General features: G+C 40.4%; 1 non-coding gene across 1 annotated transcript; it reads right to left on the bottom strand.

Moving 5' to 3' along the window:
• Positions 1-83360: 83360 nt before the first annotated feature.
• On the bottom strand, positions 83361-83514 carry LOC142172206 (5.8S ribosomal RNA). The gene has a single exon (XR_012701582.1). It is a non-coding gene; the product is annotated as a 5.8S ribosomal RNA (ribosomal RNA).
• Positions 83515-144179: the final 60665 nt, after the last annotated feature.

Raw genomic sequence — 144179 nt, 5'->3', positions numbered from 1 at the left:
CCATGGTATGGTTAAGTATCGAGTTTTGGCAATGGATTATGGAAAAGGGGACTTGGAATACTCTATGTTGTCTACAGTCTGTGGTGCAGCATCGGAGGAACGGGAGAAAATAACTTCGGATTCATGGAAGAATTTTCAAAATAGGTGTACCAGTTGAAGATGCGAATATACGCATAAGGAGGGTATGAGATGGTTCGTGGGTTTTGGAGACAACGTGGTCTCATGATATAAGGTCACTCAGGATGAGTGCGGATTAGGTTCACGATGTTTTGAATGGAGCTATCATTATTTCTAGGGCAAGTCCCGAGTAAATTAGAAGAAGTGGCTCGGTTGGTAATGGTTGAATCAGCACGGTTATGGCAATGGCCGGTTTCTCCAGCATGAAGTTATACATGTAGTTTGTGGTTGTACACTTGGGCTTGAGTGCCACCACAACTTGGTTGATTTGGGAGGTATTCGACTCGTATGGCTTTGTTAAGTAAAGGGATTTCCGGAAAAGTTATGGCAGTTTAGATTACGACAAGAGGTTGTATTTTCTAAGGTTTGGGAATTAGGTTGCATGTTGCATTGGTTCTTCAGAAATGATCTAAGTAAAAGGTTTCTATATGATGAAGTGTTTATCCTATTAGTGGATCAGGGGTTATTATGAAATTCTGGTACTCTCGCATATTGGCATGTTAGGTGCAGTGAGCAACATGGGAAATTGGAAGCTGAGGATTAAGGTTGCGGTTCGGTATTGACAAGAATGTCACGAGCTCGGATAAGCAGGGAAGAATTCAAGTGTGGATAAGTTAGAATAATACCTGGAGTGCTAAATAAGTGTGGATATTTGCTCCGCATGTCCTCCTCGGCCTCCCAAGTCGCTTCTTCGACTGGTTGGCCTATCCACTGGACCTTTACTGTAGAAATCATCTTGGACCTCAACTAGCGAACTTGTTTATCAACGATAGTAAATGGCTCTTTTTCATAACCCAAACTCTGATCTAGCTGAATTGTGCTGAAGTCCAACACATGTGATAGGTCAGCATGATATTTACGGAGCATAGATACATGAAAAACCGGATGAACTCCCGATAGACTGGGAGGCAATGCAAGCTCATAAGCAACCTCCCTAACTCGTCTCAACACCTCAAATGGGCCTATAAACCTTTGGCTCAACTTGCCCTTCTTCCCGAATCTCATAATTCCCTTCATCGGCGAAACCTTCAAGAGAACTTTTTCACCTACCATAAATGATAAATCACGCGCTTTCTGATCCGTGTAACTCTTCTGTCTTGACTGTGCTGTACGAAGTCGCCCCTAAATCAACTTTACCTTTTCCAAGACATTATTTACCAAATCAGTACCATATAACTTAGCCTCACCGGGCTCAAACCATCCGATAGGTGAACGACATCGACGACCATATAAAGCCTCAAATGGAGCCATCTCGATGTTGGATTGGTAACTGTTATTATAAGCAAACTCATCCAAAGACAGGAAACGTTCCCACTGACCTCCAAAGTCAATCACACATGCCCTGAGCATATCATCCAAAATCTGAACTGTCCGCTCTGACTGCCCATCGGTCTGCGGATGAGAGGCTGTGCTGAGCTCTACCCGGGTCCCTAATTCACTCTGTACTGCTCTCTAGAAATGTGAAGTAAACTGAGGGCCTCTATCTTATATGATGGAAATTGGCACACCGTGCAACCGAACTATCTCATGAATATAAATCTGGGCCAACCTCTCTGAAGTATACGTAGTCACAACAGGAATAAAATGTGCCGACTTGGTCAACCTGTCAACAATCACCCAAACTGCATCAAACTTCCTCAAGGTCCGTGGCAACCCAACTTCAAAGTCCATAGTGATGCGTTCCCATTTCCATTCCGGTATAGTCATCTGCTGAAGTAGGCCACCTGGCCTCTGGTGCTCATATTTAACTTGCTGGCAGTTTAGACACCTAGCTACATACTCAACTATGTCCTATATCATTCATCGCCACCAATAATTCTGCCTCAAGTCATGATACATCTTCGTAGAACCTGGATGAATAGAGTACCGAGAATTGTGTGCCTCCTCCAGGATCTTTTTCCTCAGTTCATCCACATTAGGAACACACAGACGATGCTGGAGTCGCAAAACACCATCCGCACCTATAGTAACTTTCTTGGCACCACCTCGTAGTACCGTTTCTCGAAGAACCATTAAGTGTGGGTCATTATACTGGCGAACCTATTGGAACCGTCAAATCCCGATTCCGGGGTCGTTTTTTCAAAATATTGATCGAAGTCAAACTTGTCCATTTAAAGCTATCTTAAGGAACCAAGTGTTCCGATTTCAACCCAAACGCTTCCAAATCCCGAACCAATCATCCCCGCAAGTCATAAATTAATAAAATCATATTCGGGGAGTTTTATTTTAGGTAACGGGTTTCTAAAAGTTAAAATGACCGGTTGGGTCATTTCAGATCTCAAATGATCAACGGCCCATAATAATTCCCACACCTTCCTTACATCCCATTACCCTAACCCTAACCCTAACCCCATTTCCCCCTTTCTGCCGCTTTTGAACCCCTCAATCTCACCCCCCCCTTTTTTTTTTCTCTGAAGAACCCTAATCGCAGCCCTTCACCAATCCCTCTCCTAATCCTGATAACAATGGGATTCACCCGTTATTTACTTACCATACTTATGTTCCTTCGTTATTGGTTGCTTCTTTACGGTTTTACATAGTACTTGCTCTATTTTGGCAAGTACAAATATTCGAATCAAGGGAATCAGTGTTAATCGTAAGGATCCAGATGATATTTCATCTATATACATTTATAGCAAGGCTATATGGATCCAATTCACCAAGATCCTCGGCCAATCTTTGATTTCTGTCAACTAGGGTTTGCTGGGTTTTCTCCTAATCCGATTCAAAATCGTTTCAGCATGTTACTCTTTCCTTATTTTTGTGATTCGATTGATGTTTTCCTTTTCTGATTTTAGTTAACTGAACACTATATAAACCCCTCCCCTATTCCCTTCGAGGAACCGGAAAAAAAAAAGTTTTCACTTCTATTGCACTCAATATACTTGCCTCACTCGTTCATCTTCTCTGAAAACACTTGGCTCTTTGGCCGGCTGAAAGCCAAGGCCATAATATTATCAACCTTCTCTGGTGCAAGCACTGCTATTGTAATGACCCAAACTAACCCTCCGTGCAAGCACTGCTATTCTCCGGTGCAAGCACTGCTATTATCAACCTTTAACTCTAGCAATGTTCATTATTTTTCCTTCTGTATATCTCTATGTGTTCTAGGTATTAAGGACATATAAAATTCTATGAGCATGATTTAGTTCCTTTGTTAGTTGTGAATCCTTGATACTGCACTGCTATTGTCATGACCCAAATTAACCCTCCGTAAGGTGTCGTGATGGCACCTAGTCTTTACGACTAGGTAAGCCTAATATTACGAAAAATGTAAAGAAAACACAATATTTTAAAGATAAACAACATATTGTGAATAACCAAAAGTAGTACCACTCGGCATATACAAAATAATTTCCCAAGACCCGGAATATCACTAAGTCACAAGCCGCTATAATCTATGTAGCTCTATACAAAAGTCTTAAGATAATAAAGAAAGTCTCTAGACGAGGGAGTAGAAGGGGACTCCGAGGATCTGCGGACACAAGCAGAAGTACCTTGAAGTATCCTAGAATCAACAGCACACACTAACCCCAAGGCTGATAGCTCGTACCTGGATCTACACACGAAAACATGTGCAGGAAAGGGCATGAGTACACCACAATGGTACCCAGTAAGTGCCAAGCCTAACCTCGGTCGAGTAGTGACGAGGTCGGGTCAAGGCCCTACCGGAGTAAATATAATAAATTAAACAGTAAAATATATAAGTAAAGTTTACGGTATCACAGTTAAAGAAATTCTCGAAAATTTAACAGTTAAGGGAGCCCTCGGCACGGAACAAGGTAAACACAATGTGGAATCTCCCGGGATACCGTCCCGTAGTTTCGAATGAATATGCACTACAGGGGGATCTCCCGGAATACGTCCGTAGTCCCAATGTAAATATGCATTGCTGGGGGATCTCCCGGAATACGTCTGTAGTCCCAAAATAAATATGCAAGATAGGGGAATCTCCCGGAATACGTCCATAGTCCCAATTTAAATATGCAAGACAGGGGGATCTCCCGGAATATGTCTGTAGTCCCAATTTAAATATGCAACGCAAGATGAAATGGCAGGTATGGCATCGAGTTATACAGTTTACACTGAACACAGATAAGGAAAGTAGGGACTTAACTAAGCATGGCGCACAGAATGTCAAATAGGCAGTTAAAACATGTAAGCATGCTTCTCTAATCTAAGCTAAACAATTAAATGTATTAGTGCAATTTAATAAGGGAAAACAGTTTATGATTTAGAAAGGAAAAACAAGATTTTTGCAATTATAGCCCGTGTACGTATTCGTCACCTCACGTACACAACGCTCACACATCAATTAATATCAAACATCCTACGGGGAAAGTCTCCAACACAAGGTTAGGCAAGCCTCTTACCTCGAACCGCTCAAATCAACTCGATACCACGCTCTTGCCATGAGTATCCAACTCCGAATGGCCCGAATCTATTCAGATTAATTGCATAATGTAAATATAACTACAAGTAACTAATTTAACTAATTAATTCGAAGTTAAAACGTGAAATTAGGAAAAACGCCCAAAAGGTCTCCCCGAGCCCACGTCTCGGAATCGAGTAAAAATTACAAATTATGAACACCCATTCACTCACGAGTTCACTCGAACAAAAATCATCTAAATCTGACGTCAAATTCCCATTCAAATCTCAGATTTTCAATTGGGGAACCTTTTCCCCCCATTTCCAAACTTCTACCCTCAAATTCCTTAATTAGATGAGGAAAACAATAATAGATTAATGTATTATGATCAAAATAGAGTTAGAATTAGTTACCCAATAGTTCTCATTTTAGAATTAGTTACCCAATAGTTCTCATTCAAAATCCCTTGAGAAATCGTCTCTCACCGAGCTCTAAATCGAATTTTGTGTTATGAAATTTCAAACCCTTGAAATCCCCTTTTCTGCACAGTGATCCATGCACCTGCGGTCGTTTGTCGCACCTGCGGTCCAAACGGCGCATATGCGCATTTCATTAAAGCAGCCAGGCTCCGCACCTGCGCCCACGCTTCGCACCTGCAGGCTCGCAGGTGCGGTCAAACTTGCGCATTTGCACTCCATCACCAGCCCCACCAGTTCCACTTCTGCGCACTCCCTCCGCACCTACGGCTCTCGCACATACGACCTCCCTTCCGCAAGTGCGAAACACTAGAACCAGCAAGGCACCAGATTTTCCTAAGTCCAATTTCATTCCGTTAAGCATCCGAAACATACCCGAGGCCCCAAGACCTCAACCAAACCTACCAACCAATCACATAACACCATACAAACTTAGTCAAGCCTTCAAACCACATCGAACAACACCAAAATCATGAATTAAGCACGGATTCAAGCCTAAGAATTTAGAATTTTCCAAATTCTACAAACGACATCGAACCACATCAAATCTAGTCCGAATGACCTCAAATTTTAGACACAGGTAAAAAATGACACTACTAACCTACAACCACTTTTGGAGTTCCATTCCGAGCTCGATATCAAAATTTCCACTATCGGCCGAAATCGCTGAAAAACTAACTTCCGCCAATTCAAGCCTAAATCTACTATAGACCTCCAAAACACATTTCGAAGGAACTCCTAAGCTCAAAATCACTCAACGGAGCTAACGGAGTTGACGGAATTCCATTCTGGATCCGTCTTCATACAGTTCCGACTACGGTCTAATTTTTAAGGCTTAAACTTACAATTAGGGACTAAGTGTCCCAAAACTCCCTGAATTCCATAACCAATCACTCTGGAAACTCCCAAAAGCAGAAGAAAATGTGGGGAAAGCAAATATTAGGGGATCTAGGCTCTAATTCTCAAAACGATCGGCCGGTTCATTACATCCTCCCCCTCTTAAAACAATCATTCGTCCTCGAACGATTATAAAGACATACCTGAAACATTGAAAAGAATAGGGTACTGGCTGCGCATATCCTGCTCGGTCTCCTAAGTCGCCCCTTCGATCAGCTGACCCCTCCATTGGACCTTTACTGAAGCAATATTCTTTGACCTGAGCTTTCTGACCTGCCTGTCCAAAATGGCTACTGGCTCCTCAACATAAGATAGATCCTTGTCCAACTGGACTGAGCTGAAATCCACTACATGAGTCGGATCATCGTGATACTTCTAGAGCTTAGACACGTGGAATACCGGGTGAACTCCTGCTAGGTTGGGAGGCAAGGCAAGCTCATAAGCAACCTCCCCAACTTGCCGCAATATCTCAAAAGGACCAATGTACCTCGGGCTCAGCTTGCCCTTCTTCCCGAATCTCATGACGCCCTTCATAGGCAATACCTGAAGCAAGACCCGTTCACCAACCATAAATGCCAAATCACGAACCTTCCGGTCCGCATAACTCTTCTGCTTGGACTGGGTTGTGCGAAGTCTCTCCTGAATCACCTTCACCTTATCAAGGGCATCCTGGACCAAATTTGTACCCAACAATCGGGCCTCGCCCGGCTCAAACTAGCCCACTGGGGACCGACATCGCCTACCATACAAAGCCTCATACGTTGCCATCTGAATGCTGGACTGGTAACTATTGTTGTAAGAAAACTCTGCAAGTGGCAAGTATTGGTCCCATGACCCTCCGAACTCCATCACATAGGCACGGAGCATATCCTCAAGAATCTGAATTGTGTGCTCGGACTGCCCATCCATCTGAGGGTGAAAGGCTGTGCTCAGCTCCACCCTAGTGCCCAACTTCTATTGTACGGCTCTCCAAAACCGTGATGTGAACTGTGTACCTCTGTCTGAAATGATGGATACTGGAATACCATGAAGGCGGACAATCTCTCTGATATAAATCTCAGCCAACCTCTCAGAAGAATAAATGGTCAACACTGGAATAAAATGAGCTGACTTGGTCAGCCGATCCACGATCACCCAAATAGCATCGAACTTTCTCAAAGTCCATGGAAGTCCAACTACAAAGTCCATGGTGATCCGCTCCCACTTCCACTCTGGGATCTCTAACCTCTGAAGTAATCCACCGGCCTCTGGTGCTCATATTTGACTTGCTGACAGTTGAAACACTTGGCCACAAACCCAACTATATCCTTCTTCATCTTCCTCCACCAGTAGTGTTGTCTCAAATCTTGGTACATCTTCGTGGCACCGGGATGAATGGAGTACCGCGAGCTGTGGGCCTCCTCGAGAATCAACTCCCGAAGCCCATCTACATTGGGCACACAGATCCGGCCTTGCATCCTTATCACACCGTCATCACCAATAGTCACATCTCTGGCATCACCTCGTCGAACCCTATCCTAAAGAACTAGAAGATGAGGATCATCATACTGGCGCTCCCTATTACAATCATAAATAGAAGACCGAGCAACCACACAAGCTAATAACCGTCTAGGCTCTGAAATATCCAATCTCACAAACTGGCTGGCTAAGGCCTGAACATCCAAGGCAAAGGGCCTCTCAGCTGCCGGAAGATATGTCAAACTCCCCAAACTCTCTGCCCGGCGACTCAAGGCGTCGACCACTATATTGGCCTTCCCCAGGTGGTACAATATAGTGATATCATAGTCTTTAAGTAGCTCCAACCACATCCGCTGACGCAAATTAAGGTCCTTCTGTCTGAACAAGTGCTGCAAACTCCGGTGATCAGTGTAGATCTCACAAGGAACACCGTACAAATAATGATGCCAGATCTTCAGGGCGTGAACAATAGCTTCTAACTCGAGATCATGGACCGGATAATTCTTCTCATGCACCTTCAACTGTCTAGATGCGTAGGCAATCACCCTACCGTCCTGCATCAATACCGCTCCAAGGCCAATCCTCGAGGCATCACAATAGACAGTGTAAGACCCCAAACCTGTAGGCAATACTAATACTGGGGTTGTAGTAAAAGCTGTCTTGAGCTTCTGAAAGCTCTCCTCACACTTTTCGGTCCACCTGAACGGAGCACCCTTCTGGGTCAGCCTAGTCATAGGTGCTGCAATAGATGAAAATCCCTCCATAAAGCGATAGTAATACCCCGCCAAACCAAGGAAACTGCGGATCTCTGTAGCTGATGACGGTCTAGGCCAACTCTGTACTACCCCCACCTTCTTCGGATCTACATTGATCCCATCACAAGACACTATGTGGCCCAAGAATGCCACTGAATCAAGCCTGAATTCACACTTAGAAAATTTTGCATACAACCTCTTCTCCCTCAAAGTCTGAAGCACGGTCCTCAGGTGCTGCTCATGATCTTCCCTAGACCGGGAATATATCAGGATGTCATCAATAAACTCAATGACGAAGGAATCAATATAAGGCCGTAACACACTGTGCATCAAATGCATAAAGGCTGTCGGGGCATTGGTCAGCCCAAATGACATGACATGAAACTCATAGTGACCATATCAGGTCCTGAAAGTAGTCTTCAGGATATCCATCTCCCGAATCTTCAACTGATGATATCCAGAACGTAAGTCAATCTTGGAAAACACCTTGGCACCCTGTAACTGATCAAATAAATCATCGATGCGAGGCAAAGGATAAATGTTCTTCACAGTAACCTTGTTCAACTGCCGATAATCAATACATATACGCATAGAACCATCCTTCTTCTTCACAAATAAGACCGAAGCACCCCAAGGTAAAACACTGGGCCTGATGAAACCCTTATCTAGCAACTCCTACAACTGCTCCTTCAACTCAGGAGGAGCCATACGGTAAGGAGGAATAGATATGGGTTGAGTGCCCGGCAACAAATCAATGCCGAAATCAATATCTCTATCGGGCGGCATACCCGGAAGTTTAGCTGGAAACACATCAGGGAAGTCCCTCACTACTGGGACTGACTCAACTGTAGGGGTATCAATACTGACATCTCTCACATAGGCCAAATATGCATCACACCCCCATCTCAACCATTCGCTGAGCCTTAAGAAATGAAATGACCCTGCAGGGAGTACACTCTAAGGTACCTCTCCACTCTAATCTCGGCAAGCCTAGCATAGCCAGTGTCACGATCTTAGCATGATAATCAACAATAGCATAATGGGGTGACAACCAGTCCATGCCCAAAATAACATCAAAATCTACTATACTGAGTAATAACAAATCGGCTCTGGTCTCAAAACCATTAAGAGCAATCAAACACGATCGATATATGCGGTCCACAACAAAAAGATCTCCCACGGGAGTAGATACATAAACAGGGGAACTCAAAGAATCTCGAGATATCCCCAAATGTGGAGAAAAATAAGAAGACATATATGAATACGTAGAGCCTGGGTCAAATAATACCGATGCATCCCTATGACAGACAGAGACGATACCTGTGATGACTGAATCTGAAGAAACGGCCTCTGAACGAGCTGGAAGGGCATAGTACCTGGCCTGGCCTCCCCCTCCAGGGCGACCTCGACCTCCCCGACCTCCACCTCGAGCTGGCTGAGGAGGTGGGGTGGCAATTAGGGCTGGAAGAATGGCCGGAGGACCCGGTGGAGCACGTGAAGGCTGATAAGTCTGTGAAGGTGCACCCCTCCTGGCTCTGGGTCAATCTCTAACCATGTGAATAGTGTCAGCACACTCAAAACAACCCCTCGGAGGACACGACGGCTGAGACTGACTCGGACCTGGCCTGTTGGACTGGCCGGTAATAGCACCTCGAGTAGGAGGCATACTAGATACTGGCAGTGCATAATAGGGCTCCTGAGGTCTAGGAGGAGCTGTAGCTGAATGAACAGGGCGACTCACAAAACCCCTACCATAGCGTGCTGCCGGTGCACGAGCTCCTGAGTAATGACCAGTCTCTCAAGATCTCTTGGCCTCCCTCTCCTCTCTGTCCCGAGCAAACATGCCCTCTACCCTCCTGGCAATACTCACTGCCTACTGATAAGTGATATCCATCTCCAACTCTCTGGCCATACTGGTCTGAATACTGGGGTGGAGTCCCTCGATGAAGCGACGAACCCTCTCTATGACTGTGGCGACCAAAGCCGGTGCATGTCGAGCTAACTCATTGAAATGGACTGCATACTCCGACACAGTCATAGCACCCTGGCGCAGCTGCTCAAACTCTACGCGCCAAGAATCCCTGAGGCTTTGAGGAACATACTCACGCAAGAACATCTCTGAAAACTGAGTCCAAGTGAGTGAGGCTGCCTCGTCCGGACTACTCAGCTCATAGGCATGCCACCACTGATATACTGCTCCCCTCAGCTAGAAAGCGGTGAAAGAAACCCCACTCATCTCCACAATGCCTATAGTGCGGAGAATACGATGATACTCCTCAAGAAATCCTAGAGCATCATCTGAAGCTAGTCCGCTGAAAGTAGGTGGGTGGTACTTCTTATACCTCTCAAGTTTGAGCTGCTCTACCTCAGAAGCAGCTACCCTAGTCTCATGCTGAACCGGAGCCACTGGGGGCATCGGAATATACTCTGGGGCATGATCAACTTGGACCGTCTGCTCAGGAGTGCGGGTTGCAGGAATCTGTGCCCCTCCCCCGGCCTGAGATGTAGCGGGAGCTATCGAAAATAGTCCAGCCTGAGCCAGAGTGCTGAACATGATCATGAACTGAACTAAAGTATCATGGAGGGCTAGAGTAGCAATAGGGATCTCCGGTGCTGGCCCTCCAGCTAGACCAGCTGGGGGCTCCTCTGACGCAGCTCTCGCAGGTGCTCGGGCTGCACCACATGGTCGTCCTCTACCCCGATCCCCGCCTCTGGCGGCTCTGGCAAGGGGCTCGGGTGCCTGATCGTCGGTCCTCCAGGTATGGCTCCTCACCATCTGTGAGAAAGAATAGAATAGAGTTTTAGAATTTTGATGTCAATAACTAGCATGACAAGGAAATCAAAGGAATATGATTGTTCTTAACAGTTACATAGCCTCCCAAAGATAAGTACGGACGTCTCCGCGCCGATCCGCGAGACTCTAATAAATCGGCTAGTGACTCGCGACTCCTATGAACGTAGGGCTCTGATACCAACTTGTCACGACCCAAATTAACCCTCCGTAAGGTATCGTGACGGCACCTAGTCTTTAGGACTAGATAAACCTAATATTACGAAAAATATAAATAAAACACAACATTTTAAAGATAAATAGCATATTGTGAATAACCAAAAGTAGTACCACTCAGCATATACAAAATAATTTCCCAAGACCCGGAATATTACTAAGTCATAAGCTGCAATAATCTATGTAGCTCTATATAAAATTCTGAAGATAATAAAGAAAGTCTCTAGGCGAGGGAGTAGAAGGGGACTCCGAGGATCTGCGGACGCAAGCAGAAGTACCTTGAAGTCTCCTAGAATCAGCAGCACGCACTAACCCTGAGGCTGATAGCTCGTACCTGGATCTGCACACAAAAACATGTGCAAAAAAAAGGCATGAGTACACCACAATGGTACCTAGTAAGTGTCAAGCCTAACCTCGGTCGAGTAGTGACGAGGTCAGGTCAAGGCCCTACCGGAGTAAATATAATAAAATTAAACAGTAAAAGATATAAGTAAAGTTTACGGTATCACAGTTAAAGAAATTCTCAAAAATTTAACAGTTAAGGGAGCCCTCAGCACAGAACAATGTAAACACAATGTGGAATCTCCCGGGATACCGTCCCGTAGTTCCGAACGAATATGCAGTACAGGGGGATCTCCCGGAATACGTCTGTAGTCCCAAAGTAAATATGTAGTGCTGGGGGATCTCCTGGAATATGTCCGTAGTCCCAAAATAAATATGCAAGACAAGGGGATCTCCCGGAATACGTCTGTAGTCCCAATTTAAATATGCAACGCAAGATAAAATGACAGGTATGGCATCGAGTTATAAAGTTTACACCGAACACAAATAAGGAAAGTAGGGACTTAACTAAGCATGGCACACAGAATGTTAAAAAGGCAGTTAAAACACGTAAGCATGCTTCTCTAATCTAAGCTAAACAATTAAACATATTAATGCAATTTAATAAGCGAAAACTAATTTATGATTTAGAAAGGAAAAACAATATTTTTGCAATTATAGCCCGTGTACGTACTCGTCACCTCACGTACACGGCGCCCACACATCAATTAATATCAAACATCCTAAGGGGAAAGTCCCTAACACAAGGTTAGGCAAGCCACTTACCTTGAACCGCTCAAATCAACTCGATACCACGCTCTTGCCACGAGTATCCAACTCTGAATGGCCCGAATCTATTCAAATTAATTGCATAATGTAAATATAACTACAAGTAACTAATTTAACTAATTAATTCGAAGCTAAAATGTGAAATTAGGAAAAACGCCCAAAAAGTCTGCCCGGGACCACGTCTTGGAATCGGGTAAAAATTACAAATTATGAACACCCATTCACTCACGAGTTCACTCGAACAAAAATCATCTAAATCCGACGTCAAATTCTCATTCAAATCTCAGATTTTTAATTGGGGAACCTTTTCCCCCATTTCCAAACTTCTACCCTCAAATTCCTTAATTAGACGAGGAAAACAACAATAGATTAATGTATTATGATCAAAATAGAGTTAGAATTAGTTACCCAATAGTTCTCCTTCAAAATCCCTCAAGAAATCGTCTCCCACCCAGCTCTAAATCGAATTTTGTGTTATGAAATTTCAAACCCTCGAAATCCCCATTTCTGCCCAGCGATCCTCGCACCTGCGACCATTTCTCGCACCTACAGATACCGCACCTACGGTCCAAACGGTGCATCTGCGCATTTCATTAAAGTAGCCAGGCTCCGCACCTGCGCCCATGCTTTGCACCTGCAAGCTTGCAGGTGCGGTCAAACTTGCGCACCTGCGCTCCATCACCAGCCCCACCAGTTCCGCATTTGCGCACTCCTTCCGCACCTGCGGCCTCCCTTCCGCAGGTGCGAAACACCAGAACCAACAAGGCACCAGATTTTACTAAGGCCAATTTCATTCCGTTAAGCATCCGAAACATACCCGAGGCCCCCAGGACCTCAACCAAACCTACCAACCAATCCTATAACACCATACAAACTTAGTCGAGCCTTCAAACCACATCGAACAACACCAAAATCATGAATTAAGCACAGATTCAAGCCTAAGAATTTAGAATTTTCCAAATTCTACAAATGACACTGAACCACATCAAATCTAGTCCAAATGACCTCAAATTTTACACACAGGTCACAAATGACACTATGAACCTACAGCCACTTTCGGAATTCCTTTCCGAGCTCGATATAAAAATTTTCACTATCAGCAGAAATCGCCGAAAAACTAACTTCTGCCAATTCAAGCCGAAATATATTACAGACCTCCAAAACACATTCTGGATGCGGTCCTAAGCTCAAAACCACTCAACGGAGCTAACGGAGTCAACAGAATTCCATTCCGAATACGTTTTCATACAGTTCCGACTACAGTCCAATTTCTAAGGCTTAAACTCACAACTAGGGACTAAGTGTCCCAAAACACCCCGAATTCCATAACCAATCACTCCGGCAAATCCCAAAAGCAGAAACAAATGTGGGGAAAGTAGATATTAGGGGATCGGGGCTTTAATTCTCAAAATGACCGCCCGGGTCATTACAACTATGATACCCCCCTGTCATTCTGTATTCTTTGATAGTTGAATGCATTTTAGTACATGTGATAGATTCCAGTTTGTTCTTAGTTTGCGTTAGGATAATATGTGTTCTTCACTATATCCTGCACTTCTATGTTGAATTTCCTTGTTCTCTTTTGGAATCCGTTTTGTACCTCTTATTTTTCTTGCATCTGAACATGTTTTAGTTTTGAGATTCAATGCATGTCTATCTTATGTGTTCTTTTAAATCTGACTGTCATGACTATCTGTTGTTAGTTATAGAATCCCCTTCATGCCTTGCTTTGGATACTACTAAAACTCTATGAAAACCTCCCTCTACTTTGAATGAATCATTTAGTGTTGAGTCTTGTGTTTAATCGACTATTCTTTGTATACTAGAAAAACTATATGGGTTTCATGTTGTAATACTGCTTCCTTGCTATTTGTAATCCTGCTCTTAAGCACCACCTAACATTTTAGATAAACATCCTATTTTCCCTCGTATGTATGTTAATGAGTAGCTAATCTACCCCTTTTTATGCCATAAGTTTCTGTACTATGATCTATTCCCCATCATGTTAAGTTTTTCATGATATTGGTCAAGCTGTACCATGAGTATGTTGATATGCTATCTGGGACTTTATTAGAACTGTCATGCTAGAACTTTCATTGTACTAGACTAACATTTGAAAACCTTTAAGTTAATGCTCTATTCTGAATTTGTGTGGCATTGTGCACCCTTATATGTTAATCTTATAATCTCAGAAAACCTGATTCCCTTAACTCTCAATATGTTTTCCTGTCAATATGTTATCTCTTGCTAAGTGTTTGAACCTGTATTACCAACCTGTCCTCTAAGTCTTGCTGATTCTCTTAACTGGCATGTTCTATGTTTAATCAACTCTGCTATGTCTGCTTCTAAAGTACAAGTGCACCTCTTCAATTTCTATCACTTAATCATTGTTCTCTCACTCTCATCTATTATCTATATTATTCCGAATCTATCACTCTTGGCCGGCTGAAAGCCAAGGCTACCTAAACTCTCTCTATTGACCTCCCTAGTATGAGCACTGCTCGGGGTCCATTTGAGACTTCTGTGAACTCTGACACACTAGGATTTGGGGTCCTTTGGCCACCCTCTTTGCTGGTGGAACTTAAGCTGTCTCTGACACTTAGCTTGCCTCTCTTACTGTGTTTGTTGAATCTGTAAACGGCTTAATTGAGTTTTATGTGATTCGATAATTTATTTGGGTCATGTGGTCAATTTGTGACCGTTTGGACTGGCATGAGTTCCTTTGTGACTTTGGGTTGTGCCGATGGACATAGTCTCCTGTTTGAGAGATGTTTGGACTTGGGCATGCTATTTGTGGAAATTGAGCTTGTTGAAGGCCCAGGCAACGCTGGGTTATCTTTATTTTTAGGCCTGCTCTTGGGCATGTAGCCTTATTCACGTGTAATATTTATATTTATATTCTTTGGGCTTGTAATAATTTGTAATAATAAACAATTGGGGTGTTAGTGAAATTGGGGAAACGGGTATATTCTAATGTTTGCATAAAAGGATACCTCTCTCACCCGTTCATCTTTTCTGAAACACTTGGCTCTTTGGCCGGCTGAAAGGCAAGGTCATAATATTATGTACACTAGTAGAAACCATGCCTATAGGGAATCACACACTCAACCTGTTTTACTACGCCTACTACTTTGCATTATTAGACAACATATCTATAGGAAATCAATGTCAACAACTATTCGATAAATTTGGGTAACTGCGGCATATTCATTAGATACCATGGCTATAGGATTATTATTAACTTATGTCCTACTGATCTTCATCTAGATATCATGTCTATAGGATCTTAATTGATTAATTAGCTATTGTTATTGCTATTTCTATCATATTGATCGCCTAGAAAACATGCCTATAGGGACAAAGTATTATAGAATCGGTTTCAATTACCAACTCTTAGAAATCCTACCTATAGGATGTTGTTATTCGCCTAGAAAGTATGCCAATAAAATCAAACGCGGGTAATTATTTCAAGCTTTCAAACAGCTTTATTGCCCCATTTAGAGATTATTCCTATAGGATTTGTAACACCTATAATCTGTAAATTCATTGTTCCAACATAATCAGCACTGCCTTTGCGCTTAAAATCAAAGTCATATAGAAACCATGTCTATAGGGCTTAATGACTCTAATTTGCCTCAATTCTGGGATTATCTACTGCCTAATGTAAAATCTGTATGTGTGCGTTTGTTGCTTACATGTGGAGGCCAACTTGAGCCATTTATTGTCTTTATGTGCAGTCCTATTTGTTTTGATTGTCGCCTGGTTTTATCATTTTTAGCAGCCTAAGTAAGTCTAGAACCACCCAAATAGAGGTCCAAAGCCTCCTGGACTATAGGCATGGGACGGGTAGTGCACGCATAGGACATGACTTAGAACTGAATAATATGAGAAATTCTTATCTAAAAGGAGTTGCAAAGTATTATTTATGTTGCACTGGGTGATCCTTTAGGCTAAAAAACTTAGGACCCCCTTTCCTTTATTCACTTAGTCATCTAATATAGACCGTTATAGTTGTATCCTTGTAGTCCTTATGATTTGTACCAATTCTCATTGTATTATAATGAAACTCTTTTACCTTTTATTATCTTTGTTTATTTGATCATCTCGCCTAATTATAATTCACATAGTCTTAAGTTTGACCTGGATCCACAGTTGTTGTCACAACCCCAAATTCCCTCCGTAGAATGTCGTGATGGCACCTAGTCTCTAAGACTAGGTAAGCCTATCAATGCGGAATAACAATAGAAATCTGTAATAAATAAATCTACAAATTCACATAATTACAACTCCCAAAACCCGGTAGAAATAAGTCACAAGCTTCTAAGGATTTATCCTCAATATCTCTATATATCAGAGTCTAAAGAAAATAAGGAAGCAACATAATAAGGGTAGAAGGGGACTACAGTGTCTGCGGACGTTGGCAGATATACATCGAAGTCTCCTCGTACGACTAATTCAGTGATGCCTGGTCTGATAAGATGTACCTGGATCTGCACAAAAAGATGTACAGAAGCGTAGTATGAGTACACCACAGCGATACCCAGTAAGTGCCAAGCCTAACCTCGGTAGAGTAGTGACGAGGTCAGGTCAGGCCCTACTGGAATAAAAAAATACAGGGAGAAAAGTTTAATAATATAATAACAATAATGAAAGAAATTTACAACTTTAAGGAAAACACCAAAAATAACCAAAGACAATGCAGCCATAAAGAAATATCAATAAGGGCACTCCCGAGGTACCGCTTCGTAGTCCCAAATCATAAATAAATTCACAATATCTTATTTCTTTATATCACCGCGGGAGACTTCACATTAAATTTTAAAGAAAATATTTTTTCCGAAATAGCATACCGCGTTTTAGCCATCCTTATCACACCGCATGACTTCTAGTAGTTCCCCTACTAGCCACGCGTATCAAGCCACCCTTATCTCATCGCATGCATTTCAACACCCAGACCTTATACCACCGCATGCATTTCAACACCCAGACCTTATACCACCGCATGCGTATCAATATCAAAATATATCACAATATGCACCTCAAGTGCCCAAATATTTTAACTTGCCAAAATAAATCAACAACAATATTTTTCCACAATAAAGAGCTCACGGCTCATGCCAAAATAAATCAACAACAATATTTTCCGTAATAAAGAGCTCACAGCTCCATCACAATGAGTACGAAAATCTCACAAAATATTCAGCAAAAATAATATTTCACAAATTTAACACCTTGTCTAAATATCAAAATTTTAAATGTAAAATACTTCATTTTTAATAATATTTAAATTAAGAAATCCATCCTTCAAGTAATGCACTAAACAAAAGAAACAGAGTTTCAACTAAACAGGTAAAACACTTAACAGGAACAGGTCAGGCAAATTTAAAATACAAAAATATGTTAATGATGATGAATATAACAGAATAAAATAATTTAATTAATATGCAACAGTGCACTACACAATTTAAAGATATAATCTTCCACATTTAGACCGTGTACATACTCGTCACCTCGTGTACACAACTTTCAACACATCAACATTTTCATATCAATACCAATCCTAAGGGGAATTTCCCCTACACAAGGTTAGACAAGTCACTTACCTCAAACCGCGATCAATCAGTCAAGTAATATGCCTTTTCCTCGATTATTCGACTTCGACCGGCTCGAATCTAGTCATAATTAATTTGGTTAAATCAAAACAAATTATAGGAATAAATTCCATATGAAAATACAAATTTTCTAACAAAATCCAAAATTTAACCCAAAAATCGCTTGTGGGGCCCACGTATCGAAATTCGACGAAACTCACATGAACTTTTCTGTCCAGGTTCGCATTTGCGGATAAATACTTCGCATTTGCGAATGAACAGTACCTCCCATGAACAATGTTCACAATTGCGAGTGAACAGTGTTTTCGCAATTGCGATAGATGATTCGCAATCGCGAATGAATAGTATTTTCGCAATTTTGATAAATGGTTCGCAATTGCGAATGAACAGTACCTCACCAGAAACCAACAAACTCAAACTTCTCCGAAATGATCTGAAACCATCCTGAAACTCATTCGGAACCTCCCAGACACAAACCATATATGAATTTCAATCATAAAATATACTACGGACCTGCTCACGCACTCAAAACACTGAAAAGAGGTCGTCTTGACCCGATATTGACCATGGTCAAACTCCCAAATTTCTTAACTTTACTAGTCTCTCAACCAATGATCCAAAAATATAACCAAGCCCCTCGGGACCCGTCAAATCATACCAACAAGTCCTAAAACATCATACGATCTTAGTTGAAACCTCAAATCACACAAAAAAAAATGCTAAAACCACGAATCATACCCCAATTCAAGCTTAAGGAACTTAAGAATTTTCAACTTCTACATTCGATGCCGCAACCTATCAAATCAAGTCCGATTGACCTCAAATTTTATACACAAGTCATAAATGACATAACGGAGCTATGAAAATTTTTAAAATTGGATTTTGACCCTGATATCAAAATGTCAACCCCCAGTCAAACTTCCCAAAAATTCAACATTTGTCATTTCAAACCTAATTCCACTATGGACTTCTAAATAATTTTTCCGGGCTCGCTCCTAAGTCTAAAATCACCCTACGGAGCTATTAGAATCATCAAAATTCTATTCTGGGGTCGTTTACCCATAAGTCGACATCCGGTCACTATTTTAACTTAAACTTTAAACCTTGGAACTAAGTGTCCCAATTCATTCCAAAACCTCACCGGACCCGAACTAACCACCCCTGCAAGTCACATAAAAATTATAAAGCATAAATTGAGAAGTAAATGAGGGAACGAGATTGTAATACTCAAAACGACCGGTCAGGTCGTTACATTCTCCCCCTCTTAAAAAAACGATCATCCTCGAACGGGTTTATAATTATACCTAGAGTGGTGAAAACATGAGGATAGCAGTTGCGTTTATCATGCACGGCCTCCCAAGTCGCCTCCTCGACCGGATAACCCCTCCACTGTACGTTTACTGAGGTGATGCTCTTCGATCTCAACTTTCTAACCTGTCTGACCAAAATAGCCATTGGTTCCTCGACATAAGATAGATCCTTGTCCAACTGGACTGAGCTGAAGTCTAACACATGAGATGGATCGCCGTGATACTTTCGGAGAATGGAAACATGGAACACTAGATGGATGCAGTAAGATTAGGTGGTAGTGCGATTCTATATGCCACCTCTCCAATTCTTTCAAGAATCTCAAAAGGCCCAATATACCTAGGGCCCAACTTTCCCTTCTTCCCGAACCTCATAACACCCTTCATGGGCGAAACCAGGAGCAAGACCCGCTCACCAACCATGAATACAATATCACGAACCTTCCAATTCGCATAACTCTTTTGTCTAGATTGGGCTGTACGAAGTCGATCCTGAATCAATTTAACCTTTCCAAAGCATCTTGAACCAAGTCCGTACCCAATAGCCTAGCTTCACCCGCTCGAACCAACCCACTGGAGACCGGCACCACCTACCATATAAGGCCTCATACGGTGCCATCTGAATGCTCGACTGATAACTGTTGTTGTAAGCAAACTCTGCAAATGGCAAGAAATGATCCCAAGCACCACCAAAATCCACTACACATACACGAAGCATATCCTCCAATATCTGAATTGTGCGCTCGGACTGTCCATCCGTTTGAGGGTGAAATGTTATACTCAACTCTACCCGAGTACCCAACTCTCGCTGTACGGCTCTCCAGAACCGTGAAGTAAATTGTGTACCCCAGTCAGATATGATAGATACTGATACGACATGAAGCCTAACAATCTTTCGAATGTAAACCTGAGCCAGCTGCTCCGAAGAGTAAGTAGTAACCACAGGAATGAAATGAGCTGACTTGGTCAATCTATCCACAATCACCCAAACTGCATCGAACTTCCTCTGAGTTCGTAGGAGACCAACAACGAAATCCATAGTGATTCGCTCCTATTTCCACTCTAGAATCTCTAACTTCTGAAGCAATCCACCCGGTCGCTGATGCTCATATTTCACCTGCTGACAATTTAGGCACCAAGCTACATATTCCACTATGTCTTTCTTTATCTGCCTCCATCAATAGTGTTGTCTCAAGTCCTCATACATCTTCACGGCACCTGGATGAATGGAGTACCATGAACTGTGAGCCTCCTGGAGAATCAACTCATGCAAACCATCTACATTAGACACACATAGCATGCCCTGCATCCGTAATACACCATCATCTCCAATAGTGACCTCTTTGGCATCACCGTGTTGAACTGTGTCCTTAAGGAAAAGCAGATGTGGGTCATCATACTGACGTTCCCTGATACGTTCATACAGAGAAGACTGAGAAACCGCACAAGCCAAAACTCAGCTCGGCTCGAAAATATCCAATCTAACAAACTGGTTGGCCAAGGCCTGAACATCCAAGGCTAAAGGCCTCTCTACTACTGGTAAGTATGCTAAGCTGCCCAAACTCTCCGCCTTACAACTCAAGGCATTGGCCACCACATTGGCCTTTCCGAGATGATAGAGAATGGTGATATCATAATCCTTAAGCAACTCCAACCACCTCCGCTGCCTCAAATTAAGATCCTTCTGTTTAAACAGATGTTGTAGACTCCGGTGATCGGTATAAACCTCACAATAGACACCGTATAAATAATGTTGCCATATCTTCAAGGCATGAACAATAGCTGCTAACTCAAGGTCGTGGACCAGATAATTCTTCTCATGTACCTTTAACTGTCTGGACGCATAGGCAATCACCCTACCATCTTGCATCAACACTGCGCCGAGACCAATGCGTGACGCATCACAATACACAGTATAAGACCCTAAACCTGTAGGCAATACCAATACTGGGGTTGTACTCAAAGCTGTATTGAGCTTTTGAAAGCTCTCCTCACATTCCTCGGTCCACCTGAATGGAGAACCCTTCTGGGCCAATTTGGTCATAGGTGCAGCAATAGAAGAGAAACCCTTTACAAATTGGCGATAGTACCCTGTCAAACCAAGAAAACTCTGGATCTCCGTAGCTGAGGACAGTCTAGACCAACTCTGCACTGCTTCAATCTTCTTCGCGTCTACTTTGATCCCCCCGCACGAAACTATATGACCCAAAAATCCCACTAAATCAAGCTAGAATTCACACTTTGAAAATTTTGCATATAACTTCTTTTCTCTCAAAGTCTGAAGCACAGTCCTCAGGTGTTGTTCATGATCCTCCCAACTCCGAGAATACACCAGAATGTCGTCAATAAATACAATGACGAAGGAGTTAAGATAGGGCTAAAATACATTGTTCATTAGATGCATAAATGTTGCTGGGGCTTTGGTCAGCCCAAATGACATTACAAGAAACTCATAATGACCATAACGAGTCCTGAAAGCAGTCTTCAGGATATCTGGCTCCCGAATCTTCAACTGATGATAGCCTGGGCACAAGTAAATCTTATAGAAAACTCTAGCACCTTTAAGCTGATAAAATAGGTCATCAATATGTGGCAATGGATACCTGTTCTTCACTGTAAATTTGTTCAATTGGCGGTAATCAATGCACATCCGCATAGAACTATCCTTCTTCTTCACAAGTAAGACAGGAGCACCCCAAGGCGATACATTGGGCCAAATGAAACCCTTATCAAGCAACTCTTGTAACTGGTCTTTTAATTCCTTCAACTCTGCTAAGGCCATATGATATGGTGGAATAGAAATGGGCTGAGTGCCCGGTAAAAAATCAATGCCAAAGTCAATATCCTTGTCGGGTGGCATACCCGGAAGATCTGCTGGAAATACGTCAGGAAAATCCCTTACTATAAGAACTGACTCCACGGTAGGAGTATCAACACTAACATGCCTCACATAGGCTAGATACGTATCATACCCATTTTCAACCATTTGTTGAGCCTTAAGAAATGAAACAACCCTGGGAGGAACCTAATCCAAGGTACCTCTCCACTCTAGCCACGACAGACCTGGCATAACCAACTTCACTGTCTTGGCGTAACAATCAAGAATAGCGTGATAGGGCGACAACCAGTCCATGCCCAAAATAATATCGAAATCCACCATACTGAGCAATAATAAATCAGCTCTGGTCTCAAAACCACTGATAATAATTAAACACGACCGATACACGCAGTCCACAATAATAGATTCACCCACGGGTGTAGATACATAAATAGGAGAACTCAAAGAATTGCGGGATACGACCAAATACGGGGTAAAATAAGATGACTCATAAGAATAAGTGGAGCCTGGATCAAATAAGACTGATGCATCTCTATGATAGACCAGAATAATACCTGTGATAACAGAATCAGATGCAACGGCCTCTGTCCTAGCAGGAAGGGCATAATATCTGGCCCGGCCTCCCCCTCTAGGGCGACCTCTACTTGTCTGACCTCCACCTCTAGCTGGTTGTGCAGGTGGAGTGGAAACTGGTGTAGTAATCATGGCCTGAGAAACCTGAGGGCCTTGTGGAATAGGTGGGGCCTGAGAAATCTGTGGAGGTGCACCCCTCCTAAATCTGGGGGAATCCCTCATTATATGACGAGTGTCACCACACTCAAAACAAGCCCTCAGAGTACGTAGCTATTGGGACTGGCTCGGGCCTAATTGACTAGACTGCCCGCTGAAAGCACCCCGTACAGGAGGTACAGTAGACACTGGAAGGCGTAATATGGAACCTGAGGTCTGGGAGTAGCCGGAATACCACTGGAAGCTGGAAGTGCTGAATGAATAGGACGGCTCACATAGCCTCTACCATGACGGGCTACAGCTGGGGCACGAGAATTATTAGAAGTGCCAGAATCTCGGGGTCTCTTAGCTTCTCTCTCTTCCCTCTCCCGGATCCCCATATGTTCCAATCTCCTAGCAATTGACATCACCTGTTGGTACGTGATGTCCATCTCTAGCTCTCAGGCCATACTGAATCTGATACTAGGGTGGAGACCCTCAATAAACCGGCGAACCCACTCTCGAACAGTAGTAACTAAGGCTGGTGCATGCCTATCCAAATCACTCAATCGAACCGCATACTCTGACACGGTCATAGAACCCTGGCACAACTGCTCAAACTCTGTGCGCCATGCATCTCTAAGACTCTGAGGAACATATTCCCTCAAGAACATATCAGAAAATTGAGTCCAAGTAACTGAAGCTGCCTCAGCCGGACTATCCAACTCATATGCCCGCCACCACTGGTAGGCCGCTCCTCTAAGCTGGAATGCCATGAAAGAAACCCCACTGGAATCCACAATGCCCATGGTACAGAGGATACGGTAACATTCCTCAAGAAAACCCTGAGCATCCTCTGAAGCTAGACCGCTGAATGTGGGAGGGTGGTACTTCCTGTACCTCTCGAGCCTGAGTTGTTCCCCCTCTGAAACAGATGTCCTAACCTCAGGCCGAACTGGGACAACTGGATGCACTAGTATAACCTCTGGGGCATGATCAACCTGGGCCCATGGATCTGGGGTACGGGCGGTGAGAGTCTGTGCTCCTCCCCCGGCCTGAGATGTGGCAGGAGCAAGTGGAATAAACCTTGCCTGAGCTAGAGTACCAAACATGCTAAAAAACTGGGCAAGAGTCTCCTGAAGTGCAGGGGTAGTAACAGGCATCTCAGGTGCATGTTCTCCAACTTGAGCTACTGGTGGCTCTGCTGCAGCAGCTCGTGCAGGTGCTCTGGCTGCACCATGTGGTCTTCCTCGGCCTCTGCCCCGGCCCCGGCCTCTTGCGGCTCCAACAGGGGGTGCGGGTGTCTGATCATCGGATCCAGTTGTGCGTGTCCTCACCATCTGTGAGAGAATAGAAAGAGAATGGTTTAGAACTTTGAAGTCAACAAATGCGCACGATAAGGAATCAAAGAAGTGAACATTTACCTAACAGTTACATAGCCTCCCGAAGATAAGTACAGACCTCTCCGTACCGATCCGCGAGACTCTACTAAACCTGCTTGTGACTCATAACACCTATGAACCTAGAGCTCTGATACCAACTTATTACGACCCCAAATTACCTCTATAGGATGTTGTGATGGCACCTAGTCTCTAAGACGACACCTAGTCTCTAAGACTAGGTAAGCCTATCAATGCGGAATAACAATAAAAATCTGAAATAAATAAATCTGCAAATTCACATAATTACAACTCCCAAAACCCGGTAGAAATAAGTCACAAGCTTCTAAGGATTTATCCTCAATATATCTACATATCAGAGTCTAAATAAAATAAGGTAGCAGCAAATAAGGATAGAAGGGGACTACGGAGTCTGCGGACGCTGGCAGATATACCTCGAAGTCTCCTCATACGACTAATTCCCTGATGCCTGGTCTAATAAGATGTACCTGGATTTGCACAAAAAGATGTGCGGAAGCGTAGTATGAGTACACCATAGCGGTACCCAGTAAGTGCCAAGCCTAATCTCGGTAGAGTAGTGACGAGGTCATGTCAGGCCCTACTGGAATAATAAAAGACAGTGAGAAAAGTTTAATAATATAATAACAATAATGACAATGGGGATAAATCAAGTAAGTAGTATGTCACAATTTAGCTACACAGAATAAGGCAATTAACACCTCACTGAAGGAAAACAGAAATTTAGAAATGTAAGGAAAATACCAAAAATAACCAAAGACAATGCAACCATAAAGAAATATCAACAAGGGCACTCCCGAGGTACCGCCTCGTAGTCCCAAATCATAAATAAATTCAAAATATCTCATTTCCTTATATCACCGCGGGAGCCTTCACATTAAATTTTAAAGAAAATATTTTTCCCGAAATAGCATCCCGCGTTTTAGCCATCCTTATCACACCGCATGACTTCTAGTAGTTCCCCTAGTAGCCACGCATATCAAGCCACCATTATCTCATCGCATGCACTTCAACACCCAGACCTTATACCACCGCATGCGTATCAATAGTACAATATATCACAATATGCACCTCAAGTGCCCAAATATTTTAACTTGCCAAAATAAATCAACAATAATATTTTTTCACAATAAAGAGCTCACGGCTCATGCCAAATTAAATCAACAACAATATTTTCCATAATAAAGAGCTCACGACTCCATCACAATGAGTATGAAAATCTCACAAAATATTCAGCAAAAATAATATTTTACAAATTTAACACCTTGTCTAAATATCAAAATTTTAAATGTAAAATACTTCAGTTTTAATAATATTTAAATTAAGAAATCCATGTCACTTAGCCCCTTGACCTCTTCTCTCAAAAAAGACGGCTACTTAAGTCCTTCTCAGAAAGTCAAAGTAAAGCATCCTTCAAGTAATGCACTAAACAAAAGAAACAGAGTTTCAACTAAACAGGTAAAACACTTAGCAGGAACAGGTCAGGCAAATTTAAAATACAAAAATATATTAATGATGATGAATATAACAGAATAAAATAATTTAATTAACATGCAACAGTGCTCTACACAATTTAAAGACATAATCTTCCTCATTTAGCCCGTGTACACACTCGTGATCTCGTGTACACGACTTTCAACACATCAACATTTTCATATCAATACCAATCCTAAGGGGAATTTTCCCCACACAAGGTTAGACAAGTCACTTACCTCAAACCGCGCTCAATCAGTAAAGTAGTATGCCTTTTCCTCAATTTTTCGACTTCGACCGGCTCCAATCTAGTCATAATTAATTCTATTCAATCAATATAAATTATATGAATAAATTCCATATGAAAATATAATTTTTCTAACAAAATCCAAAATTTAACCCAAAAATCGCTCGTGAGTCCTACATCTCAGAATCCGACGAAACTCACAAAATCTAACAACCCATTCAACCACGAGTCTAACCATACCAAAATTACTAATTTCCGACAATAATTCGGCCCTCAAATCCTCAATTTTGTCCAAGAGGTTTTTCTAAATCTTCCAACTTAATTCACTAATTAAATATTTAAAATAATCATGGATTCGGGTAATTTGACCAATATTGAGTTAAGAACACTTACCCCGTTGTTTTTCTTGAAAATCTCCCGAAAATAACCTCTTCCCGAGCTCCAATTTGGTAAAAATGGAAACTCATTTCCAAATCTTAAACATTCTACCCAGATTCGCTTTTGCGAATGAATAGTACCTCCCATGAACAGTGTTCGCAATTGCGATAAATTGTTCACAATTGCGATAAATGGTTCGCAATTGCGAATGAACAGTGTTTTCGCAATTTCGATAAATGGTTCGCAATTGCGAATGAACAGTACCTCACCAGAAATCAGCAAACTCAAACTTCTCCGAAATGATCTGAAACCACCCTAAAACTCATCCAGAACCTCCCGGACACAAACCATTTATGAATTTCAATCATAAAACATGCTACGGACCTGCTCGTGCACTCAAAACACTAAAAAGAGGTCGTCTTGACCCAATATTGACCATGGTCAAACTCCCAAATTTCTTAAATTTACTAGTCTCTCAACCAATGATCCAAAAATACAACCAAGCCCCTCGGGACCCTTCAAATCATACCAACAAATCCTAAAATATCATACGAACTTAGTTGAAACCTCAAATAACACAAAACAACACTAAAACATGAATCATACCCCAATTCAAGCTTAAGAAACTTAAGAATTTCTAACTTCTACATTCGATGCCGAAACCTATCAAATCAAGTCCGATTGACCTCAAATTTTGTACACAAGTCATAAATGACATAACGGAGCTATAAAAATTTTTAGAACTGTATTCTGACCCCGATATTAAAAAGTCAAACTATCCAAAAATTTAACTTTCGCCATTTCAAGCCTAATTCCACTATGGACTTCTAAAATATTTTTCCGTGCACGCTCCTAAGTCCAAAATCACCCTACTGAGCTATTGGAATCATCAAAATTCTATTCAGGGGTCATTTACCCATAAGTCTACATCCGGTCACTATTTCAACTTAAACTTTAAACCTTGGAACTAAGTGTCCTAATTCATTCCAAAACCTCACCGGACCCGAACTAACCACCCCGGCGAGTCACATAACAATTATAAAGCATAAATTCAGCAGTAAATGGGGGAACGGCGTTATAATACTCAAAACGACCGGTCGGATCGTTACAGTTGTGGACCTCGAAGAGTGCCTAACACATTCTCTTTGAGGTAATTTGTGCCCTTACCCGATCTTTGGTGGCGTTGACTAGTCAAACAGAGTTATTTGCATAATAGGTGCTCTAATGCACCTTAAAAATTGTTAGGTGGAGATTCTTCTTCTTTTAACACTCTATCTCCCATCCAAAAGAGTTGTCACACATCGAAGCTCGCTTTCGCGAGAAAAAGGGGCGCAACAGCATGGCGACTCTGCTGGGGATTTATGCTTAGGTTCTTACCATAATGAACTTGGCTTATGTGGATTATTTTCTCTGTTACATGCTATGACATGCACATTCCTTCCCTTCTCCACCTTTATTTGTTTAAATTTGTTATTACATGTACATCCTTTTCCCTATTCGCCTTTTATTCGTTTAAATTTGTTATGACATGCACATCCCTTCCCCGTTCACCTTTATTTGCTATGACTACTCTTCATTGCTCTTCATTTTGCCTAAGACTGCCATATCATGCCTCTCCCATCCCTATTCCCTTACTTGCTTTATTACATTCTCGCATATACTCCACGAACTAACTTCTTCCTTTTGTCTTTCTTTTCTATGTTTTTCATGTTTTACCTTACTACTGTATTTAGTGCTTTTACATATTTATCGTGAAAATAATTGACAACGTGTTATTATCTCTGCATAAACTCATGATCCATATCATACTCCACCCGTGCCAATTATCAACATAGCGACGCTTGATGAGTGTCTGCGCTCTTCCAAAATTACCTTTTTTAAATCGCAAAGGCTTATTTGCGGTAGACTAGTCAATCAGCGGTGCAATCGACGGTCCCGTGCCTTTCCCTCTCAAGTTGTCTACTTGGAAATACCAGTCTAGGCCATTCTAGAAACATTACTCCAATATCAAATGTACATGCATCATGTTAAATCTAGTACGGGTTAGAACGCTGTTAACGTAATAGCCTGCTAAGATAATACTTGTCCAAAGTCCAACGGGATTTTTACAATCCCAATGGACACTACCATGTTATATGCATTACTTGGAGAAAATGTGCCAATATATTGATCATTATTGTGTAAGTGGTCGTATCTGGAGGGGGAAAGGGCTAACTTTATTTGTTTGCAGAAAATGAGACACGAAGTCCCCAGGTTCGGTATGGTCCAAAACATCCCACCTCTGCTACTTGACTGGTGGAAAGACCTTGCGCCTTGCGATAAGAATCATGTGAGAAGAGTACTTGGTGACTTGCCATCTTTGCTTAATATCCAACCAAATGGAGCTTTGATTGAGGCTGCTACCATGTTCTTGGATGAGAAAAGAGCGGTCTTCCGATTTGGTGACATAGAAATGACTCCTCTCTTAGAAGAAATAGGAGGTTTTGCTAAGCTGCCATGGGATAGCCTGGGGTTACTAGTACCAGAGAATTGCACCCATCGCGATTTTCTAAAGATGTTGGGCTTTAAGAAAAATGAAGAATTGCTTCGCTTAAAGAAATCCTACATCCCTTTTGGGTTTCTTTAAGAGCATTATAGGCATAGTAAGTCGTACCGTCTTCATCATGAGGAACTTTCCATTACTTCCCTAGGTTGGACGCATCGCCGAGTCTATGTATTCATCATCTGCTTCTTAGGTTTGTTGATATTTCCAATGAAAGGGGGAAGGATTCACACTCGTTTAGCTATGGTTGCAAGAACTTTAATGGAAGGCATCGAGGGGGAAACCTACACCATCATCCCTATGATCCTAGCTGAACTGTACTGCGCTCTAGATCGGTGCAAGTAGGGGTTCGGACATTTTGAAGGTTGTAATCTGTTATTGCAAGTCTGGTTATTGGAACACTTTTAGATGGGAGAATATCGTCAAGAGCTTCTGCGACATCCATTGAATGACTACATAGCCTACCACCATCCAAAGAAAATGACATTCATCCCAGATAGGTTCGCACAGCCCGAAAGTGCTGTAAGTTGGGTACGTTTCTTCAGCAATCTGACAGATGAGAAGGTACATTGGATGTTTGAATGGTTTTCTAGCAGTGAGTTCATCATCAGGTCGAGGGATACTACTCATTTGGTATTAATATGGTTGCGAGGCATTTATCCCTATGTTCCTATAAGGGTAATGAGACAAGCAGGAAGAAAACAGGTCATACCTCGGGTTTCCAACATGGTCCAGTACAAGGCAGATTTCAAAGGGGACATGATTCCTTTCAAGTTTGAGGCGCAACATATATGGAACCAGAAGGTCATTGTGGAAAGAGAGACTATCGATCTAGACAGGTACCATGCCGGTCATGTGTATTTCTATCCATCATGGTTGGTAGATGATATAGCGGGAGACGTCAAGCTAGAGGTCAATTTGGAAAATAGGATCATTGATGACGCTGTTGAGGCACAGGTCAAGTATAGAAGGCTTCGCAAAAGGGTTTTTGAGTCTAAAGCTAGACATCTGGAACAGCATAAAGTGGACATGGAGGCAATTAATGAATGGAAGTAAATCTCCACTAAGTCCACCAAGAGATTGGAATATCTAGAACAAGGACTGATGGAGCTTGAGGGAAAGATGAGAAAGAGGCTTGCGGATTGTCAGAACACAGATGGCAGTGAAGGAGGGCATCTAGCAAAGCTTATTTATTATTGGATATGCACCACTTGGGGAACTTGATTGATGGACTCAAAAGAGCCAAGCACGGAGAAGGTCCTTCAGGGACCAAGTAAACTAGCAAATAATGTCCTTTATTATTTTCTAGCCTAGTTTTAGATTTCAATTGTAATAAGGCTAAATGACATTAGTAACTTTATTATTATTGTCGATTTAGTGAAGGTTTGGCTCATTTTCACATTAATGAAATGACGCAATTATTGGCATCAATTTTCTCCAAGTCTATGTGTCGCTTAGGCCTACCTCGGGCACAACGAGGTCCCCAAATTAGGACGTGAATTATTACATGATTTTGCAAAATATGTTTAATATTTCAAGCATTCTTTCAATACCCCTTACTAACTTGGGTACCTTTTGCTTTTTTTTTTCTTTCTTTTGATTATTCCCACTCCCTAAGGTTGGTTCGTGCATACTGGCATCGTCAGCATATCACACTAGATCCAGAGGTCCTCCACCTCCTCCTCCACCAAGAGATACTAAAGGCAAAAGCAAAGGGAAAGGGAAAATGGATGATTTGAGTGGTATCAGGAAAGACAACGCCACCCTGGCAGAAAATGTCGAAACTTCGGATGGCCGAAGTACTCCGGCACAGAATGAACTAGTCTTACGTCTGGAATAGAAAATCCTGGAGCTACAAGGAGAACTTAAGCAGGTCCGAAACTTGGCAAACCTTTCTCTCACCCTCAATGTCCCTGATATTAACCAGCAAAATCCAACTACCCAAAACCAAGCATCACCACAAAACACACAAAACCAAAATCCACCGACAAATCCTCCTGCACCACACAAGTACCCCACGCCTCCTCAAAACCTTAATCCTCAACCAGCACTTACTCCTCAACAACAACACCATAATCCAACTCCATACCCACAAACTATCACTTATCACACTCTCCAGAATACACCGCAACCCACTCCTGATCCCCAAAACTCAACCAATGACCACCCTTATGCCTAGATTCCTGGAGTTCATCAAAGTAACCCCATATACGTGGAAACCAAACCCCACACCCCGCAACAAACCCTATACATACCTGAATCAACCAAGAAAGACTTGCTCATTAAGAACATGGTGGAAGAACTCAAGAAGCTCACTGGCAGAGTTCAGAGTGTCGAAGGTGGTAAAGGAATTGAAGGTTTAAACTATGAGGACCTGTGCATTCAGCCAGATGTGGAACTGTCGGAGGGTTACAAACCTCCCAAGTTCAAAATGTTCGATGAAACTGGTGATCCAAAAGTGCATCTGAGGATATATTGTGACAAACTTGTAGGAGTGGACAAAGATGAACGAATTCGTATGAAACTGTTCATGCGAAGCCTCATCGGAGATGCGTTGTCTTGGTATATTAGTCAGAACCCAAAGAAGTGGGTTAATTGGGTAAGCATGGCATCAAATTTCATGGGCAGATTTAGGTTTAACACAGAGAATGCCCCAGATGTTTTCTATATTCAAAACCTCAAGAAGAAACCAGCAGAAACCTTTCACGAAAATGCTACTTGGGGGAGATCTGAAGCCGCGAAAGTAAGGCCCGCACTTGAAAAAGAACAAATGAATAAGTTCTTTGTCAGAGCTCAAGACCCGCAGTACTATGAAAGGCTTATGGTTATTGAAAATCACAAATTCTCCGACATCATCAAGCTGGGAGAAAGAATAGAAAAAGGGATTAATAATGGGATGGTGATGAATTTCGAGGCACTGCAGGCCACGAATAAAGCATTGCAATCGGGAGGTATTTTGAATAAGAAAGAAGTGGGAGCCGTAATGGTGACCCAGGGTCCTAAGTCTCCTCTCACATACCAAACACCTCCACCTACATACCAAACGCCTCCACCCATATACCAGCCTTCACCCCCCATATACCGACAACCTGCTACCACCTACCATGCCTATAACACTCAACCCGCATACTACCACTAGCCATCACCCGCCTGCCAAAACTACCAAAAACCACGATCAAACTTTGACCGTAGACCACCTAGACAATACACTCCAATCGCTGAGACCATAGACTAATTATATGAGAGACTGAAGGTTGCTGGTTATGTCACTCACATCCCTGCCGTTGCTATGGAGAATTCCTCTCACTGGATTAACCCGAACAAGACATATGCTATCATTCAGGCATGAAGGGTCATACAATTGATGAGTGTTGCACACTGAAAGATAGATTCAGACACTGATCGACAACAAGGTCATATAGGCAAAGGAAATTGAACCAAATGTTCGTAACAATCCTCTCCCAGATCACAGAGGTGAGGGAGTGAATGTGATAGAGACCGACGAGGAATGGGATCCGGAGGGGTCAATCGGACTCATTCGGGAGAGGGATGATCCTAAAACGTCTCCGGTCACCCTCACACCCATTGTGGTATAAACCCAAGCACCGTTTGAAGTCGAGGTAACTACACCTGTTCGAGGACGAACGTTTATTTAAGAGGTGGAGAATGTAATGACCCAACCGGTCCTTTTAACTTTTAAAAACTCGTTCCCTAAAGTAAAACTCCCCGAATATCCTTTTATTAATTTATGACTTGCGGGGATGGTTGGTTCGGGATTTGGAAGCGTTTGGGTTGAAATCAGAACACTTGGTTCCTTAAGTTAGCTTTAAATGGACAAGTTTGTCTTCGATCAACATTTTGAGAAAATGACCCCGGAATCGGGATTTGATGGTTCCAATAGGTTCGTATGATGATTTTGGTCTTGGGCGTATGTCCGAATCGGATTTTGGATAAACCGGGAGCGTTTTGACGCTTAAATAGTAAAAATCAACTATTTGAAGGTTTAAAATTCTTTAAATTTGGTATGGGGGAGGTTTTTGAGTAATTGAGGTCCGTTTGGAATTCCGAGGGAATAGTTGTGTATAGTGATTTAAGACTTGCACGGAAATTTTGTGTCATTCTGAGTAGTTTAAGTATATTTCGGCGCATTGGAAGTAAATTGAAGCACTTGAAGTTCTTAAGTTTGATTCAATTTTGTTTTGGGTATGATTATTAGATTTGATGTTGTTTTACACGTTCCGTGAGTTCGAGTGAGTCCGTTTTATAATTTCAAACCTGTTGGTATGTTCGGGCAGGGATCCGGGGGCCCCGAGTGTTAACCAGACGAGGCTCGGATCAATTTTGGAATTTTGAAGAAGAGCTGAAGCTTCCAGCTTCTGGTATGATCGCACCTGCGCATGGTCAGCCGCAGGTGCGAGCTCACAGTTGCGAGCCACCAGCCGCAAGTGCGATGGGGAGGATCTGCCCGGCCATCGCAGATGCGAAGAATTGGGCGCAGAAGCGGACGTGCAGGTGCGGTCCTTTGGGCGCAGGTGCGGAGCCAGTCCAAGAGGAAAATCTGTCTGGGAAGAACCTTAAAATGGACGAAGCTCAGTCCATTTTTGTTCATTTTTCCTCCATGTTTGCGCGATTTCAGAGCTCTTTGTGAGGAGTTTTCAACTAACAACTTTGAGGTAAGTTAATTCTACACCCTTGAGTTAAATACATAGATTATGGGTAGATTAGAACTAGTAAATCTTAGAAATCAAGGGTTTAGGTGAAAAACCTAGATTTTTATAAAAGTGAGATTTTAACCACGAAAATGGTTATGGAATTGGATTTAAATTATATATTTGAGTTCTTAAGATTATGGGTAACATTTTCATCCGAAAATTTTCGGAATCCGGGCACGTGGGCCCGGGTTGAATTTTAGGAATTTTATCATTTTGGATAGGGTAATTTATTTAATAGATGAATTTCGAATTGTTGAACATATATTAATTATTTTATATAACTTTAGGATAGTTTCGAATTTTTCGGCTTTGAATCGAGAATTTTACGTGACGCGATAATTGGAAAGTGGACTTTGAGACGAGGTAAGTCTCTTGTCTAATCTTGTGAGGGGGAAATTACCCCATAGGGATTAAATTGAATATTTTTGCTAATTGGGGGGCTATGTACGCACGAGGTGACGAGAGCCCGTAAGTAGCTACTATAAATGCTAAAGTCCGGGTAGTTTAGGACTCAAAGCATGAAATACTTGTATAAATTGTATTCTTTGATTAATTAATATTAATTGATATATATGAATATATATTGTGAATTGTTAGATAAAGATATTAAAGGATGGAAATCTCATATGCTTGATTTTCTGTTTAAATCAATTAATTGTTAAAAAAAATTATCCTTCCTCCCGAATTTATCTCATAATAAATATACTCTCCTTCCGGAGGTACATAAGAAAATGTCCTCCTTTCTTGTGGAGCGGGCCGAACGCCTCAGCAGGATAGATGCATCTATGGATCGCGTCGCACGTCCCTCGGCAGTGTACACGACACTCTGGATCGGGCCATACGTCCTTGGCAGAAATCGTACTTAATAATAATAATAATTACACGATACTTTATAAGCTTATTTCAGCTTGCGAAGCTAATTGATAAATGGGAAAATCCTTGGAATTTAATGAATTATTATTCTTGCTTGTTAAAGAATTAATTGTTATTCCTGTAAATAATAATTAATTGATAAATTGGAAATTATTTGAATTGAAGGAATTTGATTATTTCCGCTGATTAAATAAATTATTTTAAATTCTGTAAATCATGCTGATTTAAATATCCTAGTTGTATTTTAAATTATTATTATTGACCCATAGTGAGTGTCAAAGTCGGCCATCTCGTCTCTACCACTTCGAGATTACGCTTGATACTTACTAGGTACACGTTGTTTACGTACTCATACTACACTTGCTATACTTTTTGTGCAGGAACTGAGGCAAGTACTAGTGGGGGGCCTATCCTCTTACACCCACGTTATCTAGGGGCATAGTGGTAAGCTGTTTATCTGATCCGTTCTGCAGCTACTAGTGTCTCTCTTTGTATTTTTCATTCAGTCTATTTTATTTCAGACAATATTTGAGGTTTTGTATAATCTACTAGATGCTCATACACTTGTGACACCAGGTCTTGGCACACAAAATGGTAGAATTTGGGTTTTATTATTTTCTTGGTTTTAAATTTTGTCAATATATGCTTAATTTATTAACTTGGTTTGCCTAGCTGTAGTGTTGGGCGCCATCACGACCTATAGGTGAAATTGGGCCGTGATAACATGGTATCAAAGCACTAGGTTCATGTAGGTCTCACAAGTTATGAGCAGGTCTCATAGAGTCTTGCGGATCGGTATGGAGACATCTGTACTTATCTTCGAGAGGCTATAGGGTGTTAGGAAATTTCCTTTCTTCATATTCCATCGTGCAATTGATGTAGTTTTAAATATCCTTCTCTTATTCTCTCACAGATGGTGAGAACGCGCTCAAATGAAGTTCCAGACCAGGGAAGAGCTACTCCCTCAGTTGCTAGAGGCTGAGGCCGAGGCCGAGGGAGGGCTCCAGCTCGTGGTAGAGGGCAAGGACGTCCCAGGACTGTTCCAGTTATACCGCCAGTGGGTCCAGCAGAGAATCCCATTGTTGAGAAACAGGATGAGGTTCCTGTGGCAGAGCCAGCTCCGGTGGATTTAACATCTGCACCGGGATTTCAGGATGTCATGGGTCGTATGCTGCAATTCATGGACAATATGACTCAGGCCGGTTTATTTTCGGCAGACCCAGCCACATTTCAGGTGGGCGTGGGAGCACAGACCCCTACCGCGCAGGTTCATGGACAGGCAACCTGCAGTATATCAGACCCAGGGTGCACTACCCGTGGGTGGAGCCCAACCAGTGGCAGCAGCTATACCTGAGCCCAGGCCAGCTGTAGCCGCCGATCCGCAGAAATTATTGGACAGATGGAATAGACTACATCCTCTTGTCTTTGGGGGTGAGCGACCTGAGGATCCACAAGACTTCATTGATTGGTGCAAGGATAGATTGTACAACATGAGGATATTAAAGTCTTAGGGAATAGACTTTGCTACTTTTCAGCTAGAGGGCAGAGCCCGTAGATGGTGGCAGTCTTATGTTCTTGGCAGACCAATAGATTCTCCTCCCATGAATTGGGACAGGTTCACTCGTATCTTTCTGGACAGGTATATTCCACCCTCCCAGAGGGAAGAGTTGCGGTTTCAGTTTGAGCAGCTCCAGCAGGGTCAGATGTCAGTGACTGATTATGAAGCGAGGTTTTCTGAATTATCTCGCCATGTACTTATGATACTCCCTACTGAGGCGGAGAGAGTACAGAGGTTTGTAGCCAGTTTATATACTGGTATTCAGGCCACTATGGATCGAGAGTTTGAGATGGGTACTTCTTATGAGCGAGTTGAAGAGATAGCCCGAAGGATTTAGGGTGTGCGTCAGTGGAGCCGAGAGCAAATTATGAGAGATAAGCGATTCAGGTACTCTGGAGAGTTCATAGGAGCTCCGTCTGGGGGAAGAGGTTAGTTCGTGAGGGCCAGACACTTAGTCAGTAGCCTATCGCACCGAAGAGTTGTTACGAGTGCGGGGATCCAAGTCACATGCAAAAGTTTTGCCCCAGGCTTCGGGGTAGACCAGTACAGTAGGGTCAGCAGCCTATGCTTACCGGACCAGTTGCTCCACCAGTAGTTCGACCACCAAGAGGTGGAGGACAGGTGGGTAGGGGCCGTCCTAGAGGTGGAGATCAGTCAGGCGGAGGCCAGCCAGTTGGCGCTCCAGCTCGATTCTATGCTTTTCCGGCTAGACCATATGCAGAGGCCTCAGATGCTGTGATTACATGTATTATTTTTGTTTGCGGCAAAGATGCCTCAGTATTATTTGATCCCGGATCCACGTATTCATATGTGTCATCTCTATTTGCTCCATTCCTGGGTGCTTCTCGTGAGTCCTTGAGTACTCCTGTTTATGTATCCATTCTTGTAGGCGATTCTGTTATTATGAATCGGATCTACCGGTCTTGTATTATTACATTCTGTGGTTACAAAACTAGAGCATATCTCTTATTGCTCGAGATGATCGATTTTGAAATTATTATGGGTATGGACTGGTTATCTCCATATCATGTTGTTCTAGATTGTCATGCCAAAATTGTTACCTTGGCTATTCCATTTTTGCCTAGGCTGGAGTGGAAAGGTTCGTCGGCTAGTTCATTTAATCGGGTTATTTCTTTTATAAAGGCTCAACACATGGTTGAGAAGGGTTGTTTGGCTTATCTAGCCTATGTTCGGGATACTACTGCAGAGACTCCGGCTATTGATTCAGTGCCATTAGTTCGGGAGTTCTCCGATGTATTTCCTTCAGATCTTCCAGGTATGCCACCTGATCGGGATATTGATTTCTATATTGACTTGTCTCTAGATACTCAGCCTATATCTATCCCACCATATCGTATGGCTCCGAAAGAATTGAAAGAAAATCTTGAAGAGTTATTAGCCAAAGGGTTCGTTAGACCGAGTGTATCGGCTTGGGGTACACCGGTATTATTTGTGAAAAATAAGGATGGAACAATGTGGATGTGTATTGATTATTGCCAATTGAACAAAGTCACTATTAAGAATAAGTACCCGTTGCCGCGTATTGATGATCTATTTGACCAGTTGCAGGGTGCTAGGGTGTTCTCTAAGATCGACTTGAGGTCGGGGTATCATCAGTTGAAGATTCGAGATTCGGATGTTCCAAAAACTGCTTTCCGTACTAGATATGGTCATTATGAGTTTCTGGTAATGTCTTTCGGTTTAACTAATGCCCCGACAGCGTTTATGGATCTGATGAACAGGGTATTCAGGCCGTATATTGATTTGTTTGTTATTGTCTTCATTGATGACATTTTGATCTACTCCCGCAGTAAGGAGGAGCACGAGCAACATATGAGAGTAGTGCTTCAGACATTGCAGGAACAAAAGCTATATGCTAAGTTCTCCAAATATGAGTTTTGGCAAGAGTCTATAGCATTTTTTGGGCATATTGTATCGGGTGATGGTATTAAGGTTGATCCCAAAAAGATTGAGGCAGTTCAGAATTGGCATCGTCCTACTTCGGCGACTGAGATCAGGAGTTTTCTATGTTTACCAGGTTATTATCGTCGATTCGTGGAAGGTTTTTCATCTATTGCAGCACCTTTGACCAAATTAACCTAGAAGGGTGTTCCGTTCCGATGGTCCGATGATTGTGAGTCAAGCTTTCAGAAGCTCAAGACAGCATTGACTACATCATCGGTGTTAGTGTTACCTTCCGGTTCAGGAATATATGCAATGTATTGCGACACTTTACGCATTGGTTTGGGTTGTGTATTAATGCAGGAAGGGCGAGTTATTGCATATGCTTCACGTCAGTTGAAGCCCCACGAGAAGAATTATCCAATACATGATTTGGAGTTAGCTGCGATTGTTCACTCTCTAAAGATTTGGAGGCATTATCTTTATGGGGTGTCCTGTGAAGTTTAAACTGATCATCACAGTTTGCAGCATTTGTTCAAGCAGAGGGACCTAAATTTGAGACAACACAGATGGCTGGAATTACTAAAAGATTATGATATTACTATCCTATATCATCGAGGTAAAGCAAATATAGTTACCGATGCCTTGAGTAGAAAGGCGGAGAGTATGGGTAGTTTGGCTTTCATTTCAGCAGAAGAGAGGCCATTACTTTTGGATATCCAGTCCTTGGCCAACAGATTTGTGCGGCTAGATATTTCAGAACCCAGTCGAGTTCTTGAATGTGTCGTAGCTCAGTCTTTACTATTTGAGAAGATCAAGGCTCGCAAGTATGATGACCCATACTTAATGGTTCTTCGAGAAACGGTACTACGAGGTGGTGCCAAGGAAGTTACTATTGGTGCGGATGGTGTTTTGCGACTCCAGGATCGTCTGTGTGTTCCTAATGTAGATGAACTGAGGAAAAAGATCCTGGAGGAGGCACACAGTTCTCGGTACTCTATTCATCCAGGTTCTACGAAGATGTATCGTGACTTGAGGCAGCATTATTGGTGGCGACGAATGAAAAAGGACATAGTTGAGTATGTAGCTAGGTGTCTAAACTGCCAGCATGTTAAATATGAGCACCAGAGGCCAGGTGGCCTACTTCAGCAGATGACTATACCAAAATGGAAATGGGAACACATCACTATGGACTTTGTAGTTGGGTTGCCGCGGACCTTGAGGAAGTTTGATGCAGTTTGGGTGATTGTTGACAGGTTGACCAAGTCGGCACATTTTATTCCTGTTGTGACTACGTATACTTCAGAGAGGTTGGCCCAGATTTATATTCAGGAGATAGTTCGGTTGCATGGTGTGCCAATTTCCATCATATCAGATAGAGGCCCTCAGTTTACTTCACATTTCTGGAGAGTAGTACAGAGTGAATTAGGGACCCGGGTAGAGCTCAGCACAGCCTTTCATCCGCAGACCGATGGACAGTTAGAGCGCATAGTTCAGATTTTGGAGGATATGCTCAGGCCATGTGTGATTGACTTTGGAGGTAGGTGGGATCATTTCCTTCCTTTGGCCGAGTTTGCTTATAATAACAGTTACCAATCCATCATCAAGATGGCTCCATTTGAGACTTTATATGGTCGTCGATGCCGTTCACCTATAGGATGGTTTCAGCCCGGTGAGGCTAAGTTATATGGTATGATTTGGTAAAGGATGCCTTGGAAAAGGAAAAGTTGATTCAGGGGCGACTTCGTACAGCACAGTCAAGACAGAAGAGTTACGTGGATCAGAAAGCGCGTGATTTATCATTTATGGTAGGTGAAAAAGTTCTCTTGAAGGTTTCGCCGATGAAGGAAATTATGAGATTCGGGAAGAAGGGCAAGTTGAGCCCAAGGTTTATAGGCCCTTTTGAGGCGTTGAGACGAGTTGGGAGGTTGCTTATGAGCTTGCATTGCCTCCCAGTCTATCGGGAGTTCATCCGGTTTTTCATGTATCTATGCTCCAGAAGTATCATGCTGACCTATCACATGTGTTGGACTTCAGCACAGTTCAGCTAGATCAGAGTTTGGGTCATGAAAAAGAGCCATTTGCCATCGTTGATAAACAAGTTCGCTAGTTGAGGTCCAAGATGATTTTTGTAGTAAAGGTCCAGTGGAGGGGCCAACCAGTCGAGGAAGCGACTTGGGAGGCTGAGGAGGACATGCAGAGCAAATATCCACACTTATTTAGCACTCCATGTATTATTCTAAACCCGTTTGAGGACGAACGTTTGTTTAAGAGTTGGAGAATGTAATGACCCAATCGGTCATTTTAACTTTTAGAAACCCGTTCCTTAAAATAAAACTCCCCGAATATGCTTTTATTAATTTATGACTTGCGGGGATGGTTGGTTCGGGATTTGAAAGCGTTTGGGTTGAAATCAAAACACTTGGTTCCTTAAGTTAGCTTTAAATGGACAAGTTTGACTTCGGTCAATATTTTGAGAAAACAACCCCAGAATCGAGATTTGATGGTTCCAATAGGTTCGTATGATGATTTTGGACTTGGGCGTATGTCCGAATCGGGTTTTGGATAACCCGGGAGCATTTTGACGCTTAAATAGTAAAAATCAACTATTTGAAGGTTTAAAATTCTTTAAATTTGGTTTGGGGGAGTTTTTTGAGTAATTGAGGTCCGTTTGGAATTCCGAGACTGGGAATAGTTCCGTACAGTGATTTAAGACTTGCACGCAAAATTTCGTGTCATTCCGAGTAGTTTAAGTATATTTCGGCGCATTGGAAGTAAATTGAAGAACTTGAAGTTCTTAAATTTGATTCAATTTTGTTTGGGGTATGATTATTAGATTTGATGTTGTTTTACACGTTCCGTGAGTTTGAGTGAGTCCATTTTATGATTTCAAACCTGTTGGTATGTTCGGGTGGGGATCGGGGGGCCCCGAGTGTTAACCAGACGAGGCTCAGATCAATTTTAGAATTTTGAAGAAGAGCTAAAGCTTTCAGCTTCTGGTATGATCGCACCTGCGCATGGTCAGCCGCAGGTGCGAAGGGGAGGATCTGCCTGGCCATCACAGATGCGAAGAATTGGGCGCAGAAGCGGACGCGCAGGTGCGGTCCTTTGGGCGCAGGTGCGGAGCCAGTCCAAGAGGAAAAATCTCGCACCTGCGAGGCTTTTCCGCAGGTGCAAAAGCCGCAGGTGCGAACACCTTCCGCAGGTGCGAAAAATCTGTCTGGGAAGAACCTTAAAATGGACGAAGCTCAGTCCATTTTTGTTCCTTTTTCCTCCATGTTTGCGCGATTTCAGAGCTCTTTGTGAGGAGTTTTCAACTAACAACTTTGAGGTAAGTTAATTCTACACCCTTGAGTTAAATACATAGATTATGGGTAGATTAGAACTAGTAAATCTTAGAAATCAAGGGTTTAGGTGAAAAATTTAGATTTTTATAAAAGTGAGATTTTAACCACGAAAATAGTTATGGAATTGGATTGAAATTATATATTTGAGTTCTTGAGATTATGGATAACGTTTTCATCCGAAAATTTTCGGAATCCGGGCACGTGGGCCGGAGGTGAATTTTAGGAATTTTACCATTTTGGATAGGGTAATTTATTTAATAGATGAATTTCGAATTGTTGAACATATATTAATTATTTTATATAACTTTTGGATAGTTTCGGATTTTTCGGCATTGAATCGAGAATTTTACGCGATGCGATAATCGGAAAGTGGACTTTGAGACGAGGTAAGTCTCTTGTCTAATCTTGTGAGGGGGAAATTACCCCATAGGGATTAAATTGAATATTTTTGCTAATTGCGGGGGCTACGTACGCACGAGGTGACGAGAGTCCGTGCGTAACTACTATAAATGCTAAAGTTCGGGTAGTTTAGGACTCAAAGAATGAAATACTTGTATAAATTGTATTCTTTGATTAATTAATATTAATTGATATATATAAATATATATTGTGAATTGTTAGATAAAGATATTAAAGGATGAAAATCTCATATGTTTGATTTTCTGTTTAAATCAATTAATTGCTAAAAAGAAATTATTTTTCTCCCGAATTTATCTCATAATAAATATACTCTCCTTCCGGAGGTACATAAAAAAATGTCCTCCTTTCTTGTGGAGCGAGTTGAATGCCTCGGCAGGATAGATGCATCTATGGATCGCGCCGCACGTCCCTCGGCAGTGTACACGATACTCTAGATCGAGCCGTACGTCCTCGATAGAATTCGTGCTTAATAATAATAATAATAATTACACGATACTTTAAAAGCTTATTTCAGCTTGCGAAGCTAATTGATAAATTGGAAAATCCTTGAAATTTAATGAATAATTATTCTTGCTTGTTAAAGAATTAATTGTTATTCCTGTAAATGATATTTAATTGATAAATTAGAAATTATTTGAATTGAAGGAATTTGATTATTTTCGCTGATTAAATAAATTATTTTAAATTCTGTAAATTATGCTGATTTAAATATCCTAGTTATATTTTAAATTATTATTATTGACCTATAGTGAGTGTCAAAGTCGGCCATCTCGTCTCTACCACTTCGAGATTAGGCTTGATACTTACTGGGTACACGTTATTTACGTACTCATACTACACTTGCTGCACTTTTTGTGCAGGAACTGAGGCAAGTACTAGTGGGGGACCTATCGTCTTACACCCACGTTTTCCAGGGGCATAGTGGTGAGCTGTTTCTCTGATCCGTTATGCAGCTACTAGTGTCTCTCTTTATATTTTTCATTCTGTCTATTTTATTTCAGACAGTATTTGAGGTTTTGTATAATCTACTAGATGCTCATATACTTGTGACACCAGGTCTTGGCGCATAAAATGGTAGAATTTGGTTTTTATTATTTTCTTGGTTTTAAGTTTTGTCAATATATGCTTAATTTATTAACTTGGCTTGCCTAACTGTAGTTTTGGGCGCCATCACGACCTATAGGTAAAATTGTGTCGTGACAAGATCAACGACCAGGATTGAAATGGGAGTGGGGCGGGTTCAAAACGGGTCACGACCAGATTTTTTAAAAGGGTTGTTTGGTTTGGGCTGCTGAATGGTGTAATGGAGATGGGCCAGCTACTTTGGGCCTGGTTTTGGTCCGAAATTAACCTAAAATTGGGCTAGGAGTTAAATATACGAAATTGTTTTAAAAAAGAATTAATAAATAATAAAATATTACTTATGCAATAAAATGACTGAAAATAATAACTTAACATTTATAAAACATAAAAAAATGCGATTGTAGCATGAATAATATAATAATTGTAATTATGCATAGCATATAAGCTATTATTGTAAAATTGCATAAATAACTAAAATATAGATATAATTATATGAAATAATATAAAATATTTTAAAACATGTATGTGAATGTAAAATAACAAATTTGGATGATTACGCTGTTGCAAATAATTTAAGAGAATAATTAGTAAATATTTAAGTAATTTAAATGCAAGAAAAATTAATTTTTTAAAGCTTTAAAATAAAAATAAATTATAAAAAATGCTTGTATAAATCTTGTAAATTAAGTAATGATGAAAAAATGATATTTTGAAAGTATATATACTTATTAACCCACAAACCCGGGCACCACAATATTATTTTTTATTTTTATTCAATAATTACTCTTTCTCATTAACTATTATTATTAATTTTATAAACATATTTGCAACCACCCCTCCTTTTTTTTTTTTATTTTATATTTTATAATTTTTTTATCTTAAATTAAATACAAGGTTATCACTTACATCAAGAGGCTTCTACCGTCGAAGCTCATTACCAGTTTACGAGTGAACGCACCAACATGCTGAGCTTATAAAGTGGAGAATCTCACATCTCTCGTCCGATGTGGTACAAAGATGCCCCCGCGGTAATTCTCTCCCAACATACTACTATTTTTATGTTTCCCTCTTTTTCTTCTTTTTTTTTTTGAAAAGGGATGCATTAATTATGGATTTCATAATCAAATGAAAAATTCTTTTTTAGAAGTAAAAGCAAGTGAATTAAATTATAATTATATTACTTTTAATTTAAAAATATTCTTAGTTATTTTATTTAAAATTTTTATTTATATTCTTGGTATACCACATTCATTTTCTTTTTTATATAAAAAATATATTAATTAACAATAATTGTTATACATGATAATTGGTAAGTAGTGTTTCGTTAATCCTAACGTATACAAGATTAATTTATTTTAATAATATAAGAAGTTAATCAAGATAGATGATGTTAAAAAGTAGAATTATACAAACTTATATCATTTTGTACATACTATATTTAATTTTATCGTTTTAAATACACGTGAAAAATTGACATACATACATAAAAAGTTAATAAATGTTAGTTACTTTTTTTAAAAAATGTAACATATTTTTTTATGCTTTGAAATTAAACTTAAATTGTGTACTTATGCACAATTTAGTATAAAAAATTAATAAAAGTTACATAAAGTTTTATAAATATAACATAAATTTTTAAGCTTAGAAATTAAACTTAAATTGTGCACTTATGCACAATTCAGTATACTTTCTGATGATATTAGCTGCAAATACTAAATGTAGTCGTATCTTTAGTTTTGTTATATACTTTTATATCAATCATATTAAAATTTTAATTATTTATGATAATTATTTTGTTATTGAATTTGTTCAAAAAAATAATGAGTCACTATATTATGCTTAATGACTTGTAATGTTCAATATGAAATATGTACATTATTAGTATTATATAAAGTTGTCATTTTAACTATATCTACCTACACAATCGACAAATATATAATAGATAAGATAAATACTGAAGGATGTGTTTTACATATCAAGTTTTTGTAGCTTTCAGAAAATATAATTTTAAAATTAACAAATTATATATATTTTTAAAATATCAAATTATATATTTTTAAGTATTTAAATAAATTCAAACTACTCTCAAATGTTATATATCCAATTAAATCAACAATAATAAAATTTCTATCTAAATCTCGCGAACAAAAATCCCCAATCAAAATATCAGATAAATTTTAAGGTAAGAAAATCCCCAACTATATCACCAAGAACAAGTTTATAGCAAAAAATACATTAATAAAATGCCCATGTAATTTCCCAAATAAGCAAAACCCCAAGAAAATCCCCAGAAAATTATCCCTAGCTGAATCTGCAGCAACAACATTTTCAGTAGTTCCCCAGCTAAGAATCCCCAGGTAAATTCCCCAGCAAAAATCTCTAGCTAAATCTTCAGCAACAAGATCCCCATATAATTCCCCAAATAAGCAAATTAAATCCCCAGGTAAATCTCCAAGAAAATATTCCCAAGTAAATTCGCATATAGCTCTACTAGGGTATTTTTCTATGGATTATCATAGGAAACGTTTTCCATTTTCTTCATTTGTTTACCTATGGATATGTACTTGCCGATTAATTTTCCCAGGTAATTTCCCAGAAAATATTTTGGTTACCTACAGATTTTTCTGGGAAAATATTTTTCGCATGTAAAATATTTTAAATTTAGGAATTTTAATTTTTTCCACAAAATTCGCAGGTATTATCTGTGAATAAAATCCCCAGATAAAATTCCCATGTAATTAGTATTTTTCTTGTAGTGGCGGAAATATATGTAACGACCCGACCGGTCATTTTGAGTATTATAACCCCATTCCCCCATTTACTGCTCAAGTTATGCTTTACAGTTATTTTATGACTTACCGGGTTAGTTGGTTTGGGTTCGAAAGAATTTCGGAATGAAATGAGACACTTAGTCTCATAATTAAAAACTTAAGTTGGAAAAGTTGATCGGGTGTTGACTTATGTGTAAACGATCTCGAATTTGAATTCTGATAATTCCAATAGCTCCGTATGGTGATTTTGGACTTAGGAGCGTGTCCGGAAAATTATTTTGAGGTCCGTAGTGAAATTAGACTTGAAATGACGAAAGTCGAATTTTTGAAAAGTTTGACCGGGGGTTGACTTTTTGATATCGGGGTCAGAATCCGATTATAAAAATTGGAATAGGTCTGTTATGTCATTTATGACTTGTGTTTGAGGTCAATCGGACTTGATTTGCTAAGTTTCGACATCGAATGTAGGATATTTTGACGTCGTTTCTTCAAGGATAAGTAGTATCACATTAAGTAAATGGGCACCAAATTCAGTTTTGATTGAAGCATTAGATCCGTATTGAAATTTCGGATCCATAGCAAAAAGAATCGTCGAATTCGGACATCGTATGAAAGAGTTATGCCCATTTCTGTGTCGGAAAAGATTTTCCATTGCAGCCAGCGCCCAGGGTAGCGTGGGGCGCTAGCCCTGGCGCTGGAAATTGTTGGGGTTCTGGAAACTGCGCCACAGGCAGCGCCCCACGCTACCTATGGCGCTCGAAAACATCAGAGGCTCTATAAACGGGGGTTTTGGCCATTTTTGACATAAACATAGTTGGGGAGCTCGGTTTGGGCGATTTTCAGAGGCAAACTTCACAAATTGGGCTGGGATAAGTGATCTTAACTTGATTTAGTCCGTTATTCATGAATCTAACATTATTTCTATCACTTATTTCATGATTTGGGGGATTAGAATAGAAATTTTCCAAAAAATTGATTTGAGGGTTTGAAGGCCGAATCAGAGTCGGAATTTAGTAAATTTCGTATGGTTGAACTCATGGTTGAATGGACATTCATATTTTATAACTTTTGTCGGGTTTCGAGACGCGGGGCCCACTATAAATATTTTAGTTAATTTCGGATTTTATTGTGAAATTTAGCATTTTCATATGGAATTATTTCCTACACCCCGTGTTGATTGTATCGAATTATTTTGACTAAAGATTCAAGGCGTTCGGAGGCCAAATCGCGAGGAAAAGGCTTATTGGAATAAAGAATTGCTCGGTTTTAGATAAGTAACAGTTCTAAATTTGGTCATGAGGGTATGAAACCCCGGATTTTGTGATATGTGATTGGTTTTGAGGTGACGCACATGCTAGGTGATGGGCGTGTGGGCGTGCACCGTAGGAATTGTGACTTGGTCAATTCCATGGAACTGTGTAGTTGAATAATCTGTTGATATCCGTACATTTTTCACGTATTAGAGAAATAAAACTATAAATTATGTTTAAACCATGTGTTGACACTGTAGGGACTCACAAAGGTTGTGTACATGTTGAATTATCTCCTAAATTGCTATTTTGTACTCAGTCACAGTTTTACTTGCACATTACATCTCAGTCTTTATTGTTCATTATTGATGCATCATATCATTGCTGTTTGGGCTGCTTATCATGACATTGTGAGCCCGAGAGACTGGAGAGATTGATGACTGATGTCACGACCCAATTTCACCTATAGGTCGTGATGGCGCCCAACATTATAGTTAGGCAAGCAAACTAATAAGTCATACGTACATTGTTTAAACTTTTATTCCAAAAAAATAATAAAATACCAACTTCTACCAATGTGTGTGTGCCAAGACCCGGTGTCACAAGTGCATGAGCATCTAGTAGATTATACAAAACTCCAAATACTGTCTGAAATGAAATAGACAGAATATAAATATAAGAAGAGACACTGGTAGCTGCAGAACGGCTCAGAAAGGCAGCTCACCACTATGCCTCGGGATGACGTGGGTATGTGATGATAGGTCCTCCACTAGTACCTGTCTCAGATCCTGCACAAAAAGTGCAGCAAGTGTAGTATGAGTACGTAAACAACGTGTACCCAGTAAGTATCAAGCCTAATCTCGAAGTGGTAGAGACAAGATGGCCGACTTTAACACTCACTATGGGTCAATAATAATAACTGAAATATATCTAGAATATTTAAATCACCATGATTTACAGAATTTATAATAATTTGTTTAATCAACAGAGATAATCAAATTCCTTCAAATGTAATAATTCTCAATATATTAATTAAATTCCTTCAACTCAGAAAAATTCCAATTTATCAATTTAAATCTCATTTACAGGAGTAACAATTAATTCAATAAACAAGCAAGAATAATAATTTATTAAATTTCAAGGATTTTCCAATTTATTAATTAGCTTCTCAAGCTGAAATAAATTATTAAGGTATCGTGTAATTATTATTATTAAGGACGATTTCTGCCGAGGACGTATGGCCCGATCCAGAGTGTCGTGTACACTGTCGAGGGACGTGCGGCGCGATCCATAGATGCATCTATCCTGCCGAGGCGTTCGGCTCGCTCCACAAGAAAGGAGGATATTTTCTTATGTGCCTTCGAAAGGACAGTATGTTTATTATAAGATAAATTTGGGAGGAGAACAATTTCTTTTGACAAGTAATTGATTTAAATAGAAATCAAGCCTATGAGATTTTCATCCTTTAATATCTTTAAATAGAAATCAAGCCTATGAGATTTTCATCCTTTAATATCTTTATCAAACAATTCACAATATATATCCATATGTATCAATTAATATTAATTAATCAAAGAATACAATTTACACAAGTAATACATGCTTTGAGTCCTAAACTACCCGGACTTTAGCATTAATAGTAGCTACACACGGACTCTCGTCACCTCGTGCGTACATAGCCCCCACAATTAGCAACAATTATTTAATCTTAATCACCTATGAGGTAATTTTCCCCTCACAAGATTAGACAAGAGACTTACCTCGTCTTGCTCCAATTTAATCCACTATAAGGCCTTTTCCACGATTATCCAACTCCGTTTGGCTCGAATCTAGCCAAAATAATTCGATACAATCACTAAATATTATAGGAATCAATTCTATAAGAAAATACTACATTTTAAAGAAAAGATCCGAAATTAATTAAAAATTCGCCCGCGGGGCCCACATCTCGGAATCCGGCAAAAGTTATGAAATCCAACAACGCATTCAATTACGAGTCCAACCATGCCAGTTTCACTCAAATCTGACTCCGAATCGATACCGAAATCTCAAAATTTCGTTTCTATGAGATTTCTAAACTTTTTCCAAATTTCAATCTCAAAACACTAATTAAATTGTGAAAACAATGATATATTCGTGTATATTGATCAAATCCGAGTTAGAATCACTTACCCCAAATGTCTTTCCTTGAAAATCTGTCAAAAATGTCAAAAATGGCAAATGGGTTGAATGCCAATGTTTTGTTTTATAACTTACAGATCTACCCAGTTCGATCTTGGGAGCTTGATCTGTCCAGTCCGATCTTGGGAGATCAATCTCGGGAGCTCGTTCTTGGGAGCTCGATCTCGGAAACTCGATCTCGGGAGCTCGATCTCGGGAGCTCGATCTCGGGAGCTCGTTCTCGGGAGCTCGATCTCGGGAGCTCGATCTCGGGAGCTCGGTCTGTCCAGTTCGATCTTGGGAGCTTGATCTTGAGAGCTCGATCTCGGGAGCTCGTTCTTGGGAGCTCGATCTCGGGAGCTCGTTCTTGGGAGCTCGATCTAGGGAGCTCGATTTTGACAGGCAGCCCGATTTTGACAGCATTTCCAGCAGAAAAATTGCAGCAGCTTTTGCAGCAGCTAATTCCTACTTTTGATCCGTTAACCATCCGAAACTCACCCGAGGCCCTCGGGACCTCAGCCCAAAACACCAACAAGTCCTAAAACATCATACAAACTTATTTGAAACCTAAAATCACATCAAACAATGCTAAAATCACGAATCATGCTCCTATTCAAGCTTAATGAAACTTAGAATTTTCAACTTCTACATTCGATGTCGGAACCCATCAAATCAACTCCGATTGACCTCAAATTTTACACACAAGTCATAAATTACATAATGGAGCTATGAAAATTTTCGGAACTGGATTCTGATTCCGGTATCAAAAAGTCAACTCCCCGGTCAAACTTTCAAACTTTAAATTCCTATTTTAGCCATTTCAAGCCTAATTTCACTGCGGACTTCCAAATAAAATTTCGATCATGCTCCTAAGTCCAAAATCACCATACGGAGCTGTTGGAATCATCAAAATTTTATTCCGGGGTCGTTTTCTCAAAATGTTGACCGAAGTCAAACTTAGCACTTTAAGGCCAACTTAAGGAACCAAGTGTTCCGGTTTCACCTCAAACACTTCCAAATCCCGAACCAACCATCCCCGCAAGTCATAAATCATTACAAGCACCTACGGAAAGTTTTATTTTAGGGAACGGGGTTCTAAAAGTTAAAATGACCGGTTGGGTCATTACATTCTCCACCTCTTAAACAAACGTTCATCCTCGAACGGGTTTAGAATTATACCTGAAGTGCTGAATAAGTCTGGATATCTGCTCCGCATGTTTTCCTCGGTCTCCCAATTCGCTTCCTCGACTGGTTGGCCCCTCCACTGGACTTTTACTGCAGAAATCCTCTTGGATCTCAACTGGCGAACCTGTTTATCAACAATGGCAATTGGCTCCTCTTCATAACCCAAGCTATTATCTAGCTGAACTGTGCTGAAGTCTAACACATGTGATAGGTCGGCATGATACTTCCGGAGCATAGATACGTGAAAAATTGGATGAACTCCCGATAGGCTGGGAGGTAAGGCATGCTCATAAGCAACCTCCCCAACTCGTTTCAATACCTCAAATGGGCCTATAAACCTTGGGCTCAACTTGCCCTTCTTCCCGAATCTCATAATTCCCTTAATCGGTGAAACCTTCAAGAGAACTTTGTCACCTACCATAAATGATATATCACGCACTTTCTGATCCGCGTAACTCTTTTGTTTGGACTGTGCTGTACGAAGTCGCTCCTGAATCAACTTTACCTTTTCCAAGGCATCCCTTACCAAGTCAGTACCATATAACTTAGTCTCACCTGGCTCAAACCATCCGATAGGTGAACGACATTGCCGACCATATAAAGCCTCAAATGGAGCCATCTCGATGCTGGATTGGTAACTGTTATTATAAGCAAACTCGGCCAAAGGCAGGAAATGATCCCACTGACCTCTAAAGTCAATCACACATGCTCTGAGCATATCCTCCAAAATCTGAATTGTCCTCTCTGACTGCCATCGGTCTGCGGATGAAAGGTTGTGCTGAGCTCTACACGGGTCCCTAACTCACTCTGTACTGCTCTCCAGAAATGTGAAGTAAACTGAGGGCCTCTATCTGATATGATGGAAATTGGCACACCGTGCAACCAAACTATCTCTTGAATATAAATCTGGGCCAACCTCTCTGAAGTATACGTAGTCACAACAGGAATAAAATGTGCCGACTTAGTCAACTTGTCAACAATCACCCAAACTGCATCAAACTTCCTCAAGGTCCGCGGCAACCCAACTTCAAAATCCATAGTAATTCGTTCCCATTTCCACTCTGGTATGGTCATCTGTTGGAGTAGGCCACCTGGCCTCTAGTGCTCATATTTAACTTGCTGGCAATTTAGACACCGAGCTACATACTCAACTATGTCCTTTTTCATTCGTCGCCACCAATAATGTTGCCTCAAGTAACGATACATCTTAGTAGCACCTGGATGAATAGAATATCGAGAACTGTGTGCCTCTTCCAGGATCTTTTTCCTCAGCCCATCCACATTAGGAACACATAGACGATCCTGGAGTTGCAGAACACCATCCGCTCTAATAGTAACTTCCTTGGTATCACCTCGTAGTACCGTTTCACGAAGAACCACCAGGTGTGGGTCATCATACTGGCGAGCCTTGATCTGCTCCAATAGTGAAGATTGGGCCACAACACATGCAAGAACTCGGCTGGGCTCTGAAATGTCTAGCCTCACAAGTCTGTTAGCCAAGGACTGAATATCTGAGGCTAATGGCCTTTCCTCTGCTGAAATGAAAGCCAAACTACCCATACTCTCCGCCTTTCTGCTCAAGGCATCTGCAACCACATTTGCTTTGCCCGGATGATACAAGATAGTAATATCATAATCTTTTAGTAACTCCAGCCATTTGCGCTGTCTCAAATTTAGGTCCCTCTGCTTGAACAAATGCTGCAAACTGCGATGATCAGTGTAAACTTCACAAGACACCCCATAAAGATAATGCCTCCAAATCTTAAGAGCGTGAACTATCGCAGTTAACTCCAAATCATGTACCGGATAATTCTTTTCGTGGGGCTTCAGCTGACATGAAGCATATGCAATAACTTGCCCTTCATGCATCAATACACAACCCAAGCCAACGCGCGAAGCGTCGCAATACACTATATACATCCCCGAACCGGAAGGCAACACTAACACTGGTGCTGTAGTCAATGATGTCTTGAGCTTCTGAAAGCTCAGTTAACAATCATCGGACCATCGGAATGGGGCACCCTTCTGGGTTAATTTGGTCAAAGGTGCTCCAATAGATGAAAAACCTTTCACGAACCGACGATAATAACCTGCCAAACCCAAAAAAAACTCCTGATCTCAGTCGCCGAAGTGGGACGATGCCAATTCTGAACTGCCTCAATCTTTTTGGGATCAACTTTAATACCTTCGCCCGATACAATATGTCCCAAAAATGCTATAGACTTAAGCCAGAACTCACATTTAGAGAACTTAGCATGTAGCTTTTGTTCCTGCAATGTCTGAAGCACTAATCTCATATGCTGCTAATGTTCCTCCTTACTGCGCGAATAGATTAATATGTCATCAATGAAGACAATGACAAACAAATCAATATATGGCATGAATACGCTGTTCATCAGATCCATAAACGCTGCCGGGGCATTAGTTAAACCAAAAGACATTACCACAAACTCATAATGACCATATCTAGTACGGAAAGCAGTCTTCGGAACATCCGAATCCCGAATCTTCAACTGATGGTACCCCGACCTCAAGTCGATCTTAGAGAATACCCTAGCACCCTGCAACTGGTCAAACAGATCATCAATACGCGACAACGGGTACTTGTTCTTAATAGTGACTTTGTTCAATTGGCGATAATCAATACACATCCGCATTGTTCCATCCTTCTTTTTCACAAATAATACTGGTGCACCCCAAGGCGATACACTCGGTCTGACAAACCCTTTGGCTAGTAACTCTTCAAGCTGTTCTTTCAATTCTTTCAATTCTTTCGGAGCCATGCGATACGGTGGGATAGATATAGGCTGGGTATCTGAAGCCAAGTCAATACAGAAATCAATATCACGATCAGGTGGCATACCTGGAAGATCTGACGGGAATACATCGGGGAAATCCCAAACTACAGGCACTGAATCAATAGCCGGAGTCTCTACGGTAGTATCCTGAACATAGGCTAGATAAGCCAAACAACCCTTCTCAACCATGTGTTGAGCCTTTATAAAAGAAATAACTCGATTAAATGAACTAATATGCGAACCTTTCCACTCCAGCTTAGGCAATGCTGGAATAGCCAAGGTAATAGTCTTGGCATGACAATCTAGAATAGCATGATATGGAGATAACCAGTCCATGCCCAGAATAATTTCAAAATCGGTCATCTCAAGCAATAGGAGATCTGCTCTAGTTTCATAACCACCGAATGTAATAATACAGGACCGGTAGATCTGGTTCACAATAACAGAATTTCCCACAGGAGTGGACACATATACAGGAGTACTCAAGGACTCACGAAAAACACCCAGGAATGGAGCAAATAGAGATGACACATATGAATACGTAGATCCTGGATCAAATAATACTAAGGCATCTTTGCCACAAACAGAAATAATACCTATAATCACAGCATCTGAGGCCTCTGCATCTGGTCTAGCCGGAAAAGCATAGAACCGAGCTGGAGCGCCAAATGTCTGGCCTCCGCCTGGCTGACCTCCACCTCTATGACGGCCCCTATCCACCTGTCCTCCACCTCTGGGTGGTCGGACTACTGGTGGAGCAACTGGTCCAGTAAGCATAGGCTGCTGACCGTGCTGTACTGGTCTACCCCGAAGCCTGGGGCAAAACCTCCGCATGTGACTGGGATCCCCGCACTCGTAACAACTCTTCGGTGCGATGGGCTGCTGACTAAGTGTCTGGCCCTGGGGACCTGAATACCCACTGGGAGGACCCTGAATAGCTGGTGGGCGGTAAGAACTCTCTGGGATAGCACTAAGATAAGGTCGCACTGGAGTACCTCGAGGAGGTGGTCGTGCTGGATATAGGGGTCTGCTGGATTGTCCTCTCACGAACTGACCTCTGCCCCCGGATGGAGCACCTCTGAACTCTCCAGAGTACCTGAACCGCTTATCTCTCATAATCTGCTCTCGGCTCCGCTGACGTACACCCTCAATCCTCCGGGCTATCTCCACAACTCGCTCATAAGAAGTACCCATCTCAACCTCTCGAGCCATAGTGGCCTGAATACCAGTATGTAAACCGGCTACAAACCTTCGCACTCTCTCCGCCTCAGTAGGGAGTATCATTAGTGCATGGCGAGATAATTCAGAAAACCTCGCCTCATAATCGGTCGCTGACATCTGACCCTGCTGGAGCTGCTCAAACATAAACTGCAACTCTTCCCTCTGGGAGGGTGGAATATACCTGTCCAAGAAGATATGGGTGAACCTGTCCCAAGTCATGGGAGGAGAATCTGCTGGTCTGCCAAGAGCACAAGACTGCCACCATCTACGGGCTCTACCCTCTAGCTGAAAAGTAGCGAAATCAACCCCATGGGATTCCAATATCCTCATGTTGTACAGTCTATCCTTGCAACAATCAATGAAATCCTGTGGATCCTCATGTCGCTCACCCCCAAAGACAGGAGGATGTAGTCTAGTCCATCTGTCCAATAGTTTCTAAGGATCCGCGGCTACAGCTGGCCTGGGCTCAGGTGTAGCTGTTGCCACTGGCTGGACTCCACCCATGGGTAGTGCACCCTGGGTCTGATATACAGCAGCTGCTTGTCCATGAGCCTGCGCAGTAGGGGTCTGTGTTCCCCCCCCTCCGCCTGAGATGTGGCTGGGTCTGTCGGAAATAAACCGGCCTGAGTCATATTATCCATGAATTGCAGCATACGACCCATGACATCCTGAAATCCCGGTGCAGATATGAAATCCACCGAATCTGGCTCTGCCACAGGCACCTCACCCTGCTCCTCAATAATGGGATTCTCTGCTGGATCCACTGGCGGCATAACTGGAATAGTCCTGGGACGTCCTCACCCTCTACCACGGGCTGGAGCCCTCCCTCGGCCTCTAGCAACTAGGGGAGTAGCTCTCCCCCGGTCTGGAATCTCATTAGAGCGTGTTCTCACCATCTGTGAGAGAATAAGAGAAGGATATTTAGTACTACATCAATTGCACGATAGAATATGAAGAAAGGTAGTTTCCTAACACCATATAGCCTCTCGAAGATAAGTACAGACATCTCCGTACCGATCCGCAAGACTCTATTAGGTCTGCTCATAACTTGTGAGACCTACGTGAACCTAGTGCTCTGATACCATGTTGTCACGACCCAATTTCACCTATAGGTCGTGATGGCGCCCAACACTATAGTTAGGCAAGCCAACTAATAAGTCATACGTACATTGGTTAAACTTTTATTCCAAGAAAATAATAAAATACCAACTCCTACCAATGTGTGTGTGCCAAGACCTGGTGTCACAAGTGCATGGGCATCTAGCAGATTATACAAAACTCCAAATACTGTCTGAAATGAAATAGACAGAATATAAATATAAGAAGAGACACTGGTAGCTGCAAAACGGCTCAGAAAGGCAGCTCACCACTATACCTCGGGATGACGTGGGTATGTGATGATAGGTCCTCCACTAGCACCTGTCTCAGATCCTGCACAAAAAGTGCAGCAAGTGTAGTATGAGTACGTAAACAACGTGTACCCAGTAAGTATCAAGCCTAATCTCGAAGTGGTAGAGACAAGATGGACGACTTTGACACTCACTATGGGTCAATAATAATAACTGAAATATATCTAGAATATTTAAATCACCATGATTTACAGAATTTACAATAATTTGTTTAATCAGCAGAGATAATCAAATTCCTTCAAATGTAACAATTCTCAATATATTAATTAAATTCCTTCAACTCAGAAAAATTCCAATTTATCATTTTAAATCTCATTTACAGGAGTAACAATTAATTCCATAAACAAGCAAGAATAATAATTCATTAAATTCTAAAGATTTTCCAATTTATTAATTAGCTTCTCAAACTGAAATAAATTATTAAGGTATCGTGTAATTATTATTATTAAGCACGATTTCTGCCGAGGACGTATGGCCCGATCCAGAGTGTCGTGTACACTGTCGAGGGACGTGCGGCGCGATCCATAGATGCATCTATCCTGCCGAGGCGTTCGGCCCGCTCCACAAGAAAGGAGGACATTTTCTTATGTGCCTCCGGAAGGACAGTATGTTTATTATAAGATAAATTTGGGAGGAGAACAATTTCTTTTGACAAGTAATTGATTTAAATAGAAATCAAGCCTATGAGATTTTCATCCTTTAATATCTTTATCAAACAATTCACAATATATTCATATATATATATATATATCAATATATATATATATATATATATATATCAATTAATATTAATTAATCAAAGAATACAATTTACACAAGTAATACATGCTTTGAGTCCTAAACTACCCGGACTTTAGCATTAATAGTAGCTACGCACGGACTCTCGTCACCTCGTGCGTACGTAGCCCCCACAATTAGCAACAATTATTTAATCTTAATTACCTATGAGGTAATTTCCCCCTCACAAGATTAGACAAGAGACTTACCTCGTCTTGCTCCAATTTAATCCACTATAAGGCCTTTTCCACGATTATCCAACTCCGTCTGGCTCGAATCTAGCCAAAATAATTCGATACAATCACTAAATATTATAGGAATCAATTCTATAAGAAAATACTACATTTTAAAGAAAAGATCCGAAATTAATTAAAAATTCGCCCGCGGGGCCCATATCTCGGAATCCGGCAAAAGTTATGAAATCCGATAACCCATTCAATTACGAGTCCAACCATACCAGTTTAACTCAAATCCGACTCCGAATCGATACCGAAATCTCAAATTTTCGTTTCTATGAGATTTCTAAACTTTTTCCAAATTTCAATCTCAAAACACTAATTAAATTGTGAAAACAATGATATATTCGTGTATATTGATCAAATCCGAGTTAGAATCACTTACCCCAAATGTCTTTCCTTGAAAATCTGTCAAAAGTCGCCTCTGTTCAAGATCAAGTTTGTCAAAAATGGCAAATGGGTTGAATGCCTCTGTTTTGTTTTATAACTTACAGATCTGCCCAGTTCGATCTTGGGAGCTCGATCTGTCCAGTTCGATCTTGGGAGCTCGATCTCGGAAGCTCGTTCTTTGGAGCTCGATCTCGAGAGCTCGATCTCGGGAACTCGATCTTGGGTGCTCGATCTCGGGAGCTCGTTCTCGGGAGCTCGATCTCGGGAGCTCGATCTCGGGAGCTCGTTCTTGGAAGCTCGATCTCGGGAGCTCGATCTGTCCAGTTCGATCTTGGGAGCTCGATCTCGGGAGCTCGTTCTTGGGAGCTCGATCTTGGGAGCTCGATCTAGAGAGCTCGATTTTTACAGGCAGCCCGATTTTGACAGCATTTCCAGCAGAAAAATTGCAGCAGCTTTTGCAGCAGCTAAGTCCTACTTTTGATCCGTTAACCATCCGAAACTCACCCGAGGCCCTCGGGACCTCAGCCCAAAACACCAACAAGTCCTAAAACATCATGCAAACTTATTTGAAACCTCAAATCACATCAAACAACGCTAAAATCACGAATCATGCTCCTATTCAAGCTTAATGAAACTTAGAATTTTCAACTTCTACATTCGATGTCGGAACCCATCAAATCAACTCCGATTGTCCTCAAATTTTACACACAAGTCATAAATTATATAATGGAGCTATGAAAATTTTCGGAACTGGATTCCGACTCCGGTATCAAAAAGTCAACTCCCCGGTCAAACTTTCAAACTTTAAATTCCTATTTTAGCCATTTCAAGCCTAATTTCACTACGGACTTCCAAATAAAATTCCGATCATGCTCCTAAGTCCAAAATCACCATACGGAGCTGTTGGAATCATCAAAATTCTATTCCGGGTTCATTTTTTTAAAATGTTGACCGAAGTCAAACTTAGCACTTTAAGGCCAACTTAAGGAACCAAGTGTTCCGGTTTCACCTCAAACACTTCCAAATCCCGAACCAACCATCCCCACAAGTCATAAATCATTACAAGCACCTATGGAAAGTTTTATTTTCGGGAACGAGGTTCTAAAAGTTAAAATGACCGGTTGGGTCATTACAACTGAGTGAGGCCGAGAGCCTGATTATGAAGATGATAATGGGATCTGGCTGCACGCCGCAACAGGCCATATTGGATTTATATATATTACTTCCTCCATTCCAATTTATGTGAACCTGTTTGACTGGGCACGGAGTTTAAGAAAAAATAAAGACTTTTGGAATTTGTGGTTCTAAACAATTCAGAAAGGGCCCCAGAGTATTTGTGTGGTTATAAAAGCTTTTCATTAAGGGTAGAATTGTAAGTTTAAGCAAAATTGTTTCGAAATTTAGAAAGGGGTCATTCTTTTTGGAACAGACCAAAAAGAAAATAGGTTCACATAAACTGGAACGGAGGTAGTATTATTTCTGGGATCGGGCTGCACGCCGTAACATGGTTGACTGATTTATGCCATGATTGGCTTGTTATAGCGCTTGGGTTGAAGGAGACCCTCCGGAGTCTGTACACACCGCCAGTGTAGGTACCTACTGAGTGCGAGTGCTGAGTGCTGAGTGTTGAGTGATTGAGAGGAATGAGTGACTGTGAGGAAAGAGTGATTGTGAGGTTGGAGTGAATGAGAGGACTGAGTAACTGTTGCTCTGAGAGGATGCATTGATTTCATTATTGTTGTACTTCAGTTGTCATATATCATTGTTTTAGAAATTTCTGAAAGACATTATCTTCTGTTTCAGTCGAATTTGATATGAAATTACTGTTTGAGTTTTAGATGATGAACTTGAAAGCATGCCTACCTTCTTATGTTAGAAATTGTTGTAATTGGACTTAGCTGTGAAGCTCGTCACTATCTTCAGCTCTTTATTTAGTATTGTTAGTTACTGAGTTGGTTGTACTCATACTACACCCTGTACATCGTGTACATATCCAGGTACCTCTGGACACGGCGATTGCTAGTTTTTCGGAGCTTTATCTGTCGGAGACTATCGAGGTAGCTGCTCGACTTCCACAGACCTTGACTATCTTTCCTTTCAGTTTTTGTACTGTTCTACATTCTCAGACAGTGTTTTTATTAGTCAGACTTTGTTATCATTTAGATGCTCATGTACTCAGTGACACCGGGTTTTGGGAGTGTATTTATATCTAGTATTTGTGGGATTTTTTCTTTAATTTAATTATTATGTTTTCAGTATTTAAAAAAAATATGGGTTATTGATGTTGTCGGCTTGCCTAGTACCGAGATAGGCGCCATCACGACATGTGTGATTTTGGGTCGTGACAAGTTTGTATCAGAGCCTAGGTTACATAGGTCTTACGAATCATGAACATGTTTAATAGAGTCTTGCGGATCCGTACAGAGACGTCTGTGCTTATCTTCGAGAGGCTACCGAACCCTTAGGAAAATTTCACTTTCTTGTATTCTGTCATGCGAATTTGTTGATTCCAGAAACTAAATTTCTGTTATTCTATTATCTCACAGATGGTGAGAATACGTACTACCGGATCAGATGATCAGCCACCAGTGCCACCAGTTAGGGCCGCGAGAGGTCGAGGCCGTGGTAGAGGCCGGGCCGAGGTAGAGGTATAGCTCGTACAGCAGTTGGAGCAGCACCTGTAGCACCACCAGTTGCTCCAGCTCAGGAGCAGATTCCAGATATAGTTGAGCCGATGGGACCCGGTCAGGCACCATCTGTGCCATTGAGATTCCATGCCTATAGGAGGCTTTGGCTCAAATATTGACAGTTTTCACTGGCCTTGCTCAAGTGGTTTCGGCTCAGGCCGCACCAGCCACTTCTCTGGCCGGGGGAGGTACTCATACCCCTGTTACCCATGCTCTAGAGCAGGTAGTGCAGGGACTCCAGATATCGGGGGTACTATCTAGCCCAGTTGGTTGCAGCTACTCACGCTCCTGTAGTCCCCGTTATGGCAAATGATGAGCATAGGAGACTTGAGAGTTTTGAGAGTCTTCGACCTCCATCATTTAGCAGTGCTGAGTCAGAGTATGCTCAAGGTTTTCTGGATAAGTGCCAACAGATGCTTCGGACAACGGGTATTTTGGAGACCAGTGGGGTCTCGTTCACTACTTTTTAGTTTTCTGGAGCTTCCTTCAGATGGTGGGAAGCTTATGAGAGGTGCAGTACCACTTACATGACAAGAGTTCTCTGTTCTCTTTTTGGAGAAGTTCGTGTTGCAGTTTTGTAGGGAGGAGCTGCGCAGACAGTTTGAGCAGCTTCGGCAGGATGGCATGTCTGTGACCCAGTACGAGATGAGTTTTTCTGAGTTGTCTCATCATGCAGTTTGGTTGGTTCCCACTGATAGGGAAAGGATTAGGAGATTCATTGATGTCCTCACATATCAGCTACAGTTACTTATGACTCGGGAGAGGGTATCTGGTGCTACTTTTGATGAGGTAGTTGACATTGCTCTGCAGATAGAGATGGTCCGTAGCCAAGAGTGTGGAGAGAGGGAGGCCAAGAGGCCTCGTGGACTAGTGGTTTCAGCGGTGTTCCTTCAGGGGGTCAATTTTACCACAACAGGGGTCGTCCTTACAGGAACGCTCAGATGGGTCATCCAGTTCACCGTGGTGCGTCATCCGTCCATGGTTCATATAGTTCTCATCAGGGCGAGTAATCTCTTAGTGCCTTTCCAACCCAGAGTTCATCCCGTGCCCCTTCAGTTTAGGGTTTATTTGCACCGGGTGCTTCTAGCAATTATTCTGGTTCTCGGGGCCCGATTCAGTCCGCACCACCACCAGTACCGGGGAGCTGCTTTGAGTGCGGGGAATTTGGGCATATGTGGAGACAATGTCCTCATCGCTCGGGAGGTCTAGTGTAGTAGAGGAGTCAAACTACGACTTCAGCACCAGTTACTTTGCCACTCGCCTAGCCAACCCGGGGTAGGGCTCAGTTAGCTAGGGGTCGCCCAAGAGGGGGAGGCCGATCAGGTGGCGGTCAGGCCCGATTCTATGCTTTTCCTGTCAGGCCAGATGCTGTTGCTTCAGATGCAGTGATCACAAGTATTGTCTCAGTGTGCCACAGGGAAGCTTTTATATTATTTGACCCTGGTTCTACTTATTCGTATCATCGTACTTTACTCATTATATAGATATGCCCCGTGAGTCCTTAGTTTCACCTATTCGTGTATCTACACTGGTGGGCGATACTTTTACTGTAGACCGTGTGTATCGGTCATGTGTGGTAACTATTGGGGGACTGGAGACTAGAGTTGATCTCTTATTACTTAGTATGGTTGGTTTCGATGTAATCCTGGGTATGGATTGGTTGTCCCCATGTCATGCTATTCTGGACTGTCACGCAAAAATCGTGATGTTGGCAATGCTGGGGTTTCCAAAGGTCGAATGGAGAGGGTCTTTAGATTATGTTCCCAGTAGGGTAATTTCTTATTTGAAGGCCCGGTGTATGGTGGGGAAGGGGTATTTGTCATATTTGGCCTTTGTGAGGGATGTTGATGCAGATACTCCTACAATTGATTCAGTACCGGTAGTGCGAGACTTTTCAGATGTATTTCCTGCAAACCTGCCAGGTATGCCACCCGACAAGGATATTGATTTCGATATTGACTTGGTGTCGGGCACACAGCCCATTTCTATTCCTCCGTATCGTATGACACCAGCTGAATTGAAAGAATTGAAAGAGAAACTCTAGGAACTCCTTGATAAGGGGTTTATTAGGCCTAGTGTGTCACCATGGGGTGCTCCAGATTTGTTTGTGAAAAAGAAAGATGGTACTATGCGGATGTGCATTGATTACAGACAACTGAACAAAGTTACAATCAAGAACAAATATCCCTTGCCGCGTATTGATGATTTATTTGACCAACTTCAGGGAGCGAGGGTATTCTCCAAAATTGATTTGAGATCGGGGTATCACCAGTTGAAAATTCGGGATTCGCATATTCTAAAGACGATATTCAGGACTCGTTTTGGTCACTATGAATTTGTTATGATGTCATTTGGGCTAACCAATGCCCCAACAATATTTATGCACTTGATGAATAGCGTATTCCAGCCGCATCTTGACTCATTTGTCGTGGTATTTATTGATGATATCCTGGTGTAGTCACGTAGCCAGGAGGAACATGCACAATATTTGAGTATTGTACTACAGAGGCTGAGGGAAGAGAAACTTTATGCCAAATTCTCTAAGTGTGAGTTCTGGCTTAGTTCGGTGGCATTCTTGGGACACATAGTGTCCAGTGAAGTAATTAAGGTAGATCTGAAAAAGATAGAGGCAGTTCAGAGTTGGCCCAGGCCATCTTCAGCTATTGAGATTCGAAGTTTTCTCGGGTTGACCGGTTATTATCATCACTTTATGGAGGGTTTCTTGTCTATTGCATCGCCTGTGACTAAATTGACCCAGAATGGTGCTCCGTTGAGATGGTCAGAAGAATATGAAGAGAGCTTTCAGAAGCTCAAGATAGCTTTGACTACAGCCCTAGTATTGGTATTGCCTACAGGTTCAAGGTCTTATACGGTGTATTGTGATGCGTCACGTATTGGTCTCGGCACAGTGCTAATGCAAGACGGTAGGGTGATTGCCTATGCATACATACAATTAAAGGTACATGAGAAGAATTATTCAGTCTACGACCCTGAGTTAGCAGCTATTGTTCATGCCTTGAAGATTTGGCGGCATTATTTGTACAGTGTCCATTGTGAGGTTTATACCGATCACTGGAGTCTACAACATCTGTTTAAACATAAGGATCTTAATTTACGGCAGCGAAGGTGGTTGGAGTTGCTTAAGGATTATGATATCACCATTCTCTGTCATCCCAGAAAGGCCAATGTGGTGGCCGATGCCTTGAGTCGTAAGGCAGAGAGTTTGGGTAGCTTAGCATACTTACTGGTAGCAGAGAGGCCTTTAGCCTTGGATGTTCAGGCCTTGGCCAACCCGTTTGTTAGATTGGATATTTTTGAGCAGAATCGAGTTTTGGCTTGTGTGGTTTCTCAGTCTTCTCTTTATGATCGTATCAGAGAACGTCAGTATGATGACCCCCATCTGCTTGTCCTTAAAGACACGGTTCAGCACAGTGATGCCAAGGAAGTCACTATTAGGGATGACGGTGTATTACGGATGCATGGCAGGCTATGTGTCCCTAATGTAGATGGTTTGCGTGAGGTTATTCTCCAAGAAGCTCACAGTTCGCGGTACTCCATTCATCTAGGTGCCGCGAAGATGTATCAGGATTTGAAGTATCACTATTGGTGGAGGCGAATGAAGAAAGATATAGTTGGGTTTGTAGCTTGGTGTTTAAATTGTCAACAGGTAAAGTACGAGCATCAGAGACCGTGAGGATTGCTTCAGAGACTTGAAATTCCGGAGTGGAAATGGGAGCGTATTACCATGGATTTCGTAGTTGGGCTTCGACGGACATTGAGGAAGTTTGATGCTGTTTGGGTGATTGTAGATCGGTTGACCAAGTCCGCGCATTTTATTCCAGTTGGTACTAATTATTCTTCGGAGCGGTTGGCTGAGATTTATATTGGCAGAATTGTTCGCCTACACTGTGTGCCAGTGTCCATCATTTCATATCGGGGCACACAATTTACATCATAGTTTTGGAGAGCAGTGCAACAAGAATTGGGCACACAGGTTCAGTTGAGCACAACATTTCGCCCTCAGACGGACGGATAGTCCGAGCGCACTATTCAGATATTGGAGGATATGCTACGCGCCTGTGGCATTGATTTTGGGGGTTCTTGGGATCAGTTTCTGCCACTCACAGAGTTTGCTTATAATAACATCTACCAATCGAGCATTTAGATGGCTCCATATGAGGCTTTATATAGGAGACGGTGTCGGTCTCTGGTGGGTTGGTTTGAGCCGGGTGAGGCTAGGTTATTGGGTACTGACTTGGTTCAGGATGCCTTGGAGAAGGTCAAAGTGATTCAGGAACGGCTTCGCATGGTGCAGTCTAGACAGAAGAGTTATGCCAACAGGAAAGTCTGTGATGTTGCTTACATGGTTGGGGAGAAGGTTTTGCACAAGATTTCACCCATGAAGGGTGTGTTGAGGTTCGGGAAGAAGGGCAAGTTGAGCCCTCGGTTTATTGGGCCTTTTGAGATACTTAAGAAAATTGGAGACGTGGCTTATGAACTTGCTTTTCCACCTAGTCTATCAGGTGTTCATCCAGTGTTCCATGTATCCATGCTCCGAAAGTATGTCAGGGATCCGTCTCATATTCTAGATTTCAGTACAGTGCAGCTGGACAGTAATTTGATTTATGATGTGGAGCCGATGGCTATTTTAGACCGGCAAGTTCGAAAGCTGAGGTTAAAGAATATAGCATCAATGAAGGTACAGTGGAGAGGACTGCTAGTCGGAGAAGCTACTTGGGAGATAGAGCAGGAGATGCGGAGCAAATATCCACACCTATTTGAGACTCTAGATATGATTCTAAACCCGTTCGAGTACAAACGTTTGTTTAAGAGGGGGATAATGTAACGACCCGGCCGGTCATTTTGAGTACTATAACCATGTTCACCCATTTACTGCTCAAGTTATGCTTTACATTTGTTTTATGACTTACCGTGTTAGTTGGTTCGGGTCCGGAAGGATTTCGGAGTGAAATGAGACACTTAGTCTCATAATTGAAAACATAAGTTGGAAAAGTTGACCGGATGTTGACTTATGTATAAACGACCTTAGATTTGAATTCTGATGATTCCAATAGCTCCGTATGGTGATTTGGGACTTAGGAGCGTGTCCGAAAAATGATTTGGAGGTCTGTAGTGGAATTAGGCTTGAAATGGCGAAAGTAAATTTTTTGGAAAGTTTGACCAGGGGTTGACTTTTTGATATCGGGGTCGGAATCTGATTATGGAAATTGGAATAGGTCCGTTATGCCATTTATGACTTGTGTGCAAAATTTGCGGTCAACCGGACTTGATTTGCTAGGTTCAAATGTAGGATGTTTCGATGTCGTTTCTTCAAGCATAAGTGGTATCACATTAAGTAAATGGGCTCCAAATTCAGTTTTGATTGAAGCATTAGATCCGTATTGAAATTTCGGAGCCATAGAAAAATGAATCGTCGAATTCGGACATCGTATGAGAGAGTTATGCCCATTCCAATGTCGGGAAAGATTTCCCGTCACCGCCAGCACCCAGGGTAGCTTGGGGCGCTAGCCCTGGCACTGGGAATTGTTGGGGTTCTGGAAATTGCGCCACAGGAAGCGCCCCACACTGCCTGTGGCGCTCGAAAACATCAGAGGCTCTATAAACGGGGTTTTTGGCCATTTTTGACATAAACATAGTTGGGGAGCTCGGTTTGGGCGATTTTTAGAGGCAAACTTCACAAATTGGACTGGGGTAAGTGATCTTAACTTGATTTGGTCCGTTATTCATGAATCTAACATTATTTCCAGCGCTTATTTCATGATTTGGGGGATTAGAATAGAAATTTTCCAAAAAATTAATTTGAGGGTTTGAAGGCCGAATCAGAGTCGGAATTTAGTAAATTTCGTATGGTTGAACTCATGGTTGAATGGGCGTTCATATTTTGTAACTTTGTCGGGTTTCGAGGCATGGGCCCCACTATAAATTTTTGAGTTAATTTCGGATTTTATTGTGAAATTTAGCATTTTCATATGGAATTGATTCCTATACCTCGTGTTGATTGTATCGAATTATTTTGACTAAGAATCGAGGCTCGAAGGCCGAATCGCGAGGAAAAGGCTTATTGGAATAAAGAATTGCTCGGATTGAGGTAAATAACAGTTTTAAATTTGGTCCTGAGGGTATGGAACCCCGAATTTTGTGATATGTGATTGGTTTTGAGGTGACGCACATGCTAGGTGATGGGCGTGTGGACGTGCATCGTAGGAATTGTGACTTGGTCAATTTCATGGAAATGTGTAGTTGAATAATCTGTTGATATCGATACATTTTCCACGTATTAGAGAAATCGAACTATAAATTTTGTTTGTAACATGTGTTGCCACTATAGGGACCCACAAAGGTCGTGTACATGTTGAATTATCTGCTAAATTGCTATTTTGTACTCAGTCATAGTTTTACTTGCACATTACATCTCAGTCTCTATTGTTCATTATTGATGCATCATATCATTTCTGTTTGGGCTGCTTATCATGACATATTGAGCTCGAGAGACTGGAGAGATTGATGACTGAGTGAGGCCGAGGGCCTTATTGTGAGGATGATTATGGGATCGGGCTGCATGCCGCAGCATGCCATATTGGCTTTATATATATATATATATATATATATATATATATATATATATATATATATATATATATATATATATATATTAATTATTTATGGGATCGGGCTGCACGCCGCAGCATGGTTGACTGATTTATGCCATGATTGGCTTGTTATAGTGCTTGGGCTGAAGGAGCCCCTCCGGAGTCTGTACACACCCCCAGTGAGCGCAGGTACCTACTAAGTGCGAGTGCCGAGTGCTGAGTGATTGAGAGGAATGAGTGACTGTGAGAAAAGAGTGATTGTGAGGTTGGAGTGAATGGGAGGACTGAGTGACTGTTGCTCTGAGGGGATGCATTAATTTCATTATTGTTGTACTTCAGCTGTCATATATCACTGTTTTGGAAATTTCTAAAAGACATTATCTTCTGTTTCAGTCGAATTTGATATGAAATTACTGTTTGAGTTTTAGATGATGAACTTGAAAGCATGCCTACCTTCTTATGTTGGAAATTACAGGAATTTGACTTAGCTGTGAAGCTCGTCACTATCTTCAGCTCTTTATTTAGTTGTTACACCCTATATTTTCGTACATAAAAATGCATCGTAAGCAAACTAATGTAGGACCAAAAATGAGATAATATTTAAAAGTATATAAATTAATTTAATCATGTTACCTCTGAGATTACAAATATTGAAGATCATGAACAACAAGTACAAAGAGGGTTGGAGCGAGCCCAGCATGGTCGAGATACATAGCCTAGTATGGCCGAGCGCCTATGAGCGAGCCTACTATGGCGGAGCAGTTATATATACCGAGCCTTATAAGGCCGTACAATTATTTTACTTACTATATTGAAGGAGTTGAGTCAGTATCAGCAGGTAAGTATATCTCCAGATCATCTTTGACTCCCAGTTACTTCCAGTTATTATATTATCAGTTCAGTTTCGATTTTCAGTTATGTTATTGCCTTACATACTCGGTACATTATTTCGTACTGACGTCCCTTTTCCGGGGATGCTGCATTTCATGCATGCAGGTTCAGATAGACAGACGAGTAGATCTCCTCAGTAGGTGTTTCCCGAGTTCAGCCTGATCGGTAAGCTCCACGTCTTTCGGAGTTGCCAGGTCTAGAGTATTGTGTACATCTTATGGATATTTGTATATATGTTATGGGTAGGTCGGGGCCCTGTTCCGATCATAGTACATCTATCAGTAGAGGCTTGTAGACATATCCTGTTGGTTAGTGCAGTATGTTGGGTTTGTAGGCCTGGTATGTATAATTTAGTGGTTTGTCAGCTGTAGTAGCTATGACGGCCTTTTCAGCCTAGCTTTATATTGATGTTTAGTTAGCGCTAGTTTCCATTCAGTTTTATATTTTGCTTCGCAAATTGTCTTGCAAGGTGGCCCCATGGCCAAAGTATGACATTATGTGATCAGAGTCCCTTAGTCGCAATTTGGTACGCCAGGTTAGGTGAGGCACCGGGTGCTTGTCTCGCTCCTAGGTTCGGGGCGTGACATTAGTATTGTTACTTGCTGAGTTGGTTGTACTCATACTACACCCTGTACCTCGTGTGCAGATCCAGTACCTCCGAACACGGCGATTGCTAGTTTTTCGGAGCTTTATCTGTTGGAGACTATCGAGGTAGCTGCTAGACGTCCGCAGACCTTGACTCTCTTAACTTTCAGTTTTTGTACTGTTCTATATTCTCAGACAGTGTTTTTATTAGTCAGACTTTGTTATCATTTAGATGCTCGTGTACTCAGTGACACCGGGCTTTGGGAGTGTCTTTATATCCAGTATTTGTGGGATTTTCTCATAAATTTAATTAATATGTTTTTAGTATTTAAAAAAAAAGTGGGTTATTGATGTTGTCGGTTTGCCTAGTATCGAGATAGGCGCCATCACGACACGCGTGATTTTGGGTCGTGACTGTTTTACCATCTAGTAACCCTTTGGTTAAAGATTAATAATCCAAGACCAACAAGGTTTATATAAATAAAAATAAAAAGATTTATAATCTTAAACCAACTAGGTTTATTATAAAAAAAAAGGTTTATAATCCTAGACCAACAAGGAGGTCAAAACAGTTAGGTGGGTAAAAGCCTTGTTCGAGGGTCAGTCGTAATTTTTAGTTCTAATTAAAAAGTGCTGTAGAAGACGTTTAGGATTTACGAAGGGGCAACTCATAAAAAAGGAAGGTTAACACCACTTTTGGAGGATGACTGTTTATTAAAGACACTTTGGGTGGCAATAGGGCAAAATGCTGCGGGAAAAAAGATGGGGAACATAAGATAATTTGGTAAATTTGCACTTTTATCTATATTCTCTCTGTCTATCTATCTATATCTATATCTATATTATTATAAAAGTATGAATAAAATGTTGGATTACAAAAATAGCCTTTTAATATTAAGCATAATAACTCACAATAAAAAGATATAATCGAAATTCTAGACATTAGCCTTGTAATCCTATTAATTTTAGGATATAATACTGCACGTTAGGAATTCTAATAGTATAAATATTTTCGGACATTAGATATATAATCAAATAATACTAATACTTATGTTGTCTAGATATTATTCGCCAAAGAAGCATTTGCAATCACTGTAATTATCGTAATAATTAGGTTTCACAAACATATACTTTCTTACTGCTTTTTTCAAGTTTGGGAAGTTTATTCCCGCCCTTGGCCAAGGTCATATTTTTTTCACAAACAATTCAGCAAACACAAAAGAATCAGATAGTACCGAATCATAATAAGGATTATTCTAATTCAACGTTCAGCGTGGCTCCGAACGTTTTCCTTACTTATTCTCTATTGTGTTTCTTTTTCCTTTTTTTGCTTGATAAAATATATTTTGCATCAAGCATTTGAATTTTCTTATACTTTTTTCTTTCTTAGTTTATCTTTTACTTTTATTGCCATGGCATGATTAATCTCTATGATGCGTTATTCATAAGTTATGGTTGGTTTCAAATCAACTGGTCTTATCTTGTAGGTTTTGGAAATTGAAAAGCAAGTTGCAGGCGTGGATCCGTTTTAAGAAAAAGACTCAATAGAAAATTGGTTAAAATTGAAATTATTCTTAAAAATGAGATATCTATATCTATATCTATCTATCTATATCTATATCTATCTATATTCTATATTATTATAAAAGTACGAATATTTTATACTAAATGTTGAACGACTAAAATATCCCCAAAATATTGACCGACTTTTTGCCCTTTCAAAGTTAAATAATTCATTCACACAACTGACTTGATATTGGGTAAATTTGGTAATATTAGGACTTTTGATATCAGCTAAAATTTGATTTCTATGAATATTCTTCCGTTTTTATAGGAATCTAAATTTGAAATGGATCGAATTACGTGGTCATAGTATCTGACCAGCAGGGTACCCCCAGTAGATGGGGCCCAGTCTGAGGCTCAAGGTTAGACCCCTATTCAGCCATTACCGGCTCCTCCACCAACTACGGAGATTCCTAGGGAAACCGCACATCCAGTTTCCCCTCCACTTCCATCAGATCAGGACTTGAGGAGTGCGGTGCATTTGTTGACACAGTTGGTAGCTACCCAGCAACAGGCTAGGGCATCAGCTAGTGCATGAACTTCTGAGGGGTCTGGGAGTTCAAGGGTCTGAGAGTTTATTGCTTTGAGTCCCCCAGAGTTCACGGGGACAGATCAGAGGGAGGACCCACAGGATTTCATAGATCAGCTTCACAGGATCTTTCGTTTTATGGATGCCACGGAGAAAAAGGCAGTTGAGCTAGCAGCTTTTCGACTCCGAGATATAGCCATCCTTTGGTACGAGGGATGGGAGAAGTCCAGGGGACGTGATGCACCTCCAGCTATTTGGGAGAATTTTTCAGATGCCTTCCTTGACCAGTACTTACCACGGGAGATCCGACAGGCTCGAGTCGATCAGTTTCTAGCCCTTAAGCAGGGTAATATGAGTGTTCGAGAGTATAGTCTCCGTTTTGACTCATTGGCCAGATATGCACCATCCATAGTTGCTACTATGCGGGACAGGATTCACAGGTTTATAGCAGGGTTAGCCCCAGAGTTAACCGAGGTATGTGCCACCGCTGCATTACAGGATAGTATGGATATCTCCCGGATTCAGGCATTCGCCCAGAATATAGAAAGGGGTAGGCGTCGGCAGCAGGGTACAGAGAGGGCTGAGCAAGGGCAACGTAAGAGGATGAGATTTCCCAGGTCTCAGGAGAAATATCAGGGTAGTTATAGGACCCAGTACTTCGGACGGCCACCTAGGCCTCCGCCACCTCAGTTACAGGGTTACAGGTATGACCGCTATACTCAGTCAGGACCAGGTGAGAGCTCATGGGCGTTGGGTTTGCAGCGACAGCGAGGATCTACGCAGACATGGTCATTTCCTCCACGGTGTGACATCTGTGGTAGAGGACACTTGGGCCAATGCCGAGTAGGTCCTGATGCTTGTTATACATGTGGGCGTCCAGGGCATATGATGCGGGATTGCCCAAATAGAGATTCGGGGGGAATGGCACAACCAGCGAGTTCAGCAACAGGATCATCTATGTCCGTGCATCCTTCAGGGCGCTAGTCTCAGTCTTCGGCTGGTAGAGGTCGGGGCAGAGGTAGAGGTTCCGGTTCAAGTGTTAATCAGAACTGTATCTATGCTTTAGCGGGTCAACAGGACCAGGAGTCTTCACCAGACGTTGTGACAGGTATATTAACCATTTGCTCTCACGATGCTTATGCTTTGATAGACCCAGGATCTACTTTATCGTATATTACCCCATTTGTCGCGAGGAAGTTTGGTATAGTGCCTGAAATACTAAGTGATCCTTTTGCGGTATCTACACCGGTCAGAGAATCGATTATTGCTAGACGGGTTTACCGAGGTTGTACGGTAACAATTTGTAGTCGTCAGACCTCAGCTGACCTAGTTGAGCTAGAGATGATGGATTTTGATGCTATCATGGGCATGGACTGGTTGGCAGCTTGCTATGCCACAGTTGATTGCCGAGCAAAGGCAGCCAGATTTCATTTTCCGGGTGAGCCAGTCCTTGAATGGGTAGGTAATACACCAACACCCAGAGGTAGGTTTATTTCCTATCTGAAGGCGAGGAAAATGATCGCAAAAGGGTGCATTTATCATATTGTGCGAGTTAGAGATGCAGATGCTGAGATACCTACACTTCAGTCTATTCCCGTAGTCAAAGAGTATGCAGATGTGTTTCCAGATGAGCTTCCAGGTATTCCTCCAGAGCGAGAGATTGATTTTAGCATCGATTTGCTTCCAGGAACTCAACCAATATCCGTCCCTCCGTATAGAATGGCACCTGGCGAATTGAAGGAGTTGAAGGAGCAGTTAAAAGATTTGTTGGAGAAAGGTTACATCAGGCCCAGTACCTCACCTTGGGGTGCACCAGTACTATTTGTGCGGAAGAAAGATGGCTCACTGAGGATGTGTATCGATTATAGGCAGCTGAACAAGGTAACTATTAAGAATAAGTATCCACTTCCAAGGATCGATGACTTGTTTGATCAGTTGCAAGGGGCTAGATGCTTTTCAAAGATAGATTTGAGGTCGGGGTACCACCAAGTCAGAGTTCGGGAAAAAGATATTCCGAAGACAGCCTTCAGGACCCGATATGGCCACTTCGAGTTCCTTGTCATGTCCTTCAGCTTGACTAATGCACCCGCTGTATTTATGGACTTGATGAATAGCCTATTCTGACCATTTTTAGATCTGTTCGTGATAGTATTTATTGATGATATTCTGGTTTATTCCCGTTCAGAGGATGAGCATGCGCACCACCTGCGAGCGGTACTCCAAACCCTCCGTGATCGTAAGTTGTATGCTAAGTTTTCTAAATGTGAGTTCTGGTTGAAGTCCGTAGCATTCTTGGGGCATATTGTATCAGATGAAGGGATAAAGGTGGACACTCAGAAGATTGAGGCCGTGAAATCTTGGCCTAGACCTACCACTCCGACAGAGGTTCGTAGCTTTCTAGGCTTAGCAGGATACTATCAGAGGTTCGTAGAGGGTTTTTCTTCCCTTTCGGCACCATTGACGAAGTTGACACAGAAAGAAACTAAGTTTCAATGGACAGAGGCTTGTGAGCGGAGTTTCCAAGAGCTTAAGAACAGGTTGACCTCAGCTCCAGTTCTAACACTTCCAGAGGGTCTAGAGGGTTATGCCGTGTATTGTGATGCATCAGGTGTCGGGTTAGGATGTGTCCTGATGCAACATGGGAAGGTAATTGCGTATGCTTCAAGGCAGTTGAGGAAGCACGAGAGGAATTATCCGACCCACGACCTCGAGTTAGCTGCGGTTGTCCATGCACTTAAGATATGGTGGCATTATTTATATGGTGTTCATGTTGATGTATTTACTGATCATAAAAGCCTACAATATATCTTCAAGCAGAAAGAGTTGAATTTGCGACAGAGGCGATGGCTTAAGTTATTGAAAGATTACGATGTTAACATTCTCTACTATCCAGGGAAAGCTAATGTTGTAGCAGATGCCTTAAGTCGTCGATCTATGGGTAGCTTAGCACATGTAGAGCCCAAGAAAAGACAATTAGCTAGAGAGATTCATCAATTGTCTTCGTTGGGGGTTCGGTTAGTAGATTCTGAGGATGGTGGAGTTGTACTCCAAAACACTACAAAATCATCCCTCATAGCGGAAGTCAAGGAAAGGCAGTACGAGGACCCAGAGTTGGTCGAGCTGAGAGAGCGAGTTCCGCAGCAGAAGAAGCCACTGTTAGAGCTAAAGGGAGATGGGGTTCTCAGATATAGGGGTCGTTTGTGTGTTCCAGATGTAGCAGGGCTACGAGACAGGATTATGTCAAGAGGCACATTATTCATGGTATTCCATCCATCTTGGGTCGACGAAGATGTATCATGACATTAAGGATGTGTACTGGTGGAATGATATGAAGAAGAACATTGCTGAGTTTGTCGCCCAATGTACTAGTTGCCAGCAAGTGAAGATAGAGCACCAGAAGCCTGGAGGGCTAATGCAGACTATAGAGATCACGACATAGAAATGGGAGGCGATAAACATGGACTTTATCACGGGTTTACCTTGTTCTAATCGTAAGTTCGATTCCATATGGGTGATAGTCGATAGGCTCACGAAATCAGCTCACTTCCTACCGGTCAGATCTACATATACAGCAGAAGATTATGCAAAGTTATATATTAAGGAGATAGTGCGGCTACACGGAGTACCAGTTTCTATTATATCTGACAGTGGGGCTCAGTTTACAGCACATTTTTGGAGGTCATTTTAGAGAGGTCTAGGGACTCAGGTGAATCTCAGCACAGCTTTTCATCCACAGACTGATGGACAAGCCGAGCGCACAATTCAGACGCTCGAGGATATGTTACGAGTATGTGTGTTGGATTTTAAAAGAAGTTGGGATGAACATCTACCTCTTGTCGAGTTTGCATATAATAACAGTTACCACTCCAGTATTCAGATGGCTCCGTACGAGGCTTTGTATGGGCGTAAGTGCAGATCTCCTATAGGGTGGTTTGATGTTGGGGAATCTGGGTTATATGGGCCAGACCTGGTTCAACAGGCCATAGAGAAAGTAAAGCTTATCCGGGAGCGACTGTTGACAGCTCAGAGTCGTCAGAAGCCATATTCTGACATGCGGCGACGAGACTTAGAGTTCAGGATTAATGACTGGGTATTCTTAAAGGTATCACCTATGAAGGGCGTGATGAGGTTTGGCAAGAAAGGCAAGCTTAGCCCACGGTATATTGGGCCTTATAGGATCATTCGGAGAGTGGGCCAAGTAGCTTATGAGTTAGAGTTACCCTCAGAATTGGAGTCTGTCCATCCGGTTTTTCACGTATCTATGCTACGGAAGTGCATTGGCGATCCTACCCGAGTGGTGCCCACGGATGATGTACAGATTATAGAGGACTTGTCATACGAGGAAATTCCAGTTGCCATCCTAGACCGACAAATCCGCAATCTACGAAATAAGGAGGTAGCTTCCGTAAAGGTTTTATGGAGGAGCAAGAATGTAGAAGAGATGACGTGGGAATCGGAGGAAGAAATGAAGTCTAAATACCCCCACCTATTTGAAACTGAAGATATGGCTCGAGATGGGATGCTACAACATAGCTCTATTCAGGCTAGCAGGTCAGCAGGTAAGCTTTTATTTTTCACTTTTAGTATTTATGATTTACGGTTGGTGAGGCAAAGTGTTGCTATTTATAAACATTGGCCATGTATGGCATGCATAGTATGTTTTCTGGCTACGTATAGGTTGGTTTTAACCTAGTGTACGAAGGATACTCTGGCAAAAGTTTCCAAAGTCTCTAAGAGTAAACATTCGAGGACGAATGTTTCCAAGGGGGGAATGATGTTACACCCTATATTTTCGTACATAAAAATGCATCGTAAGCAAACTAATGTAGGACCAAAAATGAGATAATATTTAAAAGTATATAAATTAATTTAATCATGTTACCTCTGAGGTTACAAATATTGAAGATCATGAACAACAAGTACAAAGAGGGTTGGACGGTTCAGAAGCTAAAGCAATTGAAGAAAATAATGTTTCGTCGAAAGTCGACAAGTTGGGAATGTTATAACATATACCTTTGGGGTGAGACTAGGGTGCTTAACATGATAAGGAGATTATGTTATGATTTATATTAGTCGTATGACATCCGTGTGTTATGTTTTGAAGTCAAGAGAGTTGTGGAACAAAAGTCGATGAAAGTCATCACAAGTTACATTCATAAGTTTTACTGAAACTTTGGGTCAAATGTAACTGCGATTTTCTCCCAATATACTTAGAGTTATGGGGTGTTCCACCCATAAAATTAAAGATCTATGAGTCTATTTTCCAACGCATTAAACCGTTTGTCAATACGACATTGGAGTAGAAAGATATGGGCATTTGTGCGATACTGCGCAAGCTGCTAGGTGACAAGTAGGTGTGTCACCTACTTGCTTAAATGAGAGCCCAAAAAAATGGGCCATTTCGGGTCGTCCAAAGAGGACTTTTAAGGGCCTATTTTCTTCATATATTAGACTTAAAATATAGCATAATAACCAGACATAGGCTCTGCAAAGAATCCTCCCAAAAATTTCCCACAAACCCTAATTGATTTTCTCTCCCTTTCAAGTTCCAATTGGAGGTAAAACCTAGAGTTTGAAGAACCAAGATAAGAGCTGAGTTATCCAACAAATAAGGTGAGTTTACTTCTCTCTTTCATCCAATTTTTCTTCTGTAAATTCATGGTAAGTCGTTCTATACTTGTAAGAACTCATGGGACGGTGATCGGAAGCCGTGAGTTCGAGTTATTCACTTGTAGCGGACTGTTTTGTGTTGCTGTTGGGCTGCGTATTTTACTACTATTTTGTGGAGTTTTGGAGGAGGAAGGGGGTTTATAAACACCATATAAATGTAGGGTGGTTGGCTGGTCGTTCGTCATAATATTTTCGGGTCGTTTGACACTACTACGGTGGTCGTTTTGTGTACGAAGAGATTGGGGTGTGTTGGGCTGTTTTGTAGTATTTGATGGTGTATATAGGGCTGGAAAATGATGTATATATGTTGTTATTGTTCTGTTCTTGTATTGTTGGTGTTATCTTGAATTTGGAGGAAGTAAGGATTATAGGGGAGATGCTGCCCGTTTTAATACAAAATAGGTTTGTCGTTCGTTGTGCGATAGTTGTACCTTTCGTAACTTAACGATAGTATTATTATCATTCTTGTAGATTAAGGTGCGAAGAGGTGAGTTCAACTTGGTGATTGGAAAGATTGTGATAAGGTATGTTAAGGCTAAGCCTTCCTTCATTTTGGCATGATCTCGTAGCTACATATGTTAGTAATGAGACAAAAAGAGAAGTTCATATTCATGAATTTATTCACACTATTCTAGTCTCATAAGTTACAATATTATTCCTTATCGAGACTCTATATTCAATTTTAGTATTGTCTTCTTCCAGTCAAGAGAGCAGCAAGCCTATATATACAGTATTACAGTATTTTCATTACCATCGAGCTATAATCGATGGGCAGGCCCCTATTGGGCAACCTCTGATCAGATGGAAAGTTATATACCGAGCCTACTGTGGCCGAGCGCCTATGAGCGAGCCCAGCATGGTCGAGATACATAGCCTAGTATGGCCGAGCGCCTATGAGCGAGCCTACTATGGCGGAGCAGTTATATATACCGAGCCTTATAAGGCCGTACAATTATTTTACTTACTATATTGAAGGAGTTGAGTCAGTATCAGCAGGTAAGTATATCTCCAGATCATCTTTGACTCCCAGTTACTTCCAGTTATTATATTATCAGTTCAGTTTCGATTTTCAGTTATGTTATTGCCTTACATACTCGGTACATTATTTCGTACTGACGTCCCTTTTCCGGGGACGCTGCATTTCATGCATGCAGGTTCAGATAGACAGACGAGTAGATCTCCTCAGTAGGTGTTTCCCGAGTTCAGCCTGATTGGTAAGCTCCACGTCTTTCGGAGTTGCCAGGTCTAGAGTGTTGTGTACATCTTATGTATATCTGTATATATGTTATGGGTAGGTCGGGGCCCTGTTCCGATCATAGTACATCTATCAGTAGAGGCTTGTAGACATATCCTGTTGGTTAGTGCAGTATGTTGGGTTTGTAGGCCTGGTATGTATAATTTGGTGGTTTGTCAGCTGTAGTAGCTATGACGGCCTTTTCAGCCTAGCTTTATATTGATGTTTAGTTAGCGCTAGTTTCCATTCAGTTTTATATTTTGCTTCGCAAATTGTCTTGCAAGGTGGCCCCATGGCCAAAGTATGACATTATGTGTTCAGAGTCCCTTAATCGCAATTTGGTACGCCAGGTTAGGTGAGGCACCGGGTGCTTGTCTCGCTCCTAGGTTCGGGGCGTGACATTAGTATTGTTACTTGCTGAGTTGGTTGTACTCATACTACACCCTGCACCTCGTGTGCAGATCCAGGTACCTCCGAACACGGCGATTGCTAGTTTTTCGGAGCTTTATCTGTTGGAGACTATCGAGGTAGCTGCTAGACGTCCGCAGACCTTGACTCTCTTAACTTTCAGTTTTTGTATTGTTCTATATTCTCAGACAGTGTTTTTATTAGTCAGACTTTGTTATCATTTAGATGCTCGTGTACTCAGTGACACCGGGCTTTGGGAGTGTCTTTATATCCAGTATTTGTGGGATTTTCTCATAAATTTAATTATTATATTTTCAGTATTTAAAAAAAAAGTGGGTTATTGATGTTGTCGGTTTGCCTAGTATCGAGATAGGCGCCATCACGACACGCGTGATTTTGGGTCGTGACAGTTTTACCATCTAGTAACCCTTTGGTTAAAGATTAATAATCCAAGACCAACAAAGTTTATATAAATAAAAAAAAAAGATTTATAATCTTAAACCAACTAGGTTTATTATAAAAAAAAAGGTTTATAATCCTAGACCAACAAGGAGGTCAAAACAGTTAGGTGGGTAAAAGCCTTGTTCGAGGGTCAGTCGTAATTTTTAGTTCTAATTAAAAAGTGCTGTAGAAGACGTTTAGGATTTACGAAGGGGCAACTCATAAAAAAGGAAGGTTAACACCACTTTTGGAGGATGACTGTTTATTAAAGACACTTTGGGTGGCAATAGGGCAAAATGCTGCGGGAAAAAAGATGGGGAACATAAGATAATTTGGTAAATTTGCACTTTTATCTATATTCTCTCTGTCTATCTATCTATATCTGTCTATCTATCTATATCTATATCTATATTATTATAAAAGTATGAATAAAATGTTGGATTACAAAAATAGCCTTTTAATATTAAGCATAATAACTCACAATAAAAAGATATAATCGAAATTCTAGACATTAGCCTTGTAATCCTATTAATTTTAGGATATAATACTGCACGTTAGGAATTCTAATAGTATAAATATTTTCGGGCATTAGATATATAATCAAATAATACTAATACTTATGTTGTCTAGATATTATCCGCCAAAGAAGCATTTGCAATCACTGTAATTATCGTAATAATTAGGTTTCACAAACATATACTTTCTTACTGCTTTTTTCAAGTTTGGGAAGTTTATTCCCGCCCTTGGCCAAGGTCATATTTTTTTCATAAACAATTCAGCAAACACAAAAGAATCAGATAGTACCGAATCATAATAAGGATTATTCTAATTCAACGTTCAGCGTGGCTCCGAACGTTTTCCTTACTTATTCTCTATTGTGTTTCTTTTTCCTTTTTTTGCTTGATAAAATATATTTTGCATCAAGCATTTGAATTTTCTTATACTTTTTTCTTTCTTAGTTTATCTTTTACTTTTATTGCCATGGCATGATTAATCTCTATGATGCGTTATTCATAAGTTATGGTTGATTTCAAATCAACGGGTCTTATCTTGTAGGTTTTGGAAATTGAAAAGCAAGTTGCAGGCGTGGATCCGTTTTAAGAAAAAGATTCAATAGAAAATTGGTTAAAATTGAAATTATTCTTAAAAATGAGATATCTATATCTATATCTATCTATCTATATCTATATCTATCTATATTCTATATTATTATAAAAGTACGAATATTTTATACTAAATGTTGAACGACTAAAATATCCCCAAAATATTGACCGACTTTTTGCCCTTTCAAAGTTAAATAATTCATTCACACAACTGACTTGATATTGGGTAAATTTGGTAATATTAGGACTTTTGATATCAGCTAAAATTTGATTTCTATGAATATTCTTCCGTTTTTATAGGAATCTAAATTTGAAATGGATCGAATTACGTGGTCATAGTATCTGAGTAGGAATGTGTTACGTTCTTTATATAACCTTTTCATAGGATCTTTGCAAAAAAATAAAGGAAAGTTTTTACATAAAAACAACTGGGCTCCCTAGTTTTCAATTTTATAGCCCATATTTCAATTTACAACCAACTAGCCCAAAAATAATAGGCTAAGATTCAACATTCAACTCCAATAGGTTTTCGAAATTACTGTTTAATTTTTAAAAAGATTGCTCAATCTTTTAAGTTAATTTTCGAATCAATAACTGTGACTTAAATATTAGTTCAACAAACCAAATCCATTTGGGTGGTGAAAATTAGATTTTTAACAAGCTTAAATATGTAAGTTTAAATTTCGAATTTGATTTTGTGAGAAATTTGGAGTGAGTGTTATTTAAACTTGTTAGAAATAGTATAAGGAGATTGTATATAAAATTTGAAGTCATTTAATGGAGATTTGGACTGGTTTTGAACAAGAATTGCAACTGAAAATCGTGAAAGAAGTTCGTCTACAGACGCTTGTATAAAGGTGTATAAGATGTGTTTATACACTCATATACACTATTATACAAGATTATACAAAAAAACTGACTTTGTCTCTTTTTTTGCGTCTTTTTTGAAATTTAACTCAAATCTTGCTCAAATCTACTCCAAATCACTTCAAATTTTTAAATTTAAATTTTGAACTCCTTTTGATATTTTCAATCAATTGGAACAACACCCTATCCAAACAACTAACAAACTCAAAAAATCCTATTTTCGAAAGCAAAGCTTTGAATGGCCTTCAATGGTGGACTTCTACTCTTTAATTTTCTTACATTGCAACTAGGTGATACAGGGGGAGAAGTAGTAATGACGGATGACCCCTTGAAGCATATGTAGAAGATGTGAGAAGAAGAGAGAGTGAAAGCAATGGTTGTGAGAACACAGATTTAACTACATAGCTTTTAGAAGCAATAGTTGTAAGAATACAAATTTTGAATTTTCTAATGCTTTCAAAATATGTATAATATGGGCTAGGTTGGGTAAAACTTAAAAATATGGGTCATTTTTTGTTATGGTGTGAAGTCATGTGTATTTTATTGTAATTCTTTCAAAACAATTGCAAGTATGAATTTTAGCCAAGCAATGAATATTTAATGCATAAATTCTTCTAAAGTTTCTTTTATTTTCCTTTAGAGTAACTTCTATAGAGATTTATTTAATACTTTGGTTGTCCAATTAATTAATTTCATCTGACAAAGTATTATTTGCTAATATATTTTGTATATATGCATATTTGATGCTATGTGCATGTCACGACTCAAAATCCAACTAGTTGTGATGGCACCTAACCCAACCCGTTAGGTAAGCCAACTATTCACTATCCAATTCCAATGTAATTTAACAAGACAATTAAGTAAAAGAAAATATCTAAATCTTATACATTCTCCAAGGACTAGTAGTACAAATCATGAGTTTCTAAGATTAGAATTTATAAAACTAGTATGAAATAAATACATCATCTGTTCGAAATGTACATAAACAGATTCTTACAAATCTAAGGCTACCATGAACAAGAGAAAGCTACAATCGGAATGCAGGTACGTCTTCAATTCCAGCTCCCGTCGAGTACAACAACATCAACATCCAATATCTGCACGCAAGGTGCAGAAGTGTAGTACGAGTACAACCGACCCCATGTACTCAATAAGTAACAAACCTAACCTTAGGTTGAAAGTAGTGACGAGCTTGTACCAAGGTCGGGTCCAATTTTAATAACCAACAATAGTTCATAACAAAATAAAACAAGTAGTACCGGAAGTAACTAAACGATCAAATGCTCAACAAAACATAATTTTTGAAAATAGTTCTACCTTTCAAGTACATCAATGAAAACCCAAATCGTTTACCGAAGTTGCAAAAAATATGAGTAAGTTAAAAACAGTAAATTTTCCAAAAATCCTTTCCATAATAAATAAGATGTTTCATTTTCTTTCCAGATGGCCAGTGAAAAAATTCATCATTATGCCCATAGACCAGTATGTGTGAGAAGTCATGAATAACGTGATACCGTACGACATGAGAAAAATACATCTCTATGTATGTATGTCATGTGTGCATGTCAATGCAATGTATCTCAGTGATAATACCATATGCATACTCTCAGAGTATCAATTCACTCAGTCCTCCCCATCACTCAGTCCTCACAGTCACTCAATCCTCCTAATCGCTCGGCACTCGACACTCGCACTCAGTAGGTACCTGCGCTCACTAGGGGTGTGTACAGACTCCGGATGGGCTCCTTCAGCCCAAGCGCTATAAACCGCACGGACAACTCACGTGCTGCACAGACAACTCATGTGCTATAGTATCAATATCTTGGATCCACAGGGACAACTCACGTGCTATATAAATATCTGGATCTGCACGGACAACTCACGTGCTATATAAAACCTATAAGGCATGCTGCAGGCGGGCATCCCTGATTCACATAATAATAATAATGTATATAAAGCCAACGTTTCTTACTTCGTACCATTGTGGGACTAGCCATATAGGGTTTTTGTCTAAGATAGCTAGTGGCAATGTTGTGGCTTACTATTTCACTTTTCAGTGCATATCCTATTTACTAGCTATCGCTTTTTCTTTGCATCTTTCTTCTAGATTTCATGGTGTTCCTATTTTTCTTATGATTATTGTGGTGATACTAATATTTACTAATATTGTCTCCCTTTGCTTTGCATCTTTCTTCTGAATTTCATGGTGTTCCTATTTATCCTATGATTGTTGTTGTGATACTAATATTGTCTCCTTTTTGTCCTTTTTTGTCCTTTTGTCTTTTTATTTTTTTGAGCCGAGTGTCTTTTGGAGACAGCCTCTCTACTCCTTCGGGGTAGGGGCAAGGTCTGCGTACACACTACCCTCCCCAGACCCCATTAGTGAGATTTTACTGGGTTGTTGTTGTTGTTGTTGTTGTTGTTGTTGTTGTTGTTGTAAATAAAGCCAAAATGGCCTGCTGCGGCGTGCAGTCTGATCCTAAAAATATCTTCACAGTCAGGCCCTCGGCCTCCCTCAGTCATCAATCTCTCCAGTCTCTCTCTCATGGGCTCACAATGTCATGAAAATAGCCCAAAAATAATGATATGATGTATCAATAAATAACAACAGAGATTGAGATATGATATGTAATGAAATGAATATGACTGAGTATGAATTTTTAATTTACAACAAATAATTCATAGCAATATGACCTCTGTGGGTTCCAATAATTCTGGCACATAGCCTCAACATGATTTTTAATATGATTCTCAGTTCAATTTCTTTAACATATAAAACTGCATGGAAAATGCCAAGATTATTTGACAACAAAATTCCACAGAACAATTACGTCACAATTTCTATGGTGCACGCCCACACTCCCGTCACCTAGCATGTGCGTCACCTCCAAACAATTCACATAATACGTATATACAGGGTTCATAACCTCATCTCCAAGATTAGAAGAGTTACTTACCTTGAACAAGCCGAATCCAATGTCGAGCAAGCTAAATAATGCTCCAGAAATTCCATTATGCGCGTATCAACTTCCAAACGGCTCGAATCTAGTCACAATTAATTTGTTTCAGTCAACACAAATTACAGGAATTTATTCCATATCAAATATTAATTTTTCCACAAAATCCGAAATTACACTCAAAATTTATCCGTGGGATCCACGTCTCGGAACCCAACAAAAGTTCCAAAATATGAACGCCCCTTCAACCACGAGTCTAACCATACAAATTTTACTCAAATCTGACATCAACTCGACCCTCAAATCTTCAAATTACACCAATAGGATTTTCATAATTTTCCAACTTAATTCACCAATTAAATGTTAAAAATAACCATGGATTCAGGTAATTTGACTAATATTGAGCTAAGAACACTTACACCGTTATTTTCCTTGAAAATCTCCCAACACTCGCCTCTTCTCGAGCTCCAAATCGGTAAAAATCCTATATTCAGAACTTAAACTCTATGCCCAGTCATTTCTTTTATGCGATCGCGGACAAGGTTATGCGATCGCGAAGACCAAAATACACTGCCCCCAAAACTTCTCTACGCGACCGTACCATATCACATGCGAACGCGAAGCACGAGCTTCCTAGGCCTACGCGATCGCGAATGGCCCACGTGTTCGCATAGAACAATGCTCGCGAACACCAGCTGTCTCACCTCCTCTCCGCGAACACGGCTTGATCCACGCGTTCGCAATGCATTCCTTCTTTCGAGCTACGCGATCACGGTCTTCCCCACACGATCGCATATAACAAAACTCAGCAGCCCACGTTATTTTACTTATTCCGTGAATCGGAAGCGGGGCACTGCCCCTCTTTTTGGACCCAAGGCTTGCTTGCAGGCCGATCCGGGCAGAAGACATTGTCAGGTGGGGAGTTTGGCTGGGGCGACGCGATGCGTGACGCCCCGGCAGACGTGCCCTCGGCCTAATGGCTTCGGGCGTAACTTGCGTTCAAAGACTCGATGGTTCACGGGATTCTGCAATTCACACCAAGTATCGCATTTCGCTACGTTCTTCATCGATGCGAGAGCCGGCGAGGCCTCGTGCAAGTAGCGTCGCAAGGTGCCGTGCGCATGGGGCTAAACTCAGTACGTTCCGATTGCCATCGGTTGTTGCGGGCAACATCGGGAGGTGACATCGCTCGTGACAGCTGATGGCTTTTGGCAACGGAAGCCCCCAATTAACCCTACGCGATCGCAGACCTTCTCACGCGATCGCGTAGAATGAAACCAGATACAAATATCAGAAAATTTCCAGCAAAATTCCAAGTCCATGAATTGATCTGTTAACTATCCAAAACTTACCTGAGGCCCCCGGGACCTCAACCAAATACACCAACAAGTCCTAAAACGTTATACGAACTTAGTCGAAGCCTCAAATCATATCAGATAACATCAAAAACACAAATTTTATTAAAATCTATGAACTTTGAACTTTCAAATTCTATATCTTGTGCCGAAACACATCAAATCAATCTGGAATGACTTCAAAGTTTGCACATAAGTCATAAAAGACATAACGAAGCTATTCCAATTTTCCAGAATCGGATTCCGACCCCGATATCAAAAAGTCAACTCCCCGGTCAAACTTTCCAAAAATTCAACTTTTCCCATTTCAAGCCTAATTCCACTATGGACCTCCAAATAATTTTCCGGACACACTCCTAAACCCAAAATCACCATACGAAGCTATTGGAATCATCAGAATTCAAATCCGAGGTCGTTTACACATAAGTCAATATTCGATCAACGTTTCTAACTTAAGTTTTTAATTATGAGACTAAGTGTCTCATTTCACTTCGAAATCCTTCCGGACCCGAACCAACTAACCCGGTAAGTCATAAAATAACTGTAAAGCATAATTGAGTAGTAAATGGGAGAACATGGGTTATAATACTGTCACGACCCAATTTTCCCTCTATGTGACATCGTGACGGCACCTAGTCTCTACAACTAGGTAAGCCTAACATTTTGTGAAATAATGGAATAAAAATATAAATTTAATCAACTATTCAAAAATACACAATAAATTCCAAAACCCGGAACATCGTGAATCACAAACTACAGAAGGAAAGATCTAGTGTCTCTATACATGAGAGTCTAACAAGGAAAAAAAATACAAAAGATAATGGACATGAGAAAGAGTAGAAGGGGACTCCGAGGTCTGCGGACACGACAGATATACCTTGAAGTCTCCAAAGCTGTCCCGTCTCACTGATAGTGTGGCTGATAAGGTGCACCTGGATCTGCACATAAAAAATATGTGCAGAGAGTAGCATGAGTACACCACAATGGTACCCAGTAAGTGTCAAGCCTAACCTCGGTCGAGTAGTGACGAGGTCAGGTCAAGGCCCTACCAGAGTAAATATAATAAATTAAATAGTAAAAGATATAAGTAAAGTTTACGGTAACACAGTTAAAGAAATTCTCGAAAATTTAACAGTTAAGGGAGCCCTCGGCTCAGAACAAGGTAAACACAATATGGAAACTCCCGGGATACCGTCCCGTAGTTCCTAATGAATATGCAGTACAGGGGGATCTCCCAGAATACGTCCGTAGTCCCAAAATAAATATGCAAGACATGAGGATCTCCTGGAATACGTCCGTAGTCCCAATTTAAATATGCAAGAAAGCGGGATCTCCCGGAATACGTTCGCAGTCCCAATTTAAATATGCAACGCAAGATGAAATGACAGGTATGGCATCGAGTTATGCAGTTTACACTGAACACAGATAAGGAAAGTAGTGACTTAACTAAACATGGTGCACAAAATATCAAATAGGCAGTTAAAACACGTAAGCATGCTTCTCTAATCTAAGCTAAACAATTAAACGTATTAGTGCAATTTAATAAGGGAAAACAGTTTATGATTTAGAAAGGAAAAAAAATGGGATTTTTGCACTAATAGCCCGTGTACGTACTCGTCACCACGTACATGGCGCCCACACATCAATTAGTTTCAAACATCCTAAAGGGGAAAGTCCCCAATACAAGGTTAGGCAAGCCACTTACCTCGACCGCTCAAATCAACTTGATATCATATTCTTGCCACGAGTATCCGACTCCAAATGGCCCGAATCTATTCAAATTAATTACATAATGTAAATATAACTACAAGTAACTAATTTAACTAATTAATTCGAAGCTAAAGCATGAAATTAGGAAAAATGTCCAAAACGTCTTCCCGGGCCCACATCTCGAAATCTGGTAAAATTACAAATTATGAACACCCATTCACTCACGAGTTCACTCGAACAAAAATCATCTAAATCCGACGTAAAATTCCCATTCAAATCTCATATTTTCAATTGGGGAATCTTTTCCCACATTTCCAAACTTCTACCCTCAAATTCCTTAATTAGACGAGGGAAAACAACAATAGATTAATGAAATATACACGAATTAGAGTTAAGAATTGTTACCCACTGATTTCCTCTTCAAACCCCTTGCAAAATCGCCTTCTCCCGAGCTAAAATTCGAATTGGTGAAAAATGGGGAATGAACCCTCGAATCTGCCTCTTCAACCAAGCGATTTCCTCACCTGCGGACCTAGGACCGCACCTGCGGTCACGCACCTGCAGACAAACCCATCGCAGGTTCGAAGTCCACTTACTTGGGTTGGGTCTGCACCTGCGACCCCTGGGCCGCATCTGTGGTTCCGCTTCTGCGGACAACCAACCGCACCTGTGAGCCCAGCTTGACAAGCCCATTTCCGCATCTGCGAGCTTCCCATGCACACCTGCACTCCATCACCAGCCCCACCAGTTCTGCATCCGCACACTCCCTCCGCACTTGCGGCCTCCCTTCCGCAGGTGCAAAACACCAGAACCAACAAAGGCACCAGATATTTCCAAGTCCAATTCCATTCCGTTAAGCATTCGAAATGTACCCGAGGCCCCCGGGACCTCAACCAAACCTACCAACCAATCCTATAACACCATACGAACTTAATCGAGCCTTCAAACCACATCGAACAACACCAAAATCATGAATTAAGCACGGATTCAAGCCTAAGAATTTAGAATTTTCCAAATTCTACAAACGACATCGAACCAAATCAAATCTAGTCCCAATGACCTTAAATTTTACACACAGGTCACAAATGACACTACGAACCTACAGCCACTTTCGGAATTCCATTCTGAGCTCGATATCGAAATTTCCACTATCGGCCGAAAACGCCGAGAAACTAACTTCCGTCAATTCAAGCTTAAATCTACTACAGACCTTCAAAACATATTCTGGATGCGCTCCTAAGCTCAAAATCACTCAATGAAGCTAACGGAGTCGACAGAATTCCATTCTGGATCCATCTTCACATAGTTCCGACTACGGTCCAATCTCTAGGGCTTAAACTCACAACTAGGGACTAAGTATCCCAAAACTCCCCGAATTCCATAACCAATCACTCCGGCAAATCCCAAAAGCAGAAACAAATATGGGGAAAGTAGATATTAGGGGATCGGGGATCTAATTCTCAAAACGACCGGCCGGGTCGTTAGAAATACTCAAAATGACCGGCCGAGTTGTTACATTCTCCCCCACTTAAACATGCGTTCGTCCTTGAACGTGCCAAGAGTTGTTCCTAAGCCTTTAAATCACTACTTCGCCTTACCATGCACGTAACCGGGGGTGATCCCACACCACCCTATTCCATATAGGCCTGACGACACAACATAATTGAAAGTCATTAATTTAATCTTAGCCCATAAGCCTTGGAATTCAATTTCCAACACTCAGAATTTCTTCTCAAGATACGAATCTTACATCTACACACTGTATAAGTCTGAACAAGCTGCATCGAGCCATAACTATAACCACGGATATAATTACCTAACCTATTACATAACTCGCATGCTCGCAGCACCATTTCCGATCACATTAACTACTCCAAAGTAACCCGGTAATAGTATTAAACCCCATATCAAACAAAACCTCATTCTAGAACTTTCGCACACTGCTGATAATGAAAGAAACATGCGAAATATCATAACATCTTATCAGATCGACAAGTCATGGAGCTCTCCCGCCCCAACCAGAACCATACTCACTTTCTAAGCCGACTTTCAATATTATCCTTCTGAATATACTGTAATCAAACATGATAGTACCCATTCTAGGTCCAATGACCTTATATTATCAAACACAACTATTTCACATGCACACCACGCCAATATATCTCAAGCCAAAAAATGGTGCAATCTGTGCACCCAAAAATGGAAAATATCTCAAAGAAGAGATTCGTTTCGCAAGTTCAGCTAGCACCACCACAACCTAATATTTACAACCAACTCCTCAAATTTTGTGAAAAGGATAGCCGTAGGCTCATGTGAGTAATTGTATAGGAAGAAAATTAATGAATCAGATAAATTATCATAGAAATAAAATTTCCACACACGACACGGATAACTCACGTGCCAATAATATGAATCGCCTGGCATGGCCATAGCCCTCCAGTCCCAGCATATCATATAGGAGCAATTAAACAAGTACACTTGTATATGATAATGAAATAAGATTCTCATGCTCCTGGATTGGTATAAATAGCACACCATAGTATAAGCATGTGCAAAGTCTGCTATCACACTCCAAATCGGCAATTTAACGCAGAAATAGTAACTACCCCATTTATTCAGGGATTTAGCCTCTTTGTAACCTCAAGTGTAGCCCGGATAGTTCTCAACAAAGGTAAGAACATGAGAAACGTTATAACTTTATGCTTAATAGTCAGCTCTACGTATATCATAGCCTAAGCATTCTTTCGAGTATAAATACTTGCCCCGATACCCGCACATTGGCTCAAACCTCACATATATACACACTTATAGCGCGTAGCTATCATAAATAATTAATGGAACTAGCGCCTCCACTGAGTTTAAATAAAATACTCACCTCAAACAAGCCACAACCCGAAACAATATGCTTCTGAGAACTCCCAGTCTCCAAATTCATCGAGCACATGAATCACCATAACTGATCCCAACTCCATCACTAGAATGACTAATACATCTTTCGTGCACGATCATCCCACGGGGAATACTTCTATATCTCCCGTGCCACATAGCAAAAATCTGAATATCAGCAGTCAATCAACCAGACGAATACTGCAATACCAACGAAACATCCGTAAGTCAAAACACAATGTGCCCTTCTGAATGTACACTCTTCTCAGGTAATAGCACTAGTGCCAATATCTGAAATCGGTTGTGCTCCATAAACTCATGACCTTCATTTTGAAACCGAATCGTATACTTGCACATGCAAATCCCAATCTCACTCTATGCACAACCTCTATTAGGCCATCCAATGAAAATATGAGAACCTCATTAACACTCTGAGTCATAAGCAAAATACATGCCCAAATAGTTAGGAACCTTCCTCTTGCTTCCTTCCAGGAGGAAATCACAATACACAACATGTTTCCCACACCAGTAGAAAATATCTGGTTCAAACCATGGTGGAAACCATTAAGAACACTTTGAAATCCATCTGCACATAACCAAGCTATTAAAACTAAATTCCTCTAACTCGACCAAACCACGTAGGTCACCAAAACCCAAGAATTTTGCCACCAAAACATCTATAGAGTCTCACCACATTATAATTACCCCTATAAATACCACAACCGAAACACCCACTCTAAAAATACCTTATGTGAAGTTAAAATTGTTCCTCTTCCCTTTTCTTATACTGAAATATAGAATCCATAGTCATATAGAATTACCGCAAGTCCCGACACCGTCCAATGTAACTATCCGATTCTAGCGATATACCAATCCGAAAAATTTTCAATTGTCACTTATACATTTTTGAATTCATTAGGACCTTCTCGAGAGTCACCCACTTTGCTCAAATCTAAATTGCACCGCCCAAATGAGCTGAAAGACACGTATCCCATTAGCACAACAACACTCAAAGAGGTAACTCTGCCTTAACACCACTGATCAAATTCAAACTCCGTGCGCACTACACTATTTACAAATAACAACTCACTCATCCCGTGATTTTCATATACCCATAAAGTGCCATAACTTGTATCCAGAAATTTCCTTACTCGAGTCATTCTCGAACTCCACCTCTGCAAGTCATCACCGATTCCCAAGTATACTTTAGACCAAAACAAAAATTTGACACATTACCATGAATTGAAGTGTCAATAGCAGACTCCCACACTTGGCTCAAAGACATAAATTTAAATACTCGATAACTCACAATATCCATACTCTATTACTGCCATAATACTTCAGTCAGTCCAACAAAAATTCTTCTCAAGCTCATACAATGCCAACCATAAAATACCCCAATCGTCTGTTAAGCTGATTCAAATTCAACTTTCTCAACCTGATTCAAATTCAAATCTCAACACTTACGCCCCACTGGCAGAAAAGAAACTCTCCACTCACATTATAAGGAACACACCTACGTAGATTACTCCGCAGGGGATAACCCACCTACTTAGCCTTAAATTAGTATCTTGTTATACCATTTCCCAGTTACAATTACTATGAAATCACTTAATCTTTCTGAGTCCAAACTCATTAACCAGACATGAGAATTTAATTTGTCCCAAAATTTAACAACGTGAAAGATCCTTCAAAACATTAATACTCGAGATTGTACGTTACATCAAAACGAAAATCAAGAACCCAATGGCCTTTCCTTTACATTTCAAGGAAACACTTCTCGTCACATTCCAAAGCGTCTTAACACATCCCGCAGTTACATCATACTCATCACAAAGCCATTCCACCGCTCATCGAGCCATAAATTCCCCTCGTAGGGACATTACCGGACATATGAGTCCAAATGTAAAAGTTACAACTGAAGCTACCAAGCTTAAGCTGCGGTCTAACCCTGGCCTCAAGTCCTCCAGACTGGCCCATCACCAAAACACAGAATACATATCTCAAACCTCATTCATAGAATCACAAGCCGGCGATGCACGGCTGATACCGAGCGCTCATGTGCGCATACGAATGCGTGGAAGGAATTCAAAGAGTTATGTCTCAAGCTGAATCAATTTCGCACGATAAGGAAAGAAAGATATGAAATTATTCAAATGCCCTGTAGCCTTTCGAAGATATATATGGATGTCATCATACCGATCCGCAAGACGCTACTAGACACTTGCTCATGACTAGTAGAACCTATGAATCTAGAGCTCTGATACCACCTTGTGATGACCCAAAATCCAACTAGTCGTGATGGCACCTAACCCAACCCGTTAGGTAAGCCAAATATTCACTATCATATTCCAATGTAATTTAACAAGACAATTAAGTAAAAGAAAATATCTAAATCTTATACATTCCCCAAGGACTGGTAGTACAAATTATGAGCTTCTAAGATTAGAATTTACAAAACTGGTGTGAAATAAATACATCATCTGTTCAAAATATACATAAATAGATTCTTATAAATCTAAGGCTACCATGAACAAGAGGCAGCTACAATCAGAATGCCGGTACGTCTTCAATTCCAGCTCCCGTCGAGTACATCAACATCAACATTCAATATCTGCACGCAAGGTGCAGAAGTGTAGTACGAGTACAACCGACCACATATACTCAATAAGTAATAAACCTAACCTTAGATTGAAAGTAGTGATGAGCTTGTACCAAGGTCGGGTCTAATTTCAATAACCAACAATAGTTAGTAACAAAATAAAACAAGTAATACCAGAAGTAACTCAACGATCAAATGCTCAACAAAACATGATTTCTGAAAATAGTTCTACCTTTGAAGTACATCAATGAAAACCCAAATCGTTTATCGAAGTTGCCAAGAATATAAGTAAGTTGAAAACAGTAATTTTCCCAAAAATCCTTTTCACAATAAATAAGCTGTTTCATTTTCTTTCCAGATGGCCAGTGAAAAATGCATCATTATGCCCATAGACCAGTATGTGAGAGAAGTCATGAATAACGTGATACTGTACGACATGAGAAAAATACATCTCTATGCATATATGTCATGTGTGCATGTCAATGCAATGTATCTCAGTGATAATACCATATGCATACTCTCAGAGTATCAATTCACTCAGTCCTCCCCATCACTCAGTCCTCACAGTCACTCAATCCTCCTAATCGCTCGGCACTCAACACTCGCACTCAGTAGGTACGTGCACTCACTGGGGGTGTGTATAGACTCCGGAGGGGCTCCTTCAGCCCAAGCACTATAAACCGCACGGACAACTCACGTGTTGTACGGACAACTCACGTGCTATAGTATAAATATCTGGATTCGCACGGACAACTCACGTGCTATATAAATCCTATAAGGCCTGCTGCTGGCGGGCAACTGCGATCCACATAATAATAATGTAAATAAAGCCAACATGGCCTGCTGCGGCGTGCAGTCCGATCCTAAAAATATCTTCACAGTCAGGCCCTCGGCCTCCCTCAGTCATCAATCTCTCCAGTCTCTCTCTCATGGGCTCACAATGTCATGAAAATAGCCCGAAAATGATGATATGATGTATCAATAAATAACAACAGAGATTGAGATATGATATGTAATGAAATGAATATGACTGAGTATGAATTTTTAATTTACAACAAATAATTCATAGCAATATGACCTTTGTGGGTTCCAATAATTCTGGCACATAGCATCAACATGATTTTTAATATGATTCTCAGCTCAATTTCTTTAACATATAAAACTGCATGGAAAATGCCAAGATTATTTGACAACAAAATTCCACAGAACAATTACGTCACAATTTGTATGGTGCACGCCCACACGCCCGTCACCTAGCATGTGCGTCACTTCCAAACAATTCACATAATCTGTATATACAGGGTTCATAACCTCAGCTCCAAGATTAGAAGAGTTACTTACCTTGAACAAGCCGAATCCAATGTCGAGCAAGCTAAATAATGCTCCAGAAATTCCATTATGCGCGTATCAACTTCCGAACGGCTCGAATCTAGTCACAATTAATTTGTTTCAGTCAACACAAATTATAGGAATTTATTCTATATCAAATACTAATTTTTTCACAAAATCCAAAATTACACTCAAAAATTGCCTGTGGGGCCCTCATTTCGGAACCCGATAAAAGTTATAAAATATGAACACCCCTTCAACCACGAGTCTAACCATATAAATTTTACTCAAATCCGACATCAACTCGACCCTCAAAACTTCAAATTACACCAAGAGGGTTTTTCACAATTTTCCCACTTAATTCACCAATTAAATGTTAAAAACAATCGTGGATTCGGGTAATTTGACCAATATTTAGTTAAGAACACTTACCCCGATGTTTTCCTTAAAACTCTCCCAAACATCGCCTCTTCTCGAGCTCCAAATCGGTAAAAATAGAAAATGGGATGAAGTCCCATTTTCAGAACTTAAACTCTCTGCCCAGTCATTTCTTCTATGCGATCGCAGACCAAGTACCGCGATCGCGAAGCACAACATTTCCACTACCCAAAATAACCCTATGCGATCGCGGACAAGGTTATGCGATCGCGAAGACCAAAATACACTGCCTCCAAAACGTCTCTACGCGACCGCACCATATCACACGTGAACGCGAACCACGAGCTTCCCAGGCCTACGCAATCGCCGATGGCCCACGCGTTCGCATAGAACAATGCTCGCGAACCCCAGCTGCCTCACCTCCTCTTCGCGAACGTGGCTTGATCCATGTGTTCGCAATGCATTCCTTCTTTCGAGTTACGCGATCGCGGTCTTCCCCACGCGATCGCATAAAACAAAACTTAGCAGTCCCCAATTAACCCTATGCGATCGCAGACTTTCTCATGCGATCGCGTAGAAGGAAACTAGATACAGATATCAGAAAATTTTCAGCAAAATTCCAAGTCCAAGAATTGATCCGTTAACCGTCCGAAACTCACCCAAGGCCTCCAGGACCTCAACCAAATACACCAACAAGTCCTAAAACATCATACAGACTTAGTCGAAGCCTCAAATCACATAAAAACACAAATTGCACCTCAAATCAAAATCTATGAACTTTGAACTTTCAAATTCTATATCTTGTTTTTACGACCCAAAATCTCACCACATGCGTCATGATGGAACTTAGTCTCTAAGACTAGGTAAGCCGATTACAATTACAGTTCAAGTTTGTTTTTAATAATCGAAACCAACAACGAAAATAAATATAACACCTTCCCAAGACTGGTAATACTGAGTCACGAACTCTAACTGAATACATGCAATGATCTCAAAGATCGAGTATACAATATTGTTTGAATAATAGTTGACAGTACAATAAAATGGAAAGAATTCAAGGGACTGCGACGACCAAGCAGCTCTACCTTGAATCGTTGCGATCAATACACTAACTTTGCCGAGTCCGATATCTCAAATACTTGGCTCTGCACAAAAATATGCAAAAGTGTAGTATGAGTACACCACAGTTGGTACCCAGTAAGTATCAAGACTAACCTTGGTAGAGTAGTGATGAGGTACAGTCAAGACACTCACTAGTCAAATAACCTGTGCACTACGGCATACAACGATATTAGAAAACAGATAACAGTGATAACAACAATAATCAACTGGTGATATAAACAGCAAAGCAGCAAGAACACCATAAATATTTCTCACACGAATAATAAAGTCAAGTACCACCAATTAAGCAAGCCCTTCAAAATATACATCTTATCTACAAGTTTTCCAAAAAAACAATCTTGCGAATACGAATCTTTCAAACAAATATCTCCCAATATAATCCTTTCAAACAAATATTTTCAAATATAATTCTTTCAAATAAAACCCTTCGAATATAATTCTTTTAAATAGAAACCTTTCAAATGTAATTCTTTTAAATACAACATTTCAAATATAGTTTTTTTCAAATAAAGACCTTTCGAATATAGTTTCTTTTAAGTAAAACATTTGATTGACACCTCACCTTATAATCCTACAAATATCGGGTCTCTACTCACTTTCATATCTCTCGGCACCTCGTGCCCATATTTCTATCACAACTGTACAGTCAATTCACAAGGCAGAAGACATAATAATTTAATGAAATGACTAAGAAGTGAACGACAAGAATTTACAGATAAGTAACAGCACAACAAATAGAGATAAACAACAGGGGTGCTCCCGAGGTAATGCCTCGTAAACCCAAATGTAAATGCTCAATAGGGGGATCTCCTGAGGTACCGCCTCATAGTCCCAAAATAAATATGCAAGACAGGGGGATCTCCCTAGGTACCGCCTCATAGTCCCAAAATAAATATGCTAGACAGGGGGATCTCCGGAGGTTCCGCCTCGTAGTCCCAAAATAAATATGCAAGGAAGTGGGATCTCCCAAGGTACCGCCTTGTAGTCCCGAAGTAAATATGCAAGAGAGGGGGATCTCCCGATGTACCGCCTCACAGTCCCAAAGTAAATATACAGTATAGGGGGATCTCCCGAGTAAACGCCTCGTAGTCCCAAAGTAAATATGCATCAACAGACTGCATTACAAGTGCTTAAATATCACAACATATCACAAATTGTACATCAAGTGCTCAAATATTATAACATATTAAAAATTGCACATCAAGTGCTCAAATGTTACAACTTGCCACAGAAATCAACAATGTATTATTTTCCATAATAAGGAGCCCATGGCTCAACCATAATATGCACAAAATCATAACAAAATATTCGGGAGTGAACAACTCAACAAAATAATATTTCATAATTTAACACTTTGTCTCAGTATGATTTACGGCCTTTATAACTCAATGCCAATTTCAACAACATGAACTGAAAAGTAATTCATCAAGGAACAACGCTTCTTTAATCCAAAATTTTGGCAGATAGATTAATGTCTCATTTTAAAATTATTTAATAAATTATTTGCAAATGAATAATCCATAATGAAAATATCTCCAGAAAATATCAACTCAACAAAAACACGAGATTCACATAAAATCAAGGTGGCAATCACACCAAATCATCATATAAAAATAAATTCAACAAACAAAGATTTATGCATGACAAATAGAGGATTTAATAAGTGCCAATAATTTCCAATTTAGTACATAAGGGCGTCTAAGAATTTTAGCCGATATAATTTGCACATATAAATCAAGTACGTACTCGTCACCTCGCGTACATGGTTTTCAATTATATAGTTTTCCACATAAGACTTAATGCCTAAGGGGTAATTTCCCCACTCAAAGTTAGGCAAGATACTTACCTTTTTGAAGTTATGCCGATATTCCAAAATCGCCTTCTTGTTTGAATTGACCTCCGGACTGCTCAAATCTAACCAAAATTAATTGTATAACTTCATTAGAATTCATCGGAAACAATTCCGGATAATAAAACATCGACTTAAAAATTTATTCTAAAGGGTCAACAAAAGTCAACGCGCGCCTCTCCGAACCCGACATAATTTTCATGAAATCCGAACACCCTTTCTGATACGAGTTCAACCATACCAATTTTATCAAAATCCGACTCTGAATCGATATTCAAATCCCAAAAATTTATTTTTATGAAATTTCTACAATTTCCCCCAAATTTCCATCTCAAAATACTGATTAAATGATGAAAGCACTGATATATTCATGTATGTTAACCAAATCTGAGTTAGAATCACTTACCCCGATGAATTTCTTGAAAATCCCACAAAATATCGCCACAAATCGAGCTCCCAAAGTCCAAAAATAAAATAATACCCTAACCCTCGGCTATATAGTATCGCGTCTGATCTCCCAATGTGCGGTCCGCACATTTTCATGTTCTGCAATCGCACTTCACTGTGACAGCTTATCAGGCTTCAGTAAAATGCCCATAACTTTCTGTACAAATGTCCAAATGATTCGTTCTAAATCTTTCTGGAAACTAGATTCAAAGGGCTACCACTTTTGTTTATGAATCCTCTCAAATTCATTGTGGATTAAAAGATATAAGCCTTCGAAGTCGGACCATCGAACCTGCAGAACCTCTGATGTGCGGCCGCACATAAAATTGTGCGGTCCGCACTTTTCCTCTAGAGTGCAGCCGCACACAAAAATTATGCGGTCCACACTTGTCCTGTGCGGTCCACACTTTTCCTCTAAAGTACGACCACACTCAAAAATGTGCTGTCCGCACTTTTCCTCCACGGTCTGCACTTTTCCAAAAGTTTCAGAACAACATTAGAGTGCCGAAATGCCCGGACATCGCTCAAAACTCATCCCGAAACTCACCGAGCCACTTGGGATCCCATTCAAATATACCAACAATTTCTATAACATAACTCGGACTTACTCGATTACTCAAATCACATCAAACAACATCAAAACGACGAATCGCACCTCAAATCCAAATCTATGAACTTTGAACTTTCAAATTCTATATCTTGTGCCGAAACACATCAAATCAATCCGGAATGAATTCAAAATTTTGCACACAAGTCATAAATGACATAACGGGGCTATGAAAATTTTCAGAACTGGATTTCGACCCCGATATCAAAATGTCAACTCCCCGATCAAACTTTCCGAAAATTCAATTTTCACCATTTCAAGCCAAATTCCACTACGAACTTTCAAATAATTTTTCGGATACGCTCCTAAGTCCAAAATCACCATACGGAGCTATTGGAATCATCAGAATTAGAATCCGAGGTTGTTTACACCTAAGTCAAATCTCCGCTCAACTATTTTCATTTAAGCTTCAAAAATGAGAATTGTTCTTTTAATTAAATTCCAAATCTTCCGAAAATTAAACTCGACAATACCTGCGGGTCATAATACATATTACGAAACTGTTCGAGACCTTAAGTCACTGAACGGGGTGTTAATTCTTAAAACAACAAGTCGGGTCATTACATTCTCCCCGTATTAAACATACGTTCGTTCTCGAACGTGCCAAGAATTATTTCGATGACATTAGATTACTGAGTGCATTATTTAACATATACTCATGGGTGATTCTACGTCACCGTAAATTTAACAGGGGTTCGACAACATCATCTCAGTGGAGATTATTTCTTTTATTCACACTCATAAACCTTTAAGCCAATTCCTTACACTCCAAATAAATTTCAAATTCCTTACATCAACACACGATGTTAGTCTCAACCGGCTGTAGCAATTCGTGCCTATGCACACATCATACATATGTCCATAACCACATCTCTGGTCATAATAGTTGTTTATAATTAATTTCAACATCCTCAATTAATCTCATCTTAAACAAAATCTCATATCTAATTTTCACAACACTGACGGCAGCACACGAGGCATGAAGACCTCATAGTTATTTACCCAAATTATTGGGTCATATTTAATGCCACCTAGGTACTTATCTCGTAGGCTAAAACTCAATAATTACAACACGAATATGGCAAATTATGCATAGAGGAATTCATACAAGAATTTTTTTCAAATAAGCCTAACATACATGACTCCCTATAAGTACTATAGTACAAATTTAATTTCACAAGGGAGAATTTAAACACATAAATTTGCATCACAAGGATCTCATCCTTATATAACTTTCACCGTGACTCGTAGCCCGGTTTAAAGATATCAAATCATATTAAAATGCGAGGATCTCGTCCTCAACTCCGAATCACAAGTATTTTGCACATCGTGCCAATCGAAATTTTCAATTTCCTCTCTTTCTTCTTTTCAATAAATTTTATAAATAATATTCACAACACATAATGAACCCCCATTCCAATAGGGCATATAATTCATAAAACTGAAATCAATTATTCCGAAATCACATCAAAACCTTATATAGAGAGTATTATAAAGTCACTTTTGGACTTATAGTCCTCAATGGTGTACAAAATAAAAATGATAGACACGGGCTAACACCATCAAATCTCCCAACGGGATAAACACATAAATAGGTTTCGAAATTATGAAGCTCAACCATAAGTGGAGCATAATAGGAGGACTCGCCTCGATACTCAGAACCGAATCAAACTAAGGAAAATATTCCCTTATAACAAATTAGGATCGTACCTGTAACGACACCATCTGCTATAGAAGCCTCAGCCATACCATATCAATTATATCAATGGGTCGGGCCTTCCCTTCTAGGGCACCCTCTACCCGCATGTCCTCTACCCCTAACTGACTGTGCAAGTGAGGTAGTAATTGGAATAGAGCTTGTAGCCTAAGTATTCTGATGAAATCTGCCTCTCCCAAGTCTGGGACAATCTCTCGTGATATGCCTAGTATCACTGCTCATACTGAGTCTATGCCAGATAACTGGAATAACCATTATAGGAACCATGTGTCGGTGGTGCATTAAAAGAACTTACTGGAGTACTCCGAGTATTCTGAAATTGTTTCCATGACCCCGTTGATACTGAAATGTAGAATTATTAAGGATAGGGGAATACCGCAAGTCCCAGCATCATCCCATACAAATCTCAACCCTTAATCATATAAAAGATTCGGAGAACCTTTCAATACCACATAAATACATCTCAGGCCAAAACTGATATAACACGTGACCTCGCAATCTGATCATTGATAGTGGATTACCCTCACTTGGCGCGAAGCCATAGGACACATTTCGATGATCCACAATACTAACCTCCATAGCTCGTATGGCATCGTTCATAAGACACCTCAAGCTATTTATTTGGCTCATGTCATCCTCGTGACAGTTAAACTCTCTTCCTCTAGTGTCTTAGCTGCTAGTATGTACCCTTCGCTAAATAGAAATCTCATACGAACCACATAGTCTCTAATACCTCCAACTATCTTTAGATCTACATCCACCTCGTGACCCTACCACGATTGTGACAATTAGGCAACTAATTAAACCTTCTTAAGATCGTACTTATCAACCAGGTATTAGAACCTGTTGCACCCCATGTGCATAACTGAATGATCTCTCAATACTTCTGCATCCTCGATCTGGATGACACATGGTAACAATGGTTGAGCAACCCTGTTTCCCTTATAACCCCTCTGTAGTATCACGAACCATTGGCGCATAGTTGATACCGAGTGTGCAATGTCATACACGAGTGGATGCAATAGAGATACAAAGGCTCAAATTCCACAATCAATAAATCCGCACGACAGGAATGAAAGAAGTGGAAATTTCCTAACAGTTCTGTAGCCTCTCGAAGATAAGTACAGACGTCTCCGTACCGATCCTCAAGACTCTACTAGACTTGTTCATGAATCGTAGAACCTATGAACCTAGAGCTCTGATACCAACTTGTCATGACCCAAAATCCCACCACAGGCGTCGTGATGGCACTTAGTCTCTAAGACTAAGTAAGCCGATTATAATTACAATTCAAGCCAAAATATTTTTTAAAATAGATAATCGAAACCAGAAATAATTATAACACCTTCCCAAGATTGGTAATACTGAGTCATGAACTCTAACTGAATACATGCAATGATCTTAAATATCGAATATACAATACTATTTGAATAAGAGTTGATAGTACAATAAAATGGAAAGACTCCAAGGGACTGCGACGACCAAACAGCTCTACCTTGAATCCTTGCGATCAACACACTAACTCTGCTCGAGTTCGATATCTCCAATACCTGGCTCTGCACAAAAATATGCAGAAGTGTAGTATGATTACACCACAATCGGTACCCAGTAAGTATCAAGACTAACCTCGGTAGAGTAGTGACAACGTACAGTCAAGACACTCACTAGTCAAATAACTTGTGCATTACGGCTGTGATGACCCAAAATGTCATCTTTAAATTTGATAATTAATTCTGTGTTTTAAGACCTCGAAAAGCACTATTTATCACTCTTCGACTTGTGTGCGTAGTCCGTGCAATTTTCCGAAAATCTTTTATGTGAAACATGGATTAAAATGTGCAATAGAGCTTTAAAACTCAATTGAGTTGACTTTGGTCAATATTTTGAGCAAACGGACACGGATCAGTATTTGGATAGTTCTGGTAGGTTTGTATTGTGATTTGGGACTTGGGCGTATGCCCGGAATTGAATTCCGAGGTTCCTAGCCCGAGATGTGGAATTTTGACGAAAAATTAAAAGTTTGAAAGTTTGATGATTTTAAGAATTGACCGATAATTGGTCTTGTTGATACCGGGTAGGTATTGTGGTTCCGTAGCCCGGTACAAGTCCATTATAATATTTATGAATTGTCTGTCAAATTTGGTGAGAAACAGAGTTGATTTGGTGTCCGATTCGTAATTCTATGTGTTAAATTGGTGTTTTGATCGTGCGAGCGAGTTCGTATGAGGTGTTTGGACTTGTGTGCATGTTTGGTTTGGAGCCCCGAGGGCTCAGGTGAGTTTCGGATAGCCTACGGACCATTTGAACTTTGAGAATATTCTGGTTTTTACCTTCTGTTGTCATCTGGTGCATTGTGCTTCGCGATCGCGAAGCCATTACTGCGATTGCGAAGAGGAAATTTTGAGTCGTGAGTTTTACCCTTCGTGTTTGCGAAGATAGGCACGCGATCGCGGAAAGTAAACTCCCAGTGCACTGCGAACGCGAGGGCCAAGCTACGATCACGTAGAAGGAAGGAAGGCAAAAGCTAGGCACATCAATTGTGCTACGCGATCGCACAAGTAAGTACGCGATCGAGTAAGGATGAGAAAAGGTACTCTGCGATCGCATGACCATTTACGCAATCGCGTAGAGTTAAAAATCTGGGCAGCAAAAATGTGCTTCGCGATCGCGAAGCCATTCCCGCGATTGCGAAGAGTAAAATGGACCTGGGAAAAAGTTGTTCTACGCGATTACGAAGGAATTTCCGCGATCGCGATGAGTAAAAATCCGGACAAACAGAACTTAAGTTCTGGAAATGGGATTTCGACCCATTTTCCACCATTTTCGATTTTTAGCTCGGGTAAGACGGATTTTGGGCGATTTTCACTAGAAAACATTGGGGTAAGAGTTCCTTATCCTATATTGATTATATTTCATGATTCCATACTCATTTATATCATGAATCCATGAATTTATGGAAGAAAAATTAGATTTTTATAAAATCTTCCAAATATGTAAAATGAAGATTTGAAAGCCAATCCGATGTCGGAATTCGATAATTTTTGTATGGTTGAACTCGTGTCGGAACGAGTGTTCGGATTTCGTGAGTTTTTTGGGATTCGAGATGTGGGTCTCACTGTTGATTGTTTTAAAAATGAATTTAGGATTTTTATCCGAAAAATTAGTAAATTTATATGGAATTAATTCCTACAATTTGTATTGAATATATCAAATTGTTTATGACTAAATTTGAGGATTTCAGACACTAATTCGCGAGGCAAGGGTGTATTGGAAATTTGAAATTTAGTTGCGAAGCGAGGTAAGTGTCGTGGTTAACCTTGACTTGAGGGAATAGTACCCTTAAATTATTTGTTATGTGAGATTCATGTGAATCACGTATAGGCAAGGTGACGAGTGTCTATACGTAGTCAAATTAATTGTTTGCATAATTATTTGAAAAATCATAAATCGTTTTTAAACATGAATGAATTATTATATTAATTATTTCACTCATATTCCTTGTTAAATATTAATTCTTGAATTCCTGCAATAATTGTTACATGCTTATTTGATTTATGTATCTTTATTGCTACTTGACACTTAGCATATTAAATATTAAACTGCATATTTTCTCCCTGATTTCCACAATAAATTGTTACTTGTCATTGTTTGTTTCATAAATAAATCATAATTATTGTATGCTTGTTGTTTTATAATTTCATATTAATTGTTGCATTTATTGGGGCAATTTCTTTTATAAGAATTGAAAAATGAATATATTGGAGGAGCGGGTTGCACGCTGTAACGGAAATGAAAATGAATATATATTGAGGGATCGGGTTGCACGCCGCAATAGACTTATTAAAAGTTCATATTGGGGAATCGGGTTGCACGCCGCAACAGACTTATTAAAAGTCCATATTGGGGGATCGGGTTGCACGCCGTAATAGGTTTGTTTAAAAGTCTATATATATTGGAGGATCGGGTTGCACGCCGCAATAGACTTGATTAAAAATAAATATATTGGAGGAGCGGGTTGTACGCCGCAATAAAATTGGAAAATGAATATATTGTGGGAGCGGGTTGCACGCTGCAATGGAAATTGATTGAAATAATAATTGGTTATGACTGCTGAGTTGGCTTCAACTATTAAAAATGAGTTACCTGATTTATTTCTATTATTGTAGTTATTACTATTATTGCGTACATGTTAATGTAAGTGGCCCGCCTTAGCCTCATCACTACCTCGTCGATTTTAGGCTCGGCACTTACCAGTACATGAGGTCGGTTTTACTGATACTACACTCTGCACTTCTTATGCAGATTTCAGAGTTGGTCCCAGCGGCGTACCATAGAGTTGCTCGGATTTCAGCTATTCAGAGAAGACTTGAGGTATAACTGCACAACGTCCGCAGTTCTGAAGTCCCCATCTACCTTATTTTAGTTGTGTGTTTGCTTTTAGACAACTTTATTTTATCCAGACCTGTATTTGTATTATTCTAGAAGCTCGTGCACTTGTGACACCAATTCTGGGATGGTATTTAGACATCACTATTTTTATGAATTAATCACTACATTTCAAACTTTACTTCCACGTTGATTTTTTTGTTATTAATTAATTTACAATTGTTTAAAAATGGCTAATCTTATTCTAACGTTGGCTTGCCTAGCAAGTGAAATGTTAGGCGCCATCACGGTCCAGAAGGTGGGAATTTTGGATCTGTGCACTACGGCATACAACGATATTAGAAAACAGATAACAGTGATAACAACAATAATCAACTGGTGATATAAACAGCAAAGCAGCAAGAACACCATAAATATTTCTCACACGAATAATAAAGTCAAGTACCACCAATTAAGCAAGCCCTTCAAAATATACATCTTATCTACAAGTTTTCCAAATAAAAATCTTACTAATACGAATCTTTCAAACAAATATCTCCCAATATAATCCTTTCAAACAAATATTTTCAAATATAATTCTTTCAAATAAAAACCTTTCGAATATAGTTTCTTTCAAGTAAAACCACCGGTTGACACCTCACCTCATAATACTAAATATCTCGGGTCTCTGCCCACTTTCATATCTCACGGCACCTTGTGCCCATATTTCTATCACAACCGTACAGTCAATTCACAAGGCAGAAGACATAATAATTTAATGAAATGACTGAGAAGTGAACGACGAGAATTTACAGATAAGTAACAGCACGGCAAATAGAGATAAACAACAGGGGTGCTCCCGAGGTAACGCCTCGTAAACCTAAATGTAAATGATCAACAGGGGGATCTCCCGAGGTACCGCCTCGTAGTCCCAAAATAAATATGCAAGACAGGAGGATCTCCCGAGGTACCACCTCGTAGTCCCAAAGTAAATATGCTAGACAGGGGGATCTCCCAAGGTACCGCCTCGTAGTCCCAAAATAAATATGCAAGGCAGTGGGATCTCCCGACGTACCGCCTCGTAGTCCCAAAGTAAATATGCAAGAGAGGGGGATCTCCCGATATACCGCCTCATAGTCCCAAAGTAAATATGTAGTATAGGGGAATCTCCCGAGTAAACGCCTCGTAGTCCCAAAGTAAATATGCATTAACAGACTGCACTACAAATGCTCAAATATCACAACATATCACAAATTGCACATCAAGTGCTCAAATATTACAACTTGCCACAAAAATCAACAATACATTATTTTCCACAATAAGGAGCTCATTGCTCAACCATAATGTGCACAAAATCTTAACAAAATATTCGGGAGTGAACAACTCAACAAAATAATATCTCACAATTTAACACTTTGCCTCAGTATCGGCCTTTATAACTCAATACCAATTTCAACAACATGAACTAGAAAGTAATTCATCAAGGAACAATGCCTTCTTTAATCCAAAATTTTGGCAGATAGATTAATGTCTCATTTTAAAATTATTTAATAAATTATTTGCAAATGAATAATCCATAATGAAAATATCTCCAGAAAATATCAACTCAACAAAAACACGAGATTCACATAAAATCAAGGTGGCAATCACACCAAATCATCATATAAAAATAAATTCAACAAACAAGGATTTAGGCATGACAAATAGAGGATTTAATAAGTGCCAATAATTTCCAATTTAGTACATAAGGGTGTCTATGAATTTTAGCCGATATAATTTGCACATATAAATCAAGTACGTACTCGTCACCTCACGTATATGGTTTTTAATTACACAGGTTTTCACATAAGACTCAATGCCTAATGGGTAATTTCATCACTCAAGGTTAGGCAAGATACTTACCTTTTTGAAGTTATGCCGATATTCCAAAATTGCCTTCTTGCTTGAATTGACTTCCGGACCGCTCAAATCTAACCAAATTAATTGTATAACTTCATTAGAATTCCTCGAAAACAATTCCGGATAATAAAGCGTCGACTTAAAAATTTATTCTAAAAAGTCAACAAAAGTCAACGCGGGGCCCGCCTCTCAGAACCCGACATAATTTTCATGAAATCCGAACATCCATTCCGATACGAATTCAACATACTAATTTTATCCAAATCCGACTCCGAATCGGTATTCAAATCCCAAAAATTTATTTTTATGAAATTTCTACAATTTTCCCCAAATTTTCATCTCAAAATACTGATTAAATGATGAAAATAATGATATATTCATGTATGTTAACCAAATCTGAGTTAGAATCACTTACCCCGATAAATTTCTTGAAAATCCCATGAATAATCTCCACAAACCGAGCTCCCAAAGTACAAAAATGAAATAATACCCTAACCCTAGGCTATATAGTACCACGTCTGATCTCTCAATGTGCGGTCCGCACATTTTCAAGTTCTGCGGCCGCACAATTTTGAGTGCGACGGCACTTCACTGTGACATCTTACCAGGCTTCAGTAAAATACACATAAATTTCTAGACAAATGTTCAAATGATTCGTGCTATACTTTTCTGGAAACTAGATTCAAAGTGCTACAACTTTCGATTTTGAATCATCTCCAAATTTATTGTGGATTAAAAGATATAAGCCTCCGAAATCGGAACATCGAACCTGCAGAACCCCTGATGTGCGGCCACACACAAAATTGTACGGTCCGCACTTTTCCTCTAGAGTGCGGCCGCACACAAAATTGTGCGGTTCGCACTTTTCCTCTGAAGTGCGGCCGCACTCAAAATTGTGCGGTTCACACTTTTCCTCTACGGTCCGCACTTTTCCAAATGTTCCAGAACAACATTAGAGTGCCGAAATGCCCGGACATCGCTCAAAACTCATCCCGAAACTCACCGAGCCACTCGGAATCCCATTCAAATATACCAACAATTTTCATAACATAACATGGACCTACTCGAGGCCTGAAATCATATCAAACAATATCAAAACGATGAATCGCACCTCAAATCAAAATCTATGAACTTTGAACTTTCAAATTCTATATCTTGTGCCGAAACACATCAAATCAATCCGGAATGACTTCAAATTTTGCACACAAGTCATAAATGACATAACGGAGCTATAAAAATTTCCAGAACTGGATTTCGACCCCGATATCAAAAAGTCAACTCCCGGCCAAACTACCCAAAAATTTAATTTTCACCATTTCAAGCCAAATTCCACTACGGACTTTCAAATAATTTTTCAGACACGCTTCTAAGTCCAAAATTACCATACGGAGCTATTGGAATCATCAGAATTCGAATCCGAGGTCATTTACACATAAGTCAAATCTTCGATCAACTCTTTTTCATTTAAACTTAAAAAATAAGAATTGTTCTTTTAATTAAATTTCGAATCTTCCGAAAATCAAACTCGACCACACCCGCGGGTCATAATACATATTACGAAGCTGATCGAGACCTTAAGTCATTTAACGGGGTGTTAAGTCTTAAACCGACAAGTTTGGTCGTTACACTTGTGCCGAAACACATCAGTTTGCACACAAGTCATAAATAACATAACGAAACTATTTCAATTTTTAGAATCGGATTCCGACCCCGATATCAAAAAGTCAACTCCCTGGTCAAACTTTTCAAAAATTTAACTTTCGCCATTTCAAGCCTAATTCCACTACGGTCCTCCAAATAATTTTTTGGACACGCTACTAAGCCCAAAATCACCATACAGAGCTATTAGAATTATCAGAATTCAAATCTGAGGTCGTTTACACATAAGTCAACATGCGGTCAACTTTTTCAGCTTAAGTTTTCAATTATGAGACTAAGTGTCTCATTTCACTCCAAAATCCTTCCGGACCCGAACCAACTAACCCGGTAAGTTATAAAATAACTGTAAAGCATAAATTGAGGAGTAAATGGGGGAACGTGGGTTGTAATAGTCAAAACGACCGGTCGGATCGTTACAATGTATATGGTGATAAAACTATGTCGTGCATTCCATAAACTTTTTCTTAAGTGCTCCTTCGCTATGTTGCATCCTCTCCAGATGAAACATGGAATCTTAAGATTTATTTTGACTGAATTAAATGTTAATGTCTCATAAATGTCTTAAGTTTAGACAAGTTCTAAAAATTTTGCCGATCATTCGCACTTTATACATTATTTGTCTGAGATAAAATAAATAATCTTTTTAGGCTAATCATTGAGATATGTTATATAGTTGATTATTACGGAATAGAGTTGATTAAGGGAGGACGTGGAGAGAAGAATTTAGTGAGATTTTGATGAGGTGTGGAATATTTTGACATTTTTTGCATACGAAATGATAGATCATACTGTTTCGCTTGAGGACTTGACTTACATAATACAATCACCTCCATTTGTTTTTGGATCTTAGATCTTGGATTGGCTAGAGGTTTGGAGATCTAAGGCACCAGAGGTAATCCGATCCTCTTTGCTAATGTTTAGTTTAATGATGTTTTATTGTAACGACCTGACTTGTCGTTTTAAGAATTTAAGCCCCGTCTGGCAGCATAAGGCCCTGAGCAGCTTCTTATTATGTGTATTGATTGCGTGCGTGGTTGAATTCAGTTACCGGATGATTCGGAGTGATTTGGGACATTTGGTCCCCAAAACGGAAGCTTAAGTCTTATGATTTTTACCGAAGTCGGAACTGTATGAAGACGACTCCGGAATGAAATTTTGATGATGTCAATAGCTCCGTATGGTAATTATAGACTTAGGAGCGTGTCCGAAAAATTATTTGGAGGTCTGTAGAGAAATTCGGCTTGAAATGACGAAAGATGAATTTTTGGGAAGTTTGACCGAGGGGTTGACTTTTTGATATCGGGGCCGGAATCCGATTCTGGAAATTGGAATAGCTTCGTTATGTCAATTATGACTTGTGTGCAAAATTTGAAGTCATTCCAGATTGATTTGATGTGTTTCGGCACAAGATATAGAATTTGAAATTTCAAAATTCATTAGGCTTGAATTGGGGTATGATTCGTGGCTTTGATGTTGTTTGATGTGATTTGAGGCCTCGAGCAGGTTCGTGATATATTTTGGAACTGGTTGGTACGATTGGACGGGGTCCCGGGGGCCTTGGGCTTGATTCGGGGTGGTTCCGGACCAAGTTTGGGTGTTTTGATGCTGCTAGTTGCTGGTTCTGGTGTTGTTCTTCGCATTCGCTAGGAGCCTCTCGCATTCGCAAAGAAAGATTTTGCTGTTGGGACTTTGTTCTTCGTGTTCGCGAAGAAGAAAATTTTGCTGTTCGTCTTTTGACTTTAGAGGCTCATATCTCACAGTCTATAAGGAATTTGGAGATGACCAAAAATAAAAGTTGTAGCCCTTTGTGTTTTGTTTTCAGAAAGATAAACCATTTGGCATTTGGAGTTTTTTTTACCAAAGTTATGGTGGATACACTACAAGCTCTTTTGGAAGAGTTTTGAAATCTCTGTTGCACAAGGCTGACTTTGGAAGCTTATATTTCACAATATATAAGGAAAAGGGAAATGAGCAACAAATGAAAGTTATAGCCCTGTGAGTTTAGTTTCTAGAAAGTTAGACCATTTGGAATTTGGAGATTTGTACGAAAAGTTATGACCGTTATACTAGAGGCTGGTTGAGAAGAGTTTGAAAATGGTTGTTGGAGAAATTGTTCATCGCGAACGCGAGGGAAGGGTCGCGAACGTGAAGAACAAATCCCTGGGCAGCAGAATAAAGTCCAAATTTGTCTCATTCTTCCATTTTTGGATCAAGGAACCTCGGGTGAAGTGATTTTTCGAGTGTTTCAAGGGAAACGTTGGGGTAAGAATTTCTAACTTGATTTTGGTTAAATTACATGAATCTATTGTTCTTTTTATCACTAAATTAGTGAATTGGGTTGAAAATGATAGAAATCCTCTAGACTTTAATTTAAGATTTGAAGGGCGATCCGTTATCGAAATTTGATAGTTTTGGTATGGTTGAACTCGTATCGGAATGAGTGTTCGGATTTCGTAAAAAGTTTGTCGGGTTCCGAGGGGCGAGCCCCGCGCTGACTTTTTAGAATAAAATTTTAAGTTGGTATTTTATTATCCGGAATTATTTTTGATGAATTTTAATGAAGTGATACAATTAATTTGGATAGATTTGAGGTGTCCGGAGATCAATTCAAGCAAGAAGGCGATTTTGGAATACCGTCACAACTTCAATAAGGTAAGTGTCTTGCTTAACCTCGAGTGGAGGAAATACCCCTTAGGCATTGATTATTATGTGCAAATTGTGTAATTAAAAACCATGTACACGAGGTGACGAGTACGTACTTGGTTTATATGTGCAAACCATGTACGTACTTATGTATTAAGTTGGAAATTATTGGCACTTATTAAATCCTCTATTTGTCATGCCTAGATCCATGTTTGTTGAAATTATTTTTATATGATGATTTGGTGTGATTGCCACCTTGAATTTATGTGAAATATTATTTTGTTGAGTTGTTCACTCTCGGATATTTTTGTTAAGATTTTTGTGCATATTATGGTCAAGACATGGGGCTCCTTATTGTGGAAAATGATGTATTGTTGATTTTCGTAGCAAGTTATAATATTTGAGCACTTGATGAGCCATTTATGATATATGAGCACTTGATGTGCAGTTGTTGAAATCATATTTACTTTGGGACTACGGAACGGTATTCTGGGAGATCCCCCTACCTTGCATATTTACTTTGGGACTACGGAACGGTATTCCGGGTGATCCCCCTACCCTGCATATTTACTTTGGGACTGCGGGACGGTATTTCGGGAGATCCCCCTACCTTGCATATTTACTTTGGGACTACGGAACGGTATTCCGGGAGATCCTTCTGCCATGCATATTTACTTTGGGACTACGGAACGGTATTCTGGGAGATCCCCCTGCCCTGCACATTTACTTTGGGACTACGGAACGGTATTCCGGGAGATCCTCCTGTCTTGCATATTTATTTTTGGGACAACGAGACGGTACCTCGGGAGATCCCCCCTGTCTTGCATATTAACTTTTGGGACTACGAGGCGGTACCTCGGGGGTGCCCTTTGTTGATATTTTTCTATGGATAAACTTACCTTTGGTATTTTATTTTTCCGTGACATGTAAATTCTTGTGTTCTTCCGTGATGTATTATTTGATTTTATTATGTGTTTTGCATTCCTTGTTGTATTGTATTGGCTTTGGCTCCTTATACAAGACTCTACAGATTTGTGTTTATGATTTTTACTGGTTTTCGAGAATTGAGTTGTTTTGAATAAAAGAAATTGTTATTATATTTTAATTTAATAATATTTACATCATAATTAGTAGTTATAGGATGCTTCATTTTAATTAGAATATCATTTTCTTCACCCAAATGATTTCTAAAATAAATTCATTCCTTTGTTGATTTCCTACTTGATTTAAAGATTTTAACCTTACTTTAGTGAAAATAAATTGATCCTGCAGATCTTATATACATTGATATTTTGACACGTGAGTGATCCGTGTGATGGTGATAGAAATATGAGCACAAGGTGCCGTGAAAAAAATATGAAAGTGGGCTGAGACCCGTAATTTTTATGATTGTGAAATGAGGTGTCACATGGTGACTTTTACTTGAAAATATATTTATTGGAAAGTATTATATCCTGAAAATTATTATTTGAAAAACATATAGGCGAAAGAATTTATATTTGAAGGACTTGATTAATTGGTTGTACCTGTGTTCCTTATTTGTCTGAGCAATAATTATGATGTTCTTGTTGCATTATTGTTATATCACTGGTTGATTTTGTTGTTATCATTGCTAGTTATTTTCAGTATTATTTTGTATACTATATTGCACAGGTTATTATACTAGTGAGTGTCTTGACTGTACCTCGTCTCTACTCCACTGAGGTTAGTCTTGATACTTACTGGGTACCGACCGTGGTCTACTCATACTACACTTCTGCACATTTTTGTGCAGAGCCAGGTATTGGAGGTATCGGACCCGGACAGAGTTAGAGTGTGATCGCAAGGATTCAAGGTAGGGCTGCTTGGTCGTCGCAGTCCCTTGGAGTCTGTTCATTTCATTGTACTGTTAATTTTTAATCAAACAGTATTGTATATTTGGTCATCGTGATCATTTCATGTATTCAGCTAGAGTTCGTGACTCAGTACTACCAGTCTTGGGAGGTTGTATATTCTTATTTTTCCCGGTGTTAGTTTTGATTACTTATTTAATTAAAAAAATGGCTTCAAAAATATAATTGAAATCGGCTTACCTAGTATTAGAGACTAGGTGCCATCACGAAGCCTGTGGCGGGATTATGGGCTGTGACAAGTTGGTATCAGAGCTCTAGGTTCATAGGTTCTACGAGTCACGAACGAGTTTAGTAGAATCTTGCGGATCGGTACGGAGACGTTTGTACTTATCTTCGAGAGGTTATAGAGCTAGTAAGAAGAATTCACTTCTTTCATTCCTTATCGTGAGGCATTTATTCAGCTTGAAGCATATATCTTATGTTCTTTTGCATCCACTTGTGTATGAAATTGCACACTCAGTATCAACTATGCACCTACGATTTGTGATACTACCGAGGGGTTATAAGGGTGCCAGGTTTGTTCAATCATTGTTGCACATGTCGTCTAGATTGAGGATGCAGAAGTATTTAGAGATCATTCAGTTGTGCACATGGGGGTGCAGCAGGTTCTGACATTTGGTTAATAAGTATGATCTTAAGAAGGTTTAATTAATTGCCTAATCATCACAATGGTGGTAGGGTCACGAGGTGGATGTATATATGAAGATAGTTGGTGGTATTAGAGACTATGTAGTTCGTATGTGATTTCTATTTAGCGAAGGGTACATACTGGCAGCCAAGGCACTGGAGAAAGCGAGTTTAACTGTCACGCGGGTGACATGCGCCAAATAAATGGCTTGAGGTGTCTTATGACCGGTGAAGGTTAGTATTGTGGATCATCGGCATGTGTCCTATGGCTTCGCGCCAAGTGAGGGGAGTCCACTATTAACGATCAGATTGCGGGGTCATGTGTTATATCAGTTTTGGCCTAAGATGTATTTACGTGGTAATGAAAGGTTCTCCGAAACTTGTATATGCGTAAGGGGTGAGATTTGTATGGGATGATGCTGGGGCTTGCGGTATTCCTACGTCCTTAATAATTCTATATTTCAGTACCAGCGGGGTCACAACAATAATTTCAAAATATTCAGGGTGCTACAGTAAGTTCTTTTAATGCACTATCGGCACGAGGTTCTTACAGTGGTTATTCCAGTTAATACTCCACGTGCATGGTCTGTTAGAGGTGGAGGACATGCGGGTAGAGGGCGCCTAAGAGGTGGAGGCCCGACCCATTGTTATAATCGCTATGATTTTGGCTGAGGCCGATACACCAGATGGTGTCGTTACAGGTACGATCCTAATTTTGTTATAAGAGGATATTTTCCCTTAATTTGATTCGGTTCTGAATAGTGAGGTGAGTCCCCCTATTATGCTCCACTTATGGGTGAGCTTCGTAAATTTGTGACTCACCTATATGTTTATCCCTGTTGGGAGATTTAAATATGTGAGCCCGTGTCTGTCATTTTATTTTTGTGCACCATTTAGGGCTATAAGTCCAAAAGCAAAATTTTATTATTCATTACAGTGGGTTTTGATGTGATTTCAGAATAATTGATTTCAATTTTTATAAATTATATGCCCTACTGGTAGGAGGGTTTGTTATGTGTTATGAAAAATATTTACGAAATTTATTGAAAAGAAGAAGAAAGGAAATTGAAATTCAATTGGCACAATGTGCAAAATACTTGTGATTCGGAGTTGAGGACGAGATCCTCGCATTTTTACATGATGTGAAATATTTAAACCGGGCTACAAGCCGCGGTGAAGTTATATAAGGACGAGGTCCTTGTGGTGAAATATATATGAGTTTAAAATTCTCCCTTTGTGAAATGTAATTTGTACAATAATATTAATAGGGAGTCATGCCTGTTAGGCTTATCTGATAATTCTTGTATATTTGCTGTGCATATTCAGCCATTTTCGTGCTGTAAACATTGAGTTTTAACCTATAAGATGAGTGCCCAGGTGGCGTTAAATGTGACTCGTTAAATCGGGTAAATAGTTATGAGGTCTTCATGCCTCACATTATGTTATCAGTGTTGTGAAAAATTTGAAACGAGGTACTGATTAATATGAGATTAATTGATGATGCTGGAATTAATTATGAATAGCTTTTAAGACCTGAGATATGGTGATGAGAATACATATGATTTACTTCATGTCATGATATCATAATGATAATGCAATGCTTGTAATGCTGAGATCAGTGTTATTGATATATACCTTGTGGATGTGTTGTTAGGAGTCATTTTGGTGTTACTCTGGCAGGTGGATAGGCCCATTTACAGGGGAGACTCTGCCGAAATATTGTGAAAACTTTGGGAGTTAGAAAAATTTGGGAGATTGATATGTGTGAAAGAAGAGATAAATTATGTTATGTGTTTGAGGACGAATGATCCTAAGCGGGAAAGAATGTAACACCCCAGAAAATTTTTGAAATACTTCAACACTATCAAGAAAGTTGATGTGTGCGTAGGCACGAATTGCTATAGCCAGTTGAGAATAATATCGTGCGTTGTTGTGAAAAAGAAAAATCAGGCCTTTTGAAAATGTTTGGAGTGTAAGAAATTGGTCTTAAAGTTTACAAATATGGATAAAAGGAATAATCTCAATTGAGAAGGTGTTGTCGGGCTTATCTCAAATACGGTAATGTGGGATCAACCGTGAGTATATGTGTAAAAGTAAAATCATCGATTTGGTAACCTTAGAATAATTCTTAGCACGTTCGAGGATGAACGTTTGTTTAAGAGGTGGAGAATGTAACAACCTGACTTGTCATTTCAAGAATTTAAGCCCCGTCTGGCGGTATAAGGCCCTGAGCATCTTCTTATTATGTTTATTAACTTGCGTGCGTGGTTGAATTCAGTTACTGGATAATTCAGAGTGATTTGGGACACTTGGTCCCCAAAATAGAAGCTTAAGTCTTAGAATATTTACCGTAGTCGGAACTGTGTGAAGACGACTCCGGAATAAAATTTTGATGATGTCAATAGCTCTGTATGGTGATTATGGACTTAGGAGCGTGTCCGAAAAATTATTTGGAGGTCTGTAGAGGAATTTGGCTTGAAATGGCGAAAGATGAATTTTTGGAAAGTTTTACCGGGGGGTTGACTTTTTGATATCGGGGCCGGAATCTCATTCTGGAAATTGGAATAGCTTCGTTATGTCAATTATGACTTGTGTGCAAAATTTGAAGACATTCCAGATTGATTTGATGTGTTTCGGCACAAGATATAGAATTTGAAAATTTAAAGTTCATTAGGCTTGAATTGGGGTATGATTCGTGGCTTTGATGTTATTTGATCTGATTTGAGGCCTCGAGCAGGTTTGTGTTTGGTATTGGGACTGGTTGGTACGATTAGGTGGGGTCCCGGGGGCCTCGGGTTTGATTCGGGGTGGTTCCAGACCAAGTTTGGGTGTTTTGATGCTGCTAGTTGCTGGTTCTGGTGTTGTTCTTCGCGTTCGCGAGGAGCCTCACGTGTTCGCGAAGAAAGATTTTGTTGTTGGGACTTTGTTCTTCGTGTTCGCGAAGAGGTTCTCGCGTTCGCGAAGAAGGAAATTTTGTTGTTCGTCATTTGATTTTAGAGGCTTATATCTCTCAATCTATAAGGAATTTGGAGATGATCCAAAAATACACGTTGTAGCCCTTTGTGTCTAGTTTTCAGAAAGGTAAACCATTAGGCATTTGGAGTTGTGTACCAAACGTTACGGTAGATATACTACAAGCTGTCTGGGAATAGTTTGGAAATCTTTGTTGCACAGGGCTGACTTTGGAAGCTTATATTTCACAATCTATAAAGAAAGGGGAGATGAGAAACAAATGCAAGTTATAGTCCTTTGAGTCTAGTTTCCAGAAAGTTAAACCATTTGTCATTTGGAGATTTGTACAAAGAGTTATGACCGTTATACTAGAGGCTGTCTGACAAGAGTTTGAAAATGGATGTTGGAGAATTTGTTCATCGCGAACGCAAGGGAAGGGTCGAGAACGCGAAGAACAAATCCCTGGGCAGCAGAATAAAGTCCAAATTCGTCTCATTCTTCTATTTTTGGACCAAGGAAGCTTAGGTGAGGCGATATTTCGAGAGTTTTTCAAGGGAAACGTTGAGGGTAAGAATTCCTAACTTGATTTTGGTTAAATTACATGAAACTATTGTTCTTTTTATCACTAAATTAGGGAATTGGGTTAAAAATGGTAGAAATCCTCTAGACTTTAATTTAAGATTTGAAGGGCGATCCGTTATCGGAATTTGATAATTTTGGTATGGTTGAACTCGTATCGGAATGAGTGTTCGGATTTCGTAAAAAGTTTGTCGGGTTCCGAGGGTCGGGCCCCGCACTGACTTTTTAGAATAAAATTTTAAGTTGGTGTTTTATTATCCAGAATTGTTTCCGATGAATTTTAATGAAGTGATACAATTAATTTGGATAGATTTGAGCTGTCCGGAGGTCAATTCAAGCAAGAAGGCGATTTTGGAATATCGGCACAACTTCAATAAAGTAAGTGTCTTGCTTAACCTCGAGTGGGGAAAATACCCCTTAGGCATTGAGTATTATGTGCAAATTGTGTAATTGAAAATCATGTACGCGAGGTGACGAATACGTACTTGGTTTATATGTGCAAATTTCGTTGATTAAAATCCTTAGACGCCCTTATGTATTAAGTTGGAAATTATTGGCACTTATTAAATTCTCTATTTGTCATGCATAGATCCATGTTTGTTGAAATTGTTTTTATATGATGATTTGGTATGATTGCCACCTTGAATTTATGTAAAATATTATTTTGTTGAGTTGTTCACTCCCGGATATTTTTGTTAAGATTTTTGTGCACATTATGATGTGCCATTTATGATATGTGAGCACTTGATGTGCAGTTGTTGAAATCATATTTACTTTGAGACTACGGAACGGTATTCCGAGGGATCCCCCTTCCTTGCATATTTACTTTGGGACTACGGAATGGTATATTTCGGGAGATCCCCCTGCCCTGCATATTTACTTTGGGACTACGGAACTGTATTCCGGGAGATCCCCCAGCCTTGCATATTTACTTTGGGACTACGGAACGGTATTTAGGGAGATCCCTTTGCCCTTCATATTTACTTTGGGACTACGAAACGGTATTTCGAGAGATCCCCCTGCCCTGTATATTTACTTTGGGACTACGGAACGGTATCCCGGGAGATCCCCCTGCCCTGCATATTTACTTTGGGACTACGGAACGGTATTCTGGGAGATCCTCCTGTCTTGCATATTTACTTTTGGGACTACAAGGCGGTAATTCGGGAGATCCCCCCTGTCTTGCATATTTACTTTTGGGACTACTAGGCGGTACCTCGGGAGTGCCCTTTGTTGATATTTTTCTATGGATGAATTTGCCTTTGGTTATTTTGTTTTTCCATCACATGTAAATTTTTATGTTCTTCCGTGATGTATTATTTGATTTTATTATGTGTTTTGCATTCCTTGTTGTATTGTATTGGCTTTGGCTCCTTGTACAAGACTCTACAGATTTGTGTGTATGGTTTTTACTGGTTTTCGAGAATTGAGTTGTTTAGAATAGAAGAAATTGCTATTATGTTTTAATTTAATAAATTTTACATCCAAATTAGTAGTTATCAGATGCTTCATTTTAATTGGAATGTCATTTTCTTCACCCAAATGGTTTCTAAAATAAATTCATTCTTTTGTTGACTTCTTACTTGATTTAAAGATTTTAACCTTACTTTAGTGAAAATAAATTGATCCTGCGGATCTTTTATACATTGATATTTTGACACGTGAGTGGTCCGTGTGATGGTGATAGAAATATGAGCACAAGGTGCCGTGGAAAAAATATTAAAGTGGGCTGAGACCCGTAATTTTTATGATTGTGAAATGAGGTATCACATGGTGACTTTTACTTGAAAATATATTTATTGGAAAGTATTATATCCTGAAGATTAGTATTTGAAAAACATATAGGCGAAAGAATTTATATTTGAAGGACTTGATTAATTGGTTGTACTTGTGTTCCTTATTCGTCTAAGCAATAATTATGATGTTCTTGTTGCATTGTTGTTATATCACTGGTTGATTTTGTTGTTATCATTGCTAGTTATTTTCAGTATTATTTTGTATACTATATTGCACATGTTATTAGACTAGTGAGTGTCTTGACTGTACCTCGTCTCTACTCCACTTAGGTTAGTCTTGATACTTACTGGGTATCAACCGTGGTGTACTCATACTATACTTCTGCACATTTTTGTGCAGAGCCAGATATTGGAGGTATCGGACCCGGACAGAGTTAGAGTGTGATCTCAAGTATTCAAGGTAGGGCTTCTTGGTCGTCGCAGTCCCTTGGACTCTGTTCATTTCATTGTACTGTTAATTTTTAATCAAACAGTATTGTATATTTGGTCCTCGTGATCATTCCATGTATTCAGCTAGAGTTCGTGATTCAGTACTACCAGTCTTAGGAGGTTGTATATTCTTATTTGTCCCGCTGTTAGTTTTGATTACTTATTTGATTAAAAAAAATGGCTTCAAAAATATAATTGAAATCGGCTTACCTAGTATTAGAGACTAGGTGCCATCACGACGCCTGTGGCGGGATTGTAGGTCGTGACATTTATGCACTGTTTGTTGTCGTTTTCTTAATTATCAAATTATTTTAGGAATTTTTATCAAGTTCTTTTAGAATTTATAAATATTATTTCTGGTGATGTTATTGTGATGACCCAAAAGGTCATCTTATGTTTTAGAATTCGAATCTGCGCTCTTAAGCCTTAAAAATCTCATTTTTACCCTCCTCAATTTGCGTGCGCAGTCCGAGCAGGTTTCCGGAAAGCTTTTATGTTGAAAATTGATGAAAATAATTTTTTATGCTTTAAAAGTTGATTTTAGTTGACTTCGGTCAACATTTTTGGTAAACGGGCCTGGATCCATGTTTTGATAGTTCCGGTGGGTCCGTATCGAATTATGGGACCTGGGCGTATGCCCGGAATCGAATTCGGAGGTCCCTAGCTCAAGTTATGAATTTTTGATGAAATTTAAAAGTCTGAAAATTAATTATTTTTAAGAATTGATTGATGTTTGGTATTGTTAGTGTTAGGTCTGTATTCTGGTTTCGGAGCCCGGTACAGGTTCATTATGATATTTAAGACTTATCAGTGAAATTTGGTGAGAAACGGAGTTGATTTGACGTGATTCTGACGTCCAGTTGAGAAAAATAGAAATTGTAAAGTGTTCTTGAGAATTTCATTTGATTTGGTGCTAAATTCGTAGTTCTAGGTGTTATTTTGGTAATTTGATCACGCGAGCAAGTTCGTATGATATTTTTAGACTTGTGTGCATGTTTGGTTTGGAGCCCCAAGGGCTCGGGTGAGTTTCGGATAGGCCACGAGATGTTTCGGACTTTGGAAATCTGGTATTTTGCTGCAGCAGGTGTTCTTGCATGTCCTTCTTCGCGTTCGCGAAGGTACTCTCGCGAACGCGAAGAGTAAACTGGGCAGCTGAAGATTTCTTCTTCGCGAACGCGAAGGCTTGGCCTCAAATGCGAAGCGATGGGGGCGTTACCCTTCGCGAACGCTACAAGCCCATCGCGAACGCGTAGTGTTAGGCATTAGGGAGGGGGAGTCAGCCATTCATTCATCGCGAACCTGAGCAATTCCTCGCGAACGTGAAGGCCAGGGGGAGTAACCATCGCGAACGCGAGCTGGGTCTCGCAAAAACGTAGGCTTGGCAGCCAGTACCCTTCGCGAACGCGACAGTGCACTCGCGAACGCGATGAACACTGTCGCCCAGCACTTAACAGAATCCAAAAACGGGATTTTAGCCAAATATTCATTTTTCTCAAAAACCAAACGATGAGAGGCGATGTTTCAAGAGCCATTTCTTCCCCAAATTGTTGGTAAGTGATTCTAAACAATTTTCTTTCAATTACCCATTACATTTCTTTAACTTTCAACCTAAAATCTAGAGTTTTCATGGTAGAATTAGGGGTTAGGGTAGAAACTAGGAATTTTGGGAATTTGGTGATTTAGACCTCAATTTGAGGTCAGATTCCAAAACTAATTACATATTCGGGCTCGGGGGTGAATGGGTAAAAGGATTTTGGTCTGAACCTCGGGTTTTGACCAAGCGAGCCCGGGGTCGATTTTTTAACTTTTTGGAGGAAAATTTGGAAAATTTAATTTATGAAAAATAATTGATTCCTTTAGCAATATTTGATATTATTGAGTCATTTTTGAATAGATACGAGTGGTTTGGAGGTGAATTCCAAAGGAAAAGCTATGATTGAGAATTAAGTGGCCTTCGGAGCGAGGTAAGTGTCGTGTCTAATTTTGGCTTGAGGGCATAGGTATTATGTGTTCATTTGCTACGTGCTTGGTTGTTAAATACGATGTATAGGTGAGGTGACGAGCATCTATGCGTCGTTGTCGAGTCATAACATGCGAGTGAAATTCTATTCTTATCTATTTTGTAGCCTTAAATTCTACTATCCATGCTTATCGGGTTATTTGAAATGATGGGTGACTCATATCTGGTTTCACTAAGATTTGGTAACTTTCGAATATTGATTCAAGGTTGAGATTACATTGTGCTATTGATTATGGGTAAAATACTGGTTTATTTGTGATACTCTTATCTATCCATTGTTATTGATTTTGTGATTGGTGAGGGGAAGTGTAAAGCACGAAGGGTGATGCCGTGCATGCATTATTTATATTGTGAGGAAGAGTGTAAAGCACGAAGGGTGATGCCGTGCATGCATTACTTATATTGTGAGGAAGAGTGTAAAGCACGAAGGGTGATGTCGTACATGGATTATTTATATTGTGAGGAAGATTGAAAAGCATGAAGGGTGATGCCTTGCCATTCTATTTATTTATTTGGTGATGTTAAGAGTAAAAGCACGAAGGGTGATGCCGTGCAGTTTTCCTTTGGTGTTTTAATTGCTCAATTCATTTAAGGATTTTCTATTTAATTCTGTCTTTTCATTATTCTCACTCTTTATGTTGTATTCCTCCACTGTATGTCCCCTTCCCATTATTTTTGCGTTATTGCTTTATTTACTGTTGTTGCCACTAGCATGGTTATACTGTCCAGGTTATATGTGGGTGTCTTGTCCTAGCCTCGCCACTACTTCGCCGAGGTTAGGCTCGACACTTACCAGTACATGGGATCGGTTGTACTGATGCTGCACTCTGCACTTTCTGTGCAGATTTTGATACCGGCTCAAGTTGATCGAGATTTGCTACTGGTCCGTTGTCCAGAGACTCAAGGTAGATCTGTCGGCGTTCACAGACCTTGAAGTCCCCGTCTATCTTTTATGTCCTACTATTTTCTTTCATTCAGACAATTGTATTTATTTCAGACTATTACTTGTAGTAAATTCTAGAATTCTCGTGAATTGTGACTTCAGATCCGGGTGGTAGTAATTAATACAGTTTTATGATATTTCACACTTATTATATTTCATGTTAGTTAATTATTGTTATTTACTGAATGGAAATACGGAATTGGTTTAACGATTTTTCTAACATTGGCTTGCCTAGCAAGTGAAATGTTAGGCACCATCACGGTCCTGTCGGTGGGAAATTTCGTGTCATGATAGTTGGTATCAGAGTACTAGGTTGCTTAGGTCTCACAATTCACGAGCAAGCTTAGTAGAGTCTGGAGGATCGGCACGGAGACGTCTGTGCTTATCTTCTAGAGGCTATGAAGTTTAGGAACAAGTTTCACTTCTATTCTTCTCTATCGTGCGATTTTGCTTTCTCAATACTGATTGAACTCTTCTACTCTTATTCTCTCGCAGATGGCGAGAACACGTACCGCTTCCTCAACTGAGCAGCAGCTAGAGCCTCCAGTGGCAGCTCCTACGCGGGGCAGAGGTCGAAGCCGAGGCCGTGCCAGAGGCCGAGGCAGTTGCAGGGATTAGCCTAGGGCCCGAGCAGCAGCCCCAGTAGTGGAGCCTCAAATAGAGCTTGACGAGGAGGTTCCAGCCCAAACTGTTCCTGCCGGACCAACTCAGGTTCCGGAGGGGTTCCTTGCTACCACAGTACTTCAGGACGCTTTGGTCTATTTGGTGGGCCTTATGGAGAGTGTGGCCCAGACTGGCACATTTCCCATGGCACCAGCAGTCTCTTTGGATGGAGGAGGAGCCCAGACTCCCACCACTCCCGCTCCGGAGCAGATAGCTCCCCAGTATCAGGCTCCAGCAGCTCAGCCAGTCGGATTAGTTCAGTCGGTTATTGCGGCACAGGTTAGAGATGGGCCAGCTATGTCTTCCGAGGCTTTATGGAGATTGGACAGGTTTATCAAGCCTTTTCCTGTTCACTTCAGTGGTGCTCCTTCAGAGGATCCCCAGGAGTATCTTGACAGTTGTCACGAGGTTCTACGGAACATGGGTATAGTGGAGACCAATGTGGTCGATTTTGCTGCATTTTAGATGACTGATTCCGCCAAGAAATGGTGGAGAGATTACTTGTTGACCAGACCAGCTGGGTCGCCTGCTCTTACTTGGGACCAGTTCTCTCAGCTCTTCATAGAGATTTTTCTGCCTATCACATTGAGAGAGGAGCATCGCCGTCAGTTTGAGCGTCTCCGGCAGGGCAGTATGACTGTTACTCAGTATGAGACTCGTTTTGTGGAATTGGCCCGTCATGATATTCTTTTGCTTCCCACCGAGAGAGAGAGAGGGTGAGGAAGTTTATTGATGGACTTTCTCAGCCTATCAGATTGCAGATGGCTAAGGAGACTGGGAGTGAGATTTCTTTTCAGGCGGCTGCTAATGTCGCCAGACGAGTCGAACTGGTTCTTACTCAGGGAGGTCAGGGGTCTGACAAGAGACTTCGTCATTCCGGTGAGTTCAGCGGTGCCTCACCTAGAGGCAGGAGTACTTTTGGTAGAAGCCATCCTCCCAGGCCGTTTCATTCAGCACTCCAGGCATCCCACTGTGCCTCAGGTGGTCGTGGCCCTCAGATGCATTATTCCGACCAGCTAGCCTACAGTGCACCACGAGCTCCTATTAGTGCACCTCCACTCCAGAGTTATCAAGGTGGTTATTCAGGTCGACAGGGTTAGATTTTGGGTCAGCAGTCATAGCATCCGAAGTTATGTTATACTTGTGGTGATCCGAGGCATATTGTTAGATGTTGCCCTCGGGCAACGGGCAGCTCACAGCATCAGAGTTCTCGTGCCATGGTTCCGGCACCAGTTGCTGCACCACCTGCTCAGCCAGCCAGAGGTAGGGGTCAGGCAACCATAGGTAGAGGCCAGACTGTTAGAGGTGGAGGTCTGCCGTTTTGAGGTGGAGACCAGCCAGTTAGAGTCCATCCAAGGGATGTAGTTTAGGGTGGTGGGGCCCAGCCCCGGTGTTATGCTTTCCCAGCTAGGCCTGAAGCTGAGTCATCTAACGTTGTTATCATAGGTACTATTTCAGTTTGCAGTAGAGATGCTTCAGTTCTATTTGATCCGGGATCTACTTAATCCTATGTGTCATCCTATTTTGCTTCCTATTTGGTTGTGCCCCGTGATTCTTTGAGTGCTCTGGTGTATGTGTCCACACCAGTGGGAGATGCTATTGTTGTAGATCGTGTTTATCGTTCATGTGTGGTCACCCTTGGGAGTCTTGAGACTCGTGTAGATCTTCTACTTCTCGACATGGTTGATTTTAATGTCATACTGGGGTATGGATTGACTGTCACCTTATCATGCTATACTAGATTGGCACGCCAAGACGGTGACCTTAGCCTTGCGGGGGTTGCCTCTATTAGAGTGGAGAGGGAATCTTGGCCCTTCTTCCAGTAGGGTTATCTCTTATATGAAGGCTCGGCATATGGTCGAGAAGGGGTGTCTAGCTTATTTGGCTTATGTCCGCGATTCTAGTGCGGAGGTTCCTTCTCTAGATTCAGTGTCGGTTGTTCATGAGTTTCCAGAAGTGTTTCCTGCAGACCTGCCGGGGATGCCACCCGACAGGGATATTGATTTCCGCATTGATTTGGCTCCAGGCACTCAGCCTATTACCATTCTGCCATATCACATGGCCCCGCCAGAGTTGAAAGAATTGAAGGAGCAGTTGCAAGATTTGCTTGATAAGGGCTTCATTAGACCTAGTGTCTCGCCCTGGGGTGCACCTGTGTTGTTTGTGAAGAAGAAAGATGGATCGATGAGGATGTGTATAGATTATCGGCAGTTGAACAAAGTCACCATCAAGAACAAGTATCCATTGCCGAGGATTGATGATTTATTTGATCAGCTTCAGGGTGCCAAGGTGTTTTCAAAGATTGATTTGAGATCTGGCTACCATCAGTTGAGGATTAGGGCATCCGATGTTCCTAAGACAGCTTTTCGGACTCGGTATGGGCATTATGAGTTTCTAGTGATGTCATTTGGGCTGACAAATTCCCCAGCAACATTCATGGATTTGATGAACCGGGTGTTCAAACCCTACTTGGATTCCTTTGTGGTTGTGTTTATTGATGATATCTTGATCTACTCCCACAGTCGAGAGGAGCATGAGCAGCACCTTCGGATCGTTCTTTAGATTCTGAAAGACAGGCAGTTATATGCTAAGTCCTCAACATACGAGTTTTAGTTGAGTTCAGTTGCTTTCTTGGGTCACGTTGTATCAGCAAAGGGTATTCAAGTGGATCCAAAAAAGATTGAGGCAATCCAGAACTGGCCTAGACCCATATCAGCTACAGAGATCCATAATTTCCTATGTTTGGTGGCAGGCTATTACCATCGATTTGTGGAGGGTTTTTCATCCATAACAGCCCCGTTGACTAGATTGACCCAGAAGGGTGCCCCGTTCAGGTGGTCAGACGAGTGTGAAGCGAGCTTTCAAAAGCTCAAGACTGCTTTGACTACGGCACCGGTATCGGTGTTACCCATAGGTTCAGGATCTTATACAGTATACTGTGACGCATCCCGTATTGGTCTGGGTGCGGTATTGATGTAGGGTGGCAAGGTTATTGCATATGCTTCACGGCAGCAGAAGGTTCACGAGAAGAATTACCCTGTTCATGATCTAGAACTGGCAGCCATTATTCACGCGCTGAAGATTTGGAGGCACTATCTTTACGGCGTGCCATGTGAGGTATTCACTAATCATCAGAGCTTGCAGTATTTGTTCAAGCAGAAGGAACTCAATTTGAGGTAGAGGAGGTGGCTGGAGCTATTCAAAGACTATGATATCACCATATTATATCATCCCGGGAAGGCCAACGTGGTGGTCGACGCTTTGAGTAGGAAGTCAGTCAGTATAGGTAGCCTTGAATATATTCCAGTTGGTGAGAGACCGTTTGCATTGCATGTTAAGGCCTTAGCCAACCAGTTCGTGAGGTTAGATGTTTCTGAGCCCAGCCGTGTTCTAGATTATACAGATGCTTGGTCTTCTTTGTTTGGGCGCATCAGAGATTGGCAGGATAACAATCCGTATTTACTTGTCCTTAGACACGCAGTGCGGCACAGTGGTGCCAAGCAAGTTACTGTTGGAGATGACGGAGTTTTGAGGATGCAGGGTCGTATTTGTGTGCCTAATGTGGATGGACTTCGTGAGTTGGTCCTTGAAGAGTCTCACAGTTCCCGGTATTCTATTCATCCGGGCGCCACCAAGATGTATCAGGACTTAAGGCAGCATTACTGGTGGAGGCGAATGAAGAAGGACAAAGTTGCCTATGTAGCTCGGTGCCTAAATTGCCAGCAAGTAAAGTGTGAGCATCAGAGACCTGGTGGTTTACTTCAGAGGTTAGAAATTCCCGAGTGGAAGTGGGAGTGTATCACTATGGATTTTGTTGTTGGACTCCCACGGACTTAGAGGAAGTTCGATGCAGTTTGGGTCATTGTGGACAGGCTGACTAAGTCAGCGCATTTCATTCTTCTGGTAGTTACCTATTCATCAGAACGGATGGCAGAGATTTACATTTGTGAGATCGTCCGTCTTCACGGTGTGCCCGTGTCTATCATTTCTGATCGAGGTGCACAGTTTACCTCGCACTTTTAGAGAGCAGTTCAGCATGAGTTGGGTACGCGGGTTGAGTTGAGCACAACATTTCATCCTCAGACAGACGGACAGTCCGAGCGTAATATTCAGATCTTGGAGGATATGCTCCGCGCTTGTGTTATAGACTTCGGAGGATCGTGGGATCAATTCTTGTCCCTTGCAGAGTTCGCCTACAACAATAGCTACCAGTCGAGCATTCAGATGGCTCCCTATGAGGCATTATATGGTAGGCGGTGTCGGTCGCCAGTTGGGTGGTTCAAGTCGGGAGAGGCTCGATTTTTGGGCACAGACTTAGTACAGGATGCCTTGGATAAGGTCAAGATTATTCAGGATCGACTTCGCACAACTCAGCCCAGGCAGAAGAGTTATGCCGACCGTAGAGTTCGTGATGTTGCATTCATGGTGGGAGAGAGAGTGTTACTTCGGGTATCACCCATGAAGGGTGTAATGAGGTTCGAAAAGAAGGGCAAGTTGAGCCCTAGGTATATTGGACCTTTTGAGATTCTGGAGAAAGTGGGAGAGGTGGCTTACAGGCTTGCGTTGCCACCTAGTTTAGCAGATGTTCATCCGGTATTCCATGTGTCCATGCTTCGAATGTATCGCGGCGATCCGTCCCATGTGTTAGATTTCAGCTATGTCCAGTTGGACAAGGATTTGACTTACGAGGAGGAGCCGGTGGCAATTCTAGCCCGGCAAGTTCGCCAGTTGAGATCAAAGAGTTACCCTTCAGTTCGAGTGCAATGGAGAGGTCAGCCTATTGAGGTAGCTACTTGGGAGTCCGAGTCCGATATGCGGAGTAGATATCCCCACCTTTTCACCAGCCCAGGTACTTTTCTATGTCCGTTCGAGGACGAACGGTTGTTTTTGAGGTGGAGAATGTGATGACCCAAAAGGTCATCTTATGTTTTAGAACTCAAATCTACGCTCTTAAGCCTTAGAATCTCATTTTTACCCTCCTCAATTTGCGTGCGCAGTCCGGGCAGGTTTTCGGAAAGCATTTATGTTGAAAATTGATGAAAATAAAAATTTATGCCTTAAAAGTTAATTTTAGTTGATTTCGATTAACATTTTTGGTAAACGGGCCCAGATCCGTATTTTGATGGTCTCGTTGGGTCCGTATCGAATTATGGGACCTAGGCGTATGCCCGAAATCGAATTCGGAGGTCCCTAGCTCAAGTTATGCATTTTTGATGAAAACTAAAAGTCTGAAAATTAATTATTTTTAAGAATTGATTGATGTTTGGCATTGTTAGTGTCGGGTACGTATTCTGGTTTCGGAGCCCGATAGAGGTTCATTATGATATTTAAGACTTGTCTGTGAAATTTGGTGAGAAACGGAGTTGATTTGACGTGATTTGGACGTCCAGTTGGAAAAATAAAAATTTTAATGTGTTCTTGAGAATTTCATTTGATTTGGTGCTAAATTCATAGTTCTAAGTATTATTTTGGCTATTTGATCGCGCGAGCAAGTTCGTATGATATTTTTAGACTTGTGTGCATGTTTGGTTTGGAGCCCCGAGGGCTCGGGTGAGTTTCGGATAGGCCACGGGATATTTTGGACTTTGGAAATATGGTATTTTGCTGCAGCAGGTGTTCTGGCATGTCCTTCTTCGCGTTCGAAAAGTTACTATCGCGAACACGAAGAGTAAACTGGGTAGCTGAAGATTTCTTCTTCGCAAACGTGAAGGCTTGGTCGCGAACGTGAAGCGATGGGGGCGTTACCCTTCGCGAACGCGTAGTGTTAGGCATTAGGGAGGGGGAGTCAGTCGTTCCTTCATCGCGAACGCGAAGGCCGGGGGGAGTAACCATCACGAACGCGAGCTGGGTCTCACGAACGCATTGGCTTGGCAGCCAGTACCCTTCGCGAACGTGACAGTGCTCTCGCGAATGCGATGAACACTGTCGCCCAGCACTTAACAGAATCCAAAAACAGGATTTTAGCCAAAAATTTATTTTTCTCAAAAACCAAACGGGGAGAAGCGATTTTTCAAGATCCATTTCTTCCCCAAATTGTTGGTAAGTGATTCTAAACCATTTTCTTTCAATTACCCATTTCATTTCTTGAATTTTCATCCTAAAATCTAGAGTTTTCATGGTAGAATTAGGGGTTAGGGTAGAAACTAAGAATTTCGAGAATTTTGGGATTTAGACCTCAATTTGAGGTCGGATTCCAAAACTAATTACATATTCGGGCTCATGGGTGAATGGGTAAAAGGATTTTGGTTCGAACCTCAGGTTTTGACCAAGTGGGCCCGGGGTCGATTTTTCAACTTTTTGGAGGAAAATTTGGGAAATTTAATTTTTGAAAAATAATTGACTCCTTTAGCAATTTTTGATATTATTGAGTCATTGTTGAATAGATACGAGTGGTTTGGAGGTGAGTTCCAAAGGAAAAGTTGTGATTGAGAATTAAGTGGCCTTCGGAGCGAGGTAAGTGTCGTGTCTAACTTTGGCTTGAGGGAATAGGTATTATGTGTTCATTTTCTACGTGCTTGGTTGTTAAATACGATGTATAGGTGAGGTGACGAGCATCTATGCGTCGTTGTCGAGTCATAGCATGCGAGTGAAATTTTATTCTTGTCTTGTAGCCTTAAATTCTACTATCCATGCTTATCGGGTAATTTGAAATGATGGGTGACTCATATCTGATTTCACTGAGATTTGGCAACTTTCGAATATTGGTTCAAGGTTGAGATTACATTGTACTATTGATTATGGGTAAAATACTGATTTCTTTGTGATACTCTTATCTATCAATTGTTATTGATTTTGTGATTGGTGAGGAAGAGTGTAAAGCACGAAGGGTGATGTCGTGCATGCATTATTTATATTGTGAGGAAGAGTGTAAAGCACGAAGAGTGATGTCGTGCATGCATTACTTATATTGTGAGGAAGAGTGTAAAACACGAAGGGTGATGCCGTACATGCATTATTTATATTGTGAGGAAGAGTGTAAAGAACGAAAGGTGATGGCGTGCATTCATTATTTATATTGTGAGGAAGAGTGAAAAGCACGAAGGATGATGTCGTGCCGTTCTATTTATTTATTTGGTGAGGTTGAGAGTAAAAGCACGAAGGGTGATGTCGTGCAGTTTTCCTTTGCTGTTTTAATTGCTCAATTCGTTTAAGGATTTTCTGTTTAATTCTGTCTTTTTATTATTCTCACTCTTTATGTTGTATTCCCCCACCGTATGTCCCCTTCCCATTATTTCTGTGTTATTGCTTTATTTACTGTTGTTTTCACTAGCATGGTTATACTGTTCAGGTTATATGTGGGTGTCTTGTCCTAGCCTCGTCACTACTTCGCCGAGGTTAGGCTCGACACTTACCAGTACATGGGGTCGGTTGTACTGATGCTGCACTCTGCACTTTCTGTGCAGATTTTGATACCTTCTCAGGTTGATCGTGATTTGCTACTGGTCCACTGTCCGGATACTCAAGGTGGATCTGTCGGCGTTCACAGACCTTGAAATCCATGTCTATCTTTTATGTCCTACTGTTTTCTTTCATTCAGACAGTTGTATTTCTTTCAGACTATTACTTGTAGTAAATTCTAGAATGCTCGTGAATCGTGACTCCAGATCCGGGTGGTAGTAATTAATACAGTTTTATGATATTCCGCACTTATTATATTTTATCTTAGTTAATTATTGTTATTTACTGAATGGAAATAAGGAATTAGTTTAACGATTTTTCTAACGTTGACTTGCCTATCAAGTGAAATGTTAGGTGCCATCACGATCCCGTCGGTGAAAAATTTACGGTCATGACAGTTATGGCTAGGTGATTCATCTATTTGAGAAATTCATGGCCGGAGTGAGTGATGCGTAGGTTAAACTTGTCACAATTTAAACTACAGAGTATCATAATTGAATTTGATAACAAGATACAAGGTAATGAGTTTTATTTTACAAGATGACATGTTTGCATAACCTTCTTCTACTTCTCTTCCTCCTTCTTACTCAATATTTTTTTGAATTTTGAAAGTCAACTTTTCAGATATAGGTATGTAGCTCCCATGGTGTGAGTTCCATAAAACTAAAACAAAGAATCATTCAAAATATGCCTTAAATATGTGATTATATTTTCCCAATTTTAATATAGGATCTTCCATAGGCCTTCTTCTTTATTTTAGGTTGTGGCGATCTGAATTATTAAAAACTTTTGGATATTTGGAAGCCAGCAATTCAAGACATAGTTTTAATAAGTTTTTACTAAATTTTTATTTTTATTTTATGCTCTTTTGAATATATGTTTAACAGGTATGTACATTTTTTTTTATTTTGCAAAGTGAAGTTTACCTAAATTAGTCTATCTACTTGAAAATTATATAGTGGAACGCCTTGTAGCTCATAAGTTATCAATTTTTATTTATATTTTATATTTTTTTTATAGTATCATCCTTCAAGTAGAATCAAGACTAATCTTAATCTCAACATTATTTCTACTTATATTTTTGAAATATTCATAAATTTAATAATGTGAAAATTTTATTTCATTTTGTAGTACTTATATATATCCCTAATATAAACAACGTAACATACTTTATATTGTCTGAGCTTCTTCCTCAAGATGAAGAAAGTAAAAACTTTATTAGAAAGGATTGTATAAAAAAAAGCAACAAAAAAAATTATTTATTGGAAAACAATTAGGATTTTATTTGCTAGAGGAATTATGTTTGAAAGACAACAAATTTTAATTATTTATCATAAAAGAACCATAAATAGAGAACGCATTTAATAATATAAATTTTTGTCTTTTCTTAAATTTTTGGAGAACATTTAATTTCACTAAAAATTAATATATTAATCAAGATCAATCTTCTATGATTGTCGGTGACTAATTATTTAATTATATAATTAATATATTAATCAAGATCAATCTGCTATGATTGTCGGTGACTAATTAATTAATTATATGAGAGTCTAAATAGTAGTAAGATATTTAGATAAATAGCAAGGCTAACATTGTTGACAAATTCAGCGACCAAAAGCTTCTCTTCCTTCATATGACAAAACGACACAACACGAAGCAAGTTGTTACGGCTCAATCTGTCAAGTATCTTATATACGCACGTAAGTCTTCTTATCTTTTTGTATAAGCAACTAAAAAAGTAATTATGATTAAAAAATGAATTAGCTAACAAAAAGTGGTATGTTTAATATCATAAGTTGGATGAAATCAATGCTTTACCGTAACAAATATATTCACATATATCCCGTTAACTATTAGATATGTTATTGTTATACACTTTTTATACTTACTCTCTTGTGTAACCTTTTTTTTTCACGTTTTTATTTTCTTAGTGTTACAAAATTACGTGCAAGGCACGTACATAGAGATTAGTATTATTATAAAAGCATGAATAAAATATTGGATTACAAAAATAACCTTTAAATATAAAGCATAATAACTCATAATAAAATGACATAATCGGAATTCTAGACATTAGCCTTGTAATCCTATTAGTTTTACATAATATTACACGTTAGAAATCCTATATGATTACCTTTAGGAATCCTATTAGCATAATTATTTTTGGGAATAGATATTAGCCTTGTAATCTTATTACTTTAAGGATATACTTCTTAAAAAATTTCTATTACTAATTTAATTTGAAAACGTATTATTGTCCCAATCCATTTAAAAACAGGAGAGCCTATATTATTATAAAAACACAAATATAATATTGATAGACCAATGTTACGACCCAAAATCCCACCACAGGCGTCGTGATGTCACCTAGTCTCTAAGACTAGGTAAGCCGATTTTCATTACATTTCGAAGCCATTTTTTGTTTTTGAATATAAATTGAATAGGTAATCAAAACCAACAGCGGAACAAAAATGAATATAACAACTTCCCAAGACTGGTAGTACTGAGTCACGAACTCTAACTGAATACATGAAATGATCTCAAGGATCGAATACTCAATACTGTTTGAATAATAAATAACAGTATAATAAAATGGAAAGACTCCAGGTACTGCGACGACCAAGCAGCTCTACCTTGAATCCTTGCGATCCCACTCTAACTCTGTCCGAGTCCGATATCTCAAATACCTGGCTCTCCACAAAAATATGTAGAAGTGTAGTATGAGCACATCACGGTCGATACCCAGTAAGTATCAAGACTAACCTCAGTGGAGTAGAGACGAGGTACAGTCAAGACACGCACTAGTCTAATAACCTATGCAATAAGATATATAAAATTAATAGGAAACAAATAACAATAAGGGCAACACAAATCAACCATTAATATTGCTCAACAAATGATAAATACAAGTACACCCAATTAAATCAAGTCCTTCAAAATATAAATCTTTCGCCTATATGCTTCTCAAATAATACTCTTCAGGATATAATATTTTTCAATACATATATTTTGAATATACTCCCTTCAATAAATATCTTTCAATTATAATTCTTCCAATTAAATCTTTTTCGAATATAATTCCTTTAATAAATATCTTTCAATTATAATTCTTTCAAATAAATCTTTTTCAAATATAATTCCTTCAAATAAGTATCTTTCGAATAAAAGTCACCATGTGACTCCTCATTTCAAAATCATAAAGTACAGGTCTCAGCCCAATTTCATATTTCCACGGCAACTCGTGCCAAATTCTCTATCACAACCGTACGGATAACTCATGTGCCAATATCATCATCATTTAACCATGGCACCTCGTGCCCACATTTCATATTACAACTGTACCGACAATTAATATGCCAATATTATCATTTTATTTTATTCCCGGCACCTCGTACACATATTTTATTTCATAATCCGCCTGGCAATAGCCACAGGCTCCCAATTTCAACATAAATCAGATTGTTATCAATTTATCAACAATAAGACAAATTGCACAAGGTATAAAAATAAACACAAGGAATGTCACAACATCACAAAAAATCACCAATGCAACCACTCCGCATCATCACATATCATCCCTGACAATAGCCATCCTTATCTCTCTTATAGCCACCTTTATCACTCCTATAATAGCCTCTCTTATACCTCCACCTTGATAATATCAATAGCCGCCCTTATCGTTCTTATTCCCACCCTTATCTCTCTGTCACGACCCCAAATTCCCTCCGTAGGAGGTCGTGATGGCACCTAGTCTCTAAGACTAGGTAAGCATCAATGCGGAACAATAATAGATATCTGAAATAAATAAACTACAATTCAAATAATTACAACTCCTAAAATCCTGTAGAAATAAGTCACAAGCTTCAAAGAATTTATCCTCAATGTCTCTATATATCAAGGTCTAAAGAAAAATAAGGAAGCAACATAATAATGATAGAAGAGGACTTCGGAGTTTGAGGACGCTGGCAGATATACCTCGAAGTCTCCGTACACAGGTAACTCACTGATGTCTGGCTGATAAGATGTACCTGGATCTGCACAAAAAGATATAAAGAAGTGTAGTATGAGTACACCACAGCGGTACCCACTAAGTGCCAAGCTTAACCTCGGTAGAGTAGTGACGAGGTCAGGTTAGGCCCTACTGAAAAAATAAATAATGGCATGGTAAAATATTTATCAATATAATAAGATAAAATGATAATAAAAATGAGTCAGGTAGTATGTCACTATTTAATTACACCAAATAATGGCAATTAATACCTCATTGAAACAAAACAGAATTCTTTTCAACTTTAAGAAAATTACAACAATAATCAAAGACAATTGCAGCCATAAATCAATATCAACAAGGGCACTCCTGAGGTACCGCCTCGCAATCCCAAATCATAATTAATTCGATACAGTCAACAAAAATTATAGAATCAATTCCATAAGGAAATACTACATTTTTTAATAAAATCCGAAATTAACTCAAAAATCCACGTCTCGGAATCCGGCGAAAGTTACGAAATATGAACGCCCATTCAACCACGAGTCTAACCATACGAAAATAACTAAATTCCGATAACAATTCGACCCTCAAATTCTCAAATCTATGCAAGAGGGTTTTCAATTTTTTCCAACTTAAATCACCAATTAAATGTTAAAAACAGTGATGGTTTCGGGTAATCTAACCAAGATTGAGTTAACAACACTTACCCCGATATTTTCTCTGAAAATCTCCCAAATATCGCCTCAATCCGAGCTCCAAATCGTTAAAAATTAAAAATGGGACGAAGTCCCATTTTCAGAACTTAAACTCTCTGCCCAGGCATTTACTCTTCGCGATCGCGAACATCCACACGCGATCGCGAAGCACAAATTTCCACTGCCCAGATTTTACCCTACGCGATCGCGAACTCTTCCACACGATCGCAAAGCACAGAGTTCCCAGCTCTACGCGATTGCAACCCTCTTCACGCGATTGCATAGAGCAAACGTGTGACCTCCACTTCTGCTCCGTTGCTCTACGCGAACGCAACCGTCTTCACGCGTTCGCGAGTCACAAAATCTCAAAGCTATGCGATCGCATCCCGCTTCACGCGATCGCAAAGCACAAAACTCAGCAGCCCTCAATTAATCTTACGTGATCGCAAACAATGCCACGCGATCGCGATGCACAGATTGGCCCAACCTACGTGATCGCGGTTGACCTCACGCGATCACGAAGAACAAAATCAACACTGCCTCAACTAAGCCTACGTGATCGCGTCCCAATTTTTTGCGATCACGGAGAAGGTTTAAAATACCAGAAATTAGCAGCTACCAGCAGTGCCAAAATGAAGGAAAATACTCCGAATACCATCTGAAACATGCCCGAGCCCCTCGAGACCTCAACCAAATATACCAACAAGTCCTAAAACATCATAAAGACTTGGTCGAGTCTTCAAATCACATCCAACAACACAAAAAGCACGAATCACACATAGATTCAAGCCTAATGAACTTTGAAACTTTCAATATTCAAGCCTAGAAATTGAAATTTCCAATATACCTAGGGCTCAACTTGCCCTTCTTCCCGAACCTCATCACACCCTTCATAGGCGAAACCCGGAGCAAGACCCCCTCACCAACCATGAATGCAACATCATGAACCTTCCGATACGCATAGCTCTTTTGTATAGATTGAGATGTATGAAGTCAATCCTGAATCAAATTAACCTTTTCCAAGGCATCCTGAACCATGTCTGTACCCAATAGTCTAGTTTCACCCGGTTTGAACCAACCCACTGAAGACCGGCACCGTCTGCCATATAAGGCCTCATACGGCACCATCTGAATGCTCGACTGATAACTGTTGTTGTAAGCAAACTCTGCAAGTGGTAAGAACTGATCCCAAGCACCCCCCTAAAATCTATCACACACGCACGAAGCATATCCTCCAATATATGAATAGTGCGTTCAAACTGCCCGTCTGTCTGAGGGTGAAATGATATACTCAACTCCACACGAGTACCCAACTCTCGCTGTACAGCCCTCCAAAACCGTGAGGTAAACTATGTACCCCAGTCAGAGATGATAGATACTGGTACGCCTGAAGTCTGACAATCTCGCGAATATAGATTCGAGCCAACTGCTCGAAAGAGTAGGTAGTCATCACAGGAATGAAATGATCTGACTTGGTCAACCTATCCACAATCACCCAAACTGCATTGAACTTCCTCTAAGTCCGTGGGAGCCCAACAACAAAATCCATAGTGATCCGCTTCTATTTCCATTCTGGAATCTCTAACTTCTGAAGCAATCCACCCGGTCGATGATGCTCATATTTCACCTGTTGACAATTTAGACACCGAGCTACATACTCCACTATGTCTTTCTTCATCCACCTCCACCAATAGTGCTGTCTCAAGTCCTGATACATCTTTGCAGCACCCGGATGAATGGAGTACCGCAAACTGTGAGCCTCCTGGAGAATCAACTCACGCAAGCCATCTATATTGGGTGCACATATCCTGCCGTGCATCCGTAATACACCGTCATCTCCAATAGTGACTTCTTTGGCATTACCGTGCTGAACTGTGTCCTTAAGGACAAGCAGATGGTGGTCATTGTATTGACGCTCCCTGATACGATCATACAGAGAAGACTGGGAAACCACACAAGACAAAACCCGGCTCAGCTCGGAAACATCCAATCTAACAAACTGATTGGCCAAGGCCTGAACATCCAAGGCTAAAGGCCTCTCTGCTACTGGTAGATATGCTAAGCTGCCCAAACTCTCCGCCTTACGACTCAAGGCATCGGCCACTACATTAGCCTTTCCGGGATGATAGAGAATGTTGATATAATAATCCTTAAGCAACTCCAACCATCTCCGTTGTCGTAAATTAAGATCCTTCTGTTTAAACAGATGTTGTAGACTCTGGTGATCGATGTAGACCTCACAATGGACACCATATAAATAATGCCTCCAAATCTTCAAGGCATGAACAATAGCTGCTAACTCAAGGTCGTGGACGGGATAATTCTTCTCATGAACCTTTAACTGTCTGGATGCGTAGGCAATCACCCTACCATCTTGCATCAATACTGTATTGAGACTAATACGCGATGCATCACAATACACGGTATAAGATCCTGAACCTGTAGGTAATACCAACACTGAGGCTGTAGTCAAAACTGTCTTGATCATTTTGAAGCTCTCCTCACATTCCTCGATCCACCTGAACGGAGCACCCTCTTGGGTCAATTTGGTCATAGGTGCAGCAATAGAAGAGAAACCATTTACAAATCGGCGATAATACCCTGCCAAACAAAGGAAACTCCGGATCTCCGTAGCAGAGGACAATCTGGACCAACTCTGCACTAATTCAATCTTCTTCGGATCTACCTTGATCCCCTCGCATGAAACTATATGACCCAAAAATCCCACTGAATCAAGCCAGAATTCACACTTTGAAAATTTTGCATATAACTTCTTTTCTCTCAAAGTCTGAAGCACAGTCCTCAGGTGTTGTTCATGATCTTCCTGACTCCGGGAATACACTAGAATGTTGTCAATAAACACAATGACGAAAGAATCAAGATAGGGCTGAAATACACTATTCATTAAGAGCGTAAATGTTGCTGGGGCGTTGGTCAGTCCAAAAGACATCACAAGGAATTCGTAATGACCGTACCGAGTCCTGAAAGCAGTCTTCGGGATATCTGGCTCCCGAATCATCAATTGATGATAGCATGAATGCAAGTCGATCTTAGAAAATACTTTGGCACCCTGAAGCTGATCAAATAGGTCATCAATACATGGCAATGGATACTTGTTCTTCACTGTAACCTTATTCAGCTGGCAGTAATCAATACACATCCGCACAGAACCATCATTCTTCTTTACAAATAAGACAGGAGCACCCCAAGGCGATACACTGGGCCGAATGAAACCCTTATCAAGCAACTCCTATAACTACTCTTTTAATTCTTTCAACTCTGCTGGGGCCATACGATATGGTGGAATAGAAATGGGCTGAGTGCCCGATAAAAAATTAATGCCAAAGTCAATATCCTTGCCGGGTGGCATACCCAGAAGATATGCTGGAAATACATCAGGAAAATCCCTTACTATAGGAACTAACTCCACGGTAGGAGTATCAATACTAACATCTCTCACATAGGCCAGATACGCATCACACCCCTTCTCAACCATTCATTGATCTTTAAGAAATGAAACAACCCTGCTAGGAATATGATCTAAGGTACCTCTCCACTCGAGCCGCGGTAGACCTGGCATAGCCAATGTCACCGTCTTGGCGTAACAATCAAGAATAGCGTGATAGGGAGACAATCACTCCATGCCCCAAATAATATCGAAATCCACCATACTGAGCAACAATATATCAGCTCTGGTCTCAAAACCACTGATAACAATTAAACATGACCGATACATGTGGTTAACAATAATAGATTCACCCACGGGTGTAGATACATAGATAGAAGAACTCAAAAAATTACGGGATACGCCCAAATATAGGGCAAAATAAGATGACACATAAGAATAAGTGGAGCCTAGATCAAATAAGATTGATGTATCTCTATGACAGACCGAAATAATACCTGTGATAACATAATCAGATGCAACGGCCTCTGTCCTAGCAGGAAGGGGATAATATCTGGCCTGGCCTCCCCCTCTAGGGCGACCTCTACCTGCCCGACCTCCACCTCTGGCTGGCTGTGCAGGTGGAGTGGCAACTGGTGCAGTAATCATGGCCTGAGAAGCCTGAGGGGCCTATGGAATGGGTGGGGCCTAAGAAATATGTGGAGGTGCACCCCTTCTAAATCTGGGGCAATCTCTCATGATATGACGAGTGTCATCACACTCAAAACAAGACCTCGGAGGACGTGGCTGCTGGGACTGGCTCGGGCCTGATCGACTAGACTTCCCACTGAAAGCACCCCGTACATGAGGTACAGTAGACACTGGCGGTGCGTACATAATATGGAACCTGAGGTCTAGGAGTCGCCGGAATACCACTGGAAGCTGGAAGTGCTAAATGAATAGGACGGCTAACATAACCTCTTCCATGACGGGCTGCAACTAGGGCACAAGAATTATTATATGTGCCAGAATCTCGGGGTCTCTTAGCTTCCCTCTCTTCCCTCTCCTGAGTCTGCATACCTTCCAATCTCCTAGCAATTGACACCACCTGTTGGTATGTGATGTCCATCTCTAGATCTCGGGCCATACTGAATCTGATACTAGGGTGGAGACCCTCAATAAATCAGCGAACCCGCTCTCGAACAGTAGCAACTAAGGCTGGTGCATGCCTAGCCAACTCACTAAATCGGACCGCATATTCTGACACGGTCATAGAACCCTGGCACAGCTGCTCAAACTCTGTGCGCCATGCATCTCTAAGACTCTGAGGAACATACTCCCTTAAGAACATATCTGAAAATTGAGCCCAATTGAGTGAAGATGCCTCAGCGGGACTATCCAACTCATATGCCCGCCACCACTGGTAGGCTGCTCCTCTAAACTAGAATGTCATGAAAGAAACCCTACTGGAATCCACAATACCCATAGTACGAAGGATACGATGACATTCCTCTAGAAAACCCTGAGCATCCTCTGAAGCTAAAACGCTGAAAGTGGGAGGGTAGTACTTCTTGCACCTCTCGAGCCTGAGTTGCTCCCCCTCTGAAACTGATGTCCTAATCTCAGGCCGAACTAGGGCAACTGGCTGCACTGGTATAACCTCTGGGGCATGGTCAACTTGGGCTCGTGGCTCTGGAGTACAAGCGGCGGGATTCTTTGCTCCTCCACTAGCCTGAGATGTGGTAGGATCAAGTAGAATTAACCCTGCCTGAGCTAGAGTGCCAAACATGCTCAAAAACTGGGCAAGAGTCTCCTGAAGTGCAGGAGTAGTAACAGGCGTCTCAGGTGCTTGCTCTCCAACTGGAGCTATGGTGGCTCTGCTGTAGCATCTCGTGTAGGTGCTTTGGCTGCACCACGTGGTCTTCCTCGGCCTCTGTCCCGACCCCGGCCTCTTGCGGCTACAACAGGGGGCGCGGGTGTCTGATCATCGGATCCACTTATGCGTGTCCTCACCATCTGTGAGAGAATAGAAAGATAATGATTTAGAACTTTGAAGTCAACAATTGCGCACGATAAGGAATTAAAGAAGTGAATATTTTTCCTAATAGTTCCATAGCCTCCTGAAGATAAGTACAGACGTCTCTGTACCGATCCGCAAGACTCTACTAAACTTGCTTGTGACTCGTAACATCTATGAACCTAGAGATCTGATACCAACTTGTCACGACCCCAAATTCCCTCCGTAGGAGGTCGTGATGGCACCTAGTCTCTAAGACTAGGTAAGCCTATTAATACAGAATAATAATAGATATCTGAATTAAATAAACTACAATTCAAATAATTACAACTCCCAAAACCCGGTAAAAATAGGTCACAAGCTTCTAAGAATTTATCCTCAATGTCTCAATATATCAAGGTCTAAAAAAATAAGGAAGCAACATAATAATGATAGAAGGGGACTCCGGAGTCTGCTGACACTGGCAGATATACCTCGAAGTCTCCATACACAGGTAACTCACTGATGTCTGGGATGGTAAGATGTACCTGGATCTGAACAAAAAGATGTAAAGAAGTGCAGTATGAGTACACCACAGCGGTACCTAGTAAGTGTCAAGCCTAACCTCAGTAGAGTAGTGACGAGGTCAGGTCAGGCCCTACTGGAAAAATAAATAATGGCATGGTAAAATGTTTATCAATATAATAAGATAAAATAACAATGAAAATGAGTCAAGTAGTATGTCACCATTTAATTACACCAAATAATGGCAATTAATACCTCGTGGAAACAAAACAAAATTCTTTTCAACTTTAAGAAAATCACATAATAATCAAAGGCAACTGCGGACATAAATCAATATCAACAAGGGCACTCCCGAGGTACCACCTCGTAGTCCCAAATCATAAATAAATTCACAATATCTCATTTCCTTATACCACCGCGGGAGCCTTCACAATTTGTTTTAAGGAAAACATTCTTCCCGAAATAGCATCCTGAGTTTTAGCCATCCTTATCATACCGCATGACTTCTAGTAGTTTTCCCTACTAGCCACGCGTATCAAGTCACCCTTATCCTACCGCATGCATTTCAATACCCAGACCTTATACCACCGCATGCGTATCAATATCACAATATATCACAATTTGCACCCCAAGTGCCCAAATATTTTAATTTGCCAAAATAAATCAACAACAATATTTTTTCATATTAAATAGCTCACGGCTCATGCCAAAATAATTCAACAATAATATTTTTCACAATAAAGAGCTCACGGCTCCATCACAATGAATACGAAAATCTCACAAAAATATTCGGGAATAAATAACTCGATAAAATAATATTTCAAAATTTAAATACGTTGCTTCAATACCAAATTTATAATATAAAATAATTCATATTAATAATATTTAATTTAAAGTAAATCACCCTTCAAATAATGCACAGAATAAAAGAAACCAAGTTTCACCTAAACAGGTAAAATAATTAGAAGGAAAAGGTCAAGTAAATTTAAAGTATAAACATTTAAATCAATGATGAATAATATAACAAGGTAAAATTATTTAATTAATATGCAACAGCAATCTACACAATTTAAAGATATAATTTTTCACATTTAGCCCGTGTACACACTCGTCACCTCATGTACACGACTTTCAACACATTTCAATTTATCACTTAAATACCAATCCTAGGAAAAATTTCCCCCCACACAAGGTTAGACAAGTCATTTACATCGACTTGCTCCAATTTAACTAAGTAGTATGCCTTTTCTTCGATTTTTCGACTCCGATCGACTCGTATCTAGTCATAATTAATTCGATACAGTCAATAAAAATTATAGAATCAATTCCATAAGAAAATATTACATTTTTCAATAAAATTCAAAATTAACTCAAAAATTGCTCGTGGGGCCCACATCTCGGAATCCAGCAAAAGTTACGAAATATGAACGCCCATTCAACGACGAGTCTAACCATACCAAAATGACTAAATTCCGATAACAACTCGACCCTCAAATTCTCAAATCTATCCAAGAGGGTTTTCAAATTTTTCCAACTTAAATCACCAATTAAATGTTAAAAACAATGATGAATTCGGGTAATCTAACCAAGATTGAGTTAATAACACTTATCCCGATGCTTTCTCTAAAAATCTCTCAAAAATCGCCTCAATCCGAGCTCCAAATCGTTAAAAATGAAAATGGGACGAAGTCCCGTTTTCAGAACTTAAACTCTCTGCCCAGGCTTTTACTCTTCGCGATCGCGAACATCCACATGTGATCGCGAAGCACAAATTTCCACTGCCCAGATTTAACTCTACGCGATCGCGAACTCTTCCACGCGATCGCAAAGCACTTAGTTCCCAACTCTATGCAATCACAGCCCTCTTCACGCGATCGCATAGAGAAAGCGCGTGACCTCCGCTTCTGGTCTGTTACTCTACGCAAACGCAACCGTCTTCACGCGTTCGCGAGTCACAAAATCTCAAAGCAACGCGATCGCATCCCGCTTCATGCAATTATGAAGCACAAAACTCAGCAGCCCTCAATTAATCTTATGCTATCTCAAACAATGCCATGCGATCGCGATGCATAGACTAGCCCAACCTACGCGATCGCGGTTGACCTCACGCGATCACGAAGAACAAAATCAACATTGCCTCAACTAAGCCTACGCGATCGTGTCCCAATATTCGCAATCGCAAAGAAGTTTTAAAATACCAGAAATCAGCAGCTACTAGCAGTGCCAAAATGAAGGAAAATACTCTGAATACCATCCGAAACACGCCTGAGCCCCTCGGTGTCACGACTCAAACCGATGGGCCGCGATGGGCACCTCGTACCTCACTCAACTGAGTACCAACATAACGTATCTTTCTTATTACTTCATCATATACAACGTGACATACGGGCCTAATAAGCCAGCATGATCATTTATAAACTCAAAACATAAACCAAGAAGGCCGTACAATCTTTCGCGTACATGACATATGTCTACAAGCCTCTAAGAATACATAATTGTCATAAAGGTCGGGACATAGCCCCGCCATACCAAACCATACACATCTAAATCATACTGACCAAACAAGCAACTCCGGAGCAAATGGAGTGCACCAATATCTTCTGCTGAGCTGATCGCCTACTTGGAGGACTCTCGACCTGTCTATCGAGACCTTCGGGCATGGAACGCAGCGTCCCCAGGAAAAAGGGATGTCAGTACAAATAATGTACCGAGTATGTAAGGAATGAAAATCAGTAAATAATAGACATGAGAGAAACATGGAGTAAAAGACTCGACATGTACGTCTGCATAGCTCTGTGAATCATTTCATTTTTATAATGTCATGCATATGCGTATAAATGTCATACCATGCATTGGTATATGTGTTCATAACATCATCAAGCCTCTGAGGGCACCCCATCATATCATCTTGGCCACTGTGGGCAAATCATCAACGTATATCGGCTGATCAGGTGGTAGTGCGTATATAACACCATAACCTTTTCCCATATCCCATATACATATATACGTGTATATAACGCCATCTGGTCATGGGTCAATGTATATGTATAAATGCATTAAATGCATAAGAAATACGTTAATAATATTTTCTCGGAATGTCATAAAAATAATATGCCTTAAGAAATACGTTAATAAGATTTTCTCGGAATGTCATAAAAATAATATGCATGTCGGATAAATTTTATCAAATACGTATTTTTCTGAGACCCATGAACAGAAGATATAATAATAATTCACATGGGGAATCAAGAATATAGACACCCCTAATATTTCTATGAATATAGTCGTTTATGGAAACTGTGCGTTTGCTCGTTTCTTTCAGTATCATTTGGGTCATGCCAAAAAGAAAGAAGGGATAGCCTTAACATACCTAGAGTAGGGAAAAATCCGTATGATATTCTTGGAAAAGGTTGCACCGTACTCTCTTAGAATCACAAAATCTCGCGTTGCTAATGTGCTAAGAAATTTCGTCGGAATTGTTTTGTTGCAAGAATTTTGTTGAAAGCTTGTCGGATGGAGTTCTAGCGTCTGGTTTGGAAATGTCTTGAGTTTAAATTAGAAGGAAATCAAACTTGTAATGTCTTATGAGACCAACTTGTAAGAATTTCTAACATTTTTTATTATAGTACTTTTGTATACAAATTCTAAGGAATTAAGTGTCTTTTAACTATCAATTAGGTTGCCACCTAATCAAAAGTGGCTAACAGTCACTTATTTAGAAAGTGGCTTGCTGCCACGTTCCTTTTCCTTGCTTATCTTTAAAGACTTAGTTAATTAGTATTATCTTATTTAACTAATTAATCCCCCATTAACCAATAATTAACTAATTATCCACATAATTAAGAATTATCTCAACTTACTTAAAATACTACTCACTTTTAACATACCTTGTACACCTTACTATTATGGTCATGTAGTACCTTGTATGACACTAGTCCAAAAATACCGGGTATTATGGCTCAGATCGTATTTTATCCCAAAATGTCAAACTTTGACGAAATTCCTTTTCTTCGATTTGCTTACCCTTTCTCCTTCACGAATTTACTCATCACGTGTTTGAAATAGCATAATGCTTATAATTTTAAAATAACCTCATTCCCGAATTCACGTCGATTAACTTACGATGAAATTTTAACGTACAAAAATGCGGTATGTAACATCTCATTTCCGAGCTTTCATCAATTTATTTATGGCGTACTTTCACGTACGAAAATATGGGGTGTAACATCATTCCCCCATTTAGAACATTCGTCCTCGAATGTTGACTGATGCACTTATCATTCTCATAACTCATAGCTCTTGTGAATACTTTAGTACTCCTCTTGCCATCTAGGCAACTGTTCTGTGAATGAATCCCAAACGCCATGGCATTCCCCCCTTTTGGCCTCTTTCTCACACCACGACTCGTGGTCGAAATAATTCCAATCTTATAACTGTTTTTATCTTTTATCATGCAGCCTGTACGACTCTGACTTTGTAAGTGCGCCTATGAGACTCTTCTCTCTTTTTTCCTCTAGCTTTTAGCCAATCCCTAGGTCTCATTTTGTGAACATATACAGAGCTTAATAAGATGTTCCTCTGGGCATCTATAAGTACAATTAAGTTCTTCGCTCGATACTTTGTTGAACTTACGAATATTGTTATATCTTATTTCATTGACCCGGTTATCCATTCGTATGACTTTACTACATCTAGGTAGGTCATATTTTACCATAATTCTTACTTCGATTTATCGTTGCTGAGGTCTGCTACCAAACTCCAGGTTACTATTTCGCTGCTTATCATATATGTATAAATCTAAGTCCTTTAATGCTTCCTCATTAATGTCCATCTTAAGAATGACAGTCTACTCTCATCTCATATTTTGTAACCCTTATCCATCCATTGTTGATTCACCTCAATATTGATATACACTCTACCATTGATAACTTGAAACCTCTTACGTAATCACTAGGGCTCACGTTGCATTGAGGATCATTTGAAGTGATTTTCCTGATCCACCTGGGGGCGATACAATGCTATATTTCCATAATCGTATTTCATAGCATCCCAATGTGATTTACCTTACGTGGACAATCGAAGACCCGCACGTCATCCTTCATCTATTAAAATTACACCTTCATTCTACTACCAGGGCAGCATTCCATCTCTTCTAAATGCTACTGGTCTTAGACTCCTTTGAGTATATTCAGGCTATACTGAGCTTTTTATAATTCTTGTTCTCATGGGCTTAATCCCGAGGACTTATCCTTTCTCGTCACCTTCTCACTTGCCTATTCTTATCCTTACTCATGTCTTCCTAAAAC

The sequence above is a fragment of the Nicotiana tabacum genome, chromosome 17 (assembly GCF_000715075.1).
Source record: "Nicotiana tabacum cultivar K326 chromosome 17, ASM71507v2, whole genome shotgun sequence".
NCBI classification, from domain to species: Eukaryota; Viridiplantae; Streptophyta; class Magnoliopsida; order Solanales; family Solanaceae; genus Nicotiana; species Nicotiana tabacum.
The sequence above is the reverse complement of the archived record's forward strand: the minus strand, read 5'-3'. Positions and strand labels throughout refer to the sequence as shown.